At 40.7% G+C, this 132,355-nt stretch overlaps 1 protein-coding gene, 1 non-coding gene and 1 pseudogene across 2 annotated transcripts; all 3 read left to right on the top strand.

Annotated features, from left to right (window-relative positions):
• Positions 1-16,108: 16,108 nt before the first annotated feature.
• On the top strand, positions 16,109-17,347 carry LOC122665452. Its single transcript, XM_043861602.1, has 2 exons — positions 16,109-16,513; positions 16,724-17,347. The coding sequence occupies exons 1-2, from the start codon at positions 16,109-16,111 to the stop codon at positions 17,345-17,347; spliced, it is 1,029 nt and encodes a 342-aa protein (XP_043717537.1).
• A 5,124-nt stretch (positions 17,348-22,471) lies between these two features.
• On the top strand, positions 22,472-71,049 carry LOC122663674 (annotated as a pseudogene).
• A 55,897-nt stretch (positions 71,050-126,946) lies between these two features.
• On the top strand, positions 126,947-127,053 carry LOC122666359. The gene has a single exon (XR_006333552.1). It is a non-coding gene; the product is annotated as a small nucleolar RNA R71 (small nucleolar RNA).
• Positions 127,054-132,355: the final 5,302 nt, after the last annotated feature.

Below are 132,355 nucleotides of genomic sequence, written 5' to 3'. Positions count from 1 at the left end.
CTGGACGGATCCAGAAGTGGACTCACCTGGCTGCCTCCATTCCTGCATCCGCCCTTGCTATCTTGACCCAAACTTTAAACAATTTGTTGGGACCCCTCATGGGACCCACCTATACCCTTATAATATTGTTCTCACGCATCCTTAGACTTCATAACTAGTATGGGAGTACGTGCACCAAGGCAAATATTACCGAACACACCAAATGACAAGCAAACAAAGTGTGAGTGGGCTTTGGGTGATGGTTGGGCTTGATATATAATATATAACTATATAGATTACATGATGGTTTTTATGCTTGCATTCATCCTTACCATGTTGCATCTTTGCATATAAAACCATGTTGGATACGAATTGATGAAATGTGGATATGTTGTATTGGGTTACGGTGCCGGGTATGCCGGTGTCGGAACCCCAAAAATTCTTATTATATTCATTGCTTACCATCCTAGTCTGTATGTGTTGTGCCATGCTGGTATCTGGGTACTGGAAATGGTTCCTTTATATGGCATCCTACCCCGTGGCTTCCTTTCTTGGCTCACTCTTGGCTAAAAATAGGAACCAACAATGCCCCTCACAACCTCTTTGGATGATGCCACGTGGCTTGAGTCACAAAAGGTTGTGTTGTAAAAATATCCCTAGCATTGATTCCTTGGACTCCACAACGTATCGCAGCGTTCGTTCTTCAACCATCAAGACTGAGAACTTAGGTACCACATCATCAACTTTTACCCTTTTGTATTCCAAGAACCCAAAAAACTACCTCAACATGAGTCTCTTGGAGTCTGTGGCCACTTATCTGTTAAGCTGCCTTGGCCGAAAATCCAGGCATTTGAGCTTATGATTTCCTCCACTTTTTTTTAATTTTAAAATTCAAAACCTGATTGATGGCTATCAAACCCAACCTTTCAAGTTTCTTTCTTCAAAGCCTTTAAAACCCTAGGGTTTTATCGTTTCTTCCACTGTTCATCTTCTTCTCCTCTCCTCAAGCTCTTGTTGTTCTTTAACTTTTAACGTTTCAGCTGTTGCCATGGACAACCTTTCGCCTTTTCCTACTACTTCTCAGAGAGAAAAAGAATTGGAGAAGATCATGAAGGAGAACAAGCCTTACTTCCCTCTTCTTCTCAATTTGAGGTACTCATTCCTAACCCTAAACCTCCCTTGTTTGTGTTTGGTCCCGCTCATCCTTCTTCCTCTGTGGTTACCCCCAACTTTTCGAAGCACTTGGAGGAGGTGATCCTCCTCTGCTCTCCTAAATCATTTAGTCTTAGACCCAAGCCCTTCAGTTTCCTATGGCTAGCGTATCCCCCAAATTGGGAGATCTGGGTAGACCGAATAGTAGAGTAAAAGAAAGACCTCTTGACCACATTGGGAATCCGCGAGGCCGTCCAGCTTTCCAGTGTCACAATGCCCCCAGACCATCCTTTGCTTCAGGCCTCTCTCCGCTTCTGGTCTTATTCCAGTAACTCCTTTCATTTCCCCTATGGGCCAATGAGCTTGACTCTTCTCGATGTGGTGGCCCTAACCGGCTTTAAGGCAGCAAGTGAAGAATTCAACGGTGCATCCATTGGGAACCCTAACCAGTTTGGGACCGAGGCGCACCACAACCTTGACCTCATGAAAGGATCCATTTACATCCTGTATCTTTCTACCTATCAGCGAACAATAGGCCCCATCCTTGACGTCGAGATTATGACCTTCTTTCTTTTCTGGATTTGTCACTACTTGGTCTGCATCAAGTCCAATAATATAGCCAGCGCTTACCTCCATTTGGCAAATGCCCTAGCCCAAGGCCATCCTTTAGACTTGGCATCCGTTGTTCTGACCATGCTTTACAATGGTTGCCATGACATGGTCACCTCTAATTTTGAGTCCAACGGAGGGTCCTTCTAGCTCCTCCAGCTTTGGCTTCGAGCTTATTTCCCTGTCCTATACGCTCCTTCACCTCTGTATAGGCACCAAGTAATTGGGTACCACTGAACCCCTAGAGGGTGACCAACTCTCCTTAGAGGAATACCATGATTGCTTCCTTTGGCTTGAAAGTAATCGATCCCTGCTCCAATATTTTCCTTTCTATACTCATGAAGACCTCCCATCTTAGCTTTTTCAAGCCATAAAGGACCCCAGCTCTGAGCTTAAACTCTGGCGAAGATTTATAGTCTGTAGGGACCTTCATTTTGGCGTTACCCTCGAGCCTTCAGGAAACAACATGTGTGGGGCTGAAGTGTACAATCCTTAGTGTTGTACATGCCAATTCAGCTTGTGCCAGGCCGTTCCCTTTCCCTGCTACATTTCCATAGCTGAGGGCATACTAGATTGGACTATTTTCAGGAAACCATGCCAGATCGAATGGACTATATCCTTGAATGAATATGTTCTCTCCCAGTTTCATCCCCAAGTTATCATGCTAGCACCTTCGGTTTCTTCAGAGTTCACCGATTGATGGACAACTTACTTCTCCTCATTCGCTGCTAACGCCTGCCTTCCTACTAACAAAGATTCCACTCCTAGCATGCAGATGAAGGATGATAAGGGGAAACAGTCGAAGACCTCAAGTAAGTTGCTTTATAGTAGTGTCTTAAAGTATGAGAGGCTTTCGGTGTCGAATACAACCCAGACCGAGTCATTATGCAAAGGCATCATAGCCTAGCTATAGACCGTATTTGTGGTGAAAAATGTGATGAATTCCTACCCGTCCTATGAATGCTTGCAAAGTCGACAAACGGGATTACATGGACATGAACGGTTTTAATTGTTCTTTTAAATAGTTTATGAACAGACAAACAACCTTGCCTAACGCCAACTTTGGTGTGGCAGACCTCATCAATTCCCACCTTTGGATGTGGTTAGGTGGTCGTATGAAGCATATGATCCAGGCCGTTAACCTCGCCAAGCATGGTATTACTATTGTCCTTCACCCTTATACTTGATCAACCTATATTTACCTAACCATCCCCTTTCTTACAGAAGCTCGGCCTTCCCTGTCTACCTACAAGCACAGGTTCAGGGATCTTCAAAGCGCAAAGGACCCTCTACTGCTTCCACTAGTCCGAGTCTCCCTTAAGTATGCGAAGAAATTCAGTTGCCTTGTCCAAACCCTCAAGGAAAATCTCACTACAAGAAGCCCGCTCAAGCGAGGAAACCTCTCACACTGCTCAAATCTCGGCCTCCCTAAGGAGGTCAAAATGTCATGTGTAGAGCAACGCTCTAGGAGACGGAGTCCCAGAAACATTGAACCTTGACTCTGATTCAGAGGATGGAGCCCCTGCCACCAATTTCCAAGAGGTAGTATCAAAGTCTTCTAGCCTAGTTGTCTAGTCTTCCTCCTTCAGGGCTGAGAGCTCCATACAGCATGCAGATGTTCCCAATCCTTCAATGGCCTCTAGTCCATTGCCCGATCTTATAGTTTCTTTTCTTTCACTACTTTTTTACCAGAGATTGTCCGATCATTTGTTTTCTAACTTTTTGCCTCCTATGTACAGGACTTTGACTTTGATGCCGCCATGGCCAACCTACTCGCCCCAGTTGGTAGTCACGAGGTCGACCCTCTAGTCAGTCTGTGGTGCCTAACCCAGAGGTTTCCACCATCGAAGAGGCAATAAGGACGCTCCTTGAATTCAGCCAACTATCCCCTTGTAATGCCTACTCTGATAAGTTGCTTGCTCTGACCGAACCACTGCAAGTGCTCTCATCTTGCTCCAACCTACCAATACCTGCTAAGGTATGGGTTTTCCAAGCTGCCTCCACCATCCCGAACTTAATTGCTACTGTCCCTCCTATTCTTCAATCATTCCAAGACCTAAGGAAGGCCATTAATGATGGGGAAGGCCTAAATACTCAGCTAGAGGATTCTAGAACCCACCTTGGTCAACTGAATGTTGATGCCAAACTGTACCAAACGGAACTCGTGTTCCTGGATTCTGAAGCCATTCGCTTGGAGGCCGAGCTCACAGCCATTCGTCATAGTCGTGAAGACAAGGACAAATTGGTGGCCAAGACATTTGTGGAGTTCTGCCCTCTACAAGAAGATTGGGCCCTTGAAAGATGTTGCCATTGACGCGAACAAGCTAAAGGAAGGTCAGGCTGCTTCGTTGGCCTCAGCAGAAAAGGAAGAGGCCGATGGGATGCTTTGTGGGACAGTTTTCCCAAAAATGACTTTTACTAGGCCTGTGTACCTATTGGAAATCTAGGCCGAATGTTCCTTAGTTTAACTTTGAAATTTTCTTTCTTTGATGTTCTTCCCTTTGTACGGCCTGACCGTTTTAGTCGGTCAATTTTGTTTCTTTTAAGGCCACGTTCTTAACCCAAATTCCACATGGTGGGGTAGTACTTCTTCAAGAACTTCCCATTTATAGATTTTAGATGAATCATTCCCTCCAACTCTTTCAATCTATAAGCTCCTACTCTGAGCACTTGGTGCACCATAAATGGCCCCTCCCAAGTAGGGGACCACTTGCCATATCTAGGATCTTTAAGGCTGATTGATAATATGGTCTTTAGCACTAGATATCCTTCTTGAAAACTCTTGGGAACCACCTTCCTGTTATAGGCCATTGTGACTTTTGCCTTCTGCACTTGTATGCGATCCAGGGTTGCAAGACGCTCTTCATCTAAGTTTTCTAGTAAAGCGTTACTGGAATGCTACCCGGCCGATCTGACACTTATCTCCATAGGGAGAACCACGTCATAGCCATAAGTTAGGGCGAATGGAATAGTCCATGTGCTTATACATTGTGATGTCCGAAAAGCCCATAAGACCTCAGATAACATGTCTGCCTAGACTCTAAGATTGTCATCAACTACTTTAGCCAAATAGTTCTTCAATATCTTATTGTTGGCTTTAGTAGGGCCATTCCCTTGGGCATAATACAGGGTTGAGTGAGTGATGTTAATCCCGTGTTCACCAGCACACATGATGACTTGATCTCTAGTAAATACTGAACCATTATCACATGTCATGGTCTCGGGTAGTCAAAACTTGTGGACAATCTGGGTCTTCAAAAACCTAATGATATCAAACTGGTTAACTAATTTCATGGGTATGGCCTCTGCCCATTTAGTAAAGTAATCAGTTGCCACAATTATAAAGCAATGCCCTTTGGTGGAAGGGGCTGTCACCTTCCCAATCAAATCCATGGCCCATCCCCTGAATGGCCATAGGTTCACCACTGGATTGAGTTCTATGGCTGGCGCTCACTATAGTGGACTATGTCGCTGGCATGCCTCACATCCTTTGGTGTATTTGATACAATCCAAAATGATCGTGGGCCAATAATAACCATGTCTTCTGATCAACCATCTCATCTTAGGGCTACCCTGATGTGCTCCGCAAATCCCTTCATAAGCCTCAACCATGACTAACATCGATTTGTTGAGGCTGACACATTTGAGCAGCAGATCGTCTTTCCCCTTCTTAAAGAGATTTTCCCAACTAGGCTGTAGTTCAAAGCCCTCTACTTGGTTTTCCTATCTCTGCCAATGCAAGGATTCTTCAAGTACTGGACCAAAGGTGTTCTCTAGTCGGATTGTGTGTCTTCCACCTGGTTTACCTTTATCTAATTAAGGTCAAGGACAGACGAGAACAACTGCTTCTGTATTACGATGGTCTTCTCAAAGCACCCTTTTAGGAAACGTAGTCCTGACGCTGCTTATGCCAGGCAGTGAACTGTCTAGTTCCTTGACTGTGGAACATGCTTTACCAAGGCATCATCAAAATGGCCAATCAGTCAATGCACCAATGCATGATATCTAACTAGGTGCTCACTCTCGCAGCGGCATTCCCCTGCTACTTGCTTAATCACCAACTGAGAGTCTCCAATAATCTCAACCAACTGAGCTTCCATAGCGAGAAGGATCTCCATTCCTATGATGAGGGCTTCATATTCGGCCTGATTATTTGAGCAAGAGAAACACAAGTGTACTGCCAAATGAGTTTTCACTCCCTCTGGGGATCGTATGCCCACTCCAACTCCAACCGCTTGGTTGGTCCTAGAACTGTCAAATGACAGTTGCCACGGAGACAATAGGATGCATGATATTTCCTTCTGTATTTCATCCTCTGCTACTGAGGTTGGAGGATGATCGGCCAAGAAGTCCACTAATGCCTGACCCTTGACTGATTTTTTAGGGATATACTATAAGGCAAGCTCGACTAATGCCAGTGCCCACTTTCCAATTCATCCCCTGGTAATGGGCCGAGTTAGCATGTATTCGATGACGTCTGTCTGACAAACGACTCTAACTGTGGTTGACAACTAATATCGCAACTTTGAGCATGAAAAGAATAGAGCCAGACAAAGTTTCTCCATGGTCGTTTACCTTTGCTCCACCTCTGTCAATGTTCAACTAAGATAAAATAAGGCCTGCTCAGCCCCTTCCTCATTGTCTTGAGCCAACAAACTTCCCACAGAATGTTTTGACACTGCTATATATAGCTTCAAGGGTATTCCCTTTCTTGGTGGCATCAGAACATGAAACTTGGTGAGATACTTCTCAATCTCATTAAAAGCCTTCTAATGGCTAATAGTCCAACAAAATCTTTGTCTACCTTTATCTTCAGCAATGGAGAGTACACCTTGGTTCGGCCAGCAGAGTTAGAAAAGAACCGCCGAAGGAAATTAACCTAGCCGAGGAACCTTTGTAGTTCCCTTTTGTTAGTGGGCGGCTTTGCTTCTTTGATTGCCTTGGTCTTATTCTTATCCACCTCAATCCCTTTTGGTGAACGAGAAAACCAAGGAAATTACTCGCCGCCAACCCAAAGCCGTATTTGAGTGGATTCATTTTTAGTCCAAGGGACCTCATCCTTTCGAATACCTTTCTTAAATGAGTCAAGTGTTCCTCCTCTATTTTGGATTTGACCACTACAACATCAATGTAAACTTCCACAAAGTCGCCAATCATATCATGAAAGATAGTATTCATGGCTCGTTGGTATATTACACCAGTGTTCTTCAGGCCGAATGGCATGACGACCTACTCAAAGGTCCTGATTACCCCTGAACAACAGAAGGCCATTTTTGAAACATCCTCCTCCGTTATAAATATCTAGTTGTATTCTGCATGAGCGTCCATAAAGGACATTATTTGATTCTTAGACGCTGAATTGACTAGCATGTCGGCCACTGGCATAGGATACTCATCCTTAGGAGTGGCTTTTTAAAGGTCTCTGAAATTGATGTAGACCCTTAATTTTCCGTTCTTTTTTATGACCGATATTATGTTGGACAGCCACTCTACATATCTAGCGGTTCTTATTAAACCAACTTTAAATAATCATTTTATTTCGTCCATGGCTTTTAGGACGATGTCTGGCGCCATGCGCCTAGATAGCTATTTTACTAGTCTAAAGTTATCTTTAATAGGCAACCAATGTTCAACTAGTTTTCGGTCTAATCCAGACATCTTAGAGTAGTCCCAAGCAAAGCAATCTTTAAACCCTTTCAACAAATTTTCAATCTTATCCTAAAAGATGGGTAAAATGGGCCATTTGTCCTCGTTCATTCCCAGGTTCACTTCTTCTAATGGATCCTAAACTTCGACCAGTGTTTCTTCCATTTTGGACTGTGCAGGCCGAAGGTTCTCCATCTTGACTTCTGGCCTGAGTTCTGCTCCTTTTCTAACAGTTGTTTTAACCACTAGATTTTCTCCTTACGACATCCTTTGCTCCAGGCCAGACACGACTAGCCTTTTCAGGATGTTTTTAGTAGCTTTGTGATTCATCATTATGGTTGCCCTTGGTTTACAGCCGATTTCCCGTCGTGGGTCGACGACAATCTCAGTTCCTCTGAAGCGTCGCTTACTTGGAATACTTCTTCCAATATGGTGGCAAAGGTAATCAATGATGTTGGTCGATTGTGTTCATCTAAGCCTGAGAACCTGATAGGTCCAATTCACCCTCCATACAAAACGCTCTCTGCATGACTTGCTTCCATAATGAAAGGTCCGCTATCTGTTGTTACTACTTTGATTTCACCCCCGTCATGCCAAAAGATAAGGATTTGGTGGAGAGATGAGGGGACACAAGCGTTGGCGTGGATCCAATCTAGGCCTAGCAAGGAATTGTAGTGGGGCGATGTGTCTATGACAAAGAATGTTGTCATGGAAATGCACTCGCCAATTCTAAGCTCCACAGGAAGGATGCCTCTAGTTTAGTAGCTCCTCCCAGGAAATTGGTGACTGACACGTCTATAGGGGTAAGGTTTGTCTCGTCCTTATCAAGCCGCTTCATCATCCTAGATGATAGAATGTTAACTGTAGCTCCATTGTACGGCTTACCCTCTATATGAAATGAACATACAGGGGCTTCAGGTATTGGCACATCTCTTTTGAGGGTCTTACCAGAATGTTTGATGCCTTCTTTTGAGCTATAGGGGTGTGGATCGTGCATTCGGTCTCCCTGCTACCGATAGTTTTAACACTGCCTGTCTACTTGTCCTTCCCCTCTAAAGGGATGATTTCGATATCCATTACCCCAGATGATTTTTCTTCCATCACATCTCCATCAAGCTGGGTCGCCTAACCTGGCTGGTATTCAAATATCCTAGGTAGGACATAGATTATAGAGATCCAGACCTGGGTTTGAATGGACCCAAACATTATATTTATGAAATCAGCAAAGTCTGGTCCCTTTGATTAGGCCTATTCCTTTGGTTATTTGGCCTATCTTATCATCGTTTTGGTCTCCTGGTTTGCAGCCTGCTCTTCGAAGATGTCAGGATCACTTTTCGTAGTCTTATAATCAGACACATCAGACTCCTGAACCAGTTACTTATCTCTGCTAACTTTGAAATGTTAATTTTGTTCCCTAAGATGATCTTCCTAGTTCCGTATCATTGGTTCAGTCACATTCGGTGGTGGGCCAACCCTAAACGTCATGTCTAAATGAGGGTCCTCCCTCAGCATCCCTTGGGAACGTCTGATGGCTGCCTACCTTTGGTGCCATCTTCTTCTTTGAGTCCTTGTCATGTTTGACTACCTAGGCTCAGCTAGGAATATGGGATGGTGAGCCACTATCTAGTCTTTTCCCCTTATTGGCCTTGGCAGCACCGTTCTTGGCCTGGGATATCTAGCAACGCCATCAAAGGGGTAACAATATGAACAATCGCCGAGTACATTGGCCCTGACTAGTCGTATATCAAGCATCGCTTTATTGAAACCCTTCCCAGGCGATATTTGGTTGATGAGCGTGCTGAATACCTTTCCTCATCTGGGTTGTAATAGGCTCTGTTTGACCCTAATGACTGGGACCTATTGTCGGCCTTGTTCCTTAGCCGTTCTTTTAGAAATGGAGATGCTCCTCTGTCTAGGTGTTTTGCGGATTGTCTAGTCTCCTGTGATGGCTAGTCCTTGATCAAATGCTTACAATGAGTGCAAACACCCCATCGGAAGCTCTAGATTTCCCTCGTGGATGAAGGGGAAGGCCCACTACTTCATTCCATAAACGAATTGAATGTTTATGGGTTTGTTTGCAATGTCTTCTCTTGCTTTTCACCCTCAGAGGCAGCTATCTTTCTTTCTACCAGTGCCATGTTTGTCTGGGATTGCTTCCGAGCAAAATTAGGCTGCTTTGCCACTACTTTGCCCATCCCTAGTACTCTTACGGCTTTCGCAGGAGTTGGCCTTACCTATGCGGGGCCAGACTTAACCTAAAAGGGTGTGGCCCGTGGGTTCAAAGTACTGTCCTGGGTAGGTTTCGCCTGTCCTAGACATTCTAGCTGTTTTGCCCTGCTGGAAGCACCAGTGGTGTGGCCTGATGGTGTGGCCATCTTCGAAAGGTCTACACTCATCACGTTAACAGGAAAAGGGTTTTCATCAACGAGTATTACTCCCTTCTCCCTCTTTTGGAACTTGATTTGCCCTTCGGTGATGGCTTTTGCAGGGCATTACGTAAAACAATACAATTAATGGTAGTATACATGCGTGTATTATGCCATTTGTAGTACATTTGATCCTTAAGATCATTATTAGTCAGTATTTGATTGCCTGGGGGTAATTTGATTTGCTTATCTTCAAGAGTTGGTTAAAGATAAGCTCGGCCTTTGATATGTCAAAGGAGTACTTGACCCCGGCATGAAAAGTTCTTTGAGGGGCCTTTTTTATTGTTCGACCAGCCTATCAGTCGAGGCTTGTTTGCTCAAGGTCTTACAAGTATATGGTTTTCCTTCGGCTATTTCAGCCGTGTCGATCTCATAGTCCACAAGGCCAATTGTTTTATGTTCTTTAGCCCCAATTAGTGGGTAGTTGCCACTAGCAACATCCTTATAGTAGGTTCCAATGAAGACTGCTTTCCTTTGGTCTTCTTCCCTTACTAGCACCTCGTAGGGTGCCATTTGGGCAACCAACTGGCCAAGATCAGTGAAGTTCTGGTCAGTGAACCATTTCTAAGCTCAAACTGTAGGCCTCCTAGTGCCATCTTCGCATGCTCACTTTCATGCAAAAGGGTTGGGCATTTATATTTGGCCAGCTTGAACCGGTTGATGTATTTGTCAACGGTCTCAACCGATTCCTAGTGCGTTCGAGCCAAGTCTCCTATGGTGGTTTCTAGCTCTGTCCAATAGAACTGGGTATGGAACAGTTCTTCCATCTCCTGCCAACTTTGAAATGAGTTGGCCGGTAGGTAAAAATACCATGTGAAGGCCAAACCAATGAGTGAATTTGGGAAAAGCCTTAATTTGATAGCATCATTTGCCCCTGATTTTTGCATTGGATGGTGAAGTTGGCAATATGCTCGATTGGGGACATGTTGTCTTCACCAAAAAATTTGGTGAACTCCAATATCTTTAAGTTCCTTTTGAGATCTATATTATCCAAGTAATCTGAGTAGGGTTTTCTATAAATGGGCCGTGTTATTGGCCTGTATGCCGGATCAATAATATCCTGAATTAGACGGGTCAACTCTTCCTAGTTGACCATGACCCTATTGCCTTGGGGAAGGGTCTGATGTGCTACAGGGTTCAATCCCTACCCCCATTAGCCCATCGTAGACCATATGACATGTGTCTGACCGACAAGATCCTCCAGCCTTGTGCCATATCCTGGCTACCTCGGGCTTAGACTAGGAAGAGATGTCCTGGCCTGGCTTTAGGCGTGATAACCTCCTAAAGGAACAACGTTTACCCCTGTTGCCACGGGATTGGGACGAGTGCTTGCCCCTAGCGAGGTCACATTAATAGTAGGGCCATGGTGTGCCCCTACGAAACCAGCGGGGTCGCTTCCTCCCAAAGGCGTTGTGTTGGCTGTGTGGCCATCAAACGCCCCTGTCGGCCTATAGCTTCCATTTGCCCCCAACGAGGCCACATAGGTTGGGTAAGATTGTGCCCTTATCATGGTCACAGCGTTGGCTGGGAAACCTGTCGTACCCACGAGAGTTCGAGATCCAATTTGATACAAGGGATTCCCATACATTGTTCACCAGCGACCGGGTTCTGACTGGAACTTCTGAAGAACATGGCTTGTTGAACACAGCCTGATTGGCCTGTGTCCATATTGTGTCCATCGCTCTGGGGGGCCGCCGCCTCAAGGGGAAGAAGCCCCAATGGCTGAATTGGCTCTGGGTTGTCAAGACCATAATGAGCTGTTCAAAATGGGTCTCCTGACTGCTAAGGAATAGACCGAAATGGACTTACTGGCTATCCGTGGACTGATTCACCACCGTGATCATATGGTGTATATCCTCAGCGATCAACCTGATAGCGGTCACTAAGTGCCTCATGTCTGTGGACACATGTTCAAGGGCATCGTGCATGCAATTGCAAACTGATGCGATGGCTCCTTAGTACTACCGGTGTCTTGTGAATCGGTCCCTTTAGTCTCATGACCATCTTTAAAGGCCGTAGGGTTCACCAGTTCGTCCTCTATGACCACTTCCTTCCTTTTGTGAGTCCATGCCGTTTCCTTCTTTGGCCCCATTGTAACTCCTAAGTCTATAAGGGTCCCACTGGGCATGCCAAAATGTGTTGGTGCTTTTCCAACACTCTCACAATTTGGGGCAAGGATGGTGTAGGTGCAAGCGTGCCAGAACCTTTGACGCAGATTCAAATGAGACTAATATTACCTTATCTAGCTTTCAACCAGGGAATTGAGAGTTCCCTCGTGCCTGAGTAACTCTAAGGACCTTTGGGTTAGACTACAGAGCATGGGTTTTAATGGAACTCGAAGATGACAAGAACAGAAAAAGGAAAATATGCAAAATACCTAAAAGATAAATGTAGCAAACAAACAAACAGACAAACAAACAACTCAAATAAAGGAAATGACAAACATCAAATCATACCGTTACATGGAGTCGGATAAACTTCCATCTCCTTACCACGGATGACCCATTCATTGAAGAGTACATCTCTCAAAATGTAATAAAATAAAGAGATAGAACAAAAGACAAAAAAGCTTAAAATAGTAAAAGTGTAGAGTTGTTGCATTGTTATGTCCTTTGCCGTGAAAGCTCTTTGGCTTTTATAGATGGATCGCACTAAGGACTCCTGCTTGACACTTACCATAACCCATCATCCTTTCCATAACTCCATGAACCACTTCCCTTGTCGCCACATGTATTTCTTATTGGAGCATCCTACTAAAAGCATGTTCCCTTACCTACGCTATCTTTGGATACGATGGGCCCCAACCAATTGAATGCTTTCAGAAAGCTAGGAACCAACATATATATATATATATATATATATATATATATATATATATATATATATATATATATATATATATATATATATGTATCTTTTCTACCACCCAAATCCAACATAAAAATTAGGGAAAATTTCACAGACACCCCCTAAAAGTATCCAATATCTCATAAACTTACCAAACTAGGTCAAAATAGCACAGACTGCCCTTATTTTATGAAGATAGTTAAACTTAGTCCACTCTATTAGGCTTTTGGGGTTAAGTTGCTGTTAGTTTTATCATAATGGCCAAATTACCCTTAGAAGGGATAAATATACCATAATACCCCTTAAGGGTAAAGCCCTCTTTTACCCAAAAAACAAAACACATCATCGTTTTACCATCGCTGGGCTGAAGGAAGAAGACTGTAGAATTGTGTAGTACATTGAGCTTCGACGCCATTGCTGAACCCATCTCCATGCTCGGAAGACAAAGAAGGAAAAACACCAACACAAGTATGTTTCCCCCCCCCCCCCTTCAATCTTTTCTATTGTTTTAATCTTCTTGAAAAGATTGTAATATCTAGGGTTTTGAAAATCCGGTGTTACCTCAAGCATTTGAGCTTGATTGTTGGTGACATCTGTAACCTAATTGCTTCACCTTCTTATTATCCATTGAGGCAATTTTTTACCTTCTTTTAACATTAGGTTGAGGTAATTTTGATTCATGTGGTAAGGTTGTTCCATTATGATCCATGGAAGCTCAAGTTCGATTGGACTCCTATCCATTGGAGTATATGTGAAGCCCATAATCCCTCCTACAAAAATGCTTGATGACTATTTGGAGAGGGAACTGGTTAAGAAGGAATGAATGTGAAGGAAATTGAAGTCATTTTTTAACAGAATTTACTCATTTGTGTTGTTTCTTGTCCATCCATGAGAGGTCATTTAACTATTAGGATCTCCTAATCTACAGAACTTATCAAGCCCAAGTTTTGATCGATGCAAGGGACTAATCACTAGGTAGGAACTCCAGAATATCTCATGAAATCAAGGGCTAGATGTAGAGATATAGCCCCTTGAAAGTTGCAGCATAAGGAGGTTAGAACAGGGGTGTCGCAGATAGAACAAGGGCTTCAAATATAAACCAAAAAAATGTAAAAATCAAAATTAAGAGATTAAAGAAACAAATATAATGAGAATAAAATCCAAAATAATAAGTAGAAAACTCACAAACTACGCAGGAGTTTCTAATGAAAGACCCGTACTCCTAACAATAAGCAAAAAATTACCAGTCTCTTTATGCTCCACTGCCCCTCACATCGTTGAACCCTTTTCTCTTGCCCATTCTTAAGCTAAAACATGCATCATGAGTAAGAAGATAATAATCACAAATAATAAAATGTATTAAAGGTTAAAAAGAATTTGACAACATGATTACTGTGGGAGGGGAAGAACATGGGCTTTAAGGGCTTCTCAAAGGAAGTTACTTTCTTGTTGTGATTAACTTTTAGATTGGGGAAAAGGCCTACTTTAGGTGGAGAATTCGGAGAAATGGAGGAAGTAATAAGCCCAAGACATTTTTTTCTTCAATTAAAAACCAATGGGGGGTGGATTAGGGGTGGTGGTGGGTTTGAACCCTTATGACATAAGGTGTTCTCCTGTCTAACAACAATACAGGTCATGTTGATAGTTAGACTACCAAGAAAAGAATGATTGAACATCAACAACCTGTCTTAATTGAACCCTGAGATTTAGCATCTTTGTTTCCAGAAAATGGTAGCTGTTGATGTGCAACTTGGCATCTGAAGCATGATTCTAACAACCAGACCAAATCAACTACTTCTGGGAAAATTAGAAAACCTATTTGGTTCCAGTTTTATTGAAACCAGCCAATTAAGTCATTGTCACAAACCTGGATAAATGAAACTACATTAAATCATCAGAAGATTTATCATGTCTATATTGTCTGTCACTAGCATAACTATGAAAATAAAGTTCCACCTATTTGCTTTTCTTTTTTCTTTTTGTAATCGCCCATGACCTATTACCAAACCCCTCAAATAACTGCTTGTCAATTTGTTAAGGAATATAGGGAAAGTATTTAGTACCATTACAAAATGTGCAAGTAGCCCAGAAAAGTGTTGTTGCTGACCATGACATCTCTAATAGTGTCAACTACCAATTAAAGTGATATTGCTGAGAGGATTATATCAGACTTCACATGATAGTCATAGTTTGAATTATAAGCATTCCATTAAATTTCATACATAGACTTTGCACTTTTTGTTGGTATCACATAAAGTTTTCATATTAATTATCTGAAGTAGAATAAATGTGATTAAAGTTGTTAATATCTTGAAGAATATGATTCATTCATGTTGTGATTAGAGCTGTTAACTTTTTTTTTTTTATATTTTTCCTATTTTCTTTGTTTCCTTTCTATGTACTGTTTCAGAGTATAAGAAATGAGTACAGTAGAGTGGACAAGGTTGATATATTATTATGAAGGGATACCAAGTGAAAAGTTAGTAAACCCAGATAAGTATGGGTACATGGCCTAGATATGATTTCAGATATATACAACACGGTTGTCAGGGATGATGCACCGGTTGGGTATGATGTCAATTTCTCTATTGAATGTATATTACCTGACCCCTCAGAAGATATGGACATTGCCTCTGACCAGAATATCTTGACAATGTTTAGATTGTGTAAGGATGTGGATGTGGTCAAATTCTTTGTATATGATATGAAAGTTGGCCCAAACCCCACAGAAATGTATAAGGTCAATGGTTTTCCAGGTGAAGTGGTTCCAAGCACAAGAGATCCAAGGGGTACAGCTGGATCTAGTAGGGCTGGGAAACGCCCTATTAGAAAGGGTAGTGGTAATTCTGGTAGTACGGTTTGTGCTAGTGATATTGATGAGAGGATTATATCAAACTTGTTTATGCCAGCTACTATCATTGTTGAAGGAGAATCTGATTTTGGATATGATGATGAGGATATGGATTCTGAATATAGTGAAGAGTTAGAAATTGACAATTCAGGTGATGATACATCAAATGAGAATAATGAGGCATTTACTGGTGAAGGGAATGAAGGGATTGAAGGTCTGAATGTAGATGAAGAGTTGGGTGACAACTTAGATGAGTGGGACATGGCAGATGATAACACAGGTATTATTGATGAAAGTAAAGATTTTAATTTACAATCAGTATTTAAAAAGATCAAACAATTCAGATCTGCCCTTCAAAAATTTGCAATAAAAGATGGCTTTAATATTTTGAGATTGAAGAATGAGAGGAAGAGGGTCATAGCAATATGTGCTTCTGATGGGTGCTCATGGAGGTACAGGCATCACTTACTAGTGATGGAGTAACCTTCATGATCAAGTCAATAGGACCAATACATGTGCATCCGTATCTTCTAATTCCAATGTAACATCTGGTTGGATAGCAAAAGTACTTTCAACCAAGCTTAGAGAAGAGCCTAACATGACAATTAAGAGTATGATGACATCCATACAAGGACAATTTGGAATTGTAGTACATAAGCTACAGTGTAATAGAGCAAAACAGATTGCCAAGGGAGAGCATTGGGGTAACCATATAGCTGCATACTATAAATTGCCAGCATATTGTGAGATGTTGTTAAACAAAAATTCTGGTTCAGTAGTTTTGTTGCATCCAGAAGTAAGGCATGACTTCAATGAAGACCCAACTTTTCAGAGATTATTTATTTGTTTGGATGCTTGTAAGAAGGGGTTTGTGAGTGGATGTGGACCTTTTATAGGTTTAGATGGATGTCATCTAAAGGGAAGATATGGTAGAATTATGTTATCTGCTGTCTCTGTTGATGGGAACAATTGCTTGTTTCCCCTTGCATTTGCTATTGTTGAAGTAGAGAACACAACAACTTAGGAGTTTTTTCTACACAGTCTAGCTGATGTACTGCAGGGTTCTATGTATTTCATGAACCTAACATTTATGACAGACAAGCAGAAGATATGTTTTTCGAAGACTACCTTTCTTTTTTATATTTAATCTTACATTACATATTCGACTGAATATTACATACTCTAAATTGTTTTATATCTTTATCTTTTGTAGGGTCTTATACATGCTATCAGCAGTATATTTTCAGGTGCTCACCACAGAACTTGCGGTAGGCATCTCTATAGTAATTTCAAAGCCTCCTTTCCTAGATTGTTATTGAAGTCACTATTTTGGAAAGCGGCACAAGCAAGCTCTGTATGGGTTTATGAGAGAGCAATTAAAAAGATGAAATACACTAATGTGGAAGCACATGATTGGTTGCTTAGGAATCCCCCTAGTACATGGTCCATACATGCTTTTGACACTAGGACAAAATGTGATCATGTTACTAATAACATGATAGAGTCTTTCAACAGTTGGATAGGGCCAATGAGAAACAAGACTATTCTAAGCCTAATCGATGATATTAGGGGAAAATTGATGATTAGACTACGGGAAAAATATATCTTTACTTGCTCTGTTGAAGGGAAGGTAACACCATCTATGAAGAAGAAGCTGAAATTGATTGTGAGTAATGCAAGGTTTTGTCACGCCCAATTTGCTGGAGAAAATCAGTATGAAGTCATCGATGGAAGTACAAGATTTACAGTCAATTTGAGCACTCAACATTGTGATTGTGGAGTTTGGAGGATTTCAGGAATCCCTTGTAAGCATGAAATAACATGCATTCGAGAGTAGAGGAGAGAACCAGAAGATTTCTGTGACTTCTATTACAGTGTAGATAAACTCTAGCTTGCATACATGGAGATAATTTCACCTATGCCAGATCTGAAACAGTTCACAATTACTACATCTATGCTAAATGGTATTCTCCAACCTCCTAAATTGAAGAGGCAACCAGGTAGACCTCGAAGAAACAGGAGACAGGAATCAGGTGAGCCTGACCGTACAAAGTTTAGGAGGAAAAATCAGTCTATTAGATGTGGTCATTGCAAAGAAGTGGGCCATAATAGTAGGATTTGCCAACAGGGACCAACAGCTAGTCAGGTAATCATTGATCAACAAATCCTAATGTTTTTGTAATTTTCATTCAAATAAATCTGGCTATGGATTTGATCACTTACTTGGTAAAACCTTTTTGTAGATAAGCCAAAGGAGTACCACTATAAATGCCTCTCAAAGAGTGACCAAGTCTCAAGCCTCTGTTACAACTCCTATGACTAATCAAGCCAAGAAAAGAGCAAAAATGGCAGCCAGGAATGAAAGAAAAAGGGCAGCTAGAAGAAAAGGGGAAGGTTCAGCTGGTGCTACATGATACAGCCCAAGGAGAGGACGAGATGAAATTTCTTTTTGGTTGTTTTTTGTTAAACATGGTGGTTGCAAATAAGTTAAGAAGGAAAGGCTCAGATCTATACTTTTTGTTAAACATGGTGGTTTCTTTTTGGTTTTTTCTGTTAAATATGGTGGTTTTTTTTGTTAAACATGGTGATTATTCATACTTTTTTGGGAACCAACTTTTTTTGTGTTGATGGGAATAGGTTCAGATCTACACTTTTAGGGAAAGAAGTTATTGATTATAAATAGATCCAGTAGATGCACACTCTTGCATTTAGCAAACAATGGGGGAGAACAATCTTGTTTGAACTGGTTTGTAAGTAAACATCTTTTCCATCTTTTGTTGATTAATGTATAGTTTTGCAAGATTTTTGCATGTGTGGTTGTATCACTATGATAATTGCAGGTTAGTGACAGTTGAAGATAATTAAAGAAGAGAAAAGACAGATCAAGTTTCACCTGAACAGCAAAGTCATGTATAATATTTCTCACCCATGGAGCTAAGCCGAATATGGCTTCTTCTTAAGGACATGTTTCTCCTTGTAGAAGTTCATCACAAGGCCTGGATCTTCATCATTCTATACAATAGTAGGATTGAGAGATACAACAGAGAAGGAGAATAGAGTAAAGAAGAAGGAAGTAGAGAAACCTAGAAGGAACAATTGGGTGTAAATGGTTCTGTGCGTGTGATCTGAATCACATGGATAAGGTTATCTATATGATAGGCTCCCTGTTTCAGGTTCCAAGGAGAACTTTAAAAAGTAAAAGTGCTTCTTGGTCTAAGATTCCTTGCTGACACTTTTATTGATTTAAGGCTTATAAATATACCAAGATAGTGGGTCCATGAGATTCCTTTTTTAACTTTAACTTTCTCTTCTCTTTTTTTTCTTACTCTATCAATCTTTCTTTCTCTGATTTCATAGACCAGACAGTGAAAAGCGTGTGAGGATACTACTATGTATACCTCTTCAACTACTTTATTAGTCAAAATATCAGTTGCTTTGAAGGACTTGATATCACATGACACCATGTGCTAAGTGATGTGAAATGTGGTCCTCTCTAATTACAAATTTATGGAGCTAAGATATTTTTATATCTCTTTTAGGTTTCAATTCCAGTCCCACACACCCTCCAATTTTAATCTCACTAAATTCCCTAACTTCTTTGAGGGAATATTTGTTTTCAAAAGTGAAGAAAATGAATAGTCTAATTTCAGGGTAGATCTAAAATGACTACCCTTGGGTTGAGTATTCTGAATTAGAAGGATTAATTATACAAGGAAGCACTTCCTATGTGATTCTTTAGTTATTTCTAGTGAATTTGGAATCAAAAGTGTTTTTTTCTCTTTTGGGTAAAGGGCTGGAATCAAAAGTGTTACCAAACATGTCCAACTACTATAAAACCACTTCGACACCAATACCCTAATTATCTCTTTTTATTACTCTGACACAGTTTCATTACTTACTTTCACGTTGCCGTCTGATTGTTTTCTCATGTACAAATTTCATATTTTTTAATTCTTACAACAATGGTAGTTAACCACTAACCAAGCACTCGAGCAAGGACTCCCAATCTTTAAATCACTATGATGAAGGTGGTTGGCCCCACCTACTCAAGTACATTGGGTCCCTTCCCTTGTATATTTACTCAGATGCATTACCCTTAGTTCCTCCCCTAAACTGACTTTTGGTTATGGTCTGCCTCTTTGAATGAATGCTTCTCTATCAAGGGGCCATGTTTGTGCTATTACTTGTTAGCATTCTAGTTACTTTTATCTGGCCATACACAAAACCTATTCTTCTAGCCTGGGTAACATAGGAGCAGCATTGGCAAATACCATTTCATATCGTCAGATCTAAAGCTAATCCATATTCTACCCAAAGGCAGACACAAAATCCATATCAATACATAAAGGTGCACTGTTTGTCCCAAAAGAGTATCATTAAAACTTTGAAAATTATAATTACCATTTCAAAAGCAATACAACTATTACAACAACCAAGAATATTAGAATATTAAACCTACATAGTAGTTTTTCTTCCAACTTCTCCATCTGCTTCAGTGCATTCTTTATCTTGTGGATTCTTCTTAGATACTTTGTAAGTCTGGAATTTTTTCAACTACATCTATTTGTGGGTTGTCATTGGACATAGTCATTGCTCTTGGTCCTTGTATGGGTTCACACAAAGAGAAGAAATTACAGCCACCTCCTCTAGGATACTCTGTGCAGCATTGGTGTAGCCTGCTCGGGTTCTCTGAAGACTGTGAAATTCTTACTGTTGCTCTACTTCTACAAAAACACCTCATATTCACATACATCAAATAACCCTCATTGTTGTTATTCACACTTATATTTGACATTGTTTATCTACAAAATAAACAAAATAAACATCAATAGAATTGGAAATATCAATACAAATGATATCAATTTATCTGAGTAATGGGGTCTTTAAAGTTGGACAGCAATAGTATTCTTTAAAGTTGGACAACAATAAAGTTGGACAGCAATAAAGTTGGACAGTCATAAGTTCATATTTGTGTGAACCTTTGAATAATTTATTTCACTACAAAAGAACAAGTGTGACCACAGTCATAGTAAGCTTTTTTCACTCTGTGTTTGAGGTTCTCCTCTCATCTCACTTCACAAGTTTCTCATGACCTTCACCATGACCTAGAAGGATTCATCTTTATACTTTTTAGGTAAACAAAAATGATCCCTCACCATACAAGAGCCAGCTAATAAATATTGATACTGTGAACTAAATTCCTACTACATCCAGATGAGGTGAACCATGCCTTTAGCCACCAAAACTGCTGTCGTGTACTTAATCCCCATCTCTTGCAATCTCCTCTTAACAAAGCCAATGTAGGTGCACAAATTAACCAGCTAGCAAGTAAAGATTAGTTCTTTTCATATTTAAAACAAGGTTAATTATTTCATCAGATCTAACTAATTAATCCTTACCTAGAATGAAATGTGGTTGTCCTATGGATTAATGGGTCTTGAGAGAAACAATATATCATACTCGTTAGAAAAATTATTCTCAAGCAAGTGTATCCCAACTCCATAATTGAACAGCCTTAGATAAAAATCAAGAAAAGATTACTATATATTTGGATTGGAATCAGAGAGAATTTTGAAGTTAAATTAACCAAGCTCCATTAAAACTGAATGAAGAGGGTCGTTTGAAGACAACAAAACCCAAGACCTCTTCGTAAAATGCAGCAGAAGTTGACACAGATCTGCACAACAGGGATATATGATTCAATGAAATGAGGGGAAGTGATGAACCACTACTTATCTCCTCAATTTCCATCTCTAAACTCACTATTATCCCTCTTCTCTATAATCTTTTTCTATAAGTTTCTTTCTTTGCTTTCTGCTTTTGGTAGACCTTCGCTGCCTGTGACCCTTTTTATAAATCGAAATTTCCACCTACCCTCTGTTCTTGCCCTGTGATAAAAGGACGAAACTTGTTCTTACTTTTTGAGATGTTTGCTTAAATCTATTAACTTCTATCCATGAATGTCAAATTTTATCAATTAAAGGCCTGAAGTACTTGTCCTACTGACAGATTGCCATGGGACAAAAATTCAAGATTTGAGAAGCTTCCCTGATGTTTCCTTCTCCTTACAACACAACATGATCAGATTTTGAAACTATGTTCACATTTATCAAATATCATGAAAAGATGAAGTTGGTATGTGGAAACAATGACGACAAACGTTAAAACTTGAAAAAGAGAATCAATATTTAACACTAACTATCAAAATGATTAGATTATTATGCAATTCAAATGGACATACAATAATTCAGAACACAAAAACTTTGATTGAACAGTTTAATGGAACCCTAGGTCAATTGTTCACTTACAATTTCTTGTTTTCCCTTTTTGTAGATGGATGATGATTAGTTACTGCATGTCATCGTTGTTGGAGAAGAAATCGCTGGAGAAGAAATCGCAGGAGATGACCTCACCCATGGTGGTTCTGTTCTTCGCGCTCCAATGGAAAGAATCTGGTCTTTCCCTAGTAATTTTTTCCTAAAAATTACTAAGAGGGTAAAATCGATATTTTCTACTTTAGGTGATACTAAGAAGGTAAACTCGACATTTTATCTTGGGAACGTCAGGGGGAAGTTTGCTGTTTTGATCAAGTTTGGTAAGTTTATGAGATATTGGATACTTTTAGGGGTGTCCGTCAAATTTTCCCTAAAAATTAAAAAAATGCGACACAAGTAACGTGCATATTTGAGCAAAAGAAGAACGAATCGGACAACAGAAACCGAGTCGTCGTCTCGGCATACAGCTTACCTTCCATTCCAGGTATCTATGGAAAATATCTCTTTCCATTTATCCTTTTAATTTGAAAAAATTTCTAATTACACGGAAAAATTTCCTCTATTTTTTGATTATCTGGTTCTGATTTTGCTTACTGGGAAGTTATTATGTTTCGATCATCTGTTAAATGTATATTTTCGTTCAGTTGAAATTTTTGGGGTTTTCGTGATGTTGAAGTAATGGGTATGGATTAATTTCCAGGTGTTTTGGGTACTGATCAAGAATTACGTCACTCTGATTTGTTGAATTTTGGGGTTTCGATCGACTGAAACCTCAAGTGTGAGGTTTCTCAGGTGAGGATTCGGGTTGCAGAAGTCAGTAGGGTTTGAAAAGGGTTTTTGAAGATGAGTGACGATTTGATGGAGAAAGTCAGTGCGTTCGGGGAACGCCTGAAGATCGGAGGAGCAGAGGTGGGGAGAAAGATGACAGCTGGTATGAGCTCTATGGGCTTCAAGATGAAGGAGCTCTTCCAGGGACCAAACCAGGCTAAGAAGCTTGTTGAGGAAGCAACAGCTGAGATGTTGGACGAGCCCGATTGGGCCACCAACCTTGATATCTGTGACATGATTAATCATGACAAGATAAACAGTGTTGAATTGATTCGTGGGATAAAGAAGCGGATCATGGTGAAGAACCCCAGGGTCCAGTATCTTGCTTTGGTCTTGCTGGAGACCTGTGTGAAGAACTGTGAGAAGGCATTCTCGGAGGTTGCGGCGGAGCGAGTCCTGGATGAGATGGTGAAGCTTATTGATGATCCTCAGACTGTGGTAAACAATCGGAACAAGGCTCTCATACTGATCGAAGCATGAGGCGAGTCGGGCAATGAACTGCGGTATTTGCCTGTTTATGAAGAAACTTTCAAGGTAATTAAAGTTCAAGTTCTCATATTATTTATCATTATTTTTGTGCAACCATTGTTTTGTTTTCTCAAACTGTTTAAACTACTATATGGCACTGCATTAGTGAGGGAAATGCTTGTACTCAATCTAAAACAAGGGATATAAGAAATAATTTTGTTCATCTGTAACTTTGACATAACCTCAAATTTCTAATTTGGTATGTCATTGTCAAATAAGTGTTCAGCTGGAACATAGAACTTCTAAAAGCAATGCTCGCAGAAACAACTTGAAGAGATGTGGAGATTATGACTGCCTAGCAATTTAACTCCAAAATAAAAGAAACTTTATTTAACTTGATAACCTTAGTAATTTGTATCAACAAAGATTGTAAGAAAACACTAGTCATGATTAAACAAGCCAAACAAAATTTAAAAGAATTGTAAAGAATTCCATTCCCTTGACTAAAGCAGTGTGGTGAATTTATTTCCTAGGCAACAATTGGTTGATCAACTCAACTAGCCAAGACTTAATTGACTGCATTAAGGTAACCTGAGTCAATATATCCTAAGTTGTGGATTTGTTCTTGCGTGGTTGAGTAGTTGCAAATCAATTAATTATTCAGTTAGTGTTGTTTTATGCTGTTTAAGTTTGTATCAACTAAGAGGGAACTATTGTGGTAATTTATCCTCTTCTTAGTTCGAAGGGAATAAAAGTTGGAGCCTCATTTCTAGAAAGTCCAATGACCCGTTTTAAGGCTCTGGTGAATATATAAATCATTTGTGGTTTTTCTTTATACTGCTCTGAAAAGTATATGTGGTTTTGCTTTTGTTCTGTCCTGAACCATGAACCTTAAGAATATTAAACCTTAAAAAATCTTACATTTGTTACTTAACTTGGTTAGAGCACTCAATCATTCATATAGTATAAATTAAAGTTAAGGCTGTAGGTTCCTTTGAAGGGAGAAATAAAATTAATTAAGCCAAGGAAGTGAAATAAGCCAGTCTTAGAACAAATATGGTTGGGAACAGGAAAAAAAGAAGAGGAACTATGAGTTAAAACTAGAACAGGGAAAGAAGGAAACCAACTAGTGATTCACGCTTGGAGCTCACTTCCAACAACTCAATTTCTATTTGATATTGTCAACATGTCGAGTACATCCTAAATCCTGTACTTATAAAAGGCTAACTAAACACTATGATGAGTTTAGATTCTTAATATGACTATAATACTTGAAATTAAAGTTGGACTAAAAAACTTAACCAGAAAATGAGTAAAATAATCCCTGGTATGACTAAAAGTGGATCTTATAATAGCAAAAGATATTTCCTTTAGTTTTTGAAATACAGTAAAAGCAATTTCCTATAAATAGGAAATTTTGAATTTTGTATAAACAGTAAATTGGGAGTTTCTGAAAATTGTAATTAATAATAGCTAAAAAATGAATTCTCTAAATACTAAAAAGACTAAAAGATGAATGTAATAGAAATAATAGATCACCTTATAACCCTAAATAGTCCCATAACAACCAAACTACCCTTGGAAAAAAACTGACATTTCTTTATGGATCCTTTTGACATGTGGAAATAAACCTATGTCTATTTTCCTGGAAGTGGCATCCATGTCCGGCATGTGAAGTCACAGATTCAGATATTGACCAAGGTTCGAAAACTCGGGTCTTGGTGGGATCTTGGTCCCATGGAAAATCGAGACGAGTTGAGATCTCACCGAGATTGTGCATTTTTTTTTTTTGGACTCGGACCCCCAACTCGGTGGGTTTTACACATATTTTGGGTCTGAAACTTGATATTCAGCCTATTTTAGGCCATTTAAACACAACGGCATGCTCAGATTTCCCAAAAAACAAGTCCAAATATGAGTTTTACTTTGGACCATAGGTTGGTAGGCAACGAGTCGTACTAAAACCATAGTTGTCATGGCGTCCTGGCGCTGGAGAAGCATGCATATCGACCTTCGACATGGCGTCTTGTCTCTCTTTCCCTCTTCGCTTTCTTCTTCATGTCTCTCTTTCCCTCTTCGATTTCATCTTCTTTTGCCATTGATGTTCTCTGTATTGGGCGGTGACTGCAACCCTCAATAGAATTGTTTTGAACCCTTTGAGAGAGTCGATTGGGCTTGAGTTTTGGTGCATTGAATCACCACCCTAGGGCGATCCTTACCTGAGAGGTTCGCACCCAAAAGCTTTCCTTGCCTTGAGATTCAAACCTTTGAAGATTACTTGCAACTAAGAAGTCGCCAGATCTGATTCCAGGGATTAAATACTCCTTGTTTAGTTGATTTCTGTGATGAGTTCTTACTGGAATTGATAGAACATGATGTGACGATGCTTCACCTGAAGATTTAGACTGGACCGAGAAGAGTTGAAGGAGTTATCTCCTTCGTTACTGTGTTGTTTTCCGTCCCAGGCTGAAGTCATGAGGTTGAAGACAACCATAATCTGATCGTGGGTTATTACAAACCCTTATTTTTGTCTTTTTCCTAAAGTACCCTTCTCTTATTTTATTCCTCTTTGTCCATACTTAACACATCCCGCCAAGTTTACCCTTAGTCATCAAAACCCTTTTATGCCCTTTCTTAGATTCTGCTTAATTATAAGATTGCAATCCTTAAAACTTGAGAAACGATGGAGAAAAATAAAACATGGCTTGAGTATACATCTATTAAAACATTAAAAAAATAGAGAAAATAAAAAATAAAACATGGTCGACATGATCGCCATGGCGGGGGACGTGTCGATATATTGATCAAACACCCCTCTACCGACTTGGATCGCCATGACGCCGTAACAATTATGATTAAAACACCCTACTCAACACATAATTTAGTAGTACATAGCAATCAGAACATTCAATTTAGTACATAACAATCAAAACATTCAAATAAAGAGTACATTACATCAATCTTCTATGAATTTGTTACATAAAATGTGATCGAGTAATGAATTCTTCCCCATATTGATCCACATAGAATTCCCATTTCATAGAATTGCTGTAGTGTTGCACATAGTGTGACACAGCCTCCATATAAGTGCAGTCATCAACATATACCAAACCCCCTATCCTAGGGTACATGGGAGGCTGTTGGTATGAGGTGTGAGATCCATTGCTACTGTCATATTGAGTTTGAGGCGTATATGGCTAGTTTGGGACTGGGAATATGTGCCCAAAACCTGACCCAGTGTTTTGATTGTCAAACTCAACTGCTGACTGTCTAAACTGACCATAGCCACTATATTCTGAACCAATGCTCTCCTGGCCATAATTATAGTTGTGATGATGCTGAGATGAATGCCATGATTGATGCTCATTAGTAGTATCTATACTCATGCTTCCGAAACTTGCAAGCATGGTGTTCATATTGTTGTCATCATCCTGAGCATGTGAGTGTTTGCGGCCCTTCTTTCTGTTGTACGTTTTAGTGTGGCCACCATGGTCTTGATCTTAAGTGGCATGCGTAAACTGAGACTTACATGTGAAACGCACAGGGTTTGCTTGCGTTTCAATATCATACTGGTACTACTCGTGCATCCCCTCATGACGAATAATAACTACCACTCCGCATGCCACCACCACCACCATCACCATTACCATCACCACCATCACCACCATCATCACCACCACCACCACCACCACCATCATCATCATCATCATCATCAGCAGCAGCAGCAGAACTTCCTACTGCAGCCTCGAAAGGTCTCGGTGACTCTGAATGTGTACGCCCCTCTTGTGACATATAGTCCTCAACATCAATACCGGTCATAGTTGTCACGTCGTCATGGCGATCCAAGTCGGTGGAGGGGTGTCATGTCGATATATCGACATGTCGCTCGCTATGGCGATCATATCGACCATGTTTTATTTTTTATTTTCTCTATTTTTAATGTCATTTAGTATGCTATAATATATACCCTATAACATAAAAAATTAACATGAAAGTGTACTACTAATCTACTATGGTTTAATTCATGAAAGTGTAATATCCATTAGTGTATATGAAATCATGGATTATCAAATAATTGACAGCAATAGTCTTGCTAATAATAAAGTTGAAAAATCATGAGAGTTGAGATATGATTCATATGAAAGTGACTACTAAAGTAACAAAACAAAAAAACAATTACAAGAATGTAATTTATATTGAGTGAATAAAGCTAATAAACAACCCATCTAAATAAATAAAAAAAAATGCTGATGTGAATATGTGATTGTGTATTAGTGTTTTCTGTTTGATGTTTTTTTAATTTTTTTTATTTTAAGGAAAAAACATTAAAATAAAAAATGGTTAAAAAAAATTATTGTTAAAAAATTAAGTTTTATAATTTGAAACAACCATGTCGCCCGATATGGCCATATGTCGTGGTACGGCGTCCATGGCGGTGCCATGGCGATGACATGGAGGCCATATCGGTCGATATTCTTACATCATCCATATCGGTGGTCGATATACCCACTTCTCCAGCGATATGCCACCATGGCGGTGCCATGGCGTCGATATGGCGACGCCATGACAACTATGATACCGGTTACAGATGCAATAGTGGGGTCGGGCCTACCCCCAGGCTGATCCATATCGGGTGTACCACGATCCCTCACCCACTGGATAGGGGATCCTCATCATCATCAGAGTCCTGGAAAATGTTGGACAGTTCGATGGGTTCGTTGTCATTGGTTTCAATTCCTTCACGTATGTGCCTCATCCTTAATCTCATATTGTAGTGCACATACACAAGCTGCTCTAGTCTTTCACTACCCAACCTGTTCTGCCTCTTTGGGTGTATCAATGAGAATGTACTTCAGTTGCGCTCGCATCCGGAGGATGATCAAGTTTGTGAGAGCACTCGTATTGCTACCTTCCTCAGGTTGGGTGAACTTGTACTATAAAGCACCCACCATTCGGCTGCATTATAAATATAGAATATTAAGAATATGTACATTCTAAATGGATAAAATTATTATTCATAAATGTAATGTCATGCCACCTACCAGGGTCTAACTTTTGTCTACCCTCCACTGCAGTTTGTCGACCGAAACTTGCTGAGGCCTCTCTGAAGTATTTGATCTATTTTCATTTTAAATTTCAAACATTGTTAGAGGCATTAGTATTTGCTATTTAGTAATTACATTCATAAACTAACTACTTAAGTACCAAAGTCCCATACTCTCACCTCATCATTGCAGGTAGCTTGTATCTTTGGATTGGGCTTCAACTTCTCAATAACAGCTTGAACTCCCACCAACAAATCTGTGTGTAGCCTAAATCATGGGAGTACTGATACTTTGAATTTAAATAGTATGCTGGTAAAGTAGACACCACAAATATAATTTGTTAGTGACTTAATGCCTTTGGGTTTTGAATATGTAAATGTATAAAAGTTTTAACATTTAAAGTGTAAAGTATGTTGAACTCACTAGCTTTATGCAACGGATGACTCAAATGCTTCTACCACCGCTCATCAATGATGTTGATGTAGGACTTTGCACTTTGAGGTATAACAGCTCTAACCATTTCTTTCATTTTTTGAATGACAGCATAAATGTCGGCCAAAGTAGGCTTCTTCTCTGTATCAACCATCCTCAGTACTACTTCCACTGGCTCTAATATGGCAACCACTTTATGCAAGTCCTTATAAAATTCGTCACTTGCAATGGTCTGTTGTGCTTCCCTTCCTTCTTCTGACTTGGAACCATGCCAACCAAATCACTATTCACTTGTAAACATAGACGTCAGATCTATTACCTTCGTCTGAAAGCTCTTCAATGTAATGCAATTGGTGGCAAATCGAGTGACACTAGGCCGTACTAAATCCTCATTGCATTTTTCCCTCAACATGGCTAAAGCATAACCATAGTTATATACAAAATTTGTCACTTGTCTTGCCTTATTTACCACACCCGCCACCAAAGTTTTTTTCCTCATGTCCTTCAGCATTAAATTAGTAGAATATGTTGCACATGGAGTCCAAAAGAGCCGGATCCTCTTCCTTTTCTTATTTATCAACTTCTCTCCAGCCTTTTTAAAGTTAGAACCGTTATCTGTGACAATTTGGATAACGTTCTTTGCTCTTACCTCGTCCACCACTAGCTTCAACTCCTTATACAAGTATGATGCATCCTTTACACGCTTTGATGCATCGAAAGACTTCAAAAAAACTGTCTTCCTATTGCAACTCATCATAAAATTTATAATAGAGTCTAGTAGGTCCAGTCAAACTATCAACCATAAAAGTAACCCCATGCGTCTCCCACACTGGCTTCAAACAATCAATGTACTCTTTCAGCTCTTGCACCTCCTGAGGCAAATATAAATTATATAATTCATGTGGTGAAGATCCCTTCCATCCTGGGCCAACCCTCCCTGCTGCGTTAAGGAATGCATTATAATATGTTCCTTGTGCTATATTAGCTGGAGTGCCATTGTATAATATGAACTTGCTTAAGGCTTTCCGTGCTTCCTCTTGTTTACCACCAAACATTTGCGGGATGGTTGGCTAGTAGGCATCTTGTTGCCTAAAAATCGTTGGATCTTGCTAAAAAATGGGATCTGGGGAATGTGCTCGTGGTCGGGTTGGGAGCTGTGGTATATGTCTTGTCCTAGTGCTTTTCCTCCTCTCATCTTGTTGCACTGGTGCAGCTGAACCAGATCCACCAGCTCCTCTTGCCTGCTTATATCTTCTCACATTCTCAAAATGCAAACTTTGTCTACTCTCTGCCAAACTCTGCTGGTAAATTCTCCATTCAGCCTCTGATTGAAACTCACCAGGTGGAGGCCTAAATTCAGTATCATCTCCTCTATAGACCTCTACACCAGGCCTCTCTAGTACTGCCTCATCAAACTGTTGTTGTATTCTTTCCCTCTCAGCTTTCTTTATTCTTCCTCCTCTCAACTGTTATGTCATAGCCAGTTTAACTTGGGTCGGAACATTTAGGCATGAGGCAACATCCTTACCTGTACTAGGCAAATGTTGCTTTAACCTGGTGGCTCCTCCAGATAGCAATTTTGCACAATAATCGCATTTGGACTTCTTTTTGTCTTCGGACATCGGGACTCCATGTTGCCATACTATATCAGACATTGTGTACAAAATGTTTTATATTTTACACTATTACATAAAAAAACATGTATTAGTAACTATTAAAGACTTGAAGTAATGTGTTAAAGAGTTAAAGTATTGTATTAAAGACTTAAAGTAATGTATTCAAGACTTAAAGTATTATATTCATAACTGTTAAACATAATGTCAAGCTATTAGAACAATCAAATAGCTATCTCTTATTTATCCCCTAACTCTAGTATTTATTTCTTAATTAAAAATAATGTTTGAAATTTTTTTATTAAAAATATTTATACCTTAAAGTATAAGAAAAATATAATATAATGATGTATTTGACACCATTTGAAGTTGAACATTATGTACATATGTTGTGCATAATTTTCCATAAACAACAAGTATTTTTCCTTAATATTATATATATACTTTTTAATTTTAGTAATATTTTTATTAATTCTGAAAAATAAAATAATTTTTTTAATGGGTGAAAATAAAAAATTGATCCATGAGGCTGTAGAGTATCCAAAGTTGTTCAACATAAATGAAAATCACTTCCAAACAATTGCTATTCATTCTATTTTTTTTAAATAAAAAATTATTTATTTTTGCAGAAATTATAATAAAAATAATAATAATAGAAAAATAATTCGGACTCCATCAAGTGATAGATCGGCCAAAGTTCAATATATATGAATCACTTCCAAACAATCACTAATCATCCTATTTTTTTCCAAATAAATCATTTATTTTTGCAGAAATTATATAAAAAAAAAAATAATAACAGAAAAATAATTCGGACTCCATCAAGTGATAGATTGGCCAAAGTTGTTTAACATATCTCAAAATCACATGAATCTACCAAGGATTGCACAATTTTTGTTGAAAAAATTAGATTTGGGGAAAAGGGGGAATACCTTTGAAAAAACCTTCAAATATGGGATGATTCTTGCAATATTGGAGTTGAATCTTCAAGTTCGTAGTTGAATCACACTTTAAAGCTTGCAATCCATCAAAAAATTGAATCCAAAAAGAATAAATATCGACTTTGGAGAGGTGTTTTGAGTGTTTTAACCTTTTAGGACAGAACTCGCCGAGATATGCGAGTTCTGTCAAGTTAGGTGGATATATTTGTGGTAGATGGGTCTAGATGGGTCAAAAACATGGGCAAAACCGAAACTGAGATCCGTGATCCGAGATCTCGGTGAGAAATTGCAATTTCTAGTACCGTAGGCTGTATCGTCTCGAGTTTTGAAATAACTGAGAAACTCGGCGAGATCTCGGCGAAATCTTGCGAGTTCTTGAACCATGATACTGACACAGCATAGACACATGTTTTGACTTTCAATTTTTCTACCTGATTGGTCTCTCATTGTCTTACCTTAGTTATTCTTTGGTATTGCTCTCTCTCTCTCTCTCTCTCTCTCTCATGTGTGTGTGTGTGTTTTGCTTAAAATGAAGGTTATAAGTTTCTACGAGGTTATAAAAAATGAACTTCTTAAAAGAAGATATAGTGCTGTATAAAAAGGGAATTGCAGGCAGACTGCCATATTTGTATCCTGTTACACAACTAGATTTCACTGAGGTAAGGAAAAATCTAACCTATTCATGTGTCAAATTTTGACCCAAATAGAATCTGCCCCATGAAAAGTGGTTAAAAACCATTTATCCTTGAATGATTCTGCATCATAAAAATACAAGAGAAATTTTGTTTTACATTGTGGGCCTTCTGATTGAACTAGGGCCCCAAATTTGTCACATGACCTATATATGGTGTACTCCTTCCCAGTCAGGCATCCGGATTTCCCAGTTGGCACGGCACATGGCAGAAATCAGGGGTCACTGTCTGCCTTCCCCATCTGTGCAATGGTTCTGCATCTTTTGGTGACAAAAAAAGGGAAGGATATTAGTAATGAATTGTGGTCAACTAACACAATTATAACTATATAACCTGCTATTGCTATATGTTCTCTGATTCCATCAGTGTAGTATCTAGCTTAAAATTTAATGGCAATTGATTCTTAATGAGGAATAATTAACTTAGATGAAAAATCGGAAGTATTTCATTGTTAGGCCAATGGATCTGTTGGAAGTTCTTCGTGGATGACTTAAGCTAAAATATTTTCTGAAATATCATGGATTTTAGAAATGGAACATCATTATGGAATAGGGTTGTGAGGCACTGATACATGATCCCAATTTAATCTGGATTTAGTGTCATCAAAGCAGTTTTTAACCTTTTATGTACCTATCTCTTGGATATATATATATATATATAATACTGTAGATCCAGTTATTAGATCCATAGTTTTCTTGGGTTTCAGCATGTTTATGTACATATAATTGAGGTTTCCATGAAAAGAAAAGTCTACAGTTTGTTCTGAGTTCTGATCTGACAATATTTGCTCGTTTTCTCTTTGTTTCTGTGTATTCCACCCCCCTCCTATTTTAGAGTTTGAAATCCAGAGGTGTTTGGTTTCCTGGGTGTGATGGTGAGAGTTTGGCTCCAATATTTACTCCACCACGTTCGGTTGCGGAATCAGAATCAAACACTGCTCTAGCACACCACATTCACCGGGACATTCCAATGCAAAATTTTTCGGCTGAGCAAACCAAGGAAGCATTTGATGTGGCACGGAACAGCATTGAGCTGCTCTCAACAGTTTTATCCTGTTCTCCGCAACAAGATGTTTTAAAGGTAATTTTGGTTGTGGTATAATTCAACTACAATTTTGTTCCTATATACTGTAGATGTGTGAAACTAATAGTCTCTCTTTTTAAACCTTTTTATGAATCTCTAACCTATGAAATCATAAATAATTCTATTGTTCTACACATATTGCATGTAAGGAGTTATAGGTCATCCAGTTGTTGGGACATGTTATCTAGATCTTTGATTCTTAAACATGACAAGATTGGATGAATTTACCCTGCCATGCAATTGACTCCATTGTCCAATCAAGGCGACCCCGCCATGGTGGCAAGGCGACCAAGGAGCCTGGACTTGATAAGTGATAACTATGGTCCTCTTTTAGTACAATAGTGATATTAACCAAACAACTGGTTTGTATCTGGCAATTGAGTTGATATTTTTGCCCAGGCGATCTGTTGAGTATTGCATTAATAAAAGTATATATTTTCTCTATGGTACAGATGCTAGTATAGGAACACAGATGATTATGGTAGTGTCATCTACACTTTTTGTTGTTGAAAAAAGGAAGAAAGCTAAGCAAATGTGCACTGATGTTGCCATCAATGTGATTCAAGGTTCGAAAACTTGTTTCGTTTCGCCGTTTTGTCAGACCGAGATGAGTGAAACACCGAAATTTCGCCGAAACAATGAATTTTTTCCATGAGTTTCGCTTGGCCATTTCCGGAGGGTGTGGGAGGGGGGCAAATGTTCGGAATGAACGAAATACTGAAATGAAGGGACTGAAATTTCAACGGAGCAGTGCATTCTTTAGACTGAAACGAGCGAAATTTCAGCGAAATGATGTCAATTTCTTATTTTGCTCCATATTTTGTTTCAAACTTTGAAATTACTATAGAGGAATCTTTTATTAAGCACTTGAATTTAGGCACTGCCACTTCAGCTCCTAAAAGAGCTATATATTCCTTGCCTACGGTTTCTCCACATTGTTTACTTTGGTTCTGGTATTCATCATCCTTTTCTCCTTGATCATTTCTCCATATTTTTTATTTAGGATGTAATGTTTGATTGTTCCCCCCTTTGCAAGGTGGCCTGTCCAATGTTTCTAAAGCCAACCTGTAGTCTTCAAAAACTCGGGTCTCGGTGCCAACTCGGACCCTTGAAAAACCGAGTCGAGTCGAGATCTCGCCGAGTTGGTGCACTTTTTCTTTTCTCGACTCGAAGCCTCATGTCGGTGGGTTTTAGACCTAGTTTGGGTTTGAAACTTGGTATTTAGCCTATTTTAGGTCATTTAAACACAATGATACTATCAGATTTTGCAAAAACAAAATCGAAATAGGAGTTTCAGTTAGTGGGAAAGCAGGAGAGACACTTATGCTAGAAACCAGGACAGACATAGGACAAACATACTTATTTATGCCTAATATCATTTAAGTAAATATTTCATTTACTTACGATATTATTCATAAATAAGCAAATACCCCCCTATTTGAATCCAATAAAAATAGTTAAAAAATCAAAGTCCAAAAGGAAAAAAAGTCAATCGTCTAGTTCAAGAATAAAAACTAGATTTTTTGGTGGTAGGTGTAATTTTCAACTTTCTAATGCTGGGGTTTTTCTCAAATCTAAAAATTCCATAAATCTTAATATAGTAAAACATTGCTAAAAACCAAAAGTACGGTAAAATATTCATTGTTTTGATATCCAAAAATATATTTTCATTCAGAGCGATTTGGACAGTATTTGCGCACACCAAATTAAGTTTGACCGGTACATAACTCCTTCAATATAAATCAGATTTAAGCAATCTTGGACTTGTTGGAAAGCTTTCAAAAGATTTATGGAATTTTTAGATTTGAGAAAAACCCCAGCATTAGAAAGCTGAAAATTGCACCTACCGCCGAAAATCCAGTTTTTGTTCTTGAACTGGGGGTAGAATTTTATTTTTTAACTATTTTTATTGGATTCAAATAGGGGGTATTTTCTTATTTATGAATAATATCTTAAGTAAATGAAATACAACTACAAAAGCATTTACTTAAATGTCTGTCTTGGTTCCTGGCATAGATAGGTGTTTGTATACCAAGAATTTCCAGCAAGATCTCGAGATCTGGCACTCATATAAAGGACCTAGATGGGCATTTTCCTATGTCAAATCGGGCGAGATATTGACATTTTGAGACTCGAAGACAGTCTCGTCTCTGGATTTTGAGAAATCGAGAAACTTGGCGAGATCTCGTGAGTTCTTGAACTATGAATGGTCCCACGGTTTAAATAATCTTCTTCGTTTGAATGATTACTTAGGCCTAATTTGGTATGATTTCTATTTCAATTTTGGATTGATTTCTTGAAATAGTCAACAAATAGATTTTTGGTCAAAAAATTGAAATTATTTTGGTTGTATCAATATGAAATATTTCAAGAATAAAAAAATCCATTTGATGGTTCAAATTCTAAGAATAGATTCTCTATATTTCTTTGGGAAGGGTGGTGGTGGTGGCGATGAGGTAGTAGTGGTGGTGACGGTGGTGGCATGGTAGTGGTAACGTGGAAGTAGTGGGGGTGGTGGCGGTGGCAATGGTGGGAGTGGGGTGGTGATGGTGAGACCATTAGGAGAAGAAGAGTGGTGTTTTATTTTTAACATGAAATTACTACTTTACCCATGAAATTAACCATGTGTTCATTCAAGAGCAAGAGTGTTAAATCAAATGAAATTTAAATTCTGAAACAGCTCCTCAGCTATTTCAGAATTTCTATTTCACTGAAATAAGGTTCAAAAATCAAACCAAACAATTTCAGAAATAGAAATCACGCTCTGAAATTGAAATAGTAATCATACCAAATCAGGCCTTTATAATTTGGAAAGTTGAGGAGAGATATACAAGCCATTAGATAAGACAAAGGGCATGCACATCTTAGTTTGAGGAGTCTAAGACTTATATTTGCTGGGTAGGAATTTCAGTGAGATTTGGGCAATAAAAGATGGACTGATATATATTTTAAAATTTCTTTATGGTTACAGTATCCTGTGGCCTTGTCTTCTGATTATCAGGTTGTACAACCCAGGTAGTCCACTGACCATTGGCCAGTCAACTGTTCCATAGCAATGAAATCATTAAGATCTGGGGCTAGGTTGTTCAGGCCCAGTAAATAGCGGTACTTTTATGCCTTGATGTCTGTGAATCCTGGGTCGTCATGCTAACTAATTGAAAAGTCGACCTCGAACTAGGGAAACCAGCGGGAGATCGATTGTAGCCAGGATCCACACAATAAGAATAAACAAATTGAATAACTGAAACTTCTATTGCTTTTTTTTTTTTGTTAGAAGAAGGGGATAGGGGGATGGGCTTTCTCAACCCTGGGTCTCTCACCCACAGCTATCCCAGCTGTTGAACAGGGAATGTTCTCCCATAACCGATGACAAGCATGGCCTCAAAATTCTATTAATTAATTCTGATTCAAGTACAATTGATGGGGCCTATTTATGGCTTGGCCTAAGCTTCACAAAATAGAAAGTTACGAAAAAGGGAACTACTATAAGCCTCTTACAAGAGAATATTGAGGCTTGTACACCAAGTAATCTAAGACTTGACTAAGTAAACTGAAATAAAATTAGAAAGTAAACAAAAATAAAAACTTAAGTAAATAGTAACTAACTAAATCAACAATAAAATCTGCCTTGTCTTGGTACCTTCAGTGGGGCATAGAGAATCTCAAATATTTGCTTGGATTTCCTTCTCCATACAAGGCTTATGATCCCATAACACTGTTCATGTGAACAGTAGTTCGGGTACTGTTCATGTAACCAGTAACTGTTTTTTTTTTTTTTGGAAGTCTGTTTTGTCTTACTCTTCATGCTTCTCTCTGGGCTGGGGCTGCCTTAAGTGATGCTCCATCGAACCAACAAAAATATGCCACATCATCAGACCAGGCTGCCTTTCACAGCAGTCGAATCCACAACCTTGCTGGGCTGGTTTTGGGGCTTGTTCCTGCGGGTACATATGGACTTGTGATCTACATCACTAACGCTTCATGGTTAGTTGCTTTTTGAGATCTAGGATGTAAAGTTTTAGGTTTGAAGAAGAATATTAGGTGTTACAAGTGCCAAGGATTCCCTCATACTCATCAATGATGATTGGAGAATTATTTTTGTGTGAATGATAACATATTGGATAGAAAATGGTATGTCTTTATTGTTTAGCTATGTTTTTTGCCAGGTCAGGATATGGGATTCCCTGAATTGTTATCTCGGCCCTCCAGTGTGCGCGGGATGCCACAGGCAGGGCAAATTTGGTTGATAAATAAATAGAGGTTTTGAGTTTTGGTATTTTGTTTGAGAAATATTTTTGAGTGGGAAATGATGGAACTATATCATGGTCAAAACATGTAGTTTTGACCGAGATATCTCTGTTTCAACAGGTACTGAGACGTAACCTAAGGTTGACACTGGTTCTACTAGGTTTCCACAGTTTCGGTAGTTCGGACATGGTTCTGGTGGAGGACTGGTTAGGGGAACAGGGGAACTTGGTAGAAATCAGAGTTACAGGGGGGAAGAGAGAAGAAATCGCATAAGAAGAAAGAAGGGGGGGGGGAATAGTGCACACACACAGCCCTCAAGCTACTCAAAGCATAAACTCAATTCATTCTTCAAATCTGTCTCCAACGATGGGGAATTGCATCATAAATAAAGAGAAATAAAAGACTCCTAAAAATAAAGACCAACTCTAACTAGGAAACTAATTCAAATAAGGAAACTAAGAAGAATTGGGAACCAAATGTCCTATGTAGATAACTTCTAAACTAAAAGACATTATTTCCCCAAATAACATAAATTCCTTAATTACCAAAAAAAAAATATATATATATATATAAATTCCGAAAACTCAATCTGGACCCGGTTCATCTCCATCTGGATACCCAACTTGGTTTGGGTCGGTCCAAGGTAGTGTGTCTGCATCGATTCCCCCGGTGTTGAGAAAAACTTGTCTACGAGTTTTGTAGAATGGTAGAAATAAAAGCTCACGAGTGGGGGCTATAAGTTCCATGTTTGCAACTTGAAGAAAATCCAAAAAATGAAGCTTGGGGGTGCATCTATGGCTGGAAAATCATGACGAAGTACGAACTCATGATGTGGAATTGCTTTCATTGCACTGGAGTCCGTCGTTACTTGATCCCTAATCTTCTTATCTTCCGTTGCCACTATTTGCTGTTCTGGTTGAGTCTGTATCATTGGTGCTGCCTCTTTTGGCTTGGAACAAACATCATCAACCAACCCATGAAGAATGAATGTTTGGGGCATGTAAAAAGGATGTAGAGTTTACAAATTTCCGTCACCATCAATGATGCCTTTTCGTTCATCTAGCCATTTGCGAGCCAATGTAAAAACACACGCCGAGGAGAATCAAACACTTAACAATGAGCACCATCACAATAATAAGAAACGGAGAATTCGACCAATACATAATCCTCATAGTGGATAATGATCTGGTTGTTCTTTGATAACATCTCTACCACAGATCGAGAGACGAAAATGTCATCCTGCCCTTCATCAATAAACAGCATAGCAAGTTTTCCATTGGGTAATTGAACTGTAAACTTGAACACAAAGGTGCCCATGGCTTGCGGAGAAGAGAATACTCAAAGCAAAGAGTTAATGGTAATCCTGTACATAAACTGAAACCTATAACAATAGTGGCTGAATTGTAATTTTGGGAAACACAAGAGGAACATCACGGATAGAAGGAGGGTAAGACTTGGAAACTACGAAAAAATTAGGATAGGGTAGAAATAAGGGACATCAGTGGGCCTCCCCTAGGAACTCTTGGAGCCTCCCCTCTTGCCCTATGTGCCCTTTGTTTTGCTGGTTGTTTTTTCTCCTCCCCCCCCCCCTTTATTGTGGGGTTTCCTTGTATTTTCTCTCTTTGGTAATGAATTTTTATTCACCCAAAAAAAAAAAGGGACATCAATGGGGTAATAGTGTTTAAAAAAAAAAAAAAAACACACACCTTAAAGCTAGTAAGGCATTAAGTATGGGGTATTTTGGGAACAGTGGGTTTAAAATGGAAAGAAAGACTTATCAAAGGGGCAGGGTTTGGAGGACTTGTTGCAATCGTCTTCTTTCTTTGGCAGTTGGAGATGGCGGAAGCAAGGGAACCTTTGGCAGAATTGAAGAGAACCAGTGTGCGACTTCGACTCTAAGGGGAAGACGGTGACTGTGATTGAGGGTGTCAAATCGCAACGGGAAGTCAGGACCCCTTCTCGATTTCTCTCTGCTCTTGTTCTTTCTCTGTCTCGCTCTCTTTCTTTCTCTCTCTCTCTCTCTCTCTCTCTCTCTCTTCTCGCTTTCCTTTTTTATTTATTTATTTATTTTTGATTTCTGGTTGCTTGCGGAACATGAGGGAGAGGGTGAGGGTTGACGAAGTTGCAGAGAAAAAGGAAAGAGGTGGTGGGAAAGGTTAGCGATGGGAATCAAAGGGAGGATTAGGGCTAGATTTTTCTTCGATTCCTCTATTTCCAACAATGTCGATTTTTTTTGGAATGGAACTGTTGTGGGAGTCAGAGGGTGGAGGAGTGTAACGGAGGGGTGGTTTTTTTGTTCTGCTAGGGATGGCAAAGAAAGAGTACTGTTATGATGTTGTTTTATTTTGTTCTCTGATACCAAATTGGTGGAGGGCCGGTTAGGGGAAGAGGGGAACTTGGTGGAAATCAGAGTTACAGGGGGGAAGAGAGAAGAAATCGCATAAGAAGAGGGGCGGTGGGGGAGAGTGCACATGTAGCCCTCAGGCTACTCAAACCATAAACTCAACTTGAGATCTAGGATGCAAAGTTTTAGGTTTGAAGAAGAATATTAGGTGTTGCGAGTACCAAGGAGTCCCACTCATCAATGATGAGTGGAGAATTATTGTTGTGTGAATAATAACATATTGGATGGAAAATGCTATTTTTTTTTATTGTTTAGCTATGTTATTTTGCCTGGTCACGATATGGGTTTCCCTGAATTGTTATATCGGTCCTCCAGAGTGTGCGGGATGCCACAGGCAGGGTGTTGCGTCAGGAAATCTCCGGTAGGTCCTTCGGTTGTCATAACCTGCAAAAGGACGTCAGGGACAAGGGAGAACTGGTGTGGTTCCAGCCTAGGACTCTCCAATGCCTAAGTTAGATCTCTCTTAGCAACAGATGAATTATCGGAATTCAAGATGAATAATGGGTTAGAATACCTGAATATTTGTAGTTTTGTATGGCGGTGTGGAGAGTCCTCATCGGTGATGAATGTGATACGCAAGATAGATCATCATGTAGTAGAGTTGTATTTGGAATAGTTCCTTATGAGATGTAGAGTCTTAGTAGGGAAGAGGTTCCCTAAGCGTCCTCTTCTCGTGTTTGAGTTTGGTTAGGCCTATACCTCTTTGGGATAGTCCTCCCTTTGGTATACCTCCAGTTACGATCTTTTAGTGATAGGATAATGTAGATCTTGCCGATGACGTCATGGTAAGATCGCGTGGGTTTGCATGGTAGACTTGGCCTTGGGGTGGCCTCTTGGGTCCTATTCCTTTTGGGCTACTGAACTAGTTCTGTCGCGGCCGGGCTTGAGCTGACCTCCTCTTCAGGTCGGGACACGTGGCATCTTGGGATTGGTCTGTATATTTTTGGTTTATCACTTGCTCCCCCACTCTCTTGGAACGGAGTACTCAAGTGAGTAACTTTTGTGTTGTAGTTTTTAATCTGGTGAGGGGCTTATTGCAAATGAAGCTTCTTGGAGGGAGCTTTGTGATAAGACTCTTTGTCCGTTGGATGAATTTTTTTTTTTTTGGAGTAGATGGCTTCTTCCCTTCTTAGTAAGTGGGAGAGGTCAGGGGTTCAAGCCCCCCCCCCCCCCCAAAACACTTTTTAACCTCTTTTTCTCTCTTTTTTTTTTTCCTTTTCTTCACTTTCTCATTTTTCACTTTTTCCTCATTCTCTCTCATCCCTTTTTTGGTTTCTCCCATCTCATTTTTCTTTTTTGGTCTCTCCCATCTCTTTTTTCTTTTTTGGTCCGTGTCCAGGGCCTCGCCCTATTTGCTCTCGTCACCCGTGCTCGTCGCCCACGACCTCTTTGCCCACGATCTCGCCCGCGCTCGTTGATGAGCACATTTATGTGGTGAAATCTTAGGGTATAAAAGCATGCATTTTACCACATTGAACAGAGTTACTCGGGTACTTTTCTGTATTTTTCAGGTTTTAGGTCATTTTATGCTATTCTGGGCTATCGGGAGTTGTATCTCTTAATCTACACGTAAAGTCACCATATTTCTTTCCATGCCTGTAAAGAGGACTAAATTTTGAGCAAGATGGACGTGATAGAATTCAAGTACGCATTCGTTTAGGCCATCATGCAACTGATTATTCTTTATGGGCCAGAAAAGAATAATGAGCTAGAAAGGAGCTGAAATGCAAGCCCGAGCCCAGAACCAAGGTGGATTGACTTCTCCAGTGATTAAAGTAAGTCACTTAAAGCTGAACTAGCATGATACAAGTTGGCAACCATGACCAAGTGGGCTCCTCTTGTTGAGCTTTACTTTCAAGAAGATCTTACTTCCTGAATTATGATTGGATATTATTTTGGGAATTGCTATTGGTGGAGATGTGTGGTGATGTGGATTCATTAAATATTATTTTTCTACACAAATGGGTCTCACCTACATAGTCCAACGATTTTTGGTTTTAAGAGGGAGGAGATTCTTCTCTATTTTATCTCTCCTTATTTTCTCTCTTTCTTTTCTCTCTTCCCTACCAAATTCTTCTCTCCCTCTTTATTTCCTCTCTCCAAACCAAAACCACCCCCCACGTTTCATTCTTTTTTTAAAAAAAAAAATTATTTCCTAAAATCTCTTCTCCCTCCCACGTTATCTCTCTCTCCCATATCTTTATTTATTTAAATTTTTTTCTCTTTTCCTATCTTATCCTCCTCTTTCCTAAAATCTCTTTTTTTTTTTAATTCTAGTTCCCTCCACCGAATATCCCCCTTCTCTATTTTGAGAGATTTCCAACCTTAGAAGGACTCTTGAATGTGGAGATTTGGCTTTCCTATCTTATCTGCACATCACTTGGAGAGTAAGGATTTTTTATTTTAGCAAGAGATATAGATGAAGAAGGAATCAAATCAAGGGCTTGGATTTTGAAGAAGGAAAGTGAGGTCAACTTCCTAAAGTGTCTCCAAACCTCTTTCATCTCCAACGTGCCTACTAAGGTGGAATCTCCAATTTTTTCTCAACACATCATCTCACCATCAATAAGCCCAAATCGTGGGAGAAAGAAAAGAAAAGGAAAGAGAAAAAAAGATAAGAAGGAAAGCATCTCATCCAACGAATTTTTTTGGATAATATTTTATGTAATCTTTTCTTAATGGTAGGAGATAAATTAGGAGAACCTATCCTAGAGGGAGAGGGCTCTCCAAGCTCCAACGTTTCTTTTGGAGGAGGGAACCATCCAAAACCGTGGAGGTTGCCTCTCCTCTTCTCTCTTCTTTCTCCTTCCCTATAAATACACAAGGGTTGGGCTTGTAACAAGTGTTCAATTTTAATGAGAACTTTGTTCTTCCTCCTCTAATTTTTTTGCTTTTAGTTTCGAGTTTGCTTTTATGAATTTGATTTCAAAGGTTGTAATTCTTATTAATGCTAGTTTAATTCAATAAGTGTTCTTCAATTTGGTTGTAATTTCTTTAATTTCTAGTTTCTAGTTTTTATTTTAAGCTTTCTAGTTCTAGGTTTCTAATTCTTGTGAGAGGACTTAGAGACTTGGAAGAGGAAGACATGCAAGTTCATTCAAGCTTCATCAACTACATCCATCAAATGCCCATTCAATACATGCAATTACAAGTTTGGTAGAAGGGAGTGTTGATTCAATTTTTTTGTTTCTCTTATTCTCATTCTCTTGTTTCTTCCATTCTATTTACTTTATCCTCACTCTCATCCCCTCTAGTTCTTCCATTCTTTTGGAATTTTTTTTTTCTTCTCATCTTCATGCCCTATATTAAGTTCTTAGTTTAATAATTTTTATTTCTATTTTTCAGAATTGGTATGTGAATTCAAGTGTGGTAGAGAAAGCCAATCAACTTGAGTCTGGTTCAAGCAATATTCATTAGTTTTATTTCTTTGATTTCTTAGATTTTGATTGTGTGTGGCTGTGGTAATTTTGTTTCATCCAATTTCGTTGATCCACGTTAGATGCATAGTTGGTTAGATGGATGTGTGTTAGCACGTAGATGCTTGTGAGTTAGGATTCGTTAGTTTCATCAAACATCTTAATTTGGTACACTTTCGCCTTGCTTAAGAGAGGTAAGATAAAGTGGCATACATCTCCCTGTGATCGACCTGTTGGCTACACGATAATCGTGCGATTGCGGTTACTTAATTTTTCACAAGAAGTTTTTGGCGCCGTTGCCGGGGAGATAATTGTCTATTTTATTTTACCCTCTTGAGTAATTACATGGAGAATTAGATTGGTGTCTTGGTGACCCATATTGATACTGTTAAGGAGTTATGGAAATACTTGAATGTTCTATATTCAGGACAGAACAACCTTTCTTGTATCTATGAGTTGTCTCAGGAGTTTTATAGGGCTGATCTAAAGGGTCGTCCTTTGACCTAGTATTTTGGTGACTTCAAGAGGATGTACAAGGAGCTGAATTCTTTACTTCTTATCACTTCTGATGTGCAACAAATGCAAAATCAGCGAGCAGGTTGTGGTCATGGGATTTTTGGGTGGTCTTGGGAAGGAGTTTGATTTGGTTGTTCACAGATTCTCAGTGGTGATAAGCTAGCCACGCTTTCAGACACTTTTTCACGAGTTCTATGAGTATCTCGTGAAAATTCTTGTGATTCCACCCTTGTTGATAATTCAGCTTTGGCATCTTTTGCACCTAACCGTGGGCCCAATAGTGGGACAGGTAATGGTGGTAGTGGTTGTCACATCCTGAATTCCGAACCACCGGAATCTGTGACCGGAGCGTACAAATACGCTCCCGTAATACCGGCAGAATCACAGATGCAGTATTTAAGCTAACTCATCCACACCGCACCATACATCAAATGATAAGGAGAGAATATATTATAAATAAATGAGAGTAACGAAAGTTAAATGATAATATAATAACATAACTTGGCAATGTTTATCCCAGTTCAATAATCCACCACAACGTACTCGGAATCATGAAGACATCCCATCAGGACTTATGTATTACATAATATATAAATAATACATTCTTCATGATGGGATCAAAATAATGAAGTAATTAATATCAAAAGTAATATCCAAAATAGTATCCAAAAGAAGCCATCGGCCCAATGTCTCAAGAAGCTACTCCCCTAAGTAGCAAGTCTCACAGTAGCAATTTGGTCCATGCTCCCCTTCCTCAGGGGCTCACTAGTCCTCGCCATTGCCGCCCTCAGGGGCTATAGGCTTCGAGCCGATTGGCTCCACCAAACCTGCATCATCATCTAAAAAAGAAGTTTCCACGAGGGGTGAGCTCCACTGAGCCCAATGAGTAAATCGAATCATACAAAGGGTTACAATATGCATGGATGATAATGTTATGATGCATGAATCAATGATCACATGTGCACCTAACTCTAACCTCTAAGTCAGGTATAGTATTACTGCAATGCCCTAGGTAGCATCCCCGACCCTCCATCTCACACGCGGATGGCCTATCCGGCGATGTCAAACCCGAGTTGCACAGGGAGCCTGCTGGTCCCGGTCCTCAATTGGACTTGCCGGTCCTAGCACCTCAATCCGAACACACTGGTTTACCCAGCAAACCCCCAAAGTCAATCTCACTGCCACGGTTCCGGTCCTCAGTCGGAATTGCCGCTCCCAGCACCTCAATCGGAACACACTGGTGTCCTCGTGGGGGATTATCCAACACGTAAACCCCTGTTGGCAAGGGTCGTAGTACGGGGTACGATATCGACTTAACCAACAACATTTAATACCTAAAAAAAAAGGGGAGTACGTGCACGTGTAAGCCAGGGGCCGAGTCCATAGTCCCTCAGCCGGGCTCGCTATCATCACGCTCCCCCCAGCTTTACACGTACACATACAGTCACAATATAATCATCGATCCAAGCCTGGCGCACACTACGGTACTTGGATCCCATTCTCACATTTCAATATACCATCACATTCATTCTCATCACATAGTGTTATCCATCTCAACACACACACACACCACATGCTCTCATGCCAATGTAATAACACATTAGAAGAATTGAAAGTATAATGCTAACTAGCATATACGTCTAATATGCAAGCCTTGAAAGCAATATATTCCCATGACACATGATCCATTAACCGACCATTCTCAATAACCGACCATTCTCAATAACCATTCACACATGTAAATAAAGATAAACCACAACCTCAAGGCATAACATGTTTCAACATAGGTTCGGGTATCCGACTTCCTCACCTTGAGAATCGGTTCGATCGAGCCGTGAATGATCCAGCGTACTAAAATGTGAGCCGACCCCCTTATTTGGGTGCCCTAGATGCACAAAAAGACACACAAGAGACTAGTGATAAGGTCCCCCAAAGGGTAGGAGTCAATAGGGGTTTAAAAGTGTAAAAATTGTAAAAGGGTAGATGCAATTTGGTAAAAAGGTAGATGCATTTCTAGACCGTTCCTATCGTTTTCACCTACCTTTTTTCACCGAGAGAAAAAGGTAAGAAGGCAGGGCTTAAAAAGGTAGGAAGGCACCTGGGCTGCTCCTACCGTTTTAGCACGACTGTAACTACCTTTTTATAAAAGCAAATTCATTTTGCATATTTGGCTTGGGGCTTTGATCCCAAAGCTCAACGGGGTATGTCCTAGGGTCATGCCATATAATGATGGCCAAGAATGTTACCCTAATCTAGGGTTTTAGATCTTTACCATCAAGTGGGTTTATAAACCCAATCTTACACAAGAGATGGGTGAGAGATTGGAATCAATGAACCCTAACTCATGTATTCTTGAGCTAGAGTTGGCATTGATGGGTTAGATCACTAAATGGGAGATGGAAACATTCACTTACCACATTAAAGATGTTTTAATACCTTCCATTAATAGTTTCTTCAAAAAGGTTGGTGAAGCCATTAATGGAAGGACACCATTCAAGATTTAAGAATATAGGGATTAATGGAGATGAGGGAAATGATGGAGGTTAGGTGGAAGACTTACCAAATGGGGATGGTGAGTGAGTGAGTCCTCCTCCCTTCCTCACTTCCTTCTTCCTCTCCTTCTTTCTCTTCTTCTCTTCTTCTCTTCTTCTCTTCTTTTCTTCTTTTCTCCCCAATTCGATTTAGGTTTAGAATGAGATGGGAATAGTGGTTTTGGTGTTATCTATCCCAAAAGGTCCCTAGGGCCTGTTTGGCTAGGTGTTGGTCCTTCGGCCTAAATGCTCTAGGGTTTGTTTGGTTAGACACCAACCCATTGGTTCATGTTCAAGTTATTGGGCCTCAACTTTATAAGGCCCACAGGCCCTCTCTATCTATAAATTTAAAGGGGTGCTATACACCCAAGCCCAATCAATTATATATGCCTTAAATGGAGTATTAGAATAATGACTTACTCCTAGTCGTCCTGAAGGGGTACAGGGAACCGATATGGGCCTTGCGGGTCCGCCTGCGGAGGGAATGCCCAGAATGCCCCATTTTTGACAAATTTGCCCCTATCTCTATCGATGAACCTCTCCTCGACGACTTCACCTATAGTTCGGTCGATGATCTTATGAGATGGCTTGAGCATCATCGCCCACAGCTCCCTGTAGTACACTGCCGATGACTCTACACAATCTAAACCAGGCCGGTTAGACCGGGCTTTAAGCCGGGGTTTGGGTACGGATTTAACATCCCCCCCACCTTATCAAAATTTCGTCCTCAAAGTTGAGACATACCTATCATGTCGAATAGGTGAGGGTGCTTTGCCTGAACTTCGCTTTCGTGCTCCCAAGATGCTTCCTCTTCAGAGTGGTTCTTCCATTAGACCTTCACATAAGAGATGATATGATTGCAGAGATTGTGTTCATTCCTCTCGAGGATCTTCATAGGTTCTTCCACATAGGTCAGGTCCTCAGAGAGTTCAGGTGGCTCATGAGTCAAGACATGGGTCGGATCTGGAATGTACTTCCGTAGCATCGATACGTGGAACACGTCATGAACACCTGCCAATGTCGGAGGCAGGGCCAGCCTATATGCTATAGCCCCAATCCTTGCTAGGATCTCATATGGTCCAATGTATCTAGGACTCAACTTCCCTTTCTTGCCGAACCGCAACACCCCTTTTGTTGGTGATACGCGAAGGAATACCTTATCGCCCACGCCAAACTCAAGGTCTTTGCGCTTCAAATCCGCATAACTTTTCTGTCTCGATTGCGCCGTCTTGATTCGGGCTCTAATCAAGTCTACCTTCTCACATGTAGCCTGTATCAACTCGGGCCCCAATATCCTCCGCTCACCCACTTCGTCCCAGTACAGTGGTGTTTGACACTTCTTACTGTACTGTGCCTTGAACGGTGCCATACCAATAGTAGCTTGGTAACTGTTGTTGTAAGCAAACTCGATGAGTGAGATATGTTCATCCCAGCTACCCCTCATATCGATGGCACAAGCTCTAAGTATATCCTCCAGCGTTTGTTTAGTCCTTTCTGACTGACCATCGGTCTGTGGATGAAAGGCCGTACTAAAATTCAATAGTGTCCCCATAGCCTGTTGGAAACTACCCCAAAACCTTGATGTGAATCTGGGATCACAATCAGAAATAATGCTCACTGGGACTTCGTGCAAGCGGACAACATTGTCCATGTACAATTTTGCTAACTTGTCCATAGGATAGGTCACCTTTATCGGAATGAAGTGTGTGATCTTGGTGAGTCGATCCACAATCACCCAAATGGCATCAACCCCCTTAGCAGTTCGGGGCAAACCTGTGACGAAGTCCATTGAGATGTGTTCCCATTTCCATTCCGGAATTGGAAGTGATTGCAACAGCCCATAAGGTCAATGTCTCTCCGCCTTGACCTTTTGACAGGTGAGACACTTCGACACAAATGTCGCCACATCAGCTTTCATCCCTATCCACCAAAAGTGTAACTTCAAATCTTTATACATCTTCGTACTGCCGGGGTGTATAGAATATGGAGAACAATGGGCTTCATTCAAAATCTCTTTCCTTAACCGCTCATCATTAGGTACACACAACCTGCCCCTGAATCGAAGTGTACCATCCCCAGATAATGTAAAATCCGATCCCTCTTGCATCGCTCCCTGAATGCCATCTATCAGTTTCTGTAGTTCCACATCGGTGGGTTGAGCTTCCTTGATCCTTACTACTGATGCGGACTGTACCGACAAGGCGGCAAGGGACAAAACAGTGCTATCAACTAATAGTTCCAACTCCAATCTCCTGGCTTCCTCTATAAGCCGTTCATTGACTGTCAACACCGCTAGAGAGTAGGTTTGTGATTTCCTACTAAGTGCATCAGCCACCACATTCGCCTTGCCTGAATGGTACTAAATTGTACAATCATAGTCTTTCATCAGTTCCAACCACCTCCTCTGCCTCATATTCAACTCCTTCTGAGTGAAGAAGTACTTCAAGCTCTTGTGGTCACTGAAGATCTCGCTCTTCTCGCTGTACAAGTAGTGGCGCCATATTTTCAAAGCAAATACTACTGCCGCCAACTCCAAGTCATGAGTGGGGTAGTTCTTCTCGTAGTCCTTCAGTTGCCTAGATGCATAGGCAACCACCTTACCATGTTACATCAAGACACATCCAAGCCCCAATTTAGATGCATCACTATAGACAGTCATGCCACCAGTACCTGATGGAAGTGTCAGAACTGGGGCACTAATCAACCTCTTCTTCAGTTCTTGGAAGCTCTTCTCACACGCCTCTGACCATTCATATTTAACCCCCTTTCGAGTCAGCCTAGTCATCGGTGCTGATATGCGAGAGAAGTTCTCAATGAATCTCCTGTAATAACCGGCCAGCCCAAGGAAACTTCGAATTTCACCCACATTCTTTGGTGATTCCCAATCCAACACTGCCTGAACCTTCCCTAGGTCCACTTCTGTACCCTTCTCAGAGACGATGTGACCTAGGAATGCCACCTGGTGCAGCCAAAATTCACACTTGCTAAATTTGGCGTACAATTGCTTCTCTCTAAGCCTCTGCAAAACTAGCCTGAGGTGAATGACATGCTCTTCCCTACTCTTGGAGTAAATCAAGATGTCGTCGATAAACACAATGACGAACTTGTCAAGCACATCTTGGAAGACTCTATTAATTAACTCCATGAATGCAGCTGGGGCATTTGTCAACCCAAAAGACATAACTAGGAATTCATAATGCCCATACCTAGACCGAAGAGCAATCTTGCTGATGTCACTATCCCTGATCTTGAGTTGGTGATAACCAGATCTCAAATCAATCTTAGAAAAGACTTTTGCTCCTTGTAGTTGATCAAAGAGGTCATCTATTCTTGGTAGCGGGTACCGTTTCTTGATGGTTAGCTTATTAAGCTCCCGGTAATCGATGCACATCCACATACTACCGTCCTTTTTCTTAACAAAAAGGATCGGTGCTCCCCATGGAGACATGCTAGGCCAGATGAAACCTTTCTTTAACAGATCCTGTAACTGAGTTTGCAACTCCTTTAACTCCTTAGGGGCCATCCTATATGGTGCCTTGGACACTGGTGCCGTACCCGGAACCAAGTCAATCATGAATTCTGTTTCCCGATCTGGGGGTAATTCTGTCAGATCATCTGGGAAAACATCAGGGTATTCGTTCACCACATCAATCTCAGCCAAAGGTTTGACCGTGGCTTCCAAGTCCATAACTAAAGCAAGGTAACCCTGACAGCCCGAATCCATCAACTTCCGCGCTTAAAGGGTGGAAATCACTAACTTCTTTTGTCTCTTCTGATCTCCTACAAATGTAAACTTCTTTCCCTTCTCTGATTTGAAAACAATCTGTTTCTTGGCACACACTACATTTGCTTGGTAGTCTGCCAACCAATCCATTCCAAGGATGACATCGAAGTCAGTCATGTCAAGCTCGATGAGGCGTGCCATTGTCTTCCTGCCACACACTTCCACTGTACAGGGCTCATAAACTAAATCTAGCTGTACTACACTGCCTGTAGGTATACTAACTGCCAGACCTTGTGTTAGATCTTTTGGGTCGATGCACATCTTCTTAGCGAAAGTGGGTGATACAAACGAGTGGGATGCCCCAGAGTCAAATAATACATGTGCAGGGAAATTAGCAATAGATAGAGTACCTGACATATAATTCAAATTAATTCATGATATGCATGCATGAAACTAGTGATGCAAGCATAAAACTTTAGACAAGGTGGGTATTAAACCTGTCGCCACTCCTGGTGCGTTCTCTGCCTCAGAGGTGGTAATTACGAACACTTGCCCAGGTACTCTGTTGCCTGGGTGAGGCTGGAAGGCACGGCCGACTGGGCGGGGTGGAGGTAGCCGTGAAGATGTAGACTGAGGCACATCAACTCTCCTCTGGGGGCAGTTTCTAGAAATATGCCAGTACTGCTGACAGCCAAAGCATCAAATGGGGATTGTAGTCTGTGAAGAAGCAGAAGACTGGGTGGTGCGCGTGGGCTGGGGCACCTCAGATCTCTTGAACTGGAACGGTGCAGGATTGACATAGTAGGGCTTGTGAATTTTACTGGGCCCTTGGCTCCCCTGATATGACATGGGTCGCTTTCCGGTACTAGACTACGTGTGGGAGGTGTCTCTTTGTCGGTCCTCGACCGTCTTGGCCATCTGGACTACATCAGCGTACCTTTGAAGGCTGTGAGTCACCACTATGGCCCCAATACTGTCCTCAGACCCCTCTCAAACCTACTCGCCTTCCCTGGGTCGTCCCTGAGGTGCGGAGGTGCGAAGTAGTGTGTCATTTTCACAGGCACCTTGGGTGCACACTATAAACTTAATAGTGTGAACAGTGAAGAAAGAAACCTTATGCCAATTTCTGTAGACTTAGCACAAGGCATAACCAACATCACCTTGAATGTAGGGGCAAGAAATTTACTCACAACGTGGCCACAAATCACTTTTCCATACCCAACAAAACTCACTCAAACAGTGTCACGAACACCTTATGAATACCATATAAGGCTAATACTGTTCATGAGCTTAAGTGAAAAAGGGGTTGGCTTTGAAATCCTCACTAGTGTATACAATATAGATGATGGTGGGGGTGTAAATTAATCCAATCTCATCGAACCATCTAGGCTATGACCAATCTGATCTAATGGTATTACCCTTTTAGGTTATTAAGCACATTCAAGTTGATGTGAAGAAACCACTCCAATTGACTACAAGAACCCATTTAGACCTTTTCACAAATACTTCATGTGCACAATTCTAGGTTAGTAGATCAAAGATAAAAGAAGAGGGTTTATGCATAAAAATCTTCCCAACACTATATACAATAACTACATGGCATGGATTTAGAAGAATGGCAGAGACAAACAACAATTAGAAGCACTCAATGCATCACACCAAAACCCCCAAATTCATCTTTTGTAAAAACCCTACAAGGAGAAATCGATTGTGACAATATGAAGATTCTAATTGTGTGTGGAAGTGTTGTTTGGTGATATATCCATGTGTACAAACTAATGAATAAAGTAGGAGTGAAGCATGGTGTGTGTATGCTAATCTCTAGTGTAGAGAATAAAAGCAGTGAAGGAGGGACATTAGAGAACTGTCTAAGGTTTTAGAAGAATCATGAAGGATTCTAATGAGGCACTCAACTTAAATCGATTTGAGGAGATGGGACTAAGGAGTAATGTTCTTGAAGCTTTGGGAGCCAAGGATTTCTTCTCCGGATGCCCTAGGGACTCCTCCACGAACTGCTGCCTTTTGAAATGAAATAGAACGAAGGCTGCTAGCCTTCTTTTTAAAAATAGCTATGGGTAGATGTAAAACCCAGGAAAAAGTAGTTGCACCTACCTTTTTACAAAAATTGCATCTTCCTTTTCTTCTCGGTTTAAAAAGGTAGCTAGAAAAGGTACCTACTGGAAAAATAAATAAAAAAATTTGCATCTACCTTTTTGCAAAAATTGCATCTACCTTTTCTTCTCGGTTTAAAAAGGTAGCTAGAAAAGGTACCTGCAGGAGAAATAAATAAAAAAAATTTCATCTACCTTTTTAAAAAAATTTTTATCTACCTTTTCTTCTCGGTTTAAAAAGGTAGCTAGAAAAGGTACCTGCAGGAAAATATTTCATATACCGTTTTACCCAGAACCCATCCACCTTTTCTTCTCGGTTTAAAAGGATAGATTGAAACGGTAGATACAGGGTAATTTTGCATCTATCGTTTTACCCAGAATGCACTTACCGTTTTATATTATCTTAGCGTTTTGTTGAGCTTTATTGGCACATGTTTGTGGGGCCCACTTCCGCAACTCTTCGTACTTCTGTTGGTATTCTAGCACCGACTTCGTTCCCTGAATGAGGGACATAAACTCGGCCTCTTTCTTCTCCCTGAAATTCTTGGGAAAATAGTTCTCATAAAAAGCCGCCTTGAATTGGTCCCACGAAAGGTTTGGGTGGATGGTCATGAGGGTTTCACGCTCGCATTTCCACCAAGCTTCAGCTTCCCCTTCAAGTTGGAAACCGACACAAGTGATCCTCTATTCATTGGTGCAGCCCAACAAATCAAATATCTTCTCCATCTGTTGCACCCACTTGGAGGGGAGGAGTAAGTCACTTGTGGCCCCGGAAAAGTTCTTGGGCTTCAACTTTTGGAACCTCTCCACAATTGGTACCATAGGGTTTACCACGTATGGGGCTTGATACCCATGAGGAGGTGGAGTGTACGCCCGCGGAGGTGGTATAGCAATCCCTGGTGGTGGAGGTGTGTTTTGGGCCCTAGGCACTTGGTCGGTCAACGGTGCTTGGAATCGGGCTCCTACTCGGGTCAAGAGTTGCTCCTGACTCAATTCTAATTGTGTAATCATGGCATCTATGTATTGTCGCTGTTCCGTTCGAAATTCTTTAAGAATGTCGCCCACTAGGGTGGTGACCTCACGAACTGACAGTCCCGGCCCCGAGGGAGGAGGAATGGACGTGCCGGAACCCCCGGCGGCATGCGTGTCGGGCCGAGGTGGGAGAGCCGGCAGAGGCAGTAAGTTGTCCGGATCCATGCTCTCGGCCGAATCTTGCCCTAGGTGGGTGGTAGTGTCGGAGCTACTCCGAGTTAAAACCATTGTTATGCCCTAAATGAAACAATTAGAAATTGTTAGAATCATCACAAAATAGCCATCAATTATGCACGAGAGTTCACAAGGAGGAATCAAAATTCCCAAAATAAGCCTAGATCCAACCGTGTTAATTTTCTTCCCAATACATGCGTCGTTAATATTGTACACAATATAGTGGATTCAACACATACAAGAATAGGACACTAAGGTCATTTTAGGGGCGTAAGGTTGTGCAAGCAAGAGAAAGTGGGCCCCACAAACATGTGCCAATAAAGCTCAACAAAACGCTAAGATAATATAAAACGGTAGGTGCATTCTGGGTAAAACGATAGATGCAAAATTACCCTGTATCTACCATTTCTATCTACCCTTTTAAACCGAGAAGAAAAGGTGGATAGGTTCTGGGTAAAACGGTATATGCAGTATTTTTCTGCTGGTACCTTTTCTAGCTACCTTTTTAAACCGAGAAGAAAATGTAGATACAATTTTTTTTAAATGGTAGATGAAATTTTTTTTATTTATTTTTCCTGCAGGTACCTTTTCTAGCTACCTTTTAAACCGAGAAGAAAAGGTAGATGCAATTTTTGCAAAAAGGTAGATGCAAATTTTTTTATTTATTTTTTCTGCAAGTACCTTTTCTAGCTACCTTTTTAAACCGAAAAGAAAAGGTAAAAAGGTAGGTGCAACCACCTTTTCCTGGGTTTTACATCTACCCTTTTTCACGATAGCTATTTTTAAAAAGAAGGCTAACAGCCTTCGTTCTATTTCATTTCAAAAGGCAGCAGTCCGTGGAGAAGGAGTCCCTAGGGCATCCGGAGAAGAAATCCTTGGCTCCCAAAGCTTCAAGAACACTACTCCTTAGTCCCATCTCCTCAAATCGATTTAAGGTGAGTGCCTCATTAGAATCCTTCATGATTCTTCTAAAACCTTAGACAGTTCTCTAATGTCCCTCCTTCACTGCTTTTATTCTCTATACTAGAGATTAGCATACACACACAATGCTTCACTCCTATTTTATTCATTAGTTTGTACACATGGATATATCACCAAACAACACTTCCATACACAATTAGAATCTTCATATTGTCACAATCAAATCGATTTCTCCCTGTAGGGTTTTTACAAAAGATGAATTTGGGGGTTTTGGTGTGATGCATTGAGTGCTTCTAATTATTGTTTGTCTCTACCATTCTTCTAAATCCATGCCATGTAGTTATTGTATATAGTGTTGGGAAGATTTTTATGCATAAACCCTCCTCTTTTATCTTTGATTCTACTAACCTAGAATTGTGTACATGAAGTATTTGTGAAAAGGTCTAAATGGGTTCTTGTAGTCAATTGGAGTGGTTTCTTCACATCAACTTGAATGTGCTTAATAACCTAAAAGGGTAATACCATTAGATCAGATTGGTCATAGCCTAGATGGTTCGATGAGATTGGATTGATTTACATCCCCATCATCATCTATATTGTATACACTAGTGAGGATTTCAAAGCCAACCCCTTTTTCACTTAAGCTCATGAACAATATTAGCCTTATATGGTATTCATAAGGTGTTCGTGACATTGTTTGAGTGAGTTTTGTTGAGTATGGAAAAGTGATTTGTGGCCACGTTGTGAGTGAATTTCTTGCCCCTACATTCAAGGTGATGTTGTTTATGCCTTGTGCTAAGTTTACAGAAATTGGCATAAGGTTTCTTTCTTCACTGTTTACACTAATAAGTTTATAGTGTGCACCCAAGGTACCTGTGAAAATGACACATTACTTTGCCCTCCACCACTCATATGCATGCTTACTGCCATGGTTGTACATCAATGCCTAAACTCTTGTTCATATTCATGCTGTACCCATCACTTCTATAGCTTTCTATGTGCTCTATTTTATTAAATTTTGGGACTTGAAGCCTTGGGTGGAATTGTTTTGATGTATAAGCAAGGTGGGACAACTTCTTTGCGTAAATCGATCCTTGGATATGTTAGCAACTAGTAGCATGATTTATGCCCCTTAAACTTGATTTCTTAACTTATAATCAAATCTCTTTGTTCCTTACTTCTCCTCTGTTTTGATATGTAGGTAACAACATGCCCCCCAAAACTAGAGGTGGTGGTAGGGGTGGAGGAAGAGGTCGGGGGCGAGATGGTGGAAGGGGTAGAGGCAAGGCTCCACCACCGCAGCCTTATGACCACGGATTGTTCTGATCTTGGGAGCATGCAAATCGGATGGATAGTTGTGCTACCAAAACGGTCTGGAGTGAAAGGGACATTTACACTAAACATCTTTCTTCCTACAAAGTTCAAGAGAGGTTTGCCGCTCAAGGGTGGACTCATAGTTGTCATGGCGTCGCCATGGCGCCGCCATGGCGTCCTGGCGTTGGGAGAGGGGGCATATCGAGCTACGCCATGGTGGATGTCAATATATCGTTCGATATGGCTTCCATGGCGACGCCATGGCGTCGCCATGGACGCCATACCACGATATGTTGGCATATCGGTCGATATTTGTACATATAAAAGTTAGATTAAAATTTTTTTTTTTTAAACCATTTAATAGCTTAGATGCTTTGCTCCAAATCACATACACTAAAGAAAGACTATTGCTATCAAGCTTGATGAAACAGTTTAGCCTATCATTTGATTTTTACTATTGCTTTCAATTATTTGATAGGTTAATCTATATTTTCAATTTTTCATACTTTCATATACACTAATGGATATTAGTTACACTTTCATGAATTAAACCATAGTGGCATAGTATATTAGTAGTAGTGTAGTACACTTTCATGTTGATTTTTGATGTTATAGGACATATATTATAGCATACTAAATGACATTAAAAATACAGAAAATAAAAAATTAAACATGGTCGACATGCTCGCCATGGCAACGCCATGGCGGGCGACATGTCGATATATCGACGTGACACCCTTCCACCGACTTGGATCGCCGTGACGCCGTGACAACTATGGGTGGACTTCAATGCTCCAGTACGACCATGGTGCATATCCAAAGTTGGTACGACACTTCTATGCGAATCTCAGCGTGGAGGAGTGGAACAATGGTACACTGCGCATTAGGGGCAAGGTCAGGGACAAGGATTTTGCGTTCACAGCCTCACTGTTAGGGGACATCCTTGGGATCTCTAATGAGGGTGAGTTGACCTATTACCCTCCTGGGCGGCAGGGCTTGATGTATGTCCCCCTGGCGGAGCGCACCCTCATTAGTAACACCTCGAGAGGTGACGAAGAAAATGGGGATTTTGACTACTCATGCAATCTCCCAACCGCCAAGGTGTTCACAGAGTTAGTACAAGCCAACATATTGCCGGCTATCCGCCACCTTGATAAGGCCGGTTTGATGACATCCTTTGTGGCTTTTTGTTTGATCACTGGACGTCGCCTCAACCTCCCAAATATACTCACCCGGACTATGGCTTTCAAGGAAACCAGGCGGAACGAGAGGTACCTTCCCTATGGGCGACTTCTCATAGTCATTTTTATGCATTTTGGGGTGGAGTTTGTTGCGGGTGATGCGCGAGATGAGATACCCAACCGGTTTAGCAAGACTACCATCCTCAAAATGAAGCTGAAGGGGGTTGAAGGTAGTGGTGAGGATCCCGAGTACACTGATCACGAGGAGGGCAATGAGGGTGATGGTAGCGAGGAGGGCAGTAGGGATGAGTCTGTGAGAGGGAGAGAGTGGCAGAGGCAGAGGATCCACAGCGCTTTCTTGCGCAGGCTGGTGCAGCTATTCCCCCGCATGGTGACTCGCACTCTGGAGATGACAGTCGACACACTCGAGGTTCTGTGCCTCAGGGCAGCCGTCAGAGTGGCTTATGCCCTTGTTCACATTTTATTGGCACTCACAATGCGGAGGCGACTTCTTCTAAGGCGACTGAGCCTACACTTGGGTTTCTTGTTGGTCAGATGACCACCATCACATCGCGCCTAGATGCGTTCCACGGCCGACTAGAGGAGTTTGGGGGTACGTTACGCGACATGCACGGGATGTATCGCGACATGTACGAGATGCATCGCGACATGCACGACAGAGTGGTCCGTATGGAGCGTCACACGAGGCGCACCGGTTCTCCTGATACGCCGCCACCGCCAGCACCACAATGATGACAGTGATTGTGTTTCTTTCTTGTTGTTTTGGACTTTAGACCTTTTTATTTAGTTGCTTTAACTTCGGTTGACTCAGTTGTAATATTTCTAATTTTTGTCTTCTAGTGCTTTGTGATGGACCTGGGTATCCCCCCAGATCAGGCACTGTCCGTCATTTATGATTTCGAAACCCCTTATTTCTGTAATTGCTTTTTATTTATCTAACATGTTTTTATAAGCTTTTATTTAACCCTATAATGGAGTAGGTTGGATCACGAGTTAGCTTAAGGTAGAGCATCGTGCTCTAAAACCAGGTTGTCACACCCTGAATTCCTAACCACCGAAATCTATGGCCAGAGCATAGAAATACGCTCCCGCAATACCGCCAGAATCACAAAGGCAGTATTTAAGCTAACTCATCCACACCGCACCATATACAAATGATCAGGAGAGAATATATTATAAATAAATCAGAGTAACGAAAGCTAAATGATAATATAATAACATAACTGGGCAATGTTTATCCCAGTTTAATAATCCACCACAACATACTCGGAATCATGAAGACATCCCATCAGGACTTATGTATTACATAATATGTAAATAATACATTTTTCATGATGGGATCAAAATAATGAAGTAATTAATATCAAAAGTAATATCCAAAATAGTATATCCAAAAGAGGCCATCGGCCCAACATCTCAAGAAGCTACTCCCCTAAGTAGCAAGTCTCACAGTAGCAATCTGGTCCATGCTCCCCTTCCTCAGGGGCCCACCAGTCCTCGCCACTGCCGCCCTCAAGGGCCATAGGCTCCGAGCTGATTGGCTCCACCAAACCTGCATTATCATCTAAAAAAGAAGTTTCCACGAGGGGTGAGCTCCATTGAGCCCAATGAGTAAATCGAATCATGTAAAGGGTTACAATATGCATGGATGATAATGTTATGATGTATGAATCAATGATCACATGTGCACCTGATTCTAACCTCTAAGTCAGGTATAGTACTACTGCAACGCCCTAGGTAGCATCCCCGACCCTCCATCTCTCACACGCGGATGGCCTATCCGGCGATGTCAAACCCGAGTCGCACAGGGAGCCTGCTGGTCCCGGTCCTCAATTGGACTTGCTGGTCCCAGCACCTCAATCCGAACACACTGGTTTACCCAGCAAACCCCCAAAGTCAATCTCACTGCCACGGTTCCGGTCCTCAGTTGGAATCGCCGCTCCCAGCACCTCAATCGGAACACACTGGTGTCCCTGTGGGGGATTATCCAACACGTAAACCCCTGTTGGCAAGGGTCGTAGTACGGGGTACGATATCGACTTAACCAACAACATCTAATACCTTAAAAAAAAGGGGAGTACGTGCACGTGTAAGCCAGGGGCCAAGTCCATAGTCCCTCAGCCGGGCTCGCTATCATCACGCTCCCCCCCAGCTTTACACGTACACATACAGTCACAATATAATCATCGATCCAAGCCCGGCGCACACTACGGTACTTGGATCCCATTCTCACATTTCAATATACCATCACATTCATTCTCATCACATAGTGTTATCCATCTCAACACACACACACACCACATGCTCTCATGCCAATGTAATAACATATTAGAAGAATTGAAAGTATAATGCAAACTAGTATATACGTCTAATATGCAAGCCTTGAAATCAACATATTCCCATGACACATGATCCATTAACTGACCAATCTCAATAACCATTCACACATGTAAATAAAGATACACCACAACCACAAGGCATAACATGTTTCAACATAGGTTCGGGTATCTGACTTCCTCACCTTGAGAATCGGTTCGATCGAGCCGTAAATGATCCGGCACACTAAAATGTGAGCCGACCCCCGTATTTGGGTGCCCTAGATGCACAAGAAGACACACAAGAGATTAGTGATAAGGTCCCCCAAAGGGTAGGAATCAATAGGGGTTTAAAAGTGTAAAAATTGTAAAAGGGTGGATGCAATTTGGTAAAAAGGTAGATGCATTTCTGGACTGTTCCTACCGTTTTCACCTACCTTTTTTCACCGAGAGAAAAAGGTAGGAAGGCAGGGCTTAAAAAGGTAGGAAGGCACCTGGGCTGCTCCTACAGTTTTAGCCCGACTGTAACTACCTTTTTATAAAAGCAAATTTATTTTGCATATTTGGCTTGGGGCTTTGATCCCAAAGCTCAAATGGGTATGTCCTAGGGTCATGCCATACAATGATGGCCAAGAATGTTACCTTAATCTTGGGTTTTAGATCTTTACCATCAAGAGGGTTTATAAACCCAATCTTACACAAGAGATGGGTGATAGATTGGAATCAATGAACCCTAACTCATGTATTCTTGAGCTAGAGTTGGCATTGATGGGTTAGGTCACTAAATGGGAGATGGAAACATTTACTTACCACATCAAAGAGGTTTTAATACCTTCCATTAATAGTTTCTTCAAAAAGGTTGGTGAAGCCATTAATGGAAGGACACCATTCAAGATTCAAGAATATAGGGATTAATGGAGATGAGGGAAATGATGGAGGTTAGGTGGAAGACTTACCAAATGGGGATGGTGCGTGAGTGAGTCCTCCTCCCTTCCTCACTTCCTTCTTCCTCTCCTTCTTTCTCTTCTTCTCTTCTTCTCTTCTTTTCTTCTTTTCTCCCCAATCGATTTAGGTTTAGAATGAGATGGGAATAGTGGCTTTGGTGTTATCTATCCCAAAAGGTCCCTAGGGCCTGTTTGGCTAGGTGTTGGTCCTTAGGCCTAAATGCTCTAGGTCTGTTTGGTTGGACACCAACCCATTGGTTGGACATCAACCCATTGGTTCATGTTCAAGTTATTGGGCCTCAACTTTATGAGGCCCACAGGCCCTCTCTATCTATAAATTAAAGGGGTGCTATACACCCAAGCCCAATCAATTATATATACCTTAAATGGAGTATAAGAATAATGACTTACTCCCAGTCGTCCTAAAGGGGTACAGGGAACCGATACGGGCCTTGCGGTTAGACCGGGGTTTGGGCACGGATTTAACAGGTCATGGGGCTGGTTATGGTCAAGCTCCTACTTTTGGTACTCATGGTAGTTCTGATTCTTCAAGTTCGGTGAAGACTTGTCATCATTGTGGTCGTCCATGACACTTTTGTTGGAAACTTCATGACAAACCATCTCAGCAACAGTTTGCCATTTTGAATGCCACTACTGATTCCGCTACTATATCATCTCCATAGTCTGAAGGTAAGACAGTGAAGATGTCAGATGAGGATTATGCACGCTTTTCCCAGCTTCAGATTTCTCAGTCGTCCTAGCCTTTGACTGCTACATTTGTTCAGACAGGTAATGCCATTGCATGTCTTTCAACTTATTCCCGCCCGGGATCATCAATTCAGGTGCATTGGATCATATGACTGTGGTCTCAGGTATATTCTCTTCTTTCCATACATCATCCTCTAATGTTACTTTAGCTGATGGTTCTTTAGCTAAAGTTACTGGTACAGGCTCTGTTCATGTCACTTCTTCTTTATCCTTGTCTTTTGTTCTTTATCTACCTGAGTTCCCTTTTAATCTTTTGTCCATTAATATAACAACAACAACCTAGCCTTATCCCAACAATAAATAGGGTCGGCTACATAGATCCTTTAAAAAATAAAGTAGGAAAAACTGAGGTTCTCATAAAAAGGAAAGTGAAAGAAACTTAAAAGAAATTGGATAAGCAAAGTAAGTAATGGAAAGTGAAAGATGTAAGTAAGAGGAAAGAGGATAACCCAGCAATTCAGGAAAATCTCAGCTACATGGTGTCGATAACCTGGATCTTTGCCCTCCAGTAGGCTCTATCTGAGGTCATACTCGGTACAAGGCCCATACTATACATGCCATTCTTCACAACCTCACCTATGGTCAATTTAGGCCTGCCCCTAGCTCTTTTAGATCCCTCATTTGGCATCAAATCACTTCTCCTTATTGGAGCATCCCCAGTCCCCCGTTGTACATAGCCAAACCACCTCAAGCGACATTCTCGAAGCTTGTCGTTGATCGGGGCGACTCCCACATCCATTTTAATACGATCATTCCTCACTTTATCCTTCCTAGTTTTGCCGCACATCCATCTTAACATTCTCATCTCCGCAACACAGCTTCGATATATGACACTTCTTAACTGCTCAACATTCTGCCCCATACATCATAGCCGAGCAGACAACAACCTTGTAGAACTTTCCTTTAAGCTTTAAAGGAATGTGTCGGTCACACAAGACTCTGGACGCCCTCTCCACTTCATCCACCCTACTTTAATTCTTTGTGGAACATCATCATCTATGTTACCTTCTTTGTGTATGATAGGCCCCCGGCATCTGAAACAATCACTTGGCAGTATCTCTCGCTCCCCAATTTCACTATGTCATCATCCATCATACTGTGACTAAAGTTACACACTACATACTCCGTCTTTGATCTACTAATCTTAAAGCCTCTTGATTCCAAGGTCGATCTCTATAACTCTAACTTAGTGTTAATCCCTGCTTTTGTCTCATCCACCAAAACGATATCATCGGCGAAGAGCATGCACCACGGTACCTCATCTTGGATGCTCTTTGTTAATTCATCCATGATAAGCGCAAACAAATAAGGGCTTAGGGCTGATCCTTGATGCAACCCAACCGTAATTGGGAATTCCTTGCCTTGGCCTCCCACAAATCTCACGCTAGTCACCATACCTTCATACATATCACTAATTACATCTATATGCTTACTCGACACCCCTCTCTTCGCAAGAACATACCGGATTAAATCTCTAGGTACTCTGTCATAGGCTTTCTCTAAGTCTATAAGACCATATGGAGATTCTTCCTGCTAGCTCTATATCGTTCCATGAGCCTCCTTAATAGGTAGATAGCTTCTGTTGTGGATCAATTGCATAAAACCAAATTGATTCTTCGAGATATGAGTCTCTCTTCTCAGCGGGGCTTCAATAACCTTCTCCCAAAACTTATAATTGTTCCTTAACATTTTTCTCGGATTCTTACGTCTTTTAGGATCTTAATATGAAAAAGACGATTGGTAGAGGTCGTGAATTGGGGGGGGGGGGTTGTATATGCTCGAAGGCACTTCATCTGTGGTGTGTTCGAGTGTGGCGTCCTCTCACCAAGTTCATTGTCATTTGGGTTATCCTTCATTGGATAGTTTAAAGCTTTAGATTCTCGTTTTCGGTCTATTTCCAGTTTAAATCATGAGTCATGTCAGTTTGGGAAACTTCATCGTGTAAGTTATCCCCCTAGAGTCAATAAACGGTCTAACTAACCTTTTTCTTTAGTTCATTTTGATATATGGGTGACGTAGACGGAATATTAAATCTGAAAAATAATGGATCAGATCTGAAATAAGAGGGTTAACAAACAGAATTAAAGAGGGGGAAAAGGTAACCACAGGTAATGGAGAAGATGAAAGGTCAGATGAAGATAGAAGAAGAGATAAGGGGATGAGAGGGAGTATCATGAGAGAGAGAGAACCAACTCAAGTTGCAGAGTTTATTCTATTCTCACCACCATAGTCAGTTTCAGGAGCTGGTCTTTTGATTGATGCTTGATTGGTGTAGTTTCTTTGGGTCGGAGTTCATATAGTGAGGGATTGTGAACCTGATTGTGGTATCAGCTGCCTAGCTCTCTTTTTTATTCTTCCCTTGGAGACTCGGCACTCTGTATTATCCTGTGCATTTCGGTTATGCTCATGCGTATACTGTTTGGTTGCTGCTTTGTGGTTTAAGGCCCAATGAAACATGTCTTAACCTGAGTTCGGCCATGGTTTTCCCTTTTCAGCGAGGTCCCCTGAGCATGGTGGGCTAATGGCAGTGTGCCTCTTTTTCGCCCTGGTTTCCTCGGGGAGAATGTTTGAATTTGGGAAACTCCATTGGTACTATTCCATGCCGCAGTATAGGTAAATCCAAAAGTACAAGATATCTTTGGAAAGGCAGAACCTCACCGTAATGTCAAGCTCCTTAAGATCAAATTCCTCACATTCTTTTAACCTCCTGACCTCCTTTGCTTCTAGATTAGATTACCTCTATGAGATAAACTATCTCCTTGAAGACCAGGTCATTCATCACACCAACTATCCCCTCCTTAATCCATATACTATCTTCCCTAAAGGTACAACCTTTGTTACTAAACTGTGAAGTCTCTTTTTCGTTCCAAAAAATCTCCACTCAAAGAATATGTGCAAGCTTCAAGGTGTGAATTCACCTAGAGGCGGGGTGAATAGGTGAAGCTAGTGGAAATCAAAAGCAATAGTGCGGAAATAAAACAATTAAGAAAGCTAAGCAAGTAAATTGCAAAAGTGACACAATCGTTTTATAGTGGTTCAGCCAATTATGCCTACATCCACTCCTCTCACCTTAGAGAGAATTTCACTAATAAGAATCTTGAGAATGAGCAAGAGAACTTGTACAACTCTTGATTAGGAGCAAGAGGACTCACAACACCAACTACTCTTGTTTGACGAGCAAGAGGACTCAACACAATTAACTACTCTTGATTTCGAGCAAGAGGACTCACACCATATAATAATGAAAACTTTACTAAGTAAGAATTACCTCAACCTTAGTGAATTGCGTAGCTAACTTCCACTTTGGAGCTTTAATGCTAAGTGAATATAATTAGCTAGAGGGGGGAGTGAACTTGAATTCTTTGATGAATGAATGCTTTAACACTTTGAATGTTCAAGTTCGAATGCCTTTGCGATGCTTTTGATTAGCCTTAATTGTGTGTCATTAGTCCAAATGAGCTTACCTATTTATAGGCAAAGGTGCTCAAAACATCTAAGGTTCATTGCTAATTTTGGACATAATTCTGTCCTAATCCGGTATGCCGTTTCCCAATTCGGTATGCCAGATCATGGAATCTATCCATTGTCTAACGGTTAATTTCCAACAGTCATATTGCAATTCGGTATGCCGGATTGTGATTCGGTATGCCGGATCAAATTCGGCACACTCCGTTTGCTTACTGTAGGCAAACCCTGAGATTACATATGACAGGTCAATGTGGATTCGGCATGCCGGATTAGGATTCGGTATGCCGGATCAGCTCATTTTGCTGAAAATGGCTAAGTCCATGTTTGGACACGTGTGGGGCCATTTGCTTAGGTTAGGTCCATGTAAAAACACCTCCCAGGGTCACTCTACATGTATGCATGCGTGAGTGTATGCATTACAAATGGACTTAAACTTTACATACATCTTGATACAAAAAACCCTTAAACACACGCTTTAAAGTTCTTGTAACTCAATGAGATGCTTGATCATGGTCTATGAACATAGTCCTTCTATCAGTCTTTTTCTTCACACCATACTTTGATACTTTGTCTTGGTGCAACCAGTTTGTGAAGGCTCCCCCTTACTTGATGCCTATTTCTTATAAGGTCTCTATGCAACATAAAACAAGTTAGTTCAACTAACCTATTAGTTATCATCAAAACCATACAAGATGATGTGTGGATTTTACCCCAACACAAGGTTTGATCAGTACCAGTTCCCTGCTACTGAACAAGACCAACTCTTTATTTTAGAGTTGCCGGCTGAATTTCCCAGTCAACGATCACACCAAGGTTATATACACCTTCATTTTGGAGCCATTAAGCTGGCCCTTACCTTTCATGGCAGAAAAGGACTTCTGGTTGTCTTAAGAATTGCCCTCCTTTTCAGCCGTTTCAAACTGTATAATCATGCGGTCATAGCAACTATACAAACAAGTCTCAATGCTGGCACAGTATTCTTTACACTGTACCCAAATTTCAACATGCCTCTTTCCAACCAGCATCTAACCATTGCCTTAAAAGTCCAAGTCCAGATCACTGGAGCCCCTTAGGTCAGCACTACACAAGCTGCTACTCTATATTACCAAATGGCGTACAAACTCCAGAATCATGCTTTTGACCTTGTGACCAGCCATTTTGATGATGCCCTCTTCCTGACTGTTGACTTTGATCAACAAGTCAGTTACACTCATGTTCCAAGGCAGATTCCTCGGGACGAACTCTTGAAGCTTCTCCCTCAAAGATGGATTACGAGCTATGAACAGTCCCGACATGAGCCCGAAGAGCAAGTCGTTCAATCGGCTGACCCTGTTTTCATTTGGCATGAGAATGGTGAAGTTGAGATTCAATTTCCCCCTGCCCGTTGGAACCCAAGCTCTTCCAGTACTTTATGCTCAGTGTTCCCTACACAGTTTGGAATGCTTGAGAAAGTACCATCAGGCATTTTACCCATTCAGGAGAATCAGTTTACAAATTCCAAGATGAGGATGGCCATAAGTTTTTTGATGTATGTGACTGCCCCTCATGCACATACTTTTCAGATGATGATGAGCTCCCAAGAGCTCGCAAAAAGAAAATATCCTCTCAATAGTAACTTCGAGAAATGTATGAAGCAGAAGATCCTACTATTGGCCCTCTCAGTGAAGAAGCAAGATACCATGTCTTTGTTCGGTATGGTAATTCTCCTTGACAAAATCCCAAGACACCACCACCACTAATGGTCCCTTCTTGTGTTTTCACCCAAGGCTTCTTCTTCCGAGCCGTTACAGAATTTTCCCGGCCCAGCTGATTATGAAGATTCCAGACATATCAAGCATGTTTGGAAAGTCAAGGCACCAGTCCATTCAACTGGCTCCCAAGGTCAAATTTCCCCCACCGAAGCAACTTTGAATTGGAAGAATGAGAACTCCTCCATCCAAAATCAGTATCTTTAGCAAATCCTTTCCAACCAGGAGCAGATTCATAGTACTTTGATCAATTAAGGTGACAATATCCAAAATTTGAAAAGAGAAATTGCTCAAATTCATCAAGAGCTTCTCTACATCACTAATACCATCCAAGATCCCACCCAATCTTTTGCCATGATCAGAGCAAAAGAACTTGAAAAGAAGCATCTTGAAAATCAGCCGTGGAGTCTTGAAGCCTCTCAAGGGAAAACCCTAAGGGTAAGGCCACACCAAATTCCCCAACTTTCCCCATCATTCCCTGAACCTGACACCTTCAACAGTCTATACTATCCTCCATCACCACCTACCTCTAATAGATCTTTTCCCATCGATATGCTCGTCAGTCACTACAGCAGAACTTCGAGAACGGTACCTCTCTGGGAGAATACCGAAAACTCCAAGTTGTTCGACTTGGTTTTGTGGATACCTTTATTATTTATCTTCACAATGAGTTCCTTGGCCCTGTTGAAAATGAGGTGGAAAAGGCTCGTGCTGAATTTCTACAAATGAAATGCTGCTGATTCCTTAAGTTAGACCTTGCCAAAGCCGCATGGTAGATTGTTTCCACAAGATTGGTGGAAAAAATGGGATAAAACTTCTGAGAAATTTTCAAAAGTATGTAATACCTCTGACCTAAGGATTATATGCTAAGACGGCAAACTTGTGATTGCTCCACTAAGCGTAGGTCTCACTATAGATCCTCTCGGTATCACCAACAAGGTTCTTCCAAGAACTCTTCATACCTTGGTACCAAATGCAATAACAAATTTGACGGATTTACGTCTGTGGCCAACGAGGATACTTTGTTAAGTAATGCCCCAAAAAACCAAGAGAGAAAAATTCATGCATATGCTTACCTCCATCCAAGGTTTTCCCATCAATGGAGATGAAGATATTGAATCAGTTTTCTCTCTTGATGATGAGCCAACTGAACTTTCCTGTTCGCCATTGATCATCCAATTGACGACCTTGAATCCCTTTCTGATCCCAAGTCCGAGGAATTTGAACCCGTCTGCCAAATCATTCCATTCCAGCAACCAGACGTTCCCCCCGTATATACACCTCCACCTTGCTCAACTACTTCCCTTTTGCCTCTGTATAGGTAATTTCTGAGCCATTTGCTCAACCCATAAAAGTCATAGCCCTTTTCGATACAGGTGCTGCTACAACCATCATGGCACCCCATATTCTTCCTGAAGAATTCTAGATGCCACACAAACAACCATTTCTAGCAGCAAATGATCGAACCTTTTTTTTCTAAATTTGATCTCAAAAACTCCAATTAAAATCAAGCTTTTTCTGACCCTTTCTGTCGCCCATAGAGTCTTAGGATCCTCCTTTCCTGGGAAAGATGTTCTCATTGGTTTTGATATTCTAAGCCATCTCCCTTCCCTCCAGTCCTCTACAGGTCTCTCATATAAGCAGTACTTTTTGCCCAAAACAGCTTTCTGCATTCCTAATCATCATTACCAGTGGACAGTGATCCCTTTTGGCCTCAAAATAGCTCCTTCTATCTTCCAGTGAGCTATGATGAAGATCTTTGCCCCTATCCAGGCTCATGCATTGATCTACATGGATGATATTGCTCTTCTCAAAGGATGCAGACTCTCATCTCATACTTCTACAGCAGTTTCATCAAATTGTCCAAGAATATAGTGTCATGCTCTCTCCGACAAAGTTATAGATTGGTGTTAACCAAATAAATTTTCTTGAAATCACAATCAAAGATGAACAATACCAGCTTCAGCCTCATATTGCCACATCTCTTCAACAATTTCCAGATGGTCCTCTCACCAAACATCAGATACAGCAGTTCCTCGGCGTTGTCAATTACAGAATCCCTTCCGGAACAAATCAAGTACACTGCCCCCCTCCACCAGCTCCTAAAGAAGAATGCTCCTCAGTTGTCTCAGATTCACTTACTCCACTGCAGTCCAGGCCCTTATAGAACTCAGCAAGAAGCTGCCTCCTCTGCAGATCACTTCTTCAGGACTTCGTATCTTTCAAACAGACGCCAGTGACACTCATTGGGCAGCAGTCCTCATTGAAGAGATAAATGGGCAGCGTAAAGTCTGCGCCTACCGTAGTGGATCATTCAAGCCCTCAGAATCTCATTACCACTCTACCTTCAAAGAGATTCTACCAGTCAAGCATGGCATTCCAATTCCATCTAATTGGACACACCTTCCAAATTGAAAAGGATATGGCGAGTTTCCCTTGCATGTTCCAATCAAACAGAAGACTCTTCCAGTGAGCCAACTCCTCAGGTGGGCAAATTGGTTTCCAAGTGGTCATCCTCATCAAAGGCAAACAGAATGTTCTGGCAGATTTTCTCTCCCAACCCACCAAGACATAACCACCAATCATCCCTCTCCTATACCCACTCACACCAGGAGCATCATCATCCTCCAACTCACCTGCATCTCCAAACCCAGATTTCTGTTGCTCCCTTCATCATTTCTTACCACCAGAAATCAATAATACCATTGCCACTAAAACTCTCATCACCCACAGCCTCACAACTTTCCCTAACCTCCTTGGTCTAGTTATTTGCCAGTATGGCATCCAGTACCATTTCCTTCATTACCACCTGGATTTCTCGTTCCTCACCCCCTTTATCTTTGAAAAGGAGTTCCTTTGCCTGTTTTGGCATCTCATAGCCGTTTTTAAAATCACCATAGGTTTCCATATCTTCGATGTATTTAATTACCTCCACCAATTCAAACATGGTATGATTCATCCCAACCAGCGCCACTTTGGTACCTTTCTTTCCTACTTTGCAACCCCAGCAGAATGGATGGCATTTCTTACCCCGCATTTCCACAATCATTCTGATGCCTTCATCAACATGGTCTTCCATAGACCTCCTCTTCTGCTCCATCCTAATTACCACCGTACTGTCCACTATGCCCCTTTCTTTGAATTATTGTCTGTCACAGAACATAATGTCCTTAATGAATGACACAACCATGCACAAGAATGGAAGATCCACATGCTGCATATGCGTAACATAAATAATATTAATCCGGCTACAGTTCCTGAATGTCTGCTCAACTCCACACTTGATGCGTGGACTCTCCAGAATACTCTCCATAATCCACTCCTGGATCTTCTTATCAATGAACACTATTATGGCGGCTTCATCCTCAACTCATTTGAACACACTGGTGGAATCTGGAATCCATTGGGAACCATGAGCTCCTCTGATGATGAAGACTGATCCAGAATTCACGCTTCTAGTAGAAATAAAAGTGTATGGTATAGTATGTCTTATCATGAGTGTGATGTCAAGTCTTGTATTATTGTGTTGAAGTCCATGAGACACATGGATATGTTTGTTGTATTATTGTTGTTTACGTCTTATCTTGTTTTGTCTATGTTTTATCTTGTCTTGTTTGTTGTGTTGTATTATTGAATCCATGTATTATTGAGTGCATTTTGTGATCTATACAAGGGGTGCTTCTCCTCACTTGTAAGATCATCCTGGTTTGAAGTAATGAAAGCTATGTATTTTGTGGTATCTATGAAAGGAATTCCTTCCACTGGTTGTGTGTGGTTGAAGGTTGAAGACAACCTTCATCAAGGGCAGTTTTAAAACCCCTTTTTTAATCTATTTCCTTTAATACCTCTGCTCTTTATTCCTTGTTCTGTCCTATCCTTTTATTTTGCTTGGTTCCAAGCCTACCCTCTTACAATAAATCTTTTTTGCTTTCATATTGAAACATCCATTTAAATTATAAATTTACCCTTTTGAGATTATGTTTAATAACTGCCATCGCTTCTTATACTTGGATTATAATTGTTTGATTGGGTCCACAAACGATCCTAGTAGGGTTTCCGAACCCCAGGTCTGCATCACTGTGTTTGCATGTGAGAGTATGCCCATTAACTGAGTGGATGTACATGATTTATCTTTCAGTTCCACCTTTGGTGCCTGTAAAGAGGGATCCAGATCAGTGGTCTCAAGCACCTACCTTGGAAGGAAAGGCCATATTAAATGTGCTTTCATGCGCATGTAGAACACAGTTGTCAGTTGTGAAGAGGACAGACACTTACCCCTTCCACTATTCCACACACCCAGAGGTAGTCATGTACATTGCTTCTGCCTATTAGGTTTCTCTTGCCTAACCCTATGCGCACCCTAAGAAAAGTCTGTTATCCCTATTGTTTTTCATTTTGACCATTTTGATTTATCAGTTCTTGTTCAGCTTGATCCTGAGGTCATGAAGGTGACATGCCCATCCAAGCAGTACCCCCCCCCCCACCCCAAAAAATAAATAAATAAAAAAAATAAAATTATATCTTCTATGGAGAAACACTAAGTTGCCAGTTATTAAATATATGCTAATTCTATAGGAAACTGAGATTGTATGAATAATGTACTAGTCCATATGAATTCTTGAACTTTATTTGCTGTGTAGAGTGTAGATCTTTTATAATCCCCTCTGAATCTATGGACAGGATGACTTGACAACAACACTTGTACAACAGTGCCGCCAATCCCAATACACTGTCCAAAGGATCATTGAGACAGTTAGTGACAATGAAGCATTGGTTTTTGAATCGTTGAATGTGAACGATGAGATTCAAAAGGTTCTCTCTATATTTGAGAAGGTTAAGAAGCCTTCAGTAGTTCCACTTGAGCCAGAACCTGCAATGATACCTGTTGCCATTGACCCTGATGAATCGCCCTGTTTTTGGCAAAGAAGATGCACTGATCAGGAAACCTCCCGGTTCCCGAGGTGGCACCCGGGTTGGTGAGGATGATATGATGGATGATCTTGATGAGGTGATATTTGGCAAGAAAAGTGGGGCCACATCTGCAGGGAGTCATCAGGATCCGAAGAAACATTCATCCCCGAAAGATGATCTCGTCACTTTTTAAAATTTCTTCTTTGTGTTTCCTTTTAAGCCCGTGTGGGTCATCATATGATATGTTGTTGATATCAGAGAGGTCATGTAGGTGATGAAGACTTACAAATTTGGGTTGGGTAGGGAGGTTTCATTTTAATTTATTGTTCTTTTCTCCATTATTTCACATTTTATGTAATTAATTCATGGTTGACACTCATACAGTCGCTTGACATAATACAGAAGATTAACATACCAAAACTGTTGTGTCATTGTTCCATTTGCTGATTTGATTGGATGAACAGTCCTAGCTATTGATTGCTCAGATGAGCCAGACTTTTGGTTTGATATTGGCCTGGCCATACTGATCAGCAGGCATGAGCAGCATTGAGCATGTTGGAACAGGCTCTGTTTGCATCTCAATTATGGCCTTTACCCTTCTTTTTTTTTATAAATATTTTAATCTTGTATTTTTGTTCTTTTTGATTAGCCAATGATAAGCCTAACCTTCATTTCTTTACTGTTTGCTTTGCTGTTAAATGGAGCTGAAGAGAACTAGGAAAGGGGAGGAGTAGAGGGGGTGGGGGGGATTGAAATCCCACCTAGAAAGAAGGGATTTTGCCTTTGTATGTGTTGGTTCCTATTTTTCAGCCCAGAGTGGGCCAAGGAGGTCACGTGGGAGGACGCTGTGCAAAGGAACCATGTCCAAGACCAAGGACAAGTAGTGGGCCATGGTCTAGTGAAGTCGTTATGATAGAACCACCAAAGTTCTTAGCGGAATAATGGCTCCTGTTTCCCAGCCGAAGGATAGGCCAGATGGCCACGTAGCAAGAGAAATCTGGAAGGGATCAGAGCCAGACGAGGGATAGCCGGGACCCAACGTACCAAGGGATGACTCGTGGGAGAGAAACGTGCTCTGTGAAGGGTCATGTGGGAACATGTGGCGTTAAGAGAAATAGATCATGGGTTTATGGAAGAAGGTGGCAGTTATAGCAACTCCCATATAGGAGTCCGTGGTGGCCTCCATTTATAAAAGCCAAGGAGCTTTCACAAGAAAGGACAGACAACAACACAAAAACTCAGTACTTTTTTTCTTTTATCTTTTTAGTTTATTGCATTTTGGGAGATGTATTCTTCAGTCATTGGGTTACCTGTCGTGAAGAGTCAAGAATTTATCTGCCTCTATGTAACAATATGACTTAATGCTCATCATTTCCTTTATTTAAGTTGAGTTGTTCATCTTTCTGCATTTATCTTTTGAGATATTTTGCATATATTCTTTTTTAATGTTCTGGTTATTTTCGAGCTTCATCGCGACCTATGCCCTTTAGTCTAACCCAAAGGTCCTTAGAGTTACTTAAGAACGAGGAAAACCTAATTTCCCTAGTTGAAAGTTAGATAAGGCAATCTTAGTCTCGTTTGAGCCTGTGTCAAAGGTTTTGACACACCCGCCCCTACACCATCCCTACACCATTTTGTGAGTGTTTTGGATAAAACAACAACACATTTTGGCACTCACGGTGGGACCCTCATAGAATAAAGAATTATAATGGGGCCAAACAAGAAGGCAGCACGAACTTACAAAAGGAAGTGGTCATAGAAGACGAACTGGTAAACCCTACGACCTTTAAGGATGGTCGTCAGACCGAAGGGACCGGTCGCAAGATATTAGTAGTAGCGAGGAGCTATCGCATTAGTTTGCAATTGCCATGCATAACGCTCTCGAACTTGTGTCCACAGACATGAGACACTTGGTAACCACTATTAGGCCGGTTGCTGAGGATTTACGCCACGTGATCACAACAGTGAATCAATCCGCGGATAGCCAACAAGCCCGTTTTGACCAATTCCTTAACAGTCAGGAGACCGGTTTTGAAGAACTCATTATGGCCTTGATGGCTCAGAGGCAAACAGCTCTACCAAACCGCGTTCTTTGGAAGTTCCAATCGGAATCCAGTCGCTGGTGACCGATAGGCGACTTATGGGAACTCCTTGTATCAGGCTGGATCTGAAACTCTCGTGAGTATGACAGGCTTCCTAGCCAACCCCGTGACCATGGTAGGGGCACACTCTTACCCGACCTATGTAGCCCCGCCAAGGGAAAATGAAAGCTATAGGCCGACAGGGCGTTCGATGGCCATGCGGCCAACAACACACCCTTGGGGGGAGGTGACCCCGTCATTTCTATAGGGGCATGCTATAGTCTTGCTAATGGTATGACCTCACTAGGAGCAGGCACTTGTCCTAATCCAGTGGTAACAGGGGTAAACACTATTCCTTTTAGAGGGTATCACACCCAGAGTTAGGCCAGGACATCCCTTCCTAGTCCAGGCCGAAGGTTGCCAGGATATGGCACAAGATCGAACGATCTCCCAGACCAGACCCATGTCACTTAGCCTACGAGTGGCCAGTGGGGGCAAGGACCGAATTCTGTGACAAACCAAGTTCCACCCCAAGGGAATAGGATAGTGGTCGACCAGTAAGAGTTGACCCATTTGATTCTGGATAGTATCGATCCAACATATAGGCCGACAACACGGCCCATATATAGAAACCCCACTCGGAACACTTGGATAATATCGATCTCCGGAGGAACATGAAAATACCAAAATTTGCTAAATTCTCTGGCGAAGACAATATGTCTACAATCGAACATATTGCCCGCTTTACCATTTAATGCGGGAATCTAGGGGCAAATGATGAAATTAAGTTGAGGCTATTCCCAAATTCACTCACTGGTTCAGCCTTCACTTGGTACTTCCACTTACCCTCTAACTCAATCCAAAGTTGGCAAGAGATGGAAGAACTATTCCATACCCAGTTCTATCAAACAAAGCCAAAAACCACCATAGGAGACCTAGCCCGAATGCATCAAGAACCGGGAGAGACCGTTGATAAGTACATCAACCGGCTCAAACCGGCTAGATACAAATACCCCACCTTGTTGCATGAAAGCGAGTATACAAAGATGGCATTAGGAGGCCTACAGTTTGAACTTAGGAAATGGTTCACTGGCAAGAACTTTGCTGACCTTGGCCAGTTGGTAGTCCAAGTGGCACCTTATGAGTTACTATTAAAGGAAGAGGACCAGAGGAAAGCGGCCTCCATCGGAACTTACTATAATGATGTTTTTGGCAGTAGCTATCTACTAATGGAGGTCAGAGAACGTAAAATAGTTGGTTTTGTTGATTACAAAATAGACGCGGCTGAAATAGCCGAAGGGAAGCCATACACCTGTAATGCCTTTAGCAAACAAGCCACGCTGGATAAGCAAGCCAAACAATCAAAAACAGCCCCTCAAAGAACTTTTGATGCTGGAGTCAAGTATTCTTTTGACATATCAAAGGCCGAGCTTATCTTCGACCAGCTTTTGAAGGACAAGCAAATTAAATTACCCCAAGGACATAAACTACCGGCTAATGGTGCTTAAAGATCAAAAGTATTGCAAATGGCATAATACACGCACACACACCACTATTAACTGTATCGTTCTGCGTAACGCATTGCAGAAAGCTATCACCGAAGGACGAATCAAGCTCCCTGAGAAGGAAAAGGGGATAATGCTTGTCAATGAGAATCCTTTCCCTATCAACATGATAGGTGTAGATCTTTCAAGAGTGGCTGCATTAGTAGTCCTAGATGCCGCAATGATGCAACAGGCGGTAGGCGCAGAGTCTTCAGAGTGGTTGGAAACATCCCAGAGGAGTTCTCTGAACCCCAGGCCACACATTTTCAGACTAAGACTAGCCCGACTCAAGATAAGTCGGCAATTGCGCAGGCTAAGAGGAATTTTAGCTCGAACAGAGCGATTGCCAAGCAGCCTAGCCTTAGTTCCAAGGAGCGATTGCAGGCAAACTGGGAACAAGCTAAGGAGATTACTTTTTTCAGGCTCAAGAGGCAAGAAGAGACGGAGCGAACCACCCCATGGCCATTCAATTCATTCAAGGATTGGAGCAGTGGGCCTTCCCCTTTATCCTCAAAGGTCATTCAAAATTCTCAAAAGAATGTTTGCACTCATTGCAAGCATTTTATCAAAGGAAACCCACCAGTACTTCTACCTGCCTTGGTTTTGTTGTTAGGTTGCTTAATTAATATCTATGAATCTCATGCATATAGACTCATGATTGTGCTTGCATGTGCATGCATGGTTTATATTTCATTCACGGGCTCGGCGGAGCTCACACTCGTGAAACCTATCTTTTTAAATGATTTTGCAGGTACTGATTTGCCAATGGATGATGAAACTGTTGATGGAGCTGTAGATTTTCCTTACGTTGTAGATTTGTAACGATTTTTTGATATCTTAGTTTCTTTTTTCCAAGAAGTGTAACTATCAGAATATTGTACTTTTGAGCATAATTTGTATCGTATAACATAGATATTTGAGATTTTACTATAAATGATAGAAATCATTTATGGGTAGTTCAAGTCTTCCGTTGCACTCTAATATACAGTTATTATATTTCAACGCTCATTGTGTGGTTTGTGATGTGTAAGTAGTGCTTATAGATCCTAGAGGATTGATAGATATCGTGAGATATCTGAGTCACTTGCCCAAATCCTTCTAAGGGGTTATTTGGGGTGTGACAGTATCAATATCGTATTGATTTTGTGGATTGCCAATACCCATTTCGATACCATACACTAAAACTATGGGTGCAATAACGGACTTGTCCTTGTAATGAGGCAAGCACCTTTTCTTGATGAAGTAAAGACAAAAGAACAGACCACGGGGAAACAAACAACGAGAGAGATGAGAGATCATATGGCCTCGGATTTTAAACATTTACTCTTCCAAAATATCACGATATATCGTGCAAATACGAGATATTGATTCTTTATTGTCAAGCTGACAATCAATGAAGTACTCAAGTCTGATTTTGAAGTACAGAGAAAGTGAGAAACCGGGCCATGGAGTGTTTGTGAGTAGTGACAAAACCCCTCTTGGCCTCTGGTCTCTTTGGTCACCCACCACCACCATCACCATCACCATCACCATCACCATCTCTCTATCTCTCTCCTCCCTAGGGAAAGAAACCCTCGAAGCTAATCTCAGATCACACTGTGAGTAAACACAAAACAGAGGTTCACATACAGAGTACGCACTTACTCTGCATTTCTCCGTCTTCCTTCTTCCTTTGCAACTCTACTGAAGAACTTTGTAAACCCTGGAAAGTTCTCTTTAGAAGGACTACTTCAGCAGTTGAGCTCTTAATCCCAAAGCTACTCTGTTTTGTCTCTATTTTGGGGTCTCTGTAACACATGCATTTGGATTTCTTGAGGTTTGTAAATGAGTTGTGTTTCTATGGATGCCTTTGGGGGGAATGGGGTGTATGGTCTCGAGTCTGGTAGCAAAATTCGCATTCTTTCCACCAAGACTTGTGACTTATTAGGTGAAAATGCGAGAAGGGGATGGGAAGATGTTGGTGATCTCTTCTTCTTCTTCTTCCACTGCTGCTTTGTCAATCCCTCAAGATGATGGTTCGCTTGATGTTTGGTTGCTTGACAACAAGCGTGGTAACAAGATCTTAGCTTTCTACCTGAGGAATCCTTATGCTTGGCTCACCCTGCTGTACTCTCATGGCAATGCTGTTGATATTGGCCAGCTCTATGATCTCTTTATGCAGCTCAAGGTTAGTCTCAAGATTAATCTCATGGGGTTAGTATGGCTTCATAACCCTTCTGTTTCTTTACTAGGTTTGTTCTGTAAACTGTGAGGGAAGAGTTCTCAAGTGAAAAAAGATTAGCTCTCTGTGTTTCTTCTGTTCTTGCTTTTGGTAGTCTGGGACAATGTGGGGTTTGTGTTTTATGGGTTTAATATTTTGGTTTGATATTTGAGTATGGTAATATGGTTTGGTTAGGTTAAAAAAATATTAAATTAAACAATCGCTCCTGAAAAATTATGTTTTGTCTAAAAAACCTTTTATTATGTCATTTTGTAGAGTGAATGTTATATTTTTCTTATTTATCCTAGCAGAAAAAAGAAACCACATTAGCAATGCATCTTCCTCTCTCTCTCTCTCTCTCTCCCTTTCTTTTGGTACTAACTTGTTTGAAAAAAGAAACCACATTAGCACTGCAACTACCTCTCTCTCTCTCTCTCTTTCTTTTGGTACTAACTTGTTTGCTTTGGAGACTCAGGTCATTCCTCTCCTTTTTGTCATATTTGGAGCTTCTCTTTGTTGGGCTTGTGTGTGTCCATCAAATTCGGTTCGGTCCGGTTCAATCCGGTTCCTCTTTGTATTGAACTTTTATACATTTTAGTTTAATATTATCACATGCGATATAAATTTTTTGAGCATTATGTGTCCGTAAGTTTTACTTAAACTGGTAGTCACGACTAGGGTTTGGGTTGGGCACCCTTATCATATGGTTGTCGCATTGGGTATGCCTAGACATGTGATGTCAGGGTATGAATGCGAGTACACTACAAGAAATCCTATTTTTACCGACGGTAAGAAATATGATCCGTAGCCAAAAATGATTTTCAACGACGGATAATCAAGTAACGTAGCAAAATATTATTTTCCGCCACGGTTCTTAAGTAACCGTCGTGGAAAATATAATTGGGCAACATATTATAATTTTTTGTCGTGAAAAATGTATTTAAAACGACGGTAATAAAATTTTCGTTGCAAAAAATGAATTTTAACGACAGTCCTAATATTGCGTCGTCGATTATATATTTATAACGACAGTTTTATATTACCGTCGCAGAAAATGGAATATATAACGGCAGTATAAATATTACCGTCGCGGTAAATGATATTTTACGACAGTACAGTATTACCGTCGCGGAAAATGAAATGTATAACGACAGTATTAAAAGTTCCGTCGTGAAAAATGGAATCTTTAACGACAATAATAATATTTCGTCGTGAATTAAATATTTATAACGACGATATAGTTGTTACCGTCGTGGAAAATATATATATTTAACGATAGTAGTATAAATACTGTTGTAGAAAATATCATCGTAACGACGGTTGTAATGATACCGTCGCTATATTGCCTTAAATTTTTAGCGGGTTACCTTAGTTTTCATCTTCCCGCTTTCTTCTTTCCGATTCCGCCATCAAACATCTCTCTCTCTCCTCCTCTCTACCCCATTCCCGCACGACGGAGAAGATCGAGATCCTCTCTCATGGTGAAACCCTAACCCCCAATCGTACTCACACCTCTTTGATTACCTAGCCCCAACCCCCTTCTCTGCTACCCCTCTCCCACGCCCTTCTCTACTGTCCGCCTCCTCCCCTTTGAGCATTTGCCTACGGTGGTACTCATGTCACACTTGCAGGGAGAGAAACTATTTTAGATTTTTTTTTTAACAAAAAAAACCTTTTTTTTGGTTTTCCTGTTGGTCTCCGATGGGCGATGGATAAACGATGATGTTGCCTCCTCATCAGAAGTAGTCCCCTGCTGCTGCCAAGTCCCAACATATATATCAAAGGTAAATTTGGGTCTTCCTGTTTCAGCTTTTCTTTTCTTGCTTTTCTCCACATATTTTTTGGGTCACTCTCCTCTCCCCATGGGACCTTGGTGCTTTTTTGGTTTTTGAGTTTTTGAGAGAGAGAGAGAGAGAGAGAGAAAGAGAGAAACGTAAGGAATGGATATTAATGGTGGGACCTTAATATGTGTTTCTATTCGGTTGTGGATGGTTTCTGAGCTGCTGTGATCTAAACATTTCAGATTTGTTTGCCTTTTGTTTTTATATATGTCTGAGCTCTAATAAAGTATTTCCTAATTATTTTCTAAAATAGGATATGATTAAATTTTTGTTGTTGTTAATTTACCCTACATTTGCAATTAGATTCTGAGCCCTACTCTAATTAGGATTCCCTTGAAATGTCCGGTTCCAATTGGTTTTCCAATAAAATCAAGTAATCCTACTGCAAGACTACACAAAATTGCTTGGTTTGGTTGAACCTGTTCATTGGTTGATCAGTCCAATCAAATTCTTAAAGCTACATGGAACCAACAGTCAAGAATCAAACAACCATGCCAACAACCGTATCAAAGGAGATTATGCCATAAGAAATGAGCCTCTAATGCAGTGAGTGCATTTTATGGTCAAGAATAGGAGGGGAATTTAGTCTCACATAGGTTGGGTAGGTAGTGTAAGAAAGTCTATTTGAGCTATAGTGGTACTCATGTCACACTTGTAGGGAGACAAACCATTTTCAGTACGTCAATGAAGAACAGGGTTAGATTGTTTTTGTTTTATCTGGAACAATTTCTTTGTCAATATGATTTTGGAATCTCTGGGTGCAACCTTCTGAATCATTTGTGCCTCCGAACTCAGGGTCTGGATCTATGTTCATGGAGGTTTTCATATGGTAGTCTACTAGTCTGTAAATGGGAATTCATCCATAAACACAACCTTCCAGGATTCCTTGTGTTTACTACAGGATCTTTCTATTACAATAATCCAAAAATTTCTAGTTACTCATGCAAACAGAGTCAGTTAAAAAATTCTTAGTTTGTGTATTTCTACATAACTGCAGATAAATGTTTAACAAGATGTCCATAGCATGTACAGAGTATAGAATAGCAAATCACCACCAGAAGTTAAATTTAATAGATGCATAAAATTGTGCTTGTAGTTCATATTTCATTTTTATGTCAGCATAGATGCAACCTCCTGAAAGGACTCACAAATCAAAGAAACCATAGAAATATCTAGTCTAAGAAGCCTATGAATTCCTAGAAGAACTTGGGTTTTCTCTTTTGCTTCCATGAACATACATTTACATCAGTTCCAATAACACAGGAGAGAGCTTACTTGTCGTAGTAATCTTTAAACCAAACATATTTGCATGTAACACTTTGCTCCACAAGAAGCAGGAATAATGCTTGTAAATGGCTCAAGAGTCTTCCATCTAGTGAAGCTCTAATGGGTCTATGATAAGAAAGAGAAACCTCCTAGTACCTTATAACAAAAGAATGTTCATTTAAGGTTTTATGGTTGCAAAGAGAAGTACAGAATGGAAGAAAGAGGGAGAGAGGGAGGGGACAGATTCTGATAGTGATGGTTTTAAGGTATGAAAGGCCTTTTCAAGGTTTGGATTTTAACAATACTTTCGAGCCTGAAATTCTTTTTCAAGGTATATATGAAGATGCTATTAAATAAAGAATAAACTAATTGATTTGAAACATTAGAGCATGACAAAATATCAAATTTCAAATTATTGACTCCAACAGAGGAGCCTCATACATTGGGTGCTCCCCTTTTTTTTTTTTTTTTTTTTTAAACACTCCAAAGAGGAAAGGTTGTTAAGATGAATGAGTAGCAAGATCATGAAAGAGATTCAAAAACAAATCCTACGAGGAATTAAGTGTAGCACTCATTCAAATTTTAATCGATCATGTTCAATGAAGGCCAGAGTCGCAACTCGGAATGGAGCACAATGGTGAAGATCCGAGCTTTAAAATAGAATGGCGAACAAAGATGTCAATGAGGTATTCAGAATTGATTAGAGAGCTTACACTATAGTACAGAATATGGCTTTGTATGGGAATGGACTGGCCTTGAGAACTCCTAATGTCTCTAAATCTGGATATGCCCTTCAAAAACATGTTAATGGTCTATGATTTATTGGTGGTAGACGGTGGTTGTGGAAAAATGAGGCTTGATTAAATTGAAGTGTTATCATTGCTTGTGGGAAGTGTTATACATGGTGGAATATAAAGCTGAGATGCACACTTTATTGCTTTTCCACATGGCTAATCTCAAGGGGACCTTATGGGATGGACAGGGTTGCTTTTGCATTTCAGGGGTAAAATCCATCTATTTTTTTTCTTTCTTCTTCTTTCAATTGTGGTAAAGTCCTTCCTACAGGCTTACTTTGAGGAATGAGCACTGTTATATTTAATAGGTTTTTTTAAGATGAAAAACACCTACTCTATTTAAGGTTGTGTGCAATGTTTCCATTTCAGGATTTTGTTGAGCATTTTTTTCTGGGTTTAAAGCCTTGAAGATCGTTATAAGGTATGGCTCTCTCGATCTCACTCACTCTAAGAATAGCTTTTAATCCGATGCTGAAATAGGAAAATACCTCTATTTCAGTTGTAGGAACTCCACCCATAAAGATCTTCTTCATCCAAAAATCCTTAAGAGTTAATGGCTCTCTTTGGTATGGTCCTCTTGATTTCAACCTAAATATTTCAAACAAAAAATACCTACCTGTTTCCCATTGATAATTTAAGTGTTTTGATTGACTTTATCTACCACAAAAGAACCTGCATAAGTCACAAATCCAAACCCATATCCTTATCATTTATCTCTTTCAATTATTAGATGTGTTTAGAGAAGGTTAGCAACATAAATATTTTGTACATGCCCTGCGATGCTTGTTTCATTTTGGATTTGCAGACAGCAGTAGTAGAAGTATATAAAACTTATTGGATATTTCAGCTAAGAGATAGAGTTGCTAGCTATCTGCTCTCTACAGAGTTTCTTCGTTCACTCCGAAAAATTTAACCATGTTATTGATGATTTACAAACTATCCTATCACCATTAAGTTCAAATATTAGGTAAAAGCATCTAAAATTCAAAATATAGTACTTTGAAAGTTGAATTCACTCACTGCCTAATTTAGTTTATACATCAAAATAAGGCACTGGACTGTAGATTTTTAGAGGAAATTTGAATTGGAAAAAGTGATTCTCTTGAAATAGCAATTACATCTTATAAAAAAAAAAATTACACTGGCCTCCACCTTTCAAATACAAATATATTTTTAGGTTAGCATAAAAGATAAGCCCCCACCAGTAGAGGGGTTATGCAGGTGTTCAACAGAACTACTTGAACATGAACAGAAATCTTGGGGTGTTCAGGGCTTAGGGTTGTTGTTAGCTATTATCACATTAGATTGATTGTATTCCTCCATCTCCATTTTGTAAGCCTCCATTGCTTCTGTTGATTTAACATTCCAAAGCTGTTTATCCGCTTCATTGAGCTCCTGTATTACACAATCCACATTATCAATGAAAAATGCAGAATGTAAAGCATGGAAAGAAACCATATCCAATCACATCTATCCCGACTATACCTTCCATTTTACTGAAATCGAGTATTAAGAGTGGAGTAGCGATGCCTGGTCTTTCCAGCAGGTTCCTTCCTCATTTCTTTCTTTGGCCACAAAATAAGAACACCTCATTTTGTTGAAGAGTTTCTAGAACACAGATTTTAAGTGGATAGAAAACCAAACCACACCTGATGACTTTAAAGGGTTAGGTGCCATTCCACAATCCTTTGCTTTAATGGCAAATCCACCAACTACATACACAAGCCATAAAACTGTCCTCGTTATTTTCCTTTCTTTTTTCTTTTCTTTTCTTTCTTTCTATAGCTATGGCTGAGACCACATGGACCTCAACCAAGCACCTTCACCCCACACACACACACATACAACACAGTCACATACACACAGCCAACCACACACACATATCCACAAACACCTAGACAGCAAATAAACACAAATACAAGCACCATCATCATTTACCTCTTCTTCTTTTTCGTTTTTTCTTTTCTTTTCTTTTTCTTTAGTCTTCTCTTTTACTTGGTAATGGCTGGGGCCACAAAGCACCCCAACCACCACCGAATCACAACACACATGGAGAGGAAAGAGGGAAGCTGACCTCCAGCCCTACTGCAATAGGGCAGCAGCTCCCAGTCTCCATCTCTTCTGCAACACTTCTTATATTTTGTCTCCTTCAACTTCTTCTTCCCATTCTACTCTTCTTTCATTTTCTTCTTTACTTTTTCTCTTCCCTTTGATAGCTATGGTTGAGACCACATGGATCTGAACCAAGCACACTCGTAGCCACATGGCCAGCAACCCATGCAATAACAACATTATAAAGAAATACACACAAACCATACCTACTCCTTGCTGCCCCTATACATACTCACACACTCACTCACCCCCACCCCTTAGGCACATCTTCTAATCCTTTCCACAAACCAGGGCTAGTTCATGGGGGTGGGAGGAGAAGGGAACAATTGTTAGGGACTTGGGTAGAACTCATCCTTAAAAGCTCTAGCTAGTCAATCTCAGAACAGAGAAAATAGACACCAAAGAAGAAGAGGGACTGTGGGGGTGAGGGGAGGAGGGAGGGGGGAGAGTAAAAATCAATTCTATACAAGTATCCTTACTTCTACAACATCACTTGCACAATTGCAATAAGGGACTAGAGGTTCAGACACCAAAAAATTGTATGTTAAATTACCTGTCCTCAACTAGACCTACTTAATGATTTTTAACTATTTAGATAGATAGGAAGAAATTTTAAGACTGATCAAAGGGAAGGTTGGGTTATCTTTTGGTCTTTTTTTTTTCTTTTTTCTTTTTCTTTCTCTCTTTAGGGACTTGGAGGATTTACGGGTAATGTATATGGAGTTGTTGGATTATTCTACATCTTTTTGAGCTTTGATAAGAAGATGAGATAAGTTTGTACTTGGAAGTTGTTATTGTGTATGTAGGTGTGTCACTGTGCCTCCTCATGACTACAGGCAATTAATCCAACAAGCAACCTACATGCCCCTGTTCTCAAATCCCTAAACTCCTCCTTCATTGCCTATGTTTATTCCCATCCTCATTGGAATATACAATTGCTTTGATGTTACAGGATCCTCATAGTATTTCAATACCATATTATTGCTATGTGGATAAATTGCTAATTAATTTGCTATTTGATTCAGTACTGTAGTGTGTCATAGTTTTTTAGATTTGTGGGAAATTCGGATCTGTAGCGCATCTCTTGAGTGATTGCCTTATTGGTTCACATGCATCTGTTGTTGAAAATCTCTGTTAGCTTAGTTGCAGAATCAGGGAAAGGCTCCTTATGTTCCAATTCCTGGTATTTCTTAAAGAGAGATTCTTTTAGAGGAAATAAAATTCCAAACACTTCTCTATTCCACTGCTTAAAGTACATCATAACTACTCCATTTAATTGAACAATCAAATTTTGGTTACCAAGACCTTACCATTTAGAAACTAGAAACTCATGAAATTGAGGATTAAACCAAGTTGCCTGAAAATGAACTTCTTTTTCAAAGCCCAAAGAAGGGAGAGACTGAAGAGCTGCTTCCCTCCACAAGGAGATCCAAGTTGGATTACTAAAACCCCCCATCCAAGAGCATCCTTGATGAGATTTGGGGGATTTTGTCTATTGGAAAAGTAGAATAGGACACTAACAAAGGCAGTTCAGGTGTGTGCTCAGGTATTGGGCAGCAAGGGGGGGTGTGCTTAGTTGTAGGGTGGCAAGGGGGGGTATGCTCAGGTATTGGGCAGCAGGGGGGTGTATGCTCAGGTATTGGGCAGGAAGGGGGCTATGTGTGCTCAGGTATTGGGCAGCAAGGGGGTGTGTGCTCAGTTGTAGGGCAGCAAGGGGGGGTATGCTCAGGTATTGGATAGCAGGGGGGTGTATGCTCAGGTATTGGGTAGGAAGGGGGGTGTGTGTGCTCAGGTGTAGGGCAGCAAGGGGTGTGTGTGCTCAGGTATTGGGCAGCAAAGGGGGGGGGGGGGGTGTGCTCAGTTATAGGGCTTAGTAGCACTCCCTTTTCTTGGGGTCCTACCTGTTCTCTTATCTTCCCAACAGGGAATTGATCAGCTTAGAAAATCTGATATACTACTTTTATTAAGAGGGTTCCTCACCCTTCTTGAAATCCATGAATGAGTTCTTTAACAGTTTTAAGCAATTGGCATTAATAGTGTATGAATTTGGCATTAGTTTCTTTTTATGGGATCCAAGTGGGGGAATGTGAGTTGGAAAGCTTTCAATTGAGGTATAAATCCATGCACTAAATCCGTTTGAGAAAGTGAAATTGAGTTGAGTATTAGTATCTTTGTAGGCCTACTTTAGTTTTTATTCAACATTTCATATTCTCCTCAGCAGCTTTAGTACCCACTGAGTTAGCTTGAGATAGGTTAATTAAGATATTATTAGATTTGAATGGGATGCAATAGCAATCTCAGCAGCTGTTAGAGTCTTCCTTGGTAAGTAGGTTTTGAATCTCACTCCTTGGAGTCTTCCTTAGTAAGTAGGTTTTCGCACTTGTACAGAAGTGTTTGTTTCCTTTCTACTGTTGGAATATATATCATGATTCCTTTTTTTTCATTTTTCTGGTTATGTTGTTTGAACTTTATGGAATTGATGTCGGAAATACAACCTATATTTACTTAAATGTGGTGTTAGTGATTAAAAATGGTAGTTTAGTTTGGTTTGGCATTATCAATGAAATTAAAGTGTCAAGATGATGACTTGGCAAGTTGGATATGGTTTGCCACTTCTTAGTGTGAAGATGATGACTTGTCAAGATGATCCCTTTTTGTTTCTTTTAGTCCTTCAAAGGATTTTTACTTATGTGTAATTTGTTCATCTATGTTTCCTTCAGGTCCAATGAAGTTAGAAGCTGGAAAGTTCCAACTATGAAATTCGAAAGGATGGAAATTGGAAGGAAGACTAGATTATGATGTTCTTGATCTGCAATGTGGACAGCAACGGTTATGAAGTACTTTATTGGAAGGGGTACTAGATTATGATGTTCCTTTGGCTAGAAACTTTTTCTCTCTGGGTTTTTTTTGTTGGTGTTTTGGTTAACAATATTGGTGGAGAGTTGATTGAAAGTGAATTTTAAAGGAATACTAGCCTTTTGAGTTTTTTATGTTAATGGAAAGCAATGAATTAATGCAATGTTTATATGGATTTTGTAGTTAATAGTTTTTCTTTTATGGAATGAATATTATATATAGATGTAAATTGCAGGTGAAAATATCCTTTTCTGAATTACAAACAATGAATACCATATAACTGAAGAAAACAAAAAAAGAATTTTTGCCGACAGTAAACTTATTACCGTTGCTAAAGATTTATTTTTACCGACAGTTATTTAATTGTCCGTCGTATAAATTAGATTTTCCCTGATGGTATACAAAAGACCGTCATCTAATATTTACATTTTTAGTGACGATTAAAACCGTCGCTAAAAATACATTTTTCACGACGCTTTATGTTTTCGTCGCTAAAAATATATTTATGGCGACGGAAGCATAAATGTAGCCATAAATATATTTTTAGCGACGGAAACATAAAGCGTCGTGGAAAATGTATTTTTAGCGACGGTAATATAAAACGTCGCCAAAAATGATTTTGCTAGACGGTAGCAGTTTTACCGTCGTGATTTTCCCCGACGCCAGTTTAGCAGACGGACTGGCGACGGTTAAATTTACCGTCGCCTATATTTTTAGCGACAGATATCTATTTTTGGCGACGGTTTATTACCGTCGCGAAAAATCATATTTCTTGTAGTGGTACTCACATGTTTGATGTGTGTATTGGTGAAGAATCTACTTTGTCGATTCCCTCATGTATTATTTCCAGATATAGGAAGGGATAGACATGTGTCATCGACACCCTTTGCCTGAGGGAACCCTGTCGCTGCAAAGTGTGATCACATTTTTTGGTTCATTAATGACTGAGACTCAAGCGAGTAAAAGTCGGTGTTCTGGGAATACGTGAACACTTTGTGAGTGAAGGAGTTACTCAACATGGTCACCACTGCCCGATTGGGGAACACCAAGATTGAGATTATTTGTGTATGGTCGGATAAGAATTTGGATCTAGTGCCATTTTGGAAATGGTTTTGCAAAAATCTATTTTGCATAAAATGATAGATTATTTATGATTATTTTGAACAAAGTGTTTTGTGGAGTTTGCGGGACCAGATCAGATGCACAAACGCTCTTCTATAGACATGTACTATGGATTTGAGTTTGGCAGTACATGTGTACATGCCCTAGATTCCATAATGATGGTGTTGATTAGTGGGGGGGTTGTATATGATAAATTGTTATCATATAGAGAGTTATTTAGAATTTGCTATTTTTATTGGTTCTTTATTTAATTAATGGATATGATGCTAATTGTAATTATCCATAAATATTAAATAAAGTAATTAATTAATACTTTCTCTATTAGATTCTGCTTCTTCACCAAGCAAAGGACTCTAAGATAAACAGATAAAGCCAATCTGAGATAAACAGATAAAGCCAATCAGGAGATAAACAGATAGAGCAAATTAGGGGAGAGAGTGTAAGACTCTCACAGGGATTCTTCCCATCTAGGTTTTGGAAACCCATCTATAAATAGAACCCAAAACGCAGGAAGGAGACAGGCTTGCACTAATTTCATAGCCACCCCCTCCCACGGTTTTGGCTCTCCCTCTCTCTCTTTCTTGTGATTTCTTCTTCTTGCTCTCTAGTTTTGAGAGCTAGGGTTTTAGAAACCTAGATCTGGTTGGAGATATATTCGGATTGGATTAGAGAACCTTGGTAGCGCCATTGGAGGTTCAGATATGTTTGCATGGAGTGCTTTTTGGAGGAAGAACCACTGTCTATTGGAGGTGCAACACATGAGGCTCACCAGGTTAGCAATTCTTGATTGATTCCTTCAGTTTTTAATTATTTAATATTTATGGGATGCGAAAGAAACTCGAATCGATTTATTTTCGTTGCGCATTCGAGTATGGGATGGATCCCTCTTGCCATATGATGGATTAGAGATGATTTTCTTTGTCTCTATTATGTACAAAAGTTGTATGGAACACAATAGGGAAGGAGAAACCCTAACAGGGATGCACCAGGGTTCCCATTGAAAACCCTAAAATTAAAATGGGGCACCCATGGGACACCATGGGGTAACCCGGGGCATGCAATACCCTAATTGATTTATAATTGGTTTTCTAGGGAGCCATGGTTTTATCCCTGGATCGTAGTTTTGTCTATAGTGTGGTATTAGAGTCACCTTTCCCACCCATGAATATTAGATAATTAATGGTTAATGTAATAATCATGAGTGAGATGCAAGTTGGCACATGGGTTATTAAAATTATGGTTGTTGTAACAACCTTCCCATATGCACATGGGTAGTTAAAAGGTTATTAGTGTAACAACCTGCCCATGTGATGATAGATTTGATTATTAATTTATTTATTTCAATTATTGAAGCACGTATCCATGTAGGATGTGATTAATTTTTTTAAAAAAAATTAATTTTTAATCATGATTGTATGTGGGAGGGGGAGCGCACATTGTCAAGCCTTTGCGCACGCCTTTCCCCCCTACCCTGCCTATGTGCGCAAGTCCCACTTGGGCTACTGCATGCGGGCAGCAAGCTTGTGGGTTGTGGCCTATGGCCTACAGCCTTGGGCTACTATTCGTGGGCCTTGTGCCTATGGGCTGCACAGGGAGTGCTTGCAGCCTGCGCATGTGGGTTGCATGCACCCTCCTTGATTCCCCTCCAGTTTTTAATAATAAAAAGGGTATTTTTTCAAAATAGAATTTTTATTTTGTTTTGTTTTTGGAGGAAGAAGATGGATGAAGGGATCCCTCCCTCCACCCACTTACAATTAAAATTATGATTTTAATTTTAGCGGCTTGGATACATGTTATCACATGTGATGTGGTGGTTCAATGATTAAAGAAATCCATGATGTTCTTAGTTTACTTGTTTTAATGCCCATGCATGAAATTATATTATGATGTGGTTATGGGAATGTCATACTAATAAAATGGATGGATTGTTTATGTATGTGATACATGGGGTTATGGGTGGATGTGATGCTTCTGTCTCTTTCTCTCTCTCTCTCCCCTATCTTTTTTATAAACAAATGTACTCCACCCCATGGGCAGCCCAAATAGTGGGTTGGTTTCTCCATGCGAGGTTTCTTTATTATTATGGAAAGGAAAGTGTATAGAATTTTTCCTAGGTTTCCATTGTAATTTTAAAGGAGCTAGAACTCCCAGGGCTTGTTGATGGTGATCCACATGTGGCGCTCAAAGCTTATGGAGATGCAAATAACCTACTTTGAAGACAAGATCGGGCGGAGGAGATGATCGAGGCGGGGCATCCATGGCATGATTGATGCACCCAAGTTATTAGTTTATTTTTATTGGGAGGGTTATTTAATTGCTTCTAATAAAAATGCCGCCATCCCATAATCACCTTTAATTAATGTTGATTGATTATGATTGTTTAAATCTGTCCATGATATATGAGAGTTGATTAATCCCTCTTTATTCATAATACGTGTATGATATGGACTAGTCTTAATCGGTAGACATGTCCATGGCCTCCTATTGAAGATAAATGTAGAAAGCGTGTAACATGATCATACATAAGCCGATAAGACATTGCTAGGACCTCTGTCACACATTTATCTATATTTACCTTTATCTAGATACATTAGGGTATGGATAATGAGAGGACACTTGCGACAGTGGGCCATTTTTCATGATTCCATGATTCTAACTAATGCAATAGGTAAGTACATGACTTGGGTGTATGTCAGCCGAAAGGATCTGGACATGACACCCAGATGATCGAAAATATTGGAAACTCATGAGGCGGACAGCTTAGTCCACACTACCATGGTGTGTATAATGACTCCTAACAGGGTAAGTTATGCATGCAAGGGTTGTAGGTATCCAATTCATCTTTTGGGTTATGAAGAAAACCCAAATCATGAAAGACCATTAATGTGTGTGTACTCAATTCTTTTTCAATGGTTGTTAATTAGCATGTGGTTTTTACTTGTGCATGTATAGATTATTATGCAATGGCTGCTGTTAATTCCAACCTTATGACACTCATTAGTGAATACAAACTTAATGGTACTAACTATGTCGATTGGTACCGAAGCATTAAGTTGCTCCTGACTGCTGAAGGACTGTACACAGTTCTAGATGAACAAGTTCCTCCTCAACCTGACCCAAACGATTTTGAGGCAAATGAAGAGATGTAAGATTTCCTCATTAGGGATTCTAAGGCATCACTTTATATCTTAGGATTGTTGGAAAAGTCAGTTCTGGACTCGGTCAAGGATATACGCACTACTGGGGGTAAGATGGATAAGCTTGTTGAATTGTTCAATAGGTAGTTGACACACTCCCATTCTGATGTGGTGAGTTAGATCCACAATACCAAGATGTCCCAGGGGACTCCAGTGATAGATCATGTAATGAAGATGATCAATCTGTTTGAAAAATTAGAATCTATGGGGACTGATTTTAGCTTGCGATACAAGACTAATGTGATTTTAGTGTTACTCACCCCTGCCTATGCACCTTTAAGATATACTACAAGATGTCTGATAAGGAGATGAAGCTCACCGAGCTTGCTAACGCACTGGTAGAGGCTGAAGCATCCTTGAAAAAGGACAAGACTGAGGTCAATGCAACTGAGGCAAAGCCTTCTTCAAGTGGGAATAAAAAGAAAAAGAGAAGTAAGGATAAGACCCTGAAAACCAAGGGTGGAAAGTCTGGCAATAAAGGCAAAGGCAAATGCTTCTATTGCAAGGAGGGTTACTGGAAAAGGAATTGTCGTGCTTACCTGGAAACTCTGAAAGATAAGAAGCCGGATGAAATAGAGACTGCTAAAGAAGGTACATGTGATGTTTACATTCTTTATGAGTTTAATTTATCTTTCGAACCGACCAATTCTTGGTTGGTGGATAGTGGTTCCACTGTTCACATTTGCAATGATTTGCAGGGGTTCAAGGAGACAAGGAACCTGGAAAGAAATGAGGTATGTCTTCGGATGGGCACTGGAGCTGAAACCATGGAAATGGTTGTGGGAACTTTTGTTTTGAATTATAATTCTACTAGTTTAGTTTTAAAAGATTGCTATTATGTGCCCTCTATTAAGAGGAAGATGATTCCAGTTTCAAAACTTGTTTTAGACGGATATAGTTTCTCCTTTAATTCTAAATTAATTATTCATTTTAATAATTCCTTTATGGCATCCAAATATATGCAAAGTGGTTTGTATTTTCTAGATTACTCTATTAAAATGAATGTTGATTTGAAATGAAAAGCAGCTCCAGAAAACTCAACATACTTATGGCATCAAATATTAGGTCGCATTAACTTGGACAAAATCAGTAGATTGGTGAGGGATGGTCCCTTACAGAGTCTGAGGGTGGAACCATTCCCCACATGTGAGTCATACCTTTAGGGCAAAATGACTAAGAAACCCTTTAGCAATAAAGGTACTAGAGCCACAGATCTGTTAGAGTGTTGGTCAAACAACGGTCCAGGGATCAAACCATGGCTCCCTAGGGAAACTAATATACTACAAAATTAGGGTTTTGCACACCCTGGATTATCCCATGGTGTCCCATGAGTGCCCCATTAAATTTTAGGGTTTCCCATGGTCGTCCATGGGAACCCTGGTGCATCCCTATTAGGGTTTCTCCTTCCCTATTGCGTCCCATAAAATTAATTATCACAATAGGGATGGAGAAATTCATCTCTAGTTCATCACATGACAAGAGGGATCCATCCCATACTCGAATGTGCAGCGGAAAAAAATTGATTCAAGTTTCTTTCGTATCCCAAAATATTAATAATTAATAAACTGAAGGAATTAATAAAGAACTGCTAACCTGGTGAGCCTCAAGTGTTGTTCCTCTAATAGACAATGATTCTTCCTCCAATGAGCGCTCCAAGCAAACAAATCTGAACCTCCAATGGTACTACCAAGGTTCTACACGCCAATCCCAGATGCTCTCAAATTCCCCAGCACAGATCTAGGGTTTCTCAAACCCTAACTCTCAAACACGAGTGAGAGAAAATAGAAGAAGAAAGAGAGAGATCACAAGAGGGAGAGAGAGTGACCAAAACACGAGAGAGGGGGACAGGCTGAAACGCAAAACACTGCCCTCCTCCTGCGTTTTGGTCCCCTTTATATTGAATTTTGGATTTAATTAAATCCTAGTAGGATTTAATAAAATCCCCAGTGAGAGTCTGACTCTCTCTCTCTTTGTTTGGCAGTTTTGTTTAAACTCAAAGTACTACACAGGTGAAGAAGTAGAATCTAATAGGGAACATATTAATGAATTACTTTATTTAATATTTAATGGATAATTACAATTAGCACCATATCCATTAATTAAATAAAGTACTAATTAAAATAAAAAATTCTAAATAACTCCCTATATGTGATGAGCACATTTATGTGTGAAATCTTAGGACATAAAACATACATTTTACCACATTGGACAGAGTTACTCGGTGCTTTCTTGTACTTTTCAGGTTTTAGGTGAATTCTTGTGAAAATTGAGGAGATGATGATAAGGAAATGTTTTTAAGTTCTTTAGAGATGTTAATAGTATGGATGCGTAACCCATCGAGTCAACTTCGTAACGGTTCAAACGGCACTTGATTCCGAGTTGAAACGAAGAAGTTACGGCCGTTTCCGTAACGACGCGCGAAAATGGTCTATATGGGTTTATTTGTAATTATTAACAGTCGGCCGGGGACAAAGTAAAGCGGAAGTTCGGATTCGAGGTGCTTTAGCACAATTCTGAGAAGTTTTTCTATTAGCCGAGAGATTCCATTTGGAGGGCTTTGGACAGTCCAACTTCAACTTAAGATATCTTGGGCTCCCGAACTCTAAATTGGACGAAATTTGGGTCTATTTTGGGTGATTTTTCGCAAGGAACACAATGGTGAGGCCTATATAACCACCCCATGCTCCACGTTTTTTGAAGGACAGATTTGGTATTTCATTAATTATAAGTGGAATCCTAGTCATCACTCTCTCTCTCTCCCCTCCAACTTTTCAAGGGCATTCCTGGAACTTCACTTGGGACAGATTTATTTTGAAAGATATTTTCTCATCTATGGAAGGTTGAAAAATCAAAGATGCTTTGATTTTATTGCTTGGAGAAGATATCTACAAAGAAAAGAAAGCATAAGTCAGAATCAGAAATTTACTTTTCTAGAAATAGAAAGTCCATGTAACCAATATTCTATTCTCTCCCTCTTTCTATTTTTTCTTTTTTTCTTGGGATTCAAGGCATTGTAAAAGACGAAGGAGAAGAAAATATTCTCTTTCTTAGGGAATATTTCTCCTACACTTCCCTCTTCTCTCTTCTCCTCTCTTCCCCCTATAAATACCCCCTACCTCTCTTGTAAAAAATTGCTCATTCACTTAGTAAAATTTCTTCTCTTCTTCTCCTTCTAATTTGTGATTTTTGGCTTTTCTAAGTTCTAATTTTCTTTAATGATTTTTAGTTAATGGTTATATTAAGTTTAGTTTATGCTATAATTTCAATTTAAGTCTTCAATTGGGTTGTAATTTCTTAATTCTAGTTTAGGTTTTAAGCCTTCTAGTCTAAGTTCTTAAGTTGATGATAAGACTTGAAGATTTAGAAGAGGAGGCCATGGTAAGTTTATGCAAGTATTCAAGCTTTTCAATTACATTCATGCAAGCACATCCAGGTTTTACTATCTAAACTCTCAATCTCATTCTCCATCTCGTCTATCTCTCTTTATCTTCTTCTTCGTCTCCCTCTATTTCTTTTATTTTAATTTTATATGATTGTGGTTTGTGGATGTATTTTTATTCCCTTATTTCTTTTTATGTGGTTAGTATGTGTGGTTGCATTTTTATTCCTTTCAATTCGCTTTAGTTTGATAGGTTATATGCTAATGTGTTAGGACGCCGATTTAATCCCTTAATTTTGTTAGATGCTTATGAGTTAGAATGCATTGATTTTCGTTAGTTTAATTAGTTTAATTTAACACTTTAATTTGGTTCACTTTGCATTACTTTTAAGTTAGTTAAATAGAGTGGCATATATCTCCTCGTGTTCGACCCGTAGCTACGATTGACCCGTACGCTTGCGGTTTTATTTTAACTCAAATAAGTTTTTAGCGCCGTTGTCGGGGAGATTATTGTCCATTTTATTTATTTGATTTTTAAGTAGTTCGAAGTGTTTTAGTTTATTATTTTCTCTTTTTTTTTTTTGAAAAAAAAAAAAAAATCATTTTTTGAAAACCTCTTCTTGTTTCTCTTTTGTTTCAAATAGTGTGTGCCCAATCTAAAGTCCTTCATATGCTTCAACCCTCCATCTTTTGGTGTCCCTCATAGGATTAAGTTACCTATGACGCTATATCTTGACTTGGTTGGGTGGATTGACATGTGACTTATCTTTAGAGCTGACCACTCTTGATAACAGAAAAGCGACATAGTGAGAGTGTTAGAAACATAAACGTATAGTAGACCTCCATTCTACATCAGAATCCATATTGGAGTCGCACGTAGGTGGCTATAGAAGACTATACAGGTTTTCTTACTGTCAACCTATATGGCATCCTTACAGCTTTTGAACCATTGTTTCGCTTTTTGAGGGATAGAGATGCACTATTTACCTTGGGCTCCCTCTTGTTTCTATTTTTTTTTTTTAAAGTATTTTATTTCTCTTTAATTTTTTTAAAGGAGACCTCATATCTGTTTAGGTGGCTAAGGTGTGGACTCGTGATTCAAGTAATCGTCTTATTAGAAGACCACCTTCTCTACCACTTTTGACCATGGGTGACCGATAACCCAAGACTCTTAAGGATAGGTTTTACCCCACCAGGGCTGCACAACCCTCATGCATTAGTCTTCCTGTTGTTACAGGGAATAACTATGAACTCAAGACCAACTTCATCAGCATGCTACCCCATTTCCATGGGATGGCTAATGAAGATGCATCTCTCTTCCTTAGGAAATCTGAGGAGGTCTGTGTTCTAATTAAGGTCCAGAATTTGACTGATGATGCAGTTAGGCTTAGGTTTATACCCTTTGCCCTGAAAGACCAGGCCAAGAAGTAGCTCTATGGACTGCCAACAAACTCCATTAATACATGGGATGAGTTCACCATTGTCTTTTTGAGAAAATTATTCCCTCTTTACAAGAACAATAAGCATAAAAGTGACATCCTTCAGTTCAGGCAGAAACCACATGAGTCCTTTTCTAAATTCATGAAAAGATTCAAGGACCTCCTCTTAGAATGCCCTCACCATGGTTTTAACTTGTGGCAGCTATGCCAAATTATTTATGAGGGTATTGATTATCAGACCAAGCAACTTGTAGAGTCCATGTGTCCAGCAAGCTTTACTTCTTTTTCTGAGGAGAATGATGCATGGACATTCTTAACCAACTTGGCTGATAAGACTAGGGAATGGGAATCTTCCTAAGAGGCTGAAAGGACCATTAAGGGGTATCTCATTGAGGGTATGCCAGCCAAGGAGGCCAAACTTGACATCATAAAACGGTTGGAGTCCATAGTTCTTAAAGAGTCTATACTAGTTAATCCGGTCAACCAGGTCAGCCATATGTCGGTATGCAGTTGGTGCCAAACCCCTGGACACCTTTCTGAGGAATACCCCAACACCTTGGTGGGAAATTCCAGCACTGAGAATGTAAGTGCTCTCTACAAAAATAACCCATATAGCAATACTTACAATCCAGGATGGAGAAATCACCCTAATTTCTCCTGGAATCAAGGGAGCCAAGCAGGCCCATCCAACTTTAACCATCAAGGCTAGCTTGGTGCCCAAAGGCCCAACTATGCACCACAAAGCTAAGGAATGTCTCCTAACCGCTTTCCCCCTCGTCCTCATCCAGGACCTTCTATTAATTCTGCTAGGCCTCCTCTCCTTGCACCTTATCAGCAACCCCCAGGGTTTACCAATACAGGAGAGGCAACAAGACTGAATGAGATGGACAACAAGATAGCTCTTCTCATGACAAGCCACAATAACATGGAAAAACAACTCACCCAGCTTGTCACAATCTTGCATGAGAGGAAAACAGGGAAGTTACCTAGCCAACCTGAGCCAAATCCTAGGCATCAGGTTTATATTTAGCAAGGTACCCAAGTTCCTCCAACCAATGTTGCACAAGGTCAACAGCACCAAGGGCCCTCTAGACAGGTAAATGTTGTTTATGCTTTAAGGAGTGGTCGTGAGTATCAACAGGCTAGTGCACCTCAGTCTTTACCATCTCATATTCCTGTTGACTCTCCCTCTTCTGAAGAGGCCATTGAAGTGCCTACTGTTCCAGATTCGTCTGATGAACCTAAAGATATACCAGATGATTTGGTTGAGGAAACCAAAGAGGATTTTGTTGAGGAAGTTAAAAAGACCAACCCTGAAAGAATTTATACCCCACCTGCCTCTTTCCCAAATAGGTTGGTTCGCAAGAAGTCTCCTTCTGTGGAGAAGATATTGGATGTGTTCAAACAGGTTCAGATGAATATCCCCTTGTTAGATGCTATTGCCCAGATCCCCGCTTATGCTAAAGTCCTCAAAGATTTATGCACCCAAAAGCGGACCACCAATGTGCCCAAAAAGGCATTCTTGGCTGCTAACATTAGTTCTCTAATCTCACAGCCAGTAGCAGCCAAGCATAAGGATCCTAGAAGCCCCACCATCTCTTGCACTATAGGTCATACCACTATTGATCATGCCTTATTGGACCTTGGTACAAGTGTGAACCTCTTACCCTTTCATGTCTACCTACAACTAGGATTGGGAGAACTGAAACCGACCAAAATTACTCTTCAACTTGCAGATCGATCGGTTAAAGTTCCTAAGGAAATGATTGAGGATGTCCTGTTGAAGGTTGGGAAATTTATTTTTCTTATGGATTTTGTTGTTTTAGATACCCAACCCACAGCCAACTTCAAGGACCAAATCCCAATCATATTGGATAGACCATTCCTAGCTACCAGTAATGCTTTAATCAATTGCAGGAATGGTCTCATGAAATTATCTTTTGGCAATACTTCAGTTGACTTCAATGTGTTTAGGTTGGGCAAGCAACCTGACATGGATGAAGATGTGCATATGCTTCAAGAATTTCCCGATGATATTGATACGTTCTTTGAGATTGATTTTGATTTGGGATTTCAAGAATGTATGCAGGAATTGGAGGGTGTTGATGATACTCCCTTATCTGAGGTCTGGAGCATCCAACCACCTTTGGAGCCCCTTGGACCCTTATCCACTTTCATTCCCAAACCCTCTATTATTGAGCCCCCCACATTAGAGTTGAAGGCATTGCCCTCCAACCTCAAGTATGCCTTCCTAGGACATGATCATACCCTTCCTGTTATTATTGCTTCTGATTTGACTTCTATTCAGGAAGAAAAGTTGATTAAGCTTCTAAAGGACCATAAGGAAGCCATAGGTTGGATCATGTCTGACATCGAAGGTATTAGCCCCTCCATTGTTCAACATCATATACATCTGATGGAGAGTTTCACACCTTCTAGGGAACCCCAAAGGAGGGCTAATCCTGTGATGAAAGAGGCAATCAAGAAAGAGATCCTAAAATGCTTGGATCATGGCATCATTTATCCTATTTCTGATAGCCAATGGGTGAGTCCTGTGCAGGTTGTGCCTAAGAAAGGAGGAGTTACTGTAGTTGAGAATGCCAATAATGAATTGATTCCAACCCGTATCCAAACGGGATGGAGAGTGTGCATTGACTACAGGAAATTGAATGCGGCAACTTGGAAGGACCACTTCCCCTTGCCTTTTATTGATCAGATGTTAGAGAGACTAGTTGATCATGATATTATTATTTTCTTGAAGGTTATGCAAGTTATAATCAAATCCCTATTGCTCTAGAGGACCAATACAAAACCACTTTCACATGCCCTTATGGAACCTTTGCTTACCAGCATATGCCTTTGGGCTTTGCAATGCCCCTGCTACATTCCAAAGGTGCATGATGAGTATCTTTTCTGATATGGTAGAGCATTTCCTAGAGGTGTTTATGGATAATTTCTCTATTCATGGCTCTACCTTTTCTCATTGCTTGCATCATCTCTCTTTGGTTCTTAAAAGATGCATAAAAAAGAACTTGGTCCCGAATTGGGATAAGTGTCACTTCATGGTGAAGCAAGGCATAGTTCTTGGTCACATTGTATCCAAAGAAGGGATAAAGGTTGATAGATCTAAGGTGGACCTTATTGCCAATTTACCACCACCCAAGAGTGTGAAGGACATTAGATCTTTTCTTGGCCATGCAGGTTTTTATAGAAGATTCATCAAGGATTTTAGCCAGAGAGCTAGACCTCCTACCAATCTTTTGGCAAAGGACTGCCCATTTGATTTCTCTTCTGAGTGTCATGATAGTTTTGAGCAATTGAAAAGAGCGTTGACTTCAGCCCCCATTATTCAAGCTCCAATTTGGACAGTTTCATTTGAGCTTATATGTGATGCCTATGATTTTGCTATAGGGGCTGTTCTTGGGCAAAGAATCAACAAATTGCCCCATGTGATTTATTCTGCAAGTAGGACTCTTAATGATGCACAACTTAATTATACCACCACTGAGAAAGAATTTTTAGCTGTTGTGTTTGCTTTAGAGAAGTTTAGGCCTTACTTGGTTGGATCACATGTGATTGTTTATACTGACCATGCAGCTATCAAATATCTTGTATAGAAGAAAGATGCCAAGGCTCGCCTCATTAGGTGGGTCCTTTTGTTGCAAGAATTTGATCTTGAAATTAGGAATAAGAAAGGGTATAAAAATTTAGTTGCAGACCATCTATCCCGGCTGCCTAATTCTTTGACTGTCGACTCTCCAGTCAACGAGAACTTTCCTGATGAGTATCTAATGGCAGTGTCTAGTGAACCTTGGTTTGCTGACATTGTTAATTATCTGGTTACGGGTGTGACACTTGCACATTGATCCACCCAAGATAAGAATCGTTTCTTTTCACAGGTTAAATATTTCTTTTGGGATGATCCATATCTTTTTAAGACTTGTCCGGATCAGGTAATCCGAAGATGTGTTCCTGATCATGAGCAACAATCTGTCTTATCTTTTTGCCATGATCAGGCTTGTGGAGGCCATTTTGGGCCCAATAAGATGGCGGTCAAGGTTTTACAGTGTGGATTTTATTGGCCTAGTCTGTTTAAAGACGCTTTTACTTATTGCAAGGCGTGTCCTTCATGCCAGTCCTTAGGGCGTCTCACTAAGAGGAATATGATGCCCCTCAACCCAATTCTAGTGGTTGAGGTGTTTGATGTATGGGGTATTGATTTCATGGGGCCTTTCCCTAACTCTTTTGGTAACTTGTACATATTACTTGCTGTGGACTATGTGTCCAAATGGATTGAGGCTATTGCTTGTAAGACCAATGACACAAGGTGGTTGTGAAATTTCTGAAAGAGAACATCTTCTCCCGTTTTGGTACTCCCCGAGCTATCATTAGTGATCGGGGCAAGCATTTTTGTAATCGGCCTTTTGAGGCCCTCATGAGAAAGTATGGCATCATCCATAAGTTGGCCACACCCTACCATCCCCAGACTAGTGGCCAGGTTGAGGTTTCAAATCGGCAGATAAAATAAATTCTTGAGAAAATCATCAACCCAAATCGTAAGGATTGGTCTAACCGATTGGTAGATGCTTTGTGGGCCCATAGGACAGCCTTCAAGACAGATCTTGATCAATCTCCGTACTGTCTGGTGTATGGAAAGGCATGTCACTTACCTGTAGAGATTGAGCACAAGGCCTTTTGGGCTATCAAGAAGCTTAACTTTGACCTACCCACTGCAGTTGCCCATAGGAAACTCCAACTATCTGAGTTGGAAGAGCTTAGGAATGAAGCATATGAGAATGCCCGGATTTGCAAGGCAAAAACCAAGGTTTTCCATGATAGGCACATTTTGAGAAAATCTTTTGAGGTAGGCTAGAAAATTTTGTTGTACAATTCTCGTTTGCATATCTTTCCAGGTAAGCTACGTTCTAGATGGGATGACCCCTATATTGTTCAAAAAGTTTATCCTCATGGGACTGTTGAAGTCCTCAATTCAAGTACGGGTGCTACATTTAAGGTCACTGGCCAAAGATTGAAGCCATACATTGAGATGCCCACTCCACTTGTAGAAGAGGTCATGGATCTCCATAAGCCTCTTTACCTTGAAGAATGACCTCCTGGTATATTTCTCCTCCTTAATCCTTACTCTTTCTTTTCTATATGCATTGAGGACATTGCATAAATTAAGTGTGGGGGGGGGGGGTGTGTTGGACTTTACTTGTGAATTTTGATTGTGACGGTAGTTTGGTTATGTGCATAAGTCTCTTTGATTGCGAAGTGAGAGAAAGAGGGAGTTAGGTGCCCTAGCATACGAAATAATAAAAAGTCCCTTTTCAAGGATGATAGTTGGTTTGTATCCGGTGATGGGGATTGAGTCTGCAAATATGAGTGCTACTTCATTTGATGGTTAGATTCCTCTATGTGTTTATGGACCCCTTTGATCTTTTGGCTAGTAGTTGAGACCAATTTGTTTGTGGCAAGGCATGAAAGTAAAAGTGAATGAAAAAAAAAAAAGAGAGAAACTGAAAGAAAAGTAGAATTCCTTGGGACTAGACAGGGCACTGTGCCTCATGAAGCATGGTGACTTGATCAAAATTCCTTGAAAGGAAACTCAAAAAAAAAAACTCTTGCATCAATGTTTCAATGTCTTATGGATACATGCAAAAAGCGAAGCTACCAAGTATTTGGGTGTCTGGTGTATGCTCCACCATGTCATTCAGAGAACAGTAGTGGAGTAGAAAAAGAGTTTATTGTTGAGAAAGAAAAAAAAAAAAAAACAAAGCTTTTGGCTTAATGCCTGGAAAAGAAAGTATGGTAAAAAATACTTAATGCCTAAGTCTTTGGTTCCATCGGTGCTATGAGTGGTTTACTTGAGGTGAGTAGTGTTCAAAAAATATGAGGAGATCCCTTGACCTTGATGCATGCTTGTTACTTGAATGATGTGGGGTGATAAAATTCAAGTATGGGGGAACCTTTGGCTCCTTAATCTTTAGTTGAGTATTTCTTTGAGACTGTGTGCACTATCTTACTTACGCCATGATTAAAATTTGCAGCATTTATTTATAATTGAATTTTGGGTGTATATTCACTGCAAACACTCACAAGACACAACTCGTCCACTAGAGGTAACCTAGGGGTTTAAAGGCTTGTTGCACATGTTAAGTGCAACCGTGATTCTTACGAAAGTGAGTTAGGATTTTTTACATTTTAGGTTAGTTTTATTTTGCTTTACTTGAGGACAAGTAACTTTCAAGTGTGGGGGAATCTGATGAGCACATTTATGTGTGAAATCTTAGGACATAAAGCATACATTTTACCACATTGGGACAGAGTTACTCGGTGCTTTCTTGTACTTTTCAGGTTTTAGGTGAATTCTTGTCAAAATGGAGGAGATGATGCTAAGGAAATATTTTTAAGCTCTTTAGAGATGTTAATAGTATGGATACGTAGTCCATCGAGTCAGCTTCGCAACGGTTCAAACGACACTTGATTTCGAGTTGAAACGAAGAAGTTACGGCCGTTTCCGTAACGACGCGCGAAAATGGTCTACATAGGTTTAATTGTAATTATTGACAGTCGTCCGGGGACAAAGTAAAACAGAAGTTCGGATTCTAGGGGCTTTCGCGCAATTCTGAGAAGTTTTTCTGTTAGCCGAGAGATTCCATTTGGAGGGCTTTGGACAGTCCAACTTCAACTTAAAATATCTTGGGGTCCTGAACTCTAAATTGGACGAAATTTGGGTCTATTTTGGGTGATTTTTCGCAAGGAACACAATGGTGAGGCCTATATAACCACCCCATGCTCCACGTTTTTTAAAGGACAGATTTGGTATTTCATTAATTATGAATGAAATCCTAGTCATCACTCTCTCTCTCTCCCCTCCAACTTTTCAAGGGCACTCCTGGAACTTCACTTGGGACAGATTTATTTTGAAAGATATTTTCTCATCTATGGAAGGTTGAAAAATCAAAGATGCTTTGATTTTATTACTTGGAGAAGATATCTACAAAGAAAAGGAAGCACAAGTCAGAATCAGAAATTTACTTTTCTAGAAATAGAAAATCCATGTAACCAATATTCTATTCTCTCCCTCTTTCTATTTTTTCTTTTTTTCTTGGGATTCAAGGCATTGTAAAAGAGGAAGGAGAAGAGAATATTCTCTTTCTTAGGGAATATTTCTCCTACACTTCCCTCTTCTTTCTTCTCCTCTCTTCCCCCTATAAATACCCCCTACTTCTCTTATAAAAAATTACTCATTCACTTAGTGAAATTTCTTCTCTTCTTCTCCTTCTAATTTGTGATTTTTGGCTTTTCTAAGTTCTAGTTTGCTTTAATGATTTTTAGTTAATGGTTATATTAAGTTTAGTTTATGCTTTAATTTCAATTTAAGTTTTCAATTGGGTTGTAATTTCTTAATTCTAGTTTAGGTTTTAAACCTTGTAGTCTAAGTTCTTAAGTTGATGACAAGACTTGAAGATTTAGAAGAGGAGGCCATGGTAAGTTTATGCAAGTATTTAAGCTTTTCAATTACATTCATGCAAGCACATCCAGGTTTTACTTTCTAAACTCTCAATCTCATTCTCCATCTCCTCTATCTGTCTTTATCTTCTTCTTCTTCTCCCTCTATTTATTTTATTTTAATTTTATATGGTTGTGGTTTATGGATGCATTTTTATTCCCTTATTTCTTTTTATGTGGTTAGTATGTGTGGTTGCATTTTTATTCCTTTCAATTTGCTTTAGTTTGATAGGTTAGATGCTCATGTGTTAGGACGCCGATTTAATCCCTTAATTTTGTTAGATGCTTATGAGTTAGGATGCATTAATTTTCGTTAGTTTAATTAGTTTAATTTAACACTTTAATTTGGTTCACTTTGCATTACTTTTAAGTTAGTTAAATAGAGTGGCGAATATCTCCTCGTGTTTGACCCGTAGCTACGATTGACCCGTACGCTTGCGATTTTATTTTAACTCAAACAATATGATGACTATTTATCATATACAACCCCTACTAATCAACAACATCATTATAGAATCTAGGGCATGTACACATGTACTGCCAAATTCCAATCCATAGTACATGTCCATATAAGAGCGTCTGTGCATCTAATCGGGTCCCGCAAAACTCAATTAAACACTTTATTTAAAATAATTATAAATAATGTATCATTTTATGTAAAATAAATTTTGCAAAACCATTTCCAAAAGGGTACTAGATCCAGATTCTGATCCGACCAGGCACAGACAGTCTCTATCTTGGTGTTCCCCAATCGGGCAGTGGTGACCATGTTGGATAACTCCTTCACTCACAAAGTGTTCACACATTCCCAGAACATCGACTTTGACTCGCTTGAGTCTCAGTCATTGGTGAACCAAAGAATGCGATCACACTTTGCCGTGATAGGGTTTCCTCAGGTACAGGGTATCGATGACACATGTCTATCCCTTCCTACATCTGGCAGTAATACATGAGGGAATTGACAAAGTAGATTCTTTGCCAATGCACACATTAAACATGTGAGCACTCGCATTCGTACCTTGACATCACATGTCTAGGCATACCCAATGCGACGACCATATGATAAGGCTACCCAGCCCAAACCCTAGTCGTGACTACCATTTTAAGTAAAACTTAGGGACACATAATGCTCAAAAAGTTTATATCGTATGTGACAATATCAAACTAAAATGTATAAATGTTCAATACAAAGGTGAACCGGACCAAATCGGATTTGATGGACACACACTTGTCCAACATAGAGTTGATACACACTGATGTGTGTGGACCCATGAACATACAAGCAAGGTATGGGTATGAGTACTTTATCACATTCACCGATGATTACTCTAGATATGGTTACATATATTTGATGCGTTGGAAATCAGAAGCCTTTGATAAATTCAAAGAATTCCAAGCCGAGGTCGAAAGACAGCACGGTAAACGCATTAAGTCCTTACGATCAGATTGTGGAGGGGAGTATCTATCGGATGAATTTAAAGAATATCTCATATCACAAGGGATAGTTAGTCAACTAACTAATCTAGGCACACCACAATAAAATGGTGTATCCGAACAACGCAATCGGACCCTATTGGATATGGTCCGAACGATGCTCACTATTAGTGGGCTGCCACTCTCTTCTGGGGGTACGCTTTAGAGACAACAATTTATATCTTGAATAGGGTTCCATATAAGTTTGTAGCCAAGACACCTTTTGAGTTGTGGAAAGGGCGCAAGCCTAGTCTTCAACATCTCAGGGTATGGGGTAGTATAGCACATGTGTGAAAGCAACAAACAGATAAGTTAGAATCCAGGACTTCAAGATGCCATTTTTTAGGCTACCCCAAAGGCATGATAGGCTATTATTTCTATGATCCGGTTGACTAAAAGATCATTGTAAGCAAACACGTCATATTTCTGGAGGAAGAAATGATGACCTAGAGGTCCAAAACAGTAGTCATTAAAGAGCTATCGGACAACTCAGAAACATCACTTCCAGAAGTGAGACCAATTGACATACCCGCTAAAATACCAACACCTGAAGAACCTCGACGTAGTGGGAGGACTATTATACCACACACCAGGCTTACTCTTTTAATCGAAGAGGAAACAGTGGAAGAGTTCCGCATGGTATCGGTTGAATTGGATGATGATCTGATGACATACTCTGAGGCTCTTAAGGATGTTGATGCCATTAGGTGGGTGGAGGCAATGCGCACTGAAATCGATTCGATGCATTCCAACAAGGTCTGGACTCTAGTCGATTTACCACTTGGCGTTAAGCTAATTGGATGCAAATGGATCTTCAAAAGGAAGAAGGGCACAAATGGAAAGCTCGAAAGATTTAAAGCGAGATTGGTGGCAAAGGGCTATACTCAGAAAGAGGGTACAGACTATGAGGAAACCTTTTCACTAGTGGCGATGATGAAATCCATCAGGATTTTAATGGCTATCGCTGCACACTTTGATTATGAGATCTGGTAGATGAATGTGAAAACTGCATTTCTAAATGGGTTCCTTTAATAGAAAATCTACATGGAACAACCAGAGGGGTTCTCTTCCTTGGAGGAAGAAAGAAAAGTGTGCAAATTGCAGAGGTCCATTTATGGACTGAAGCAGGCTTCCAGGAGCTGGAACATCAGGTTTGATCAATCAATCAAATCATTTAATTTTGATCAAAACATGGATGAACTATGCGTTTACAAGAAGATCAGTGGGAGGGTAGTATGTTTTCTTGTTTTATACGTAGATGACATATTGCTGATTGGTAACGATGTAGGATTTCTTTCATCAGTAAAATAATGGTTATCTACAATATTTTTGATGAAAGACCTTGGTGAAGCTAGCTATATCCTTGGGATCAAACTTATGAGAGATCGCCAGAAAAGGATGCTAGGCTTATCCCAGGTTACCTATATAGACAAAGTCTTGGCCAGATTTAGCATGGAGAACTCCAAACGGGGAAGTGTTCCCTTCCGACATGGAGTCAGTCTTTCCAGATCTCAATTTCCTCAATCTCAGACGGACATTGAAGAGATGAAGAGGATACCCTATACCTTTGTAGTAGGGAGTCTTATGTACGCTATGTTGTGTACGAGACCAGACATTTTCTATGCAGTAAGTATTGTGAGTCATTACTAGTTTAATGAGGGGAGGTGCCATTGTATAGAGGAGTACAAAATAGAAATCTACAATCGATCCCAATTTTTAAGAACACCTTGCATCATATGATGCGGCTAATAAGGTGTTTGGGTTAGGAAGTTCCTAACATTTCTGGAGTAGTCCCTGATCTTGTAAAATGTCCTATTCCCCTGTTATGTGAGAATAGAGGGGCCATTGCACAAGCTAACGAGCCTAGGGCTCATCAGAGGAACAAACATGTGCAGCGAAAGTATCATCTCATCAGAGAGATTATCCAGCAAGGCGACGTGAGTATCTCCAAAGTGGAATCAACTGAAAATGTGTCTGATGTCATGACAAAGGGCTTGTCTCTAGGAGTGTTTGAGAAACACATGGAGGGCATGGGTTTATGGGAATTGACTTTGATGTACAAGTGGGAGATTGTTGGGCTTGTGTGTGTCCATCAAACCCGGTTCGGTCTGGTTCAACCCGGTTCTTCTTTGTAATGAACTTTTATACATTTTAGTTTAATATTATCATATGTGATATAAACTTTTTGAGCATTATATGTCCGTAAGTTTTACTTAAACTGGTAGTCACGACTAGGGTTTGGGCTGGGCATCCTTATCATATGGTTGTTGCATTGGGTATGCCTAGACATGTGATGTCAGGGTATGAATGCAAGTACTCACATGTTTGATGTGTGTATTGGTGAAGAATCTACTTTGTCGATTCCCTCATGTATTACTGCTAGATATAGGAAGGGATAGACATGTGTCATCAACACCCTTTGTCTGAGGGAACCCTGTCGCTGCAAAGTATGATCGTATTCTTTGGTTCATCAATGACTAAGACTCAAGCGAGTCAAAGCCGGTGTTCTTGAAATACGTGAATACTTTGTGAGTGAAGGAGTTACTCAACATGGTCACCACTGTCCGATTGGGGAACACCAAGATTGAAATTGTTTGCGTATGGTCGGATTAGAATTTGGATCCAGTGCCATTTTGGAAATGGTTTTGCAAAAATCTATTTTGCATAAAATGATAGATTATTTATGATTATTTTGAACAAAGTGTTTTGTCGAGTTTTGCGGGACCCGATCAGATGCACAGACGCTCTTCTATAGATATGTACTATGGATTTGGGTTTTGCAGTACATGTGTACATGCCCTAGATTCCATAATGATGGTGTTGATTAGTGGGGGATTGTATATAATAAATTGTTATCATATAGGGAGTTATTTAGAATTTGCTATTTTAATTGGTTCTTTATTTGATTGACTGATATGGTGCTAATTGTGATTATCCATAAATATTAAATAAAGTAATTAATTAATACTTTTCCTATTAGATTCTGCTTCTTCACCAAGCAAAGGACTCTAAGATAAACACATAAAGCCAATCAGGAGATAAACAAATAGAGTAAATCAGGAGAGAGAGAGAGAGTAGGGATTCTTCCCATCTGGATTTTGGAAACCCATCTATAAATAGAACCTAAAACGCATGAGGGAGACAGGCTTCCAAGAATTTCATAGCCACCCCCTCCCACGGTTTTGGCTCTCCCTCTCTCTCTCTCTCTCTCTCTCTCTCTCTTGTGATTTCTTCTTCTTGCTCTCTAGTTTTGAGAGCTAGGGTTTTAGAAACCCAGATCTGGTTTGAGATATATTCGGATCGACTTGGAGAACCTTGGTAGCACCATTGGAGGTTCAGATATGTTTGCTGTGACTGCTTCAGAGAGGAAGAACCACTGTCTATTGGAGGAGCAACACTTGAGGCTCTCCTAGTTAGCAATTCTTGATTGATTCCTTCAGTTTTTAATTATTTAATATTTATGGGATGCAAAAGAAACTCAAATCGATTAATTTTCGTTGCACATTCAAGTATGGGATGGATCCCTCTTGCCATGTGATGGATTAGAGATGATTTTCTCTGTCCCTATTGTGTTCAAAAATTGCATGGGACACAATAGGGAAGGAGAAACCCTAACAGGGATGCACCAGGGTTTCCATGGCAACCATGAGAAACCTTAAAATTATAATGGGGCACCCATGGGACACCAGGGGTAACCCAGGGCGTGTAATACCCTAATTGATTTATAATTGATTTCCCTAGGGAGCCATGGTTTTATCCCTGGACCGTAGTTTTGCCTACACTCTTGGTATTATGGTTTTGAAAATGTCCAGAGTCTCCTTTCTCTGTACATCTCAATATTTTACTTTTTGGCTTGTTCATTGTTCAATGCATTGTACTCTCTTCTTTTCTTTCTGGTCTTTTAATTTTTTTTTTGGTGTGTTCTCAGTACAAAGCATTTGTTTTTTTGTGTGTTTGATGTTCCTTTGTCTAGTTTTTTGTTTTGGTCTTACTCTTAACCTCGTTCTTCCCTTGGGTTGTCAGTTAAGTTTCCATTGTTTCAATGTGTTTTTCTGGGTTCTCTTTTGGCTCTGGAATCCGGATTATCACCTTTTTCTTCCAGAACCCCTCTCCGAGCACTTTGCTTCCAATAGTTCTGCCATTTTCTCTTGTTAACTTATAATCATTCCATTAATAATAAACACATGAGTTTAGATCTTACTTGAATGGAATGGAAACGAAGCAGAAGGGATGATCGAACATGGCTTGCAGTTATTAGCAATACACAATCTCTACAAGCTTCTCTATCACTAGAGAACTCCACACCACAAAACCGTAGGCAAGGATGGAATCCCAAGGAGAACACAGAACTTGAAGAGGAGGAGATAAATCAGAATTTGTTATTTCTCATACCCTAGGGTTCGAGGTATAGAGATCTATTTATAGCCAAACCCCTAGGGGCGACCCATCTCAGTCGACTCCTACTAGGAGTCTCCCAAATAGACAGGGAAGGAGTCGTTCACTTAAGTAACCGCCCCTCCTTCATGCAGGTCACGACCTGCCCCACCTTGTATTACATCTGCACCCAGATTTACTATTTAATTATGGTTTCTCTCTCTCTCATTACATGTAGATACTGCTGTCGTGTACACTGGGAAACTATTTGCACTTGTGGTCAAACCCAGCTACAAGATCATTGACCAATATACAGGCCTACCTGTAGAAGAGAGGTTACTCAATTGGCAGTGGGGGAGATTCATCAATAGTGATTTCATCGACCATCCTCCTAGCACAAGTCCCTAGAGTGAAGAGTATCAAAAGGCGTTTCCTGTGTCCCCACATTTAGACACTTCACTCGGTGATGAGCTCAACATCACGGTCGGGAAACTCTTCGGGATCATGAAGGATACGTCATGACGGTCAAGGGGTAAGATATTTCCTTCATGTATGTTAGTGTACCCTCCTCTTTAAGGTCTTCAAATGTGGGTCAAAGCCCAATAAATTTCCCTAGGGTTCTGTCTTTTACAGTAGCAATGGAGTCATGAACGGACTCATAAGATTGCCTCCGTCTGTGAGTTTGTCGGTACTATTTTAGGCTTTTGGGTGTTTTCCTCATATGGGACTCACCCCGTGCCCCGGTCATCCTACCTAAGCTCCTAGACAAGGTAGATCCCACCCTTGGCCTCCTTAAATTATGCATGTGCAATATAGGTGAACCCACTTGCCTATGGTGGCATTTAATTGAGTTTTAACTCTTAAAGCCCCAAGCCAAATAGGCCCTAAGTAGGAGCATTGTTATAAATGCATAACCCAGCCATTTATGGCTCTTTCACTTCTCCTACCTACCCAAAACCGTTGAGAGCTTGGACGACATTGAAGTTGAAGGAGAATGTGATTGGAGGGAGCTATTGGAGGTGGAACCCTTCTATTGGCTCATCATTTAGGTGAGTACTCTCCCCCTTCTCCCTCTCTTTCCATTTTAAATCTGGGAACCCCTTTGGAATCGATTCCAGCTTAGGATTTCCTTTTTGGAAACCCAATACCTCTCTTCGGTTCCCTAAATTAAGACCTACTCCCATTTCCCTTGTTACCTTCCAGGGCTGGTATGGCTTGAGCTACTGCTCAATGCCTTAAGACCCAAATCTAGGGTTTGGGAAACTCTGAAGATGGTTCTAAACTCCATAAGATCCCCTATGGCCCATGTTGGGCTAGGTGCTTGGACCCCAATGAAACTTGGGACTCACCTCCCTTACCTTAGGAACCATGTGGACTCATGTGTGGAAAACTGGAGATGGAAATCTTTCCAAATCTCGAAAAGGGATTCGACGGATCCACGAACGGATCCATCATCGTGGTTTCGTCCATCGATCCGTTCGGTATAACCTGGTTGACTAGGTTGGGGCGGAGCCAGGAACGGATTCGCTAAGAAGTTCCATCCGTGGTTCCATTTTCTCTCAGGAAAGCCTCAGGGTTCGGACGGTTACATAAATGGATTCACCTGGAAGTTCCTTCCGTGAATCCATCCCATCTATTCTCACTGAATGCTTGGATGGAGCCAGGAACGGACTCACTTGGTTGCCTCCATCCCTGGGTTCGTCTGTGCTGTCTTGACTTAAACAATAATAAACTATTGGGACCCATCGTGGGACCCACCTACACTCTTCTAACATTGTTTTCATGCATCCCCAAACTTTGTAACCTATATGGGAGTGCGTGCACGGAGGCAAATCTTATCAAACACCCCGAGCAACAATCGAGTAAACTGTGAGTGGGTTTTGGGTGATGTTTGGGCTTGTTATATATATCTATATAGATCATATAATTATGTTTATGCTTGCATCCATCCTTAATAGGTTGCATCCTTGTATATAAACTATATTGGTTACGAATTGATGCAATATGGAAATGTTTACCTTACATTTTTGTATCGGATTACGGTCCTGGGTAGGGCAGTGTAGGAACCCCAGAAATGATTATGAGAATTATTGACTGTCATCCTGCCTTGTATGCTCTGTGCCATGCTGGAACCCAGGTACAAGATGGAATGGAACGTTGATGCACTCGGAATACCTCTCGGGATGATAGGACTTGCATGTAGTATATCTGCGACTAGGATTTACTTGCCCATGCTACGACCCTTACCAACAGGGGTTTAGGTGTTGGGTGATCGGGGCTCCTTGTTGCCTGTGGGAGAGAGAGGCTAGGTCAGGGATGACCACTGATCATCGGGGTTCGCCACTGGGTTGCCTTGGAGGCTTCGACCGACAAAGGCTCCCTGGTGATAATAAGGGTTTCATTGTGGTGATAAGTTAAGTGACCCACAGTGTCTCCCTAGTTATCATAGTAGCATATACTCTAACTTAGACTGTTTGTTAGGTGGAAAATCTATTTAACATTACATGCATCATGGACTATGTGTGATTGTGTCTTTGTGCATTCCCCTTCCCCTCACTGGCTCAGTGGAGCTAACCCTCTGTGTACATACTCTTTTAGATTTTGATGCAGATGGTGGATATCTGGCTGGTCTCGAGGCTTAGCAAATGGACTACGATAGTATTGGCATAGAGGAACCTAAGGTTGTGTCGAAAGAACACTGCGACGGATGCCCCTATGATAATGGTCCCTACGGGCCGTGATTTTGTTGGGGATAATCCCCTCTTTTGATTCTTTTGGGGCTTTATGCCCCATTTTGAACATTGATTGTAATACTTTATATTCTTTTGAGTAGCTATGCCATAGTCAGTCGGCAAATAGTGTTAAATAATTATTGTATCACCTAGCCAGCTGAACATATTGTAACTGCTATTTATATCACTTCTGCTTGTATTTACTCTGTTTTGGATGGAATATTCCTTCCTTTTCTATAAATCGCAATTATTATGCTTGTCCTTGACTATTGACTATGGACTGGGACACTGTATCATTGATCCTGGTAGGAAAGAGGATGATGCATGCCATCCTAATCACCCATTGACTGTGATTTATTCCTAACTTTGGGATAGGGAGCGTGACAGCGTGGTATCAAAGCGTGATGCTCTGCACCAGACATAGTCTAGCAAGGATTCTTGATTTACTCTACACAATATACTCTAAGGTAAAATCTTTCAACGAAAATAATCGAAATGTGTGTGAAATATAGGGAGAAGACTAGCTAGGGTGGAATCTGAGAACAACAACAATATAATAGGGACATCAGTAGAGATAAAGGGCTGATATATATATATATATATATATATATATATATATATATATATATATATATATATATGTAATTATTTGTCCAACCTACATCCAACTGTTTTTGCTTACTTAACCTCCCTTGGAGGTGAACACACTACTTAGAATCCTAAAAAGGAACTCCAAAATCGCAACTAGGCATCATAACTTCTTACTAGAACAAAAAAAACAAAAAAAAAAAAAAGAGAAAGAAAAGCTAAATTAAAATCATTGTTTCGAAACAACCATCCAAAACACAAAAACCAAGAAAGAAATGTATCACAACTCCAGTAGTCCCGGGACCTAGTCCCCCATCTGCTCATCACTGTCTCCATCCTCTTCATAATACAAGTAGGCATTGATGTCGTGGATATCCTTCTTTACTCTCTCAAAGCGGTGGTCGTATGAAACAAACTGTCCTTGTATGCCTGCGAACCGCTGCACCATATCTGAGTTGAGCTTGGTCATGTTGGTGTTCAGCTAACGAAGAGCATCTAGAATGACACTCATGTCAGAGGTCCCTGAACTAGAGGCTCCAGTAGAATCATGTACCGGTGCTTCCTCCTCATCATCACTCTCCTCCTCACCCTCTGGGTCAACAGGCTCTCCATCACTGAATTTATCGCACTTGATGAGCATCCAAGCTAGGGAATTGTGCCTAAGTGGCTCCTCAAAGCTCTCTGATGTTGGATCATCCTCCAGGTTGACCTAGAAATGCTGGAAGATGCGGGTGAGAAATCTCTCATAGGGCAGGGTCTTCTTCTTCTTGGACTTGAACAGAACTTGCTCCATGTGCCTAAGGATAGCATAGGGCAGACACACCTGAACTACCACATATAAGGAATAGCCTAGGGCAGCAGCCATAAGTGAGGGCTCGGTGCTGTGGCCCCTGATAGAAATAAGGTTGGTCTTGGTCAATGTGGAATACAGCTACTTGTACTCTATCTTGGATACATAGGAGAGTGGGTCTCTCCCTGGTGGGTGGTAGACTCGATCCCCAACAGAGCTCACTCCAAGTGTCCCCCAACTCCACCTCATTGAAGGAAATCTTCACTCCCTTCACAAAAGAGTTAACCCGATGCCTCACCGCATCCTCCTGGATGACTGACAGGTTGGAGTAAAAGTGCCTGACCAACCTGTGGTAATAAAACTCGGTGGAGACAACATGCTGAACCACCCCAACCTATCAAACCTCTGCCCCACCTTGAAGGCAACCAACTCATCTGGGATAGCTTCCCTCCCCACTAGGAACTTTCTGTCATGGAACTTCTCAGTGTATAACCTCTCTACCTTGGCAGACACAAATAGACTAGGATCATAACGTGTTGGTGCTACCACAGGAGCCTTGCTTCCCCTTGTCTTTGGAGGCATTCCACTCTATTCACCTACACACAAGCAACAAGGAGACAATGCATATGCTTGGTCACTCTAACTTCACCAAGAATATAAAGAATACATATCTGATGAATAGAAACTAAACAATCCACATTCATTTGGAAATTCAGAAATTTTTAGAGAGTGTAACTCCCTTGAGCTTGAGTTTAAGGAGAGGGTCCCCAATAAACCCTTCCATGAAATCGAATTCGACAATTTTGACCAAATATAAATAATTCAAATAGCCCGCATATGGGAGTAATAAAAGGGGAGATAAAGACATTTAAGTCAAGGAACTATATTCTTTCGGAAAAAAAAAAGTAGGAAATTGGGAGTTTTCTCCTAACTTCCATTGAGGAATTGACAATAATACCAAAACAAGTACGAATACATCTAGATTTCAGCAAATTCATGAAATGAATGAAGATTTAGAATACATTTTCTAGTATAAAATTGATTTGCCCAAAAACAGTTGGAGTTCTTGATTTTGGGAGGGGCCTAACCAATCCTTGCCCTAATCGATGGTGTGGTGATGTGGTGAGATGTTCACAATTGGATTGAAAGCAATAGAATCAAGGAAAAATACTATTCCAATACCTCTCATGCATTTTAGCATAGTAAGGTGGAAAAGAAAAGAAGAATCCAACAAAAACCCTAGAAAATAGGCTAAGAACAAACCCTAGGAAGCCAAATGGAGAGAAGAACACCTACCTGTGGATGAGAAGCTTGAATCTTAGAAGAGGAGGGCTTGAATCCACCAAGGGAAGGTGAGGAAACTTTGAATGGATGATGCTAGGGCTCCCCTGCTTTGTGCTTCCGCTCTCTCCTAACAAGCCAAATGAGTTTTGAAAACTCGTGGTTTGTATTCTTATGAAAATTTTGTGAATGGATCCACTATCGTGATTCCATTCGTGAATCCGTCGAGCTTAAAAAACTTGAGTTTTCATTCTTTGAACTGCACGGAACATCGAAAGGAACCACAACCAAGGATCCATCCGTAGTTCCGTACGGCTCGGTCTTTTGGCCAAAATATACACACTGAGAATGGATCAACGAATGGATTCACGTTGTAAATCCATCCGTAAGTCCGTCCAGCCTATTTTGGCGACGAAGTCACGAACAAAGTCAGAGGACTAGTTACGTCTGTGTTCTAAAGGGGTATTGGCCTACATTTTTGGATCAGCATTACCTCTAGGCCCTTGGTTCCCCTTATGTGTTGCTACACACATTCTTATCTGAAATTTATTACTTGTCCCCTTGAGGCACCTTGTATTGCTACCCCATGTCCTTGTGCTAACCTGTGAAGCATCTTATTTATGACGGGTACTGAAACATGGTCAACTCCTGCAACCAGAATCATTCCCCTCCTAGGGATGAGGTCAGTGACATTTCTAAAGAGGCTTTGCCTATACCGCCTCAAGTTAACACTAATGCGGATGTCGCCACACTTTTAGGGAACATTTTACTAGACATGCAATGGGAGAATCGAGAGGACAACATGAGCAGCGCACTTTCATGCAGACTATGACCACTCAGCTTCAAAATGTTGGTCAAGAAGGGCAACAAGTACCACCCCGGGTACGCATAGCCCCTGTTCCCGCAGCTACTGCCACACCTATTATTCCTCCCACGGCACCAACTGTAATTGAAGTCCCTGCGATGCAAGTAGTGCCAAATCACCTCCTCCTGCTCCGACTGCCCTACCAATCCAAAATGTGGTGCCAGAGTGAGCTGATGCCTCTAAGCTTTCAGAGAAATTCCAAAAGCATCGTCCTCCTACCTTCTACAAGCTGATTAACGATTCTATGTTTTCAGCTACCTCGATAAGAGATCTGGACAGAATCTTTGAGGTGCTGCAATGTAATGACACCAACAAAATTCGATGTGCCACTTACCAACTCTGAGGTGATGCTGATGCGTGGTGGCACTCCTCAAAGGAGCACTTCTGGGCCAAATACCCAAATGCAACCTAGGCTCAGTTCACAGAAGCTTTGCTCGAGAATTACTTTCTAAGGAACTTTCAAGAGAAGAAGGAAGTTAAGTTTATGAGCCTTAGCCAGGGATCCAAGTCAATCCTCAAATATCAACACGCCTTTGAGGAGCATTTCTATTTTTCTCCAGAGCACTTGAAGGCTGAGGGAGTTAAGGCGAGAAGGTTCGAAAGAGGGCTGAGAGCCAACTTTAGTACATCTACAGTACTACACAAGTACCCTACCTATGCGGAAGTGGTTCTGGCTGCTAAGATGATTGAAGATCAGCAGAGAGTGAACTACAAGGCCATACAAGCCAGTAAGAGGCCAATGTCATCCTATGACTCCAGGGGACCCAATAAATTCTAGAAGAGAGGGGCCTAAATGACTGCAACTCCAATACAGTCCCGTAAACCTGATGTGGCCTAGGGACCCAAAGCTACATCGGCTCCTTATTATGGGACCCAGACTCTTGTCTGTTACAACTATAAGGAGTTTGGTCATATGGTCAAGGATTGCCCACATCTACGACAGGCAGGTTCATGGCCAACTGTGACTTCCAAGGCACCCCAAGAAAAGGCCACTGCTCACCCACTTCTTCCTCCTCCAACAAGCAGAACTCAATGGTGAGTTTATTCTGTCACTCATGAAAAAGCCCAGGCTGACCCAGGTGTCATCATAGGTATTGTACTCAACCATTTAAATGAAATTATTTATGTTGAGTTTATCATGGTTGGCTATTTAATGTTGTTAGGCATGATTTCTATATGTTCCATACCTGCTTACATGTTGTTTGACTCGAGAGCATCACACTCCTTTATATCACCTTTGTTTGCCGAGAAACTAACTATTAGACCGACAAGTATGGGGCATAAGCTGATAGTTTGTACACCAACGGGAAGTAAGGTCGAGCTTGATCAAGTCTTCAAATCTTGTCCTATTTGAGTAAGCAACCATGGGCTGGAGGCCAGTTTGATAATCTTGGATATGAAGGACTTCGATACAATTTTAGGAATGGATTGGTTGTCCACACACGGAGCCAGCTTAATCTGTGTAGGGAGGAAAGTACTCTTCAAGTCAGAGGAAAGCAAGGAATTTGTGTTCAAGGGCAACAAAGGCAAGAAGCCTAAGAAAACTATCATTTCGGTTCTTCAAGTCTTGAAGTTGATGGAAGAAGGTTGTTAGTGTTACTTAGCCTCTGTGCTGGACATCGAAGCCAAGATTACACCTATGGAAGAGATAAGTGTAGTGAGAGACTTCCTTGACGTCTTTCCAAAAGACCTCACACGGTTGCCACTAGACCGGGAGATGGAGTTTATGATTGACTTGGTGCCTGGTGCTACCCCAGTGTCTAAGGCCCCCTATAGAATGGGCCCTCTAGAATTGAAGGAACTTCAAGAGCAACTCAATGACTTAATGAAGAAAGGCTTCATTAGGTAAGGTGTTTCCTCATGGGGTGCACCTATTTTGTTTGTAAAGAAGGACGGTAGTATGCATATGTGCATTGATTACCATGAACTCAACTAGCTTACTGATGAGCACATTTATGTGTAAAATCTTAGGGTATAAAACATACATTTTACCACATTGGACAGAGTTACTCGGTGCTTTCTTGTGCTTTTCAGGTTTTAGGTGAATTCTTGTGAAAATGGAGGAGATGATGCTAAGAAAATGTTTTTAAGCTGTTTAAAGGTGTTAATGGCTTGGATACGTAGACCATTTTCGTGCTTCGTTACCCGCTGCCCTAGGATCGATGACTTATTCGATCAATTGTAAGGCGCAAGGGTATTCTCAAAGATCGACCTCCGCTCGAGGTATCATCAATTGAAGATAAGAAGTAGTGACATCAACAAGACAACGTTCAGATCACGATATGGACACTACGAGTTCCTAGTCATGTCCTTCAAACTGATCAATGCCCCAAAAACTTTTATGGAGTTAATGAATAGGGTATTTCACGACGTGCTAGATAAATACATTGTCGTGTTTATTGATGACATTCTAGTCTACTCTAAAAGTGAAGAAGAGCACGCTGACTACCTTCACTTTGTGCTGTAGCGCTTGAGATAAAAGTAACTGTATGCTAAGTTCAATAAGTGCAAGTTTTGGTTATAACAAGTGGCTTTCTAAGGTCACTTTTTTGCCAAGGGTATTGAAGTTGACCCCGACAAGGTAAAGTCTGTAGTTGACTAGGAGACACCCAAGAGTATAGCAGATATTCATAGCTTCCTCGGTCTAGCTGGCTACTACAGGAGATTTATTGATAACTTTTCAAGGATCTCAGCTCCCATGACTCGACTGACCCGGAAGGGAGTGAAGTTTGTGTGGTCTGATGACTGCGAGAAGAGCTTCCAAGAATTGAAGCAGCGATTGATTTTGGCTCCGGTACTCACCATTCCAAATGGTATTGGAGGGATGGTAGTTTATTGTGATGCCTCCAAGATGGGCCTTGACTGTGTCCTGATGCAGGATGGAAAAGTGGTAGCCTATGCTTCTCATCAGCTGAAGGATTATGAAAAGAATTACCTACCTTACGACTTAGAGTTGGCGGCTATGGTCTTTGCTCTGAAGATCTGGAGACATTATCTGTCTGGAAAAAAGAGTAAGATCTATAGTGACCACAAAAGTCTTAAGTACTTCTCTACCCAGAAGGAACTTAACATGAGACAGAGGTGATGGAGCTCATAAAGGATTATGATTGCACCATCCACTACCATCCTGGTAAGGCAAACATTATGGCAGATGCTCTTAGTCGAAAGTCCCAGACCTTATCCATTGCATCCTTGGCTGTTAGTAAGGGACTTGTTGAAGAAGCTAGAAGGATGGATTTGGAAAAACTGGTAGAGGGCGTTACTCCATCTCTAGTAGCCCTATTGGTGCAGTCAACTTTGGTGGAAAGGATTCAGTCTGCCCAGGCCTCAGATGAACACTTCTAAGAGATCATTGAAGCCATTCAAGGTGATACACAGTGAAATCTGGATTTCACATTGACAGAGAGCAATGTTCTCATGTTTAGGGATCGACTATATGTTCCCAAGGGTGATCAGTTGAGGAAGGAAGTGTTGATAGAAGCACATGACTCTCCCTATTCGATTAACCCAGGTAGTACTAAGATGTACAAGGACCTAAAGGGATACTACTGGTGGAGTGCTATGAAGAGGGATGTAGCTGAATTTGTGGTCAAGTGTCTCACCTGTCAACAGGTGAAGGCAGATTGACAATGACCCCATGGCCTTTTACAGTCTTTGCCCGTGCCAAAATGGAAGTGGGAACATGTTACCATGGACTTCGTCATTAGACTGCCTCGTACGCCCAGAGGTGTTGATGCTCTATGGGTAATTGTGGATAAGTTGACAAAGACAGCTCATTTCATCCCAATCAAGGTCACCTATTCTATGGATAAGTTAGCCCGCTTGTACATTGATAACATAGTTTGCCTGCACGGAGTTCCAGTTAGCATCATCTCAGATCGGGACCCCAGGTTCACATCCAAGTTTTGGGGCAAATTCCAGAGAGCTATGGGGACCTTATTGAGTTTTGGCACTGCTTTCCACCCTCAGACAGATGGGCAGTCGAAGAGAACTATACAGACATTGGAAGATATGCTCCGAGCCTATGCCATTGATATGTAGGGTAACTGGGATGAACACATCTCGCTTATCGAATCCTACGACAACAGTTACCAAGCTACTATCAATATGGTATAGTTTGAAGCTCAGTATGGGAAGAAGTGCCAGACTCCATTATACTGGGACAAAGTAGGTGAACAACGTATCCTTGGGCCAGAATTGATCCAAGCAACTTGTGAGAAGGTGGACTTGATCCGTGAATGAACCAAGGTTGCTTAGTCTAGATAGAAAGGCTATATGGACCAAAGATGGAAGGATCTAGAGTTCTCCCTTGGTGACAAGGTATTCCTCAAGGTGTCGCCCACCAAGGGCGTGATGCAGTTCAGCAAGAAGGGTAAACTAAGCCCGAGATGCATTGGGCCCTACAAAATTCTTGTGAAGGTCAGACTGGTGGCTTATCGGTTAGCACTCCCACCATACTTGGATGGCATACATAATGTCTTCCACGTGTCCATGTTACAAAAATATGTGCATGACCCAAGCCAAGTTCTATCTCAAGAACCATCGGAGCTGGCTGATATGTCCTATAAGGAACAGCCTAAGAAGATTCTAGACAATAAGGTAGTGAATCTTCGCAATCGACCTAATTCACTACGTGAAGATGAAGTGGTGCAAGCACCCGGAGGAAGAGGTGTCTTGGGAAGACGAAGTGGAGATGCGAGCGAAGTATCCTTCCCTTGGATTCTTACAAAGTACACCAAATTTTGGGGGTGAAATTTCTTGTAAGGTGGGGGGAATGTTATAACCGCACCTGGATTTACTATTTAATTATGGTTTGTCTCTCTCGTGATGCGTAGATACTGCTACCATGTATGCTGGGGAACTGTTTTCACTTGTGGTCAAACCCAACTACAAGATCATTGACCAATACACAGGCCTACCTGTAGAAGAGAGGTTCCTCAATTGGCAGTGGGGGAGATTTGTCGATGGTGATTTCATTGACCATCCTCCTAGCACAAGTCCCCAGAGTGAAGAGTACCGAAAGGCATTTACAATGTCCCCACATTTAGACACCTCACTCGGCGATGAGCTCAGCATTATGGTCGGAAAACTCTTTGGAATCACGAAGGACACGTCATGATGGTTGAGGGGTAAGATATTTCCTTGATGTATGCTAGTGTACCCTCCTCCTCTTTAAGGCCTTGAAATGTGGGTCAAAGCCCAATAAATTTACCTAGGGTTCTGCCCTTTACAACAACGATGGAGTCACGAACGGACTCACAAGACTGCCTCCGTTCGTGAGTCCGTCCGTATTGTTTAAGGCTTTTGGGTGTTTTCCTCGTGTGGGACCACACCCCGTGCCCCGGACATCCTACCGAAGCACTTAGACAAGGTGGACCCTCCTTGAATTGTGCATGTGCTATATAGGTGGACCCACTTACCTATGGTGGCATTTAATTGAGTTTTAACTCTTAAAGCCACAACCCAAACGGGCCCTAAGTGGGAGCATTGTTATAAATGCATAACCCAGCCATTTATGGCTCTTTCACTTCTCCTACCTACCCAAAATTGTTGAGAGCTTGGACGGCATTAAATTTGAAGGAGAAGGTGATTGGAGGGAGTTGTTGGAGGTGGAACCCTTCTATTGGCTCATCATTTAGGTGAGTGTACTCTACCTTCTCCCTCTCTTCCCATATTAAATCTGGGAACCCCTTTGGAATCGATTCCAGCTTAGGGTTTCCTTTCTAGAATCCCAATACCGCTCTTGGTTCCCTAAATTAAGACCTACTCCCCTTTCCCTTGCTTCCTTCCAGGGCTGGTATGGCTTGAGCTGCTGCTCAATGCCTCAAGACCCAAATCTAGGGTTTGGGAACCCCTAGAGATGGTTCCAAACTCCATAAGATCCCCTATGGCCCATGTTGGGCTAGGTGTTTGGACCCCAACAAAGCTTGGGACTCACCTCCCTAACCCTAGGAACCATGAGGACTCATGTGTGGAAGACTAGAGATGCAAATCTTTCCAAATCTCGAAAAGAGACTTGATAGATCCACGAATGGATCCATCATCATGGTTCTATCCGTCGATCCGTGCGGTATAACCTGGTTGACAAGGTTGGGACGGAGCCAGGAACTGATTCATTAAGAAGTTCCATCCGTGGTTTTGTTCGCTCTTGGGAAAGTCTCAAGGTCCGGATGGATGCATGAACGGATTCACCTGGAAGTTCTATCCGTGAATCCGTCCCATCTATTTACACTGAATACTTGGACGGAGCCAGGAACGGACTCACCTGGTTGCCTCCGTCCTTGCGTCTGTCTATGCTGTCTTGACTTAAACCTCAATAAAATTGTTGGGACCCATCGTGGGACCCACCTACACTCTTCTAACATTATTCTCATGCATCCTTAAACTTTATAACCTGTACGAGAGTGCGTGCACCAAGATAAATCTTATCAAACACCTCAAGCAATAATTGAGCAAACTGTGATTGAGTTTTGGGTTGGTTATATATATCTATATAGATCATATAATTGTGCTTATGCTTGCATCAATCCTTAACATGTTGCATCCTTGCATACAACCTATGTTGGTAACAAATTGATGGGAATGTGGATATGTTTACCTTACATTATTGTATTAGTTTACGGTGTTAGGTATGCCGGTGTCGGAACCCCAAAAATAATTATGAGAATTATTGATTGTCATCCTACCTTGTATGGGTCGTGCTGTGCTGGTATCCATGTACTAGATGGAATGGGACATTGATGCAACCGAAATACCTCTTAGGATGATAAGACTTGCGTGTAGTATATCTGCAGCAAGGATTTACCTTCCCATGCTACGACCCTTACCAATAGGGGTTTAGGCATTGGGTGATCGAAGCTCCTTGTTGTCTGTGAGGGAGAGCGGCCAGGTTAGGGATAACCACTGATCATCGGGGTCCGCCACTGGGTGATCTTAAAGGCTTCGATTGGCGTAGGCTCCTTGGTGATAATGAGGGTTTCATTGTGGTGATAAGTTAAGTGACCCACAGTGTCTCCCTAGTTATCATAGAAGCATATACTCTAACTTAGACTGTTTGTTAGGTGGAAAATCTATTTAACATTACATACATCATGGACTATGTGTGATTGTGTGTTTGTGCATTCCCTTCCCCTCACTAGGTTAGTGGAGCTAACCCCCTGTATACACACTCTTTTAGATTTTGATGTAGATGGTGGATATCTGGCTAGTCTCGAGGCCCAACCAGTGGATATTGGCATGGAAGAACCCGAGGCTATGTCGAAAGAACACGACGACAGATGCCCCTGTGATGATGGTGCCTATGGGCCGTGATGTTGTTGGGGATAATCCCCTCTTTTGATTCTTTTGGGGCTTTGTGCTCATTATGAATAGTGATTGTAATACTTTGTATTCTTTTGAATAGTTACGTAATGGTCAGTCGGAAAATAGTGTTAAACTATTATTGTATCACCTAGTCAGCTGAACATCTAGTAACTGCTATTTATGTCGCTTCCGCTTGTATTTACTCTGTTTTGAATGGAATATTCTTTTTTTTTCTATAAATCGCAATTATTATGTTTGTCCTTCACTATTGACAATGGACTAGGACACTATGTCATTGATCATGGTAGGAAAGAGGATGATGCATGTCATCCTACTTACCCCTTGACTATGCTTTATTCCTAACATTGGGATAGGGAGCGTGACACCTTGTGTGGGTGGTCCTTATTGGGCCCAAGTCCATTACGATTTACATCTCCCACTCGCCCACACAAGGCGCATAAGTCTAATAATGAATTCAAGTTTCTCTCATTCCGCGTTAACCTCCATACGGGTAATGGAGCATGCAACCTGACGAGATGATACAAGGTAGGAGTACTATATCAAACTTCCATCTAGCTAACATAGTACATCATTCTCAAAAGTCTCAAAATACCCCAAACAACCCACTTACTCCTGACCTAATACTCTCGATCCCTCATGATGAGCAGTGTTAATCCTTGGAATGTAATGTACTCATGGCTGTGTCGATCACAAATACGACACGTCGCCCGGGTAATGAGTCACATAACAAAGGTGTAATGTTCGATGGTTTTCCCTGAGCTCCTCATGTCAATCCAAATATCCCCAACAGCTTTCCCAATCACTTCCCGGTGGACTGCATCATCCATGATCCTAAGGAGAACGTCAAAGTAGCATCATTGGGTGTCTTTTTCATGACATTATCTCAAGTAATAAGGGTATTATGAGATTAATATAATCCACATGGCTCACACAGTGATGAAGCAGGAATCCATTCGATCACTCTCACAATCGGTTGATATGACCACATGCCGTATGCTATGCATGCTATGGTACAACTCCCACTAGGGTGGGCATGTCACTCGCAGTAAATAAGTGCCATTCAAATCTTAGTCTAGTTGCTACTTTAAGCACCTAACCTGAGTTTCTAGCACAGTTACCCTTATAGTTTCTACCTAGAACCTTGCATCTAGCTTCTAATAGGCTACTTAAAAGTGTGGTATCTTCCAAGTTGGACCAAGTAAAGGTCTTATCTTAGCTCTAACTAAGGCACCGTTAAGCACACATGTTCCTGGATTAGTTAGTTGACTAACTATCCCTTGCGATATGAGATGTTCTTTAAATTGATCCAATAGATACTCCCCTCCACGATTTGATCTTAAGGACTTGACGCATTTATCTTTCGACCTTGGCTTTTCTACACATCAAGTATATGAATCTATATCTAGAGTAATCATCAATGAAAGTTATGAAATACTCATATCCATACCTTGCTTGTATATTTATGGGCCCACACACTTTAGTATGTATTAACTCTAACAGATGTGTGGCTCTAGTACCTTTATTATTAAAGGGTTTCTTGGTCATTTTGCCCTGAAGGCATGAAATCTATACCCCATACATCAAACACCTCAACCACCAGAATTGGGTTGAGGGGCATCATATTTCTTCTGGAAAGATGCCCTAAAGATTGGCATGAAGAACACGTCTTGCAATAAGTAAAAGCGTTTTTAAAAAGAGTAGGCCAATAAAATCCACAGTGTAAAATCTTAGCCGCTGTCTTATTGGGCCCAAAATGGCCTCCACAAGCCTGATCAGGGCAAAAAGATAAGATAGATTGCTACTCATGATCAGGAACACATCTCCGGATTACTTGATCCGGACAAGTCTTAAAAAGATAAAGATCATCTCAAAAGAAATATTTTAAGTGTGAAAAGAAACAATTCTTATCTTGGGTAGACCAGTGTGCAAGTGTCGCACCCGTAACCAGATAATTAACAATGTCAGCGAATCAAGGTTCACAAGACACTGCCATCAGATACTCATCAGGAAAGTTTTCGTTGACTGGAGAATCAACAATCAAGGAATTAGCCAGCCAGGATAGATGGTATGCAACCAAATTTTCACTGCCTTTATTATCCCTAATTTCAAGATCAAATTCCTGTAATAAGAGGATCCACCTAATGAGGCAAGCCTTGGCATCTTTCTTCTGCACAAGATATTTGATAGCTGTATGATTAGTATATACAATCACATGTGAACCAATCAAGTAGGGTCTGAACTTCTCATATGCAAACACAATAGCTAAAAATTCTTTCTCAGTGGTGGTATAATTAAGTTATGCATCATCTAGAGTTCTACTTGCATAATAAATCAGATGGGGCAATTTGTTGATTCATTGCCCAAGAACAGCCCCTATAGCAAAATTAGAGGCATCACACATAAGCTCAAATGACACTGTCCAATTTGGAGCTTGAATATGGGTACTGAGGTCAACTTTCTTTTCAATTGCTTAAAATTCTTTTGACACTCAGGGGAGAACTCAAAGGGGCGGTCTTTTGTCAAAAAGGAAGTTAGAGGTCTAGCTATCTTGCTAAAGTCCTTGATGAATCTTTTATAAAAACTTACATGACCTAGAAAAGATCTAATGTCCTTTACACTCTTGGGTGGTGGTAAATTAACAATAAGATCCACCTTAGATCTATCAACCTAAATCCCTTCTTTGGACACAATGTGACCAAGAACTATGTCTTGCTTCACCATGAAGTGGCACTTCTCCCAATTCAACACCAAGTTCTTTTCTATGCATCTCTTTAGAACCAAGGAAAGATGGTGCATGCAATTTGAAAAGGTAGAGCCGTGAATAGAAAAATCATCCATAAACACCTCTAGGAAGTGCTTTACCATATTAGAAAAGATACTCATCATGTGCCTTTAGAATGTAACCCGGGCATTACAAAGCCCAAAAGGCATACGCCGTAAGCAAAGGTTCCGTAAGGGCATGTGAATGTGGTCTTATGTTGGTCCTCCAAAGCAATAGGGATTTGATTATAGCCTGCATATCCATCAAGAAAAAAATAAAATTCATAACCAGCTAGTCTCTCTAACATTTGATCAATAAAAGGCAAGGGAAAGTGTTCCTTCCAAGTTGCCGCATTCAGCTTCCTATAGTCAATGCACACTCTCCATCCCGTTTGTATACGGGTTAGAATTAATTCATTATTTATATTCTCAACTGCAGTGACTCCTCCCTGCTTAGGCACAACCTGCACAGGATTCACCCATTGGCTATCAGAAATAGAATAAATTATGCCATGATCCAAGCACTTTAGAACCTCTTTCTTAATTGCCTCTTTCATCACAGGATTAGCCCTCCTTTGGGGTTCCCTAGAAGGTTTAGAACTCTCCATCAGATGAATATGATGTTGAACAATGGAAGAGATACCTTTGAGGTCTGACATGGTCCAACCTATGGCGTCCTTATGTTCTTTTAGAAGCTTGATCAACTCTTCTTCTTGAATAGAAGTCAAACCAGAAGCAATAATTACAAGAAGAGTGTGATCATGTCCTAGGAAGGCATACTTGAGATTGGAGGGCAGCAGTTTCAACTCTAATGTGGGGGGCTCAATAATAGAGGGTTTAGGAATGGAAGTGGCTAGGGGTCTAAGGAGCTCCAATGGTGGTTGGATGCTCCAAACCTCAGACAAGGTGGTATTATCAACACCTTTTAATTCCTACATACATTCCTGAAATCCCGAATCAAAATCAATCTCAAAGAAAGTCTCAACATCATCGGGGAATCCCTGAAGCATATGTACCACTTCATCCATATCAGGCTGCTTGCCTAGCCTAAACACATTAAAGTCCACAGAAGTATTGCCAAAAGATAATTTTATGAGACAATTCCTGCAATTGATTAAAGCATTACTGGTAGTAAGAAAGGGTCTACCCAAGATAATAGGGATATGGTCCTTAAAATTTGTTATAGGTTGGGTATTAAAGACAAAATCTACAGGAAAGACAAATTTCCTAACCTTTAGCAGGACATCCTCAACCATCCCCTTAGAAACTTTTACTGACATATCTGTAAGCTGAAGAGTAATTCAGGTGGGTTTCAACTCTCCCAATCCCGACTGTTGGTAGACATGGAAAGGTAACAGATTCACACTTGCACCAAAGTCCAATAAGGCATGATCAAAATGGTGGTGTTGCCTATAGTGCAAGAGATGGTGGGGCTTCCAGGGTCCTTATGCTTTGTTACTACTGGCTATGTGATGAGAGAACTAATGTTAGCAGTCAAGAATGTATTTTTGAGCATATTGGTGGTCCGTTTTTGGGTGCATAAGTCTTTGAGGACTTTAGCATAAGCGGGGACCTAGGCTATAGCATCCAATAATGGAATGTTCACCTGATCCTGTTTAAAAACATCCAGTATTTTCTCCACAGAAGGAGACTTCTTGCTAACCAACCTATTTGGGAAAGGAGCAGGTAGGATATATACTCTTTCAAGGGTGGTCTTTTTCACTTTCTCAATAGAATCATCTTTGGTTTTCTCAACCAAATCATCTGGAATTTCTTTAGGTTCATCAGACGAACCAGAAACAGAAGGCACTACAATGGCCTCATCAAAAGGGGGAGAGTCAACAAGAGTATGAGATGGTAAAGACTGAGGTGTACTAACCTGTTGATTCTTACGGCCCCTCTGCAAAGCATATACTGCATTTACCTGGCTGGAGGGCCCTTAATGCTGTTGGCCTTGTGCAACATTGAGCTGAGGAGCTTGGGTACCTTGTTGTATTAGAGCCTGATGTCTAGGATTTGGCTTAGGTTGGCTAGGTAATTTTCTTTTTTCTCTCTCATGCATGATGGTGATAAGCTAGGTGAACTGCTTCTCCATATTATTGTGGCTTGTCATGAGAAGGACCATGCTTTTCTCTAGCTCACTTATTCTTGTTGCTTCTCTTGTATTTGTAAACCCAGGGGGTTGCTGATAAGATGCAAGGAGAGGTGGCCTAGCAGAATTCATAGGGGGTCCTAAATGAGGACGATTTGACCTTTAGAGACCAAGCTGGTCTTGATGGTGAAAGTTGGAAGGGCCTACTTAGTTCCCTTGATTGTAGAAAAAATTAGGGTGATTTCTCCATCCTGGGTTGTAAGTGTTGCTATATGGATTATTTTGGTAGAGCGCACTTACATTCTCAGTGTTGGAATTACCCACAAAGGTGTTGGGGCATTCCTCCAAAAGATGTCCAGGTGTATGGCACCAACTACATATTGACACATGGTTGACCTGGTTAACCGGTATAGGCTCTTTAAGGATTATGGACTCTAACCTTTTGATGAGGCTATCCAGTTTGACTTCCTTGGCTGGCACACCCTCAATGAGGTAACCCTTAGTGATCCTTTCAGCCTCTTTGGAGGACTCCCACTCCCTAGTCTTTTCAGTCAAGTTGGTCAAGAATGTCCAGGCCTCATTCTCATTAGTAAAAGAGGTAAAGCTTGTAGAACACATAGATTCTAAAAACTGCTTGGTCTGAAAGTCTATGCCCTCATAAATAATTTGGCAAAGCTACCACAAGTCAATACCATGGTGAGGGCATTGTAAAAAGAGGTCTTTGAATCTCTCCATGAATCTAGAGAAGGACTCATGTGGTTTATGCCTAAATTGAAGTATGTCACTCTTGAGTTTATTGGTCTTATGAAGAGGAAAAATTTTTCTCAGAACGACAATGGTGGACTCATCCCATATAGTAATTGAATTCGTTGGCAGTCTATAAAGCCACTTTTTGGCATGGTCCTTCAGAAAAAATGTTATAAATCAAAGCCTAACTGCATCATCAGTTAAATTTTGGACCTTAATTAGAACAAAAACCTCCTTAAATTTCGTTAAGGAAGAGATATACATCTTCATTGGCCATCCCATGGAAGTGGGGCAGCATACTAATGATATTACACCCACACCCCAAATACCCCGAGGCAATTTAGTAACCAAGGGCAAAGCCATGGTGGCACTGGCCAACACCTGTAACATCAGACTTAAAATATTATTATAAATGTTCCCTCGAAGTCCTGAAAGTATGGGTCAAAGCCCCGCAACTTTCCTTGAAGTTTGGGCCCTGATAGTAGCACCGGAGTAAAAAACGGACTCACTCGAACTGAACTCGCTCGAGGATCCGCCCGTGCTATTACCTGTCCTTTTGGTTTAATTTTCTGTGGGACCCACACCCCATGTCCTGGACACTATAATTGGACCCTTGGACAATATAGAGCTTTACCTTTACCATTAATTTGTTAAACGGGCCATGAAAGTGGGCCCGTAAGGCCTAACTTAAAGAATTAATGGGTGTTATACCCCAACTTAAACCAAATGAACCTTAGTGGACAAATAGGTCCTATGGACTTAGGATGCACCCCAAACATACCCTAACTAACTAAATGAACTAGTGGTTTAAGATATAGGCCAAACAAGAATTAAAGCCTAAATTAAAAACCCATTTAGACCTAAAAACCACTAAATGTTTTGGGGGTACCTAAACCAAACATGACCTAAGGTCCTTTTCTACCCTTAAAGAATAAGAGAATCCTTTATTCCCTTATCTCTCCCCCTCCTAAGCAAACCGTGGAGGAGAAGAGACAAGAGAAGAAGGAGAAGGAGGAAGGAAGAAGAAGAAGAAGAAGTAAGAGAGGAATGAGAGGGGAAGGGAAGAAGATGGAGGCCATGCCAAGATGGCTGGTTGCCCCACATCTCCTCCTCTTGCTGTCCGGACGAAGGGAGAAGAAGAAGGTGAAGGAGAAGAGATGGAGGGGATGGTTGGAAGGAAGGAGGTCAAGAAGGTTCACCTAGCCTTGTCCTTGCTACCTCCATTGAAGGTAAGACCTGAAATTTGGTACTTCTTCATTCTCATTTTCATTTTTGGTAGATTCCTTGAGCTTGAGATAGCCTAGGGTTCCATTTGGGACTCAAGGTGATGCTTGGCCCTAATTGGAAGCTCTAATAGTGCTAACCTAGCTCTAGAAATGGTTCTTATGAGCTGCTTTGCAGCTATTGCTGCTGAACTTTGGTTCTAATCTATGAAACCCCAACCATGGACCAATTTAAGACCAATCCTTATGTGATCTTTAAGGTGAGCCTCAGTTCTAGTGACCCTTGGGAGGCTTAGACACCCCCTCCATGACCCTAAAGTATTAGGGTGCTCCAAGCTTCAAGCTGGAGCAGAAGCCCTTTGAAATCTTGGAAAGGATTGCCAGCGGATGCACGATCAGATCCACCAATCATGGTACCATACGTCAGTCCGCCCAATGTAATTCCTGTGATTTGACCTGAATGGATGATGGAATGGACTCAAGCTTGTTACATCCGCCTGTGGGTCAGTTCACTCTGAAGTATGTCTCAGGGATCAACCGGATGCAGGGGCGAACTAAGGAAACACATCCGCCTATGGATCCGCTCGCTCTCGGGTATGTCTCAGAATTCGAATGGATGCACTACTGGATCCAAGTAAGATGTTTCGTATATAGATCCACTCCCTCTGTTTTTACCTTTTGGCCTGAACGGAATCAAGGACGGACTCACCCCTGCTACAACTGTCCGTGAGTCCCGCTCGTGCTGTCTTAGTTGAAACTTGATTTTAACCTTGGGGGCCTAGCATGGGACCCTTCTATACATGCTTTAATGATTGTTTTTGTGCTTTTAGGCTACCCAACTCGATGGATAGCTGGTGCACTGATGAGATTCATATCAACCACGCCGGGTAACACCCGAGTTTGGTGAGTGGGTTCTGGGTGACTTTGTTGGGTTTGAATATATACATATTTGGCAATCTTAAGCATGCTATTATATAAGTATAAGCATTGTGTGCATTGCATTAAATATCTCAATTGTGAACTGTTGTGATTGTAATAATATTCTCACCATTGTATCTGGCTACGGTGCTGAGTGTGCCGATATCAAAATCCCAACTTATTTAATTATGAAATCTATTATATGTCATCCTGATTTGTATATGTCGTGCCGTGCTGGTACCCGGGTACTAGATGGAATGGGACGTTGATGAACCCGAAATACCTCTCGAGACGATAGGACTTGCATATAGTATATCTGTGGCTAGGATGCCTATTCTCTTATGCTACGACCCTTGCCAATAGGGGTTTATGTGTTGGATAGTCTAAGCACCTGTGGTCTGTGGAGGTGGGAGAGGCCAGGACAGGGGTAATGATGACTGACAGGGTCTGCCACTAGGTGACTGGATGGTTTCTACCCGCGTAGGCTCCCGTGTGATAATTGAGGTTTCATTGGGGCGTTAAGTTAAGTGACCCTTAGTGTCTCCCGAGTGAGAGTGATCGAATGCATAGCATACTGCTTGTGTGTATGTATGTGCATTCCCCTTTACTCCCTTACTAGCTAACCCCATTGCGCAACCCCTTTTAGTTGATATGCAGGTAACATCTTGACGAGCACCGTTGGATGTGAATAAAGTGGAGTCGGTGGCTGTGACTTGGATGTAGATGTGCACCCAAGGATGGTGTCATAGTGACGATTATTTATTATTTAATTTCTCTATTCATCCACAATAATGTATAAACTGTATGTTTAGTTATAAGAAGAGATTGAATGGTTACAAACATTGATATGGTACTATGTGTTATCATTAGAGAACCGATGCTCTATAATTTTGCATGTTTTAAATTAAATTTCGCTTCTGCTAACTCTGTGATTGGAACAATTTATTCCATTTGGGTATGTTCCTTACTGTTATCACAATTGGTGACAGAGTGGACTGTGGCTCGGGACACTATGTCAGTGATCCTAGTAGGTATTGGGATGATATGTGTTGTCCCAGTCATCTCCTATGTGCCAAATTATCTTATATCAAGATAGGGGCATGACAGAGTGGTATCAGAGCGATGATACTCTGCACCGACCACAGTCTGACGTAACCTCTTGATTTACTCTCCACAAATTAGGTTCTAAATTAAAAATCTCAAGAACATAAATCATTGTATGTGGACATTAGAAGAAAACTGGTTATTGTGAAACAAGAACCTAGAAAATAATAGGCAACATGGAACTTAGAACTTGAACCTTAGGCTACCAAGTCACAATTGTGTAATTGTTGGTTGAGTGTAATTGTTGGTTGAGTGTTGAGTAAGAAGGTAATGGGAAAATATATATATAATGGTCCATAATGATTAATAATAAATTAAACACAACCAACCCCCAATTATGAACAATAATCCAAAACAAGAGGAAGTAAGCAAACATAAAGAAAGAAATATATATATATATATATGTTAACCCAAGTACAACTTCCAAACTGTTCCAAATCTTCCTAGAAGGCAACTGCATCCTTCTCAATGCAACATTCTTGATTCATCCATTCCAACTAAAACCAGATTCTTTGTCTTATTAAAAATATACAAATTCAATCTCCATAGCTGTTCCAAATTCCTGCTTGGGCATGACTGTGCCCTTTCCAACCCAAAACATAAGATTCCACCTGTTCCAACTGAACCACCTAATTCTATCTGTCCAAGATCAGAATATACAAGTCCACAATAATTAAAAAGTTTCAAAAAGTTCCCAAACTGCTGATCTAAAGAAAGAAAAAAAAAAAAAAAAGAAGAGAAAATGCAAGAAAAATTAAAGGAAAAAAGCTAAAAAGAAAATAGTTCCAACATCCCAAATCCAAAGGACAAGAAAACTAAACGAAGTACTGATCAAAACAACTTCAAATCTTTTGGAGGAGAAAGCTAGACTAATCATCTGCACCATCGCCACCACAGCGACCAAGGAAGGTGTTGATGTCATCCACCCCTCTCTCTATGCCCTCAAGACGTCGAGCCTGGTTGGAGAGTTGCTTCTTGACCTCATCAAAGCCATCCACCACCCTCAAGTTTAGTCGCCTAATAGCCATCAAGTTGTCATCTCCACCCCCTGGTGCACCTGAAGTTCTTGCTGCTGATGGTCCAGAACCCATAAACTCGAGATCCTCATCACTGTCATCATCATCCTCTCTGGGCCTTCTACCCTTCCCGTACTTGACCTGCTCCCCAACACTGTCATAATCATAGTATAGATTCATCTTCTGAAGTGCATTGAACCCAATAGGCCCCTCAGTGTTTGTTTCCTTGGACTCACGGTCAAGATCAACCCCAAGGAATAAGAAGATTCTAGTGAGCAGCCTACCATAGGGCAAAGTATTATTGCGGGCAGGATTCAGTACTGCACGAGCCTATATTGCATAACCACATGAGGCAGGCAAATAGGCTGGCTAGTATGCAAAGAATGAGCTAGAGCTGCAGACATCAAAGGAGGCAGTGTGTTGTGTGCCTTAGAAGGAGCCAGATTGGTCTTGGCAATGAATATGAGAACCCGTTGAGAAGGAGGAAACTTGGAAAGGTCTTCATTCCCCTCATACTTGTCATTTGTTAGAACCTTGAATAATTTCTGACTCTCCTTTGGATGCAGACACTTATCAGGATGACTGCCTGGAGGATAGTAAACCCTCTTACCCTCTGAGGATACATCAAGGAGAATCCCTAACTCTGCTATAGTGAAACCGATGACAACTCCCTTCACATAGGAAGTTAGCTTGTACTCATCATCGTCCTCCTTGACTAGTACCAGATTGAGTAGAATTCTCTGACTAAGGTGGGGTAATAGAGCTCTGGCTGGATCAACATGCTGCTCCACTTCAACCTGTCAAATCTGACACCCACCTTGTATGCCAGAAGCTCCTCTACTGTCACATCTCTCTCTCTACTAAAATCTTTCTATTGAAAAGGTGCTCTTAGAAGATCCCCTTAGTCTTTTTCGAGGTGAACCAAATCACATTATAAGTTGTGAGGATGGAATGCACGATGGCAAGGTCCCTCTTTCTTTTGGGAGCCATGGTTAGTTACCTACATACAAGGCACCATCCAAAGAAGGACAACAAATGTGAGCCAAATTGGAATAATGAGTCATGATTGGCAAATAAAATTTAGAGAAG

This window comes from Telopea speciosissima, chromosome 6 (genome assembly GCF_018873765.1).
Source record: "Telopea speciosissima isolate NSW1024214 ecotype Mountain lineage chromosome 6, Tspe_v1, whole genome shotgun sequence".
NCBI classification, from domain to species: domain Eukaryota; kingdom Viridiplantae; phylum Streptophyta; class Magnoliopsida; order Proteales; family Proteaceae; genus Telopea; species Telopea speciosissima.
This window is presented reverse-complemented; position numbering and strand designations above follow the sequence as displayed.

Excerpts from the sequence above, each read along its gene's own strand:
- LOC122665452 (XM_043861602.1), top strand. The coding sequence starts at position 16,109 with ATGACAATTAAGAGTATGATGACATCCATACAAGGACAATTTGGAATT. Across the intron at positions 16,514-16,723 it reads TTGCATTTGCTATTGTTGAA|GGTCTTATACATGCTATCAG; the intron begins GTAGAGAACACA and ends TATCTTTTGTAG.